At 35.9% G+C, this 131,013-nt stretch overlaps 8 protein-coding genes and 3 long non-coding RNA genes across 18 annotated transcripts; 6 read left to right on the top strand and 5 right to left on the bottom strand.

Moving 5' to 3' along the window:
- Positions 1–20,493: 20,493 nt before the first annotated feature.
- On the top strand, positions 20,494–21,706 carry LOC116179675 (enhancer of split mbeta protein-like). Its single transcript, XM_031499489.1, has one exon. It carries the CDS (start codon positions 20,598–20,600, stop codon positions 21,219–21,221), a length of 624 nt encoding a protein of 207 aa, XP_031355349.1. The 5' UTR covers positions 20,494–20,597; the 3' UTR covers positions 21,222–21,706.
- Positions 21,707–28,084: 6,378 nt separating this feature from the next.
- Positions 28,085–75,337, top strand: LOC116177641 (pickpocket protein 28-like). 8 transcript variants are annotated; one of them, XM_031496661.1, is made up of 10 exons: positions 28,085–28,427; positions 70,098–70,277; positions 72,963–73,205; positions 73,258–73,366; positions 73,412–73,566; positions 73,618–73,822; positions 74,141–74,408; positions 74,459–74,518; positions 74,571–74,730; positions 74,780–75,337. In XM_031496661.1, exons 1-10 carry the CDS (start codon positions 28,405–28,407, stop codon positions 75,048–75,050), a joined length of 1,674 nt encoding a protein of 557 aa, XP_031352521.1. In that variant the 5' UTR covers positions 28,085–28,404; the 3' UTR covers positions 75,051–75,337. The 8 variants fall into 8 exon arrangements, with proteins under 8 accessions (XP_031352521.1, XP_031352517.1, XP_031352520.1 ...); XM_031496657.1 differs by lacking the exons at positions 70,098–70,277; positions 72,963–73,205; positions 73,258–73,366; ... (4 more) ...; positions 74,571–74,730; positions 74,780–75,337 and adding exons at positions 44,096–44,317; positions 44,368–44,610; positions 44,661–44,781; ... (4 more) ...; positions 50,467–50,644; positions 50,692–50,952 and having other exon boundaries at positions 28,088–28,427; XM_031496660.1 differs by lacking the exons at positions 28,085–28,427; positions 70,098–70,277; positions 72,963–73,205; ... (5 more) ...; positions 74,571–74,730; positions 74,780–75,337 and adding exons at positions 28,705–28,785; positions 44,096–44,317; positions 44,368–44,610; ... (5 more) ...; positions 50,467–50,644; positions 50,692–50,952.
- On the bottom strand, positions 32,607–33,617 carry LOC116177644. Its single transcript, XR_004146722.1, has 3 exons — positions 33,528–33,617; positions 32,761–33,472; positions 32,607–32,710 (listed from the first exon to the last, which is right to left on the bottom strand). It is a non-coding gene; the product is annotated as an uncharacterized LOC116177644 (long non-coding RNA).
- LOC116177640 lies at positions 32,948–34,896 on the top strand. Its single transcript, XM_031496656.1, has 2 exons — positions 32,948–34,702; positions 34,767–34,896. The coding sequence occupies exons 1-2, from the start codon at positions 32,958–32,960 to the stop codon at positions 34,846–34,848; spliced, it is 1,827 nt and encodes a 608-aa protein (XP_031352516.1). The 5' UTR covers positions 32,948–32,957; the 3' UTR covers positions 34,849–34,896.
- Positions 54,322–54,934, bottom strand: LOC116177645. Its single transcript, XR_004146723.1, has 3 exons — positions 54,800–54,934; positions 54,589–54,737; positions 54,322–54,508 (listed from the first exon to the last, which is right to left on the bottom strand). It is a non-coding gene; the product is annotated as an uncharacterized LOC116177645 (long non-coding RNA).
- Positions 67,209–70,027, top strand: LOC116177643 (pickpocket protein 28-like). Its single transcript, XM_031496665.1, has 8 exons — positions 67,209–67,678; positions 67,728–67,851; positions 67,900–68,051; positions 68,825–69,029; positions 69,078–69,345; positions 69,393–69,455; positions 69,506–69,692; positions 69,741–70,027. Exons 1-8 carry the CDS (start codon positions 67,239–67,241, stop codon positions 69,973–69,975), a joined length of 1,674 nt encoding a protein of 557 aa, XP_031352525.1. The 5' UTR covers positions 67,209–67,238; the 3' UTR covers positions 69,976–70,027.
- Positions 75,338–84,381: 9,044 nt separating the features above from the next.
- LOC116177861 lies at positions 84,382–85,117 on the top strand. The gene is made up of 3 exons (XR_004146769.1): positions 84,382–84,504; positions 84,552–84,819; positions 84,866–85,117. It is a non-coding gene; the product is annotated as an uncharacterized LOC116177861 (long non-coding RNA).
- An 11,905-nt stretch (positions 85,118–97,022) lies between these two features.
- LOC116179374 (RWD domain-containing protein 1) lies at positions 97,023–99,029 on the bottom strand. Its single transcript, XM_031499160.1, has 5 exons — positions 98,827–99,029; positions 98,562–98,767; positions 98,368–98,511; positions 97,272–97,455; positions 97,023–97,225 (listed from the first exon to the last, which is right to left on the bottom strand). Exons 1-5 carry the CDS (start codon positions 98,894–98,896, stop codon positions 97,110–97,112), a joined length of 720 nt encoding a protein of 239 aa, XP_031355020.1. The 5' UTR covers positions 98,897–99,029; the 3' UTR covers positions 97,023–97,109.
- Positions 99,030–107,642: 8,613 nt separating this feature from the next.
- Positions 107,643–109,539, top strand: LOC116179277 (thioredoxin domain-containing protein). The gene is made up of 5 exons (XM_031499030.1): positions 107,643–107,894; positions 107,944–108,129; positions 108,179–108,317; positions 108,941–109,228; positions 109,283–109,539. The coding sequence occupies exons 1-5, from the start codon at positions 107,756–107,758 to the stop codon at positions 109,428–109,430; spliced, it is 900 nt and encodes a 299-aa protein (XP_031354890.1). The 5' UTR covers positions 107,643–107,755; the 3' UTR covers positions 109,431–109,539.
- A 5,095-nt stretch (positions 109,540–114,634) lies between these two features.
- LOC116179177 (uncharacterized protein K02A2.6-like) lies at positions 114,635–119,714 on the bottom strand. The gene is made up of 2 exons (XM_031498893.1): positions 118,915–119,714; positions 114,635–118,791 (listed from the first exon to the last, which is right to left on the bottom strand). The coding sequence occupies exons 1-2, from the start codon at positions 119,075–119,077 to the stop codon at positions 114,875–114,877; spliced, it is 4,080 nt and encodes a 1,359-aa protein (XP_031354753.1). The 5' UTR covers positions 119,078–119,714; the 3' UTR covers positions 114,635–114,874.
- A 9,066-nt stretch (positions 119,715–128,780) lies between these two features.
- LOC116178867 (ELMO domain-containing protein 2-like) lies at positions 128,781–130,608 on the bottom strand. Its single transcript, XM_031498498.1, has one exon. The coding sequence runs from the start codon at positions 129,948–129,950 to the stop codon at positions 129,015–129,017; it is 936 nt and encodes a 311-aa protein (XP_031354358.1). The 5' UTR covers positions 129,951–130,608; the 3' UTR covers positions 128,781–129,014.
- Positions 130,609–131,013: the final 405 nt, after the last annotated feature.

Consider the following 131,013-nt stretch of genomic DNA (forward strand, 5'->3'; position numbering starts at 1 on the left):
CGTACATAGTAACTAACCATAAGCGAAAAAAATTCGGACAATCTACAGCGTGAAAGTACGTGAAAACTAGTAATAAATCACCAGTCTGCCAGTCGTAAGTGGCGCATAACTTGAGGGCGGCGTGAAAAGTATTCTTTTGGAGATCAACTAAATTATAATATTATAAGGGCCACGGAAAAGATTTGTGTCCAGAAATGCCCATGTTTTCCCATAGTTTTCAAATTACGCATATGGCAGCGATATTCAGTGCAGCGATTGGGGCGACAGACGGCCCCATGTAGAGAAAAACCCCCTGAACTAAACACATGAGGCCGTAGTTAAAAATTATACATTAAAAAAATCCTCTGTTTTGTCCCTACTTTAAAATTATATCCTGGCAGGACGATATTAAGTGTAGCTTTAATAGTGGCAGACGTCTTCGAAGTTAAAAAATTGAGGTATAGTAAATCCTTGCGAGTGCGAGCGTGTGAGAGATAAGCGCGCGAGAGCATAACGAACAGAGAGAGAGAGCGATAGGATACTGATTATTGAGATCTTTCAAACCATTTGATTCTAAACTTCTCATTCACATAGTTCCATCCACTTCAATCAGACGGATTGTAGAAACTCAGACATTTTTCGGTGGCATTTGCTCAAATCGCGATGAACTAAACCATGAGGACCATACACAAGTCATACATCCGGTAAATGCGTGAGAACCCGATAACGCGTTACCCTGCGCGTTACACACATCAACATCCAAATTCACGAACATCTCTCGAAGATTTATGAGTTTCTGTGTGTTATTGGAAAAGAGACCTACTTCCATCGATACCTTGACCGTCAATATTTTACTTACATTTCCCAAAGCAATAACAGCAATATCCATATCGGAAGCGTTAATAATGACTTCGTTGCTTGTTGGTAGTTTACCAAGATGGTAAATTATTCGAGAATCTGCCTCTTAGTGGCTGCAGCACAATTCAGTTTTTACCACATCATCTTCCCTTGTCACAAATTTATAGCACTTATCTTCATATGTGGCAAACACAACTTTCCTTCCAAGTAAAGCACAACAGGTCTTTTTTGACTATGAACGGTATAAGTGATCTATAAAAGAGGCTTTGAGCTATCATTGCGAAGTGGTTTTATGAAATTTGCAGGCTGCTTGTGAGTGGAAACAGAAATTGAGTAGGATTGTAATCTTTCCTGATTTTGATCCCAACGATCATGTTCTGCATCCTTCATGGAAGGGGTAACTATCTGTCAAAAGGAAGATGAACTCTCGCTGACACAGCACAAATCTTGCCGAGGATGTGTTCAGAAAATCGCTCAAAGGTTTACCAGAGATCTTTAAAAAGATGCAAAAAAAAATAATCCATCGATTAAAACAACATCTACAACTGGCGATGGACTAGGAGCACTTGGAGAATCATACCTACTTCTGAAAAAGTCTCAGCAAAACAAACTTGACTATTTTAATCATCGATCCATCAATGTTGCATAGAGACAACGGCACTGGAGTCAGAAGAAAGTTTAGAACGAGCTGAAGGTCTATCTTCTTTTCTCTTCAGGTTCTCTGTTTCTCAGTGTGAAAAGAATTCAAGAAATACCGACAATCTTATCGCGAAATAAACAATTTATTATTTTCCCTCATTTAATTCGTTTGGTAACTCCAAGCGGTCAGAGACTTGCAAGCGGTGCGTAAATCTATACCTATCTCTGTTCGTTATGCTCTCGCGCGCTTATCTCTCACACGCTCGCACTCGCAGGGATTTACTATACCTCAATTTTTTAACTTCTAAGACGTCTGCCACTATTAAAGCTACACTTAATATCGTCTGCCAGGATATATTTTAAAGTAGTGACAAAAAGAGGAATTTTTTAATGTATAATTTTTATACGGCCCTCATGGTTTAGTTCAGGGGTGTTTTTCTCTACATTGGGGGCCGTCTGTCGCTCCCAACGCTGCACTTGATATCGTCTGCCATAGCGTATTTGAAAACTATGGGAAAAATGGCATTTCTGGACATAAATCTTTTCCGTGGCCCTTATATAGTTTAGTAATTTAGTTGATCTCCAAAAGAATCACTTTTCAGCGTCGCCCTCAAGTTAATGCTGCCACTTACGACTGGCAGACTGGTGATTTTATTACTAGTTTTCAACGTACTTTCAGCCTGTATTGTTGAATTTTTTGTCGCTTATGGTTTAGTTACTATGTACGCTGCCTCCCGGTCTAGAATTGAAGGACACATGAAGGCATTTGCATCTCACCTTTGTAGCAAAAGTCTAAACTTGATGTTTGGAGGGGGTTGACAACTTTAATCTCTAAGCAAGTACTAAAGCGTGGCTATGGCTAGTCAAAGTGATGGTGTGCACAAGAAACGTTGCCAGTCACTGAAATATAGAAATTTTGACTTAATGTTTGCCTTAAAAAGCCAAAATGGAATTTTTAAAAAGGTTCGGAAGACGTTCACAGCTTTGATTTTTATTTTGTGAAGCCAATATTATTTAAAGCCTTACTTTTTTTGCTTTTACAAAATATTACAGCCACGAATATGAAGCAGAATTATGAACTGAAAGGTTGTTGGTCAGTCGTAGCTCTAATATCTTGCATAAACCGTAAAATTTAAGGGATTAAACCGCGCACAGAAATTTCATATGCAAATATGAAAAGGTATGGTCCGTATATTGGTAACTAAGCAGTTATTCCAAAGTTTGGCAGTTGAATGGCTTCCAATCGCGTTCCTGAAAATTGAATTTTCACTAGTTGTTCAGAGTTTCAATTTTTAACATAACGGAAACACCCCTTTAGCAAGGCTTGAAATATCTCAAATGGCGGCTTTGATTGTATTTATTTGTATTGTTTCTCAACACGCTATAAAAACAGATTATCTACATTTTTTGGTTAGCTAATAGCATTGAATAAAGATTCTGAAAGAGTCTAAATGTATTAAAATATGTTCTAAATGGAAGCGATTCTGTATTGTTTAAAGGAGGGATGTAAGGGTGTAAGTTGCAATGTTATGTTAGCCTATTATGTAGTTCCCCTTACAGTATTGTTGTTGTCATTGACAGGTTGCAAGAATTCATAATTTAGTAGCGGAAGGTGCCGCATATTTTTGCATATTATTTCTTAAGAAGTTAAATCGAGACTTGAAAGTCAAGGGTAGGAGTACAGCAACTATTAGTTGAGGGTACCTTGAGCCTAGATTTGTAGTGTAATGGTAAAATATGAATTGAGGACGCTAGATTTTAGCCGTAGAAAAGTTCAGTCACATTTTGGCCGAAAATTTCCCCATACCTACTCGAGATTATCGGGCGGTCTTTGAACGCCTTTCAAGCTTATCACGCGGAGGGCCCTCTTATCATAAAACCTATCCTTAATAGAACCGTTACCTTCTCATGGCAATTGTAAACAAAACACTTAAATCGAAATCTGTGTAATTGCTGTTTATTAATTCAAAAGGTAAAAAACCATTACCTTGTAGAACGTACAAAAATACTCAAGTTAATTATTACTTAGTCAGTAGTCAGAGTTCGAGATAATTATAAATACTTTCACTGTCATTAAATATATTATCTTTTTCCGGTACTAATACACTCTTGGTCATCAATTTCTCACGAATTATACGTTCCGTGATTCCCTTACTGCCACAATTTTTCAGCGTGATTGGCTGCAGTTTTTTTCGTGCGCTAATGCGCGCTCACCGTAACGTGGAAAGTTTAAGTAGGAAGAGACAAACATTTTACGCAAGCATAAGCACGAGCCTTTTCATTCAGGGGGGGTGTAATAAAACTGATGGTCTTTGAAGTCGCCGCGAAACTGGTTTGGTTAGAACTTTATGCAAAAAAAATGCATCGGTATTCAAATTAATAATTAAAAAGGACGACTCTATAGCCGATATTTTAAAAGTTCTTGTCTCGAACGGAATTCAAGGACTTAAAAGTAATCTTCACAGGTATTTAAGGGAGATCTCTCTACAACTGCCCTTCTTTCCCACGATTACAAACGCGTTAGCCATATGTCGTCGTTCTCGCCATAATAGGGTACGCATATATTTGTCGGGCAAAAAAGACCGGGGGTAAGATGTGATAATTGAAAGGTGTTTCTTGAGCGTGGGAATGCATCCCCGCATATATTATTTACCCTATATTTAGTAACTCTTCTTATAGCCGTCCTTGTTCCGTCGCAGCTTTAGTAAAGGATCGACATTTTTTTTTCGGTTTCACTGTGCGAGTGCTGTGCACGCGGATATTGTTACTTTTTGTTTTGTCAAAAAGGGCGTGTGGTTGAAACGTGCAGCACACGCTTATGAACAATTTTTAATAACGCAAGCTTCTGGAGATGCTTGTACAGAAATTCTTTCAGTTAAATACCTTTTCTGTAGAAAAGGAAAGGATAGCCACCTTGCAAAGGGCTTGATTGTCACAATAGTCAATTGATTTTTGCAGCTCCGATCAGAATTGACTTTCCACTCAAGACGATTTTTATTTCACGTCACTCACACAAAAAACATAAATAGCGGTGGCAATGGGTCCTCCCTTCCTGGCCTGTGCACGTGAAAATAACGGAATTTTTTATGCATGAAAGCTAAAACGGAAATCGAGTAGCCAAGATGACGCAAAAAACAATTAAACGGTTTTTAAAGAAATTCACCCCACCTCGAAAACGTACCGAAAGTCTACACACTCGGGAGACACTAGGGGTTCAGGTGTCAAATTCGGTCATTTTTTTGACTAATCGTACTGCATATTTCTCCAAGTGGCAAAGAAACCTTTTAAATCGTTTCCCCCATGTTTGAGTATTTCGTTTACGATATTGTTCGTTTCTTCTATAACTTGTTCAACTTTATAGTGGCAATCACTTCCTGGAACTCCTCCTCCGTTGACTACATTTGTCCCGATCTTTCGTTTTGTGTGTTCCCTTTGCCCTATACTTCATCAATATCAGCGCTTTCCGTTTATAAGAGGCTTTTGAAGCGTTTTAACGATTCCTCGCCCTGTAGTCCAGTAACTATATACGTCAGACCAAGCGTCAAATCCGGTAGTTCTGATTTTTTGTGGGATTGCTTATGTTGTTAACCCAATGCATAATTCAAGTTTTCGACCTCGAACGGCGAACGCAACATAGTCAAATATACTAAAAACCGAGGAGTTTTCGTTTTCTTTTCAGATTTTGACGATTTTAAACCTGAAAAAAATTTTCTTATAGAATGTGGCCTGTAGAATCCATAATTTCAAACAGTTCCAAGATTGGGCTACTCAAAAGTTCAAAAGTTACAGCCCTTTGAATTTTCTTTCGAAATTGGTTTCTAGTCTATAACTCTTGATTGAGAAGTCCGATCGAAAAAGTACGAATTGTTTTGGATTCTACGCACCAAAATTAATAAGAGAAAGTGTTTTCCCGAGCAATTTTGGTGCAGTCGATTTTTGGTAAAAAAGGAAGGTAATACACTGCCTTTTTTTGAGCCCCGAAAAAAAAATTGTCTCAGATCGACCCGGAAAAAAATTTTCTTATAGAATGTGGCCTGTAGAATCCATAATTTCAAACAGTTCCAAGATTGGGCTGCTAGTTCAAAAGTTACAGCCCTTTGAATTTTCTTTCGAAATTGGTTTCTAGTCCTATAACTTTTGATTGAGAAGTCTGATCGAAAAAGTACGAATTGTTTTGGATTCTACGCACCAAAATTAATAAGAAAAAGTGTTTTCCCGAGAAAGTTTGGTGCAGTCGATTTTTGGTAAAAGGGAAGGTTATACCTACACTGCCTTTTTTTGAGCCTCGAAGAAAAAATTGTCTCAGATCGACCCGAAAAAAAATTTTCTTGTAGAATGTGGCCTGTACAATCCATAATTTCAAACAGTTCCAAGATTGGGCTACTAGTTCAAAAGTTACAGCCCTTTGAATTTTTTTTCGAAATTGGTTTCTAGTCTATAATTTTTGATTGAGAAGTCTGATCGAAAAAGTACGAATTGTTTTGGATTCTACGCACCAAAATTAATAAGAAAAAGTGTTTTCCCCGAGAAATTTTGGTGCAGTCGATTTTTGGTAAAAAAGGAAGGTTATACACTGCCTTTTTTTGAGCCCCGAAAAAAAAATTGTCTCAGATCGACCCGGAAAAAAAAATTTTCTTATGGAATGTGGCCTGTACAATCCATAATTTCAAACAGTTCCAAGATTGGGCTACTAGTTCAAATGTTACAGCCCTTTGAATTTTCTTTCGAAATTGGTTTCTAGTCCATAACTTTTGATTGAGAAGTCCGATCGAAAAAGTACGAATTGTTTTGGATTCTAGGCACCAAAATTAATAAGAAAGTGTTTTCCCGAGAAAGTTTGGTGCAGTCGATTTTTGGTAAAAAAGGAAGGTTATACACTGCCTTTTTTTGAGCCCCGAAAAAAAAATTGTCTCAGATCGACCCGGAAAAAAAGTTTTCTTATGGAATGTGGCCTGTACAGTGTACAATCCATAATTTCAAACAGTTCCAAGATTGGGCTACTAGTTCAAAAGTTGCACCCCTTTGAATTTTCTTTCGAAATACGCGTCTCGGTGGTTTTTCATCTCTTCTTCGTATTGCTTGCTCCTCTTTGCTGGTGTTTTCCGTCACCTTGGATATTGGGAGATACCTACCACTGTATGATCTGATATCCTGGATTATATTTTGCCCGTTTTTCGATATCAGCATGCGACCAGTTTGTGCTATTATCGTATCTCTGTTTCCAAATTGCTCCGTTATCGTTTATTTTGTCGTGCATAATTTTCCTTCCCTGCGATTACCCGCATGTGCTCTTCCTTTCCCAGTTGGTCATTGAAATTTCCGAGGATTATAAGCGTGTCGTGCTTCGGTATTAATTCCCGAGTTTTCCGTAGTTCTTCATAAAATTCATCCTTATCAGCTTCGTCTACTACCTCTTATACGTTAATGATAGTGATGTTGGCTACTTGGTTTCTTACTCTTAGATAAGCGATTCTTCCATTTACCTTCCTGAAATGAAGTGTGTTTGTTTTGGTCCACCATAAAGTCTATTCCTTTATCAGTTCCTTTCCTGCCTTGCTTGTTTTGCCCTTCGTAATAAAGAGCGTAGCCTAGTCTGTCTATTTTTCTTTCCCCTCTCCTTCTCACCTCATGTATTGCTAGGATTCCAATGTTACCTATAATTCTCCATTTCTTTGGCGATTTCTTCCATTTAAACGGGAACAAGCATGATTCTTATGTTCCACATTCCCATAAGATTTATTACCTTATTGTGTATTTCCATTTTTTGTGTGCAATGAGCAATGCAATGTCGGTAGTCCATTTGAAAGAATAGCCATTGACATTGCAACTATTTCGGCAAATGGACAGAAGTATCTACCAGATCAAGAAGCGACAACTGGGACAGACGTTTTAAAGAACTTTTTAGCAGATTTGGGGTACCCCTGGAACTACACTCTGACCAGGGAGGAAACTTGGAGTCGGTGCTGTTCCAAAGTTTAGGTCAACTGTTGGGCATTCGCAAGACCAGAACCACTGCTACTGCTTTACACCCTCAGTCAGTCGGAACGGTACAACGCATGAATAGCGACAATGGGGAGTACTTGTGTGATTGGAATGAATATCTGAATTTGCTCCTGACGGCGAACCGTTGGGTGGTGCAGGAAACTACAGGAGAAAGTCCAGCTTCCGCATTGTTTGGGAGGGAACCCCAGTTTCCGTGAGATTTAAAATTGGGTCCCGGCCTCTTAAAATTTGGCACAAGACTCGGCCAGGAAGAAAACCGTGGAGAACATGTCACAGAAATTGGGGGTCATCCAAGACAAAGTTTGCAATAATATACAGCTTAAAATCTTTGAAATCCCGTTAAAATTTTGAATATAATCCCAACAAATATTTTTCAATGATTATTAAAGTGCAATATTTTGAAATCTTGGCGCAGTTTGAATTTCCTGGCGTGTTACAGAAATCTTTCTTTGTCTTTAAATTTAAATATTCTTCAACTGTCAAACCTTTCTAGATTTTCTTATACATCTTTGATATTTTCTTGAAAAATGAAAATGATTATTTTCAAATCATTTTTGAAATCCTTCATGTCCAAAAAGCGAGTAAGAAATGGCTGCTTATAAGCTCAGACGAAAGAGTGTTACGGAAAACTACAAAATACGGCAATTTTGACTATTAACGTGGCCACCAATTTTCAATTCGGCGTTATCGCAAAAAAATAATGAGCAAGAATTCGGGGAAGACCAAACTATTAAGTACTCGATAATAAAGTGAACCTTCTAAACTTAATCACCAAGGATCGCGCATTCCTCAAAAGCCCCCCAAAAGTTATCGTTTTGAGAGATCTCCAATCAATGGGTCAACAATCAAATTGGTTGTGTATTCATGAGACGAAAACAAAATACTTGATCGACGATGACTTACAACTTGTGAGATCCATTACCTAACTTAGTGCTGAGTCAGTCGCCTGTGACGTGTGGAGGACCGGGCGAGAGGAATGACTCTCCAATTTCGTGGGTGTGCGAGCAAAATCTTAGAGCATAGTTATTTAACCAGCCATTGCACCATGGATCCTCGTTTTTTGTTATAGCAATTCAAAAAGTAATATTTGATTATCTGCACTTATAGCTGTTTTCTGATAGTTTGGTAGGTTAATGATCCATCAAAATCGATTTTAATTAAATTGCAAATGTCCTCAGATTATAAGACCACAGACAATTTCCCGAAAAATTGAAATAAATTTCAAAATTCACTTTTTTATTTCTAGTAGCAGTACACACATAACATAAAGAGAAATAAGATCCCATCGGCCACCCCAACGGAGAACTACCTCTTTCATATAAAACGTTTGGTATGGTTTCTTCTTAAATTATTGTTAAGATGCTAAAAAAATCACAGGAAAATTTGTGGTGAAATTGTTGATGCCTTAGAAAAACTCTTGCCCATCGCAATAAAAATTCCAAATGTTGATGTACAATCTATTTTTTGGATTAATATGGATCATTAACCCACCACAATATGGCCAAAACACTTCAACTAATATTTTTTGAATATATGTAAAAGTTGCTAACCTTCCGATAATTATATTTTTGCATTTAGTGATAATTAGCTTACAACCAAGTGGTTTGTTTACTAGCACTGCTGCTGGTGCGTTCCAACTAAAGAGCCAGGAAATTAACCTGTAACTTTTGGAAAATGATTCTCATCTAATTCAGGGAAATGGGATCGAGCAGATCGCTCTACTTTGCTCTTTCTTACCTTTGAAGAACTTTACTAGGTATTTAAAAAAAACATTTCAAAGTATAAGGATTTGATTTGCTAAACAAATAGTTAATTAACGATAATTTGGTAAAGTGTTTTGTTTACCACTATAAGTGCGCCCTTACTTACGCATCGGGTAATCAGTTCCAAAGTTGTTTTTCCCATTTAAGTTCAACTCGTTACAACATCTTATACAATGCAAGGGAAGACTTATATCATTTATTCCCTGACGTCATTAATACATCGATCAAGTAGTTTGTTTACCTCTCAAGGTACACGGCAACAATTAATTTAAGGTTGACCCACTGATAACTGAAGTTCCCTTCGAATGATAAAAGTTTGGGGAGAATGCGCGAGGACGGCATTTCCAAGCTGTTCTCACGTTTTAATGAAATGCACTAGATAATTTATGTTAACAGTTCGTCAAATCCATCTTATTTTTATATATTTGGACCAAATAATGATACAAGAAAAAGCTCAGATTTACGTATCTAATGAATATTAATTCCATTTATCTTGCCTACGGAACCTTTCGCTTTTTTTTTACTTTCATTGAGATACACGGGTCGTTTGGATAAGAACAATTTGTTTAATAACTCACCTAACGAGTGATCTATGAGAAAAAATCCAGCTCGAGTACCTTAATCGATGTGTAAATTATTAACACGCAAACAAACTACTTGATGAATTTATAAATGACGATATCATTACTAATTATTTTAATTTCATGAAATCCATCACCTTACGTAACGCATGCAAGTTGGTTGCAATTGTATGTCGGTAGACCTTGCGTAAATAGGAAATAGATGAGGAGATCTAGGAGAAACGTTATGTTTAGTGGGAGTGTACTTGTCCCAAACAAAACACTCTAAATAAATTATCATTAATTATTTGTTTAATTAAACATTGCACCGTAAATATTACCAAACATATAATTATCGAAACGGCATCATCAATCAAAATTTATCGACAAAATTTAAACACTCAACTCCCAAATTTCACGAAAACTTCTGAACTAAGTAATGGAACACAACAGACCTTGCGAGGGTAAAGTAAGTAAGGATCCCTGAGCTCTATTGTCAAACAAAGGTAGGGACATTTTAAATTTTGATTGAGAATCAATCAAGCTGTACTTCAAAGGCATAAACAACGGTCAATATTTGCGAAATCATTGTAGAAAACCCTTAAAATCGCTGGGACTTTCAGTCTTTTTTCTTGTGTTCTACGGCATCAACTGCATGGTTGTTTGCCGTTAGCTTTTAATGAAAGCAATCAATTTTCTGACACTATTTCCACAACCATTCTTTGTGCTTTATTCTTAAATTTTCTTGTACTTAAAACATTGGCTCTGGTAATATAGGTCTTTTCATACTCTGTAGCAACACTTTCTGGAAATATTATAATTTCGCCAGCTATTCCTTTACTTATAACAAGCGGACTTATCTTATCATCTGGTAACTTTTTCATCAACAAGAACCGCGGTAAATTCGTCACATTGCTCACTGTACGTGCATTCCTTACAAGAGGAAAATTATCAATTCTTGTAGAGGATGGATCTTCTCTTTTCCTTCTTGAACCTTGGCCACCCCACAGCAGGCGCAGCGTCGCCATCTACTGTAAGTGATTCTTGATCACTAGTGTAGGATTGTGAGACCTTGTCTTTACCCACGTGGGATAGTTTGTTTTGAAGTTGTGCCGACATATCTATTAGTGCCCCTTTGTTGGCATGCTTGCCGACGCGTAGGTGAAAACCCCCCTTGCGTGGGAGTTAATGGTTCACTAATGCAGAAGCATTCGTCATCTCGACCCACCCGCACCTTAGGACTTCGGGATAAATGAGGAGAGGTAGTGGGATGGTCGCCTTGGATTAGACAAATGATAGGGTCTCTAAGGGAGGCGGTTCGACTAGCCGCCTCCTCGGCCCATTGGTCGCCTTCTACGACCTCCAGGGCGGGAGTGGGCCGATTCTTTCCCCGGCCCCACAGGGGGTACTTCCAGTCTTTGTAACTTTAATCAAAGACAATCTTCAATTGTTTTTTGGAAACTTTTCTTGAAATGAAATTAAATGTTTCCATCAATTGCCTTCGAGAAATAATTAAAGAAAAACGTCTCGCACAGTTTATAGTAAGAGAAATATTGAAATTATATTGCAAATTAACAGTTAAGTTCAAGTATATATTAACACACGGTGTAACACATCAGGTAAGAGTGTAAAAAAACTCAAATCGGGGCTCAAGGTGTTTAATATTCTGATATCTGATTCTCTTTTGCAGCACGATGCGATGGCATTTCGGAAATTAACAAATTCGGAAAGAAAATATCTAAAAACCTGGGCAGAGCCATCTTCCATCTTTTGATCTGTTACAGATACTAAGAAAAAATTAAAGAAGAGACGTATATTACGATATAGCTCTAAAATGGACTATGCAGTTTATTATGTGAATAAAAAATCGTTTAAGTGACTCTAAGAAGCTGAGGATTGGGCCGAGAAGTATTAAAATACCTCTTGAGCTCTTGAGTGAGCAGGGCCGCATTTAGCCATTCAGCGCCCCTAGGCCTACAAACTAAAGAGCGCCCCCTACCTCCGCACTCTTATCGCACCCCATACACGTCCAGTTGTAAATAAATTATTCTTGATATTGTCAAAATTGTATTTGATTTGGATGGTGTATAGAATAACGAAAATATGAACTCCAAAATAGTACACAAACACAATACATTTATGATAGATAATATTCACAAATTCTGACCATTTATTAAAAACCAGAAATAATTACATCCTGGTTCATCATGTAGAAAAAACAAAGTAACAAGTACAACTGGTGCAAGCTATTGCCTCGGAACAAAGCGCCCCGCTGGACAAGTTCAATTATTCGCTAAAAGGGGAGTATGTTTGCATATGACCCTTGGCCGCCGGTGCCCGCAACGTAGCAGGAAGATGGTCTGCATGACCACGAGGATTGCGTTGCGCCCTATTACGCTTACGAATAAGTCAACGATTACGGACACGATAAGCGACGCTAGCAAATTGAACTTTACCTAAAGCGCATTCTTTCTTTTGTACCCCTTCCAATTTAGCGCCCCCTAAAAATTTGCGCCCTAGGCCTGGGCCTAGTTGGCCTAATGGGAAATGCGGTACTGTGAGTGAGTCAGAGAAGAGGTCCTTCAGTCCTTCTGGCTCTGCCTTGACGTGAGATGCATCCTTACGTCTGAAAAATAACGGGTTGTTGAATAGCAGAGGTATTGAAGTGAACCACTCTCGAATTCTGGCCGGGAGGGGGGGATTAAGCGATTACCTAACCTAGACAGGGGTCAGACTCACCCACTCCTCAATTCATAGGTATTGTAACATCTGATGAATTAAGGGTCCCATACACTTCCGACTAGCCTCAAAACAGGCTTCGTTCAGACGCAGTGGAAATCGCGCGATTCTCATGAGTAGTGTTGACGCGAGACGAGACGAGACGAGACTTTCGAAGGTCTCGTCTCGTCTCGATACCTCGAGACGAGAGCAAGCGGAAGTCTCAACTCGACCTGGTTCAGTCTAGTCTCGTGTTGTCTCCGTCTCGTTTGGTCTCGCTTGGTCTCGCCATACTATCCAAAAATGTAGTACATATAAAAGGCACTACGAAGGCACAAGTAAATAACAAAGACCTTCCTTAGCTATCTGCTAATCATGAAACAGAATTTCTTCTGTTATGCGTATTTTAAGGATTTTCTTTAGCATTCTGCAGCTAAAAAATATATGGTTCCAAAAAATGTATCTGGTAATGTAACTAGGTAGGAATTATTTGTTAGAAGAACGCTTGATGGTAGAGTCGATGTCAAAACTGGCTAATAGAATACTGATCTGGCACATAAAAATGCCCTGAAGTCCATTCGATCTGACTGGAGGCCTTTGATCCTTTTTTTAAAGGAAGATTCCACTTAGTGTAGTCATACCTTAAAAACGTGTAAATTCTGCAGCACGTAAATAGTAATAGTATTATATTAAGTAAGTTTTTGTTCCTGAAAGAATGGTTTAAAGCCCGAGGCTTAAGGTAACAAAAACTAGTTTCATCCAGTGTTGCTTATACTTTTTTTCCAATACCGACCGATTTAAATGAGGGATTAAAATTACCCTTTAATGCACAAAAATTAGGGATTAAATTCAAAAAAACAATGTAGGTATTGGAAAACATATTTTTGTTTCATGGATTGATTATGTTAAACCGATACGATAGCAAAATCCTCCTGGTTTTTATATTACGTAATTTTTTTAAGGAAAAGTCATGTCTTGGAGGGGTGTAACTTCTACAGCGCGTCAAATATTCGTGTTTCACTGACTGACTATGTTGAAAAGGTTCACTATCAACCCCATGGAAGCGAATGAAGATATGTTCTTTAGCCTTTCTCGTATTTTGTAGTTTTTTTTAGCTATTTAATGTAACCGTGTCTTTGAAGGGGTGTAACTTCTGCTCGCGCGTCAATTATTTTTGTTTGTTTAATGGATCATTTTTAAAGCTTTACCTATGAATACCCAACAAATGCACATTAAAGTGTACTCCCTCGCCGAAGAGACAATATACAAATTTCAAGGATATGTTGTTGAGCAAAATAAAATTCAAACGGAAATAAAATCCATTAAGATATTTGGACTTAAAAAAATCCTATAAGAATCGAAAGGGTACCTGTTAAATGAACAACGAAGAAATGATCACAAAGAAAATGATATATAACAAAAAGTATAAGTAAAAAATTGAAAATGAATCCAATAATCCAGTATGATTTACCAAAGGGGAAAACGACAACCTTAAAATCTATATAAATAAAAAAGAATATATGTGTATTTATTATTTATTTACTGTCCCTCTCATGTTCTGGGCCCTCAACAGAGTTGTGCCCAATGACAGAGTGACCCACATAATGCTTTTTAGAGGTGCCCCCGCGGAAGGTCTTAAGTTGTTCTATACTACTTTGGTATTTACCTTACGAATTACAAAAACTGCAGGAAAACCTAATTCGGAGTAGCCGGCAAAATGCTCATTGCTCGAAACTGTCACAGATGAAAAATTCTTACCTCAGCCCAAGTTCGAACACCCCTCTATCTGTCTGTCTCTCATTTTTGGGGACTGGTGGGACGTATGCCCGCAAAGGTTTATTCTCACGGGCGACCGGGAAAAAATAGGATTTTACATTTTATAGTCGAACCTGCGGGAGATAGTGACTGGATATTTAGAACGTAGGTTTCTTCGAAGGCGTTAAGGTGCATTTCAAAAGCATTTCTCGAAATTCCGACGGCGAACGGGAAAAAAGCGCAATTTCTTAAAGAGGGCACGGGTTCGCCGGCGAGTTCGCCGGATCTTCCAGTTAGTTAATTGGAAATGGAAAAGTGTGCTGTACTGCTGTTGTTGAAAGCCAAAAATTATTACTTCAAATTTTCGATAAACAAATTTTTATCGAGTACAGATAGTTACTTGTACTGCATATTTCAAGATCACAAAAAGATGGGAAATTTCAAGAAAACCGAAGTATTTCTACTTTACAGAAATCGCTAAAATGAAATTTTCCGAAGGAATTGATGACCAATCGCAAATAGGAAAGATCTAAATGCACATGATTCCCAAACTATAATCGGTTACTGCTTAAAATATTACTTGAGGTTTTCTACTAAAAGGAAAACTTTTTTTCTCTCTTCAAGAAGGAAGAACTTCTAAAAGGATTCGATGGGGAGAAGGATCAGAATTTGTTAATAAAACGACGTATAATATTCATTACTTTAAATCATTTTATTCAATGTTTAAATTTAAATAACAGAATAGTTTAAATTTTCCGGTCGTGAATAAGATTTGTTCCCATTCTTTACTTTTTCATGGTGGAATTTTCATCATCGCGTCAGAAACGAATTGATTAATAAAGTAGATTGCCATTATGAGGTACGTTTATGTACTTCCCTATGCGCTGCGGGACTTCCGTAGAGAACAACCCCACGTAGCCCGCAGGGCACGGCACGGGTATTTAACAGCACGTGCCATGAGGTTTGAATTTGCGAAGTTGCAATCGCGATCAGTATGAGAAGAATTTGAACTCATTACTGAGGGAAATAGGGGTTGCTCGTGACAAAATTTAGGGGAACTCGCCACTTAACTTTTGGTATTTATCTCAAAGGTGATGTCGCGATGCAAAGACGGTTGACAACACGAGGCCCTTGCGATAATTAAAGTACCACAGCATTCAATGCAAATGAGCTTGAGTCGTTGAAGAACGATAACGTGATAGCGCTTATCAATCAGGAGCTAGCTATAATTCGATCGATTAGAGATAAATTCCAATCACAATACTAATTACAATTTGGCATATGGCAGTTTCAAGACTAACAGCATGAATAAATTAGTGACGGAATCGTTCTTCCTCTAACAGTCAACTTGAACACGTTCGACTGTCTCGCTTCAACTTCCTGTCGAGTGTGGGAAAATGAGGCAGGTGCTAGAGTTGTGTTAATCACAGCATGCATAGGAATTTTTTATATCCTTGACTGTCCAATTTCTTTCTTTGCAATCCACTTTTTACAGCTCGACTATCTCATCATGTTTTTATGGTGTATTGCGATTTTTGCAAAAATATGTAATCTTGATGCTGCGCTACTTAACATTTAATTCACGACCTCTGGCTTTTATTCTTCACTTCTTCCTCCTACAACGTTTGCAGCTGATAGTTATATCCTTCTCGCTCGATTGTTGCGGAGCACGTGCTCCTATTGCTTTCCCACGGTAGTTTAATCCCCCCTTTACACTTGGTATGCATGAGCGGAATCAGTTGGTTCACTGAATCACTGATTGCCTACTCTACACTACCGTTGCTTGCGCCGCATGCAATACAAATAAGTAATTATAGACGCACTTCTTTCATTGAAATCCAGGTACTGAATTTCAATGAACCAATTTTTAAGTACGTTTTGCGGATTTCTCCATTTGAACTTGCCGCCCGTAAACCATTTACGTCCTTGCAAGCGCGAATGCAAGGTCGCCTTTATTCCGGATGACAATGGAAAACGCGTCGGCACGTGAGCCAACCGTTCCTGATGAAATTCGTCAAAATGTAACCATGCCCAATGCAAATTAAGTTGAACTGATGAGTATGGTAGGGATCATCAAGATTCCCACCTAAAAAATCATGCCTGATTGTACAAGGTCTGCGTAGGACATCTTCGAAGCGTGGAATTTTTAATCGTAAACACCTTGCGCAATTAACAAACATTGGCACATATCTGAAGGGTCTCATTTTTAGGATGCCTGCCATTGTTCTACAGCTATTTCAACACTATAGGTAAGCATAGTTGAGATAGAGGTATTGCAAGAACTGTTTGGAGACAGATAAGCATTGGCAAATGGCTTCAAAATAAAAATTCAAACTGAGGTTTCAAAGTACTGATTGTGGCCAGGATTATTTTCTTCGTAGCAAGGAGGCGCCTTTGGAACCCAGCCGATTGCATAATTTGTATTGTGTTTTTACGATAAATGTTATCGACCGTTGTAAACAATGGTAAAATAAATATTGTTCCCATATATTTATTTACTTTGCTTGTCAGAACGGGTCTTCAATTTCGCAATTATAGTTTTCGCCATATGAAACCCAAAAGGTACAAATGCTCACTATAAGGTGAAAATGTTCCGTGGATTGTTCGATAATTTTGGTTGTTATTTCGTTTCGTTTCTTGTCCTAATGAAGCCCCTTACGAAAGAAGTAGAGAAATTGACTTTTCGTTCAACATTGACACGGTTCTATCCCGTATTCGTCCCAAAGAAACCCTACATCTAGGTTCCTAAGAAAAATGTGCCTCCAGAAGCTTACCCTGAAAGGTTTGCTCCAGGTATATTCAGTCTTATCACCTGAAATTTACAACTCCAAAAAAATTCGTCCCCAGAGGAGTACTCTCACGCCAAGAAGTTCGAGTAATCAAAGCAAACGCCACTCGCCCTTGTAATAAGTGCCATAGGTTACAATCTTACCTATGTGATAAAACTCTTCTGGAAATTCGTCCCCAAGGAAACTTAAGCTCGCAGTTAAATTGGCGCGTATAAAATATCCCACAAAGAAAATGTACTCTTGGGAGATAAGAAACCAAAAGTTTACTTCGGAAATATTCAACTCCAAGAAAAAGCTCCAAGCAGAAAGGTCACTTCCGGAACATTTATCACCACAAAATTCGCCCTCGAAACATTAAGCTAAAAATAGTCTAAACGTTAATTCTCCCCGAAAATTAGTCCATGAATTTATTTATTTATTTATTTATTTATTATCCTCCACCACTGAACCATAATGCCGGTATGATTCTTTTTCGGAAGAACTAAATTTTCCATCAACAAATTCCGTGTCGAGGAAAGGTCGATCACGAGGTGCCGAAAATTCGTCTTTAAAAAACCCGGCCCCAGGTCAATTTTTGTCCAAGAAGATTTTCCCTTAAGCAGGATCGCACCCAAAAAATTTACCCCTAGAATATTTTGCCGGTTCCATCAGGTAAATGTGCCTCAGAAAAAGTCACCTCCCGAAGTTTCCGAAAAATCCGTCACCAAAAAATTCGTTTCCGAAATATTCGCCACCCATGCGGCCCTGGAGATCAGCCCCCGGATAATGCGCTCTCACCGGTATATTTCTTCTCCAAGAATGTGCCCCAAGAATGTTCAATTACATAGTAAAACGTACCTACGTTGTAACGACTTCACACTCCGAAAATTTGTCCCCAACAAAAATGACCTTTGAGTAAATTCGCCTCCCGGAAGACAATCCTCAAAGAATACACTTTTAAATGTACCTCAAGAAATGCCACCCCCAGGTAAATTTTCCCCGGGGAAAGTTACCTCCCGAAGATTAGTTTTCGGAATATTTCTCTGGATAAAACTCGCCCCGAAGGCTGAAATCGCGACTGAAATATTTTCCTGCAAAACATTCACCTAATTCACTGCAAAGAAACGTCGATCACAACCACTCCCATGAAATAACTGTAATGTACTTAAATCTAATGCTCTCTTTTATTGTGACAAAATTCACCCCATCAGCCTCCGAAAATTCGTCTCGAGGTAAACTAGAAGATTTGCCCTTAACCCTTGCCCACAAAGCAAAGATTTTTTCTCCCTCAAGAAATATAGCGTCATGGGAAAAGTAACCGTGGAAGATTTGTTTCAGGAAGATTCGTCACTACAAAATTCGCTCCCGGAACAGTCGCCACGAAGAAAAGTCGCTTGCAGGTAGCTGGTAGATTCACCCTTAGATATCCGCCCTTGCAAATCCGGCCTATGAATTTGCCCCGATGGAAGTCACGTTACAAGGTAAAGACCACTCGCCATTGAAATAACTGCGTTGTACTCCTTTTTATTTCTGTGACAAATTCGCCCCCGCAAGATTGATTTTGAAGATGGTGACCCCAAAGAAACATCGCATCAGGTAAATTCGTTCCGGGAAAATCCAGTTCCACAACATTCGTTTCCAGAAGACCCGTCAGTACTGAATTGGCACCGGGAATATTGGGAACTAAGAAAAATCACAATTCATCCATGGAATTTGCGCCTTCAAGAAAAATTGCACCCCCAAAAGGAAGACCCAGGAGAGGACCATAATTCTCTTTAGATAAAAGTATTGTATCGCACCCAGCCCAATTTGTTCCAAGAATTCAAGAATTTTTTTGTGCTGACGCTTCTTTGTTGGTTTTTGTAAAACAAATTTCATAATTCCTCACGGAAGATGAGCGCAAATGCAAAATCGTTCTACTCCCTAGAGGCCTTTTAAAAATCAAAATCGCTAATCCAAAATTATGTCTTGCGGGAAAGGTGATTGCAAATGCAATTCTCAGCGGAAATGCCGAAAAATGCAAAATCGAAAACTGAAAATTAGGTTTTTCGCAAAATGGAAAATGAATTAAATTTTTAGTTTTCCATTCGACTTGAAAAAGGTTATTACGATTGCAGGTTTGATTTACTCTTTTTAAAACTTTTCTAACAGTATATCGCTTCCACAGTTATTCCCATAAACGTAGCAGGTCGAGTTATCTAACCTAAAATCGTTTACAGATTCGGGAAGATCAGACAGAAAAACCCGAGTAAAACCGTTTTTCCATTTTTCTAAGTACTATGCTGAGAAAAAATTAACGAAGAAACCCCTAAAATCGGATCGTTCATTTTCCTGATCCAGAAAAACACTTGTTTTGATGGGGCAGAGGTAGGCGGTAGGGTGTGTATTCCAAAGCTGCTCATACACTTTTGGGACCCTACGAAGATTATACGAGAAAATTCTGGAAGATGCGAACAATAAAACGTAGTTTCAGGCTTAAAGCGTCACTATCTATCAAGATTGAGATTGAGGCCTGTTTTTTTTTCCTATTGCGACGCATTAGGGCTTTGACCGATTATGCACGAAAAATACTCCCAAATGTTTCAATCTGAAAGTGGCAGCGAAGAAAAATAAACCGACGGCATCTTCTCACTCGAAGATTTATTGCGCATTTTTTGCGAGTAGCCCACTTTCAACAAACAACGCAAAACCAACAATCTATATATCTATAACGAGATAAAAAAGCAGATCAATTTTTCTCAACTTCTTAAATCTTTTTCAGATACCAATGTAAATACTTAGACATTTTTCGCTGGCAGGTATGTGTACTATACTTTCGTAATAGATAAAGTACTTGATTGCGATATTGAGACCACGTCAGGTTAAGAAAACAAAAAAAATCTATTACACCACGAGAGGAAAATTTATAACGAGCGCCTCTTCGTTAATTAAATTTAATTATTCCAATAACTCGAGCGATCGCGCACATTCTAATTACCGGTACAAAAAAGACTAAGCGCCGATTTCCATTTCTGCGGCCGCTCAATAAATTTGGTTTCAATCCCTATACTAATCGTACAACAGTTATTAACGTGTTTTGTGAAATGGAATTCTATGCAAGTAACACAAAGACAGAAACATAAAGGAAACTGTATTAGAAAAGGACGGATTAGTGAAATAATTTCAAGCACGTTCGTCCACAATCACAGCACGAGCGAAGAAAGAGAGAAGCTAATAAGTAATAAAGTAACGTTGGCGTTTTGCCAGAAAGAGACGAACAAGCGGCTCTTCTAACTGAATTCTAATATGAGTAAGTGCGAGCGAGAGGAGCAGGAATGAGAAGGATGAACAGCAGCTGCACGCGCTGACACAGGTGGCCAAAGTGTGGGAACGAGCTGGCTTCTGCGATTCCCACGATCCGAAGCTTGGGCTTGCGACCAACACACACCTTGGTCCGATATAAAAGCGGGGCCCCCTTCCACTTTCAGTCATTCAGAGCTTTGCTTCTCTACAGTAAACATATCCGAAAGTGAGTGTGCGGTGTATTTACGAGTGATTTTGATTTTTCCAAAAAAATGTCTTACGAAATGTTACCGGTTGAAGAACCACAGCCCATCTCCAGGACCTACCAGTACAGGAAAGTGATGAAACCGATGCTGGAAAGGAAGAGGAGGGCGAGAATTAATCGTTGCCTGGACGAGCTTAAGGAGTTGATGGTTTCGGCTTTGCAAAGTGAAGGTGAAAACGTTTCAAAGTTGGAAAAGGCCGATATTTTGGAATTGACCGTGCGTCATCTACACAAGTTGCGTCGGCAGCAGCGGCTCGCCACAAATCCGGTTATCGACGCTGACCGTTTTCGTGCAGGATTCACGCATTGTGCGAACGAAGTGTCCAGATGCCTAGCGTCGATTCCAGGCGTCGACGTACAATTGGGCACGAAACTGATGACCCATCTGGGACACCGACTGAACGAAATGGACAAAGTTTCGCCGCTGGTGATACAAGTCAGCAGTCCCTACACACCTCCCGGTTCACCTGTACCTGAAGGCGGTATCCCTCAGACATACGTAATGCCTTTAACACCCGCATCGTCAACGTCGTCCTGCCGCCAGTCGCTGTCCCCAAACCAGCCCATGGACTGCTCGACGACGGGCCTATTAAAAGTGGCGCACAAAGCCGAAGTCTGGAGGCCGTGGTAAAAATTGCAATAATCCTCTTAATCAATAAGTCTTCCACAATTTAATTATATCATGGTTAATACTTGGTGAAAATTTGTACATAGTTTCAAGTCTCACTGCGTCTTTCATTTGTTTTAATTTACTAAAACGTTAATTACGATAGGTCATTAATTTAATTGCTCAATTGCTTTAAGTGGTAGGTAGAGTTTATAACATAAGACAAAGAGGTTGATCTCTCAATGTAAAATAGGAGAATGAAGCTTTAATGTGTAAATTCGTAAGAATCGGGTAAAAACAAATTATTAATGTATAATAAGTACCCACGTGATATGTTCAAAGTTTGTACCTGTGATGTCATAATTTGAAATACAATTGTGTAATTAATCAAAATTATTGCCTTATGATGTTCAAATTTGTAAATTTGTATTCGAGCAATACTGTGATACACATATTTGTATTTTTATAATCGAGTTTCAAAATAAATATGACTTGTTATTTAAAACTTATATCTTGTTTCTTTTTTTTTGGAAAAGATGAGCCTGAAAAAGGTAAGTGAAAACCTAGAAAAACTTTCAGTACCAAAGAAAGATTGTTGCTAACTTTAGACCGAGCCTCAAACAAAACAATTGAGGGAAAGCGAAAGTTGAAACTGTTTCCCTCGCTTTTCTCAGCAGGGCATTTTCATCGTACAGTGTCGTCCTCTAACTACCGTTTTGGAAGCCGGAAGAAGCGAAATTGAAAACCAGAATAGGTGTCGCCAGTTGCAAAGAAGCTGTTGACGAGTCAGCAGTTTTCAGAGGTGAATAAACAAGATTTTGGTTTGGTTCTCTACTGTTTCTATCGTTTTCTTTTATTTCGCTATTTACGCACGATTCCGCTTAATGGGAGGCGCTTTTGATACAGAACACAACGTTTGCACCCCCTTTTGAGCCAAGTTGCAGTCATATTGATTACAGATTTATACAGGGTGAATTTACGCAGATGAAAACTACAGATAGAGAAATAGGAGCAATTTGTTTTTTAATAGGTCTCGTTCAAAAACATTTTCTGTTTCCATTTGCCTTTCCAGCTGTGATATTACGGGTTGCAGAAACAAGCTGTACAGGGAAAATAATAAGTTATATAGGTAGGTACTATTTTCCTTTAAATTTTCAACGTTAAAAAGGGAGCTGTAACTGAAATCGCTTGCCTAAAGACTAAAATGTTAAAGAATTCTACATCATAAGAGGAGCAATCTGTACCAGTCTTTGGCATATTTTGAGTAATAAACCGAAGTAGTAAATTACTATGCATTTTTAGAGGCAAACGTATTCAAAATTTGACACATTTTCATCGATATTTTCATCAAAATTGTATAATTTCGACCTTTTCTAAAAAGAGCCTAATATTGTCACTGCTTTTCTGACCTACACTATTTCTTTTATCGCCACAAATTTTACCAATAAATAACATAATTTTCCTAAAATCTTGTATTCTATCCTGCGACATTCGACACATTCGAAACATTAGGAAGATCAAAGCTCAGATGAGAACTTGTCTGACAGCGTTGCTACCGCCATAAATAACCGACCTTTCACAGTGGTTACAGAAGACAACGGCGATCTACATCTTTTGAGACCTTCTATAATGTTTATTAGGCTCCTTAAAATTTTTCCTGGCCTGGTGCAGAAGGCGTCCCTGAACGATATAATTTAATCCAAGAAGTTAAGAAGGAGACACCTCCAAAGGGTACAGACGTTGAAGGGGTCGGTCCAGGCTAATCAGCTCCGCCTAATACCATCATGTCCAATAGCAGGAGCTTCTCGATTATTAAAATTCTGAGCCATTGTAATAAATGCTAAGTCTTCTTTACGAAAACACTCTCACACCGCGACCGACTAAGGAGCTTATTGCTGTGAAGGAGGTAGTTCGTACTGAACCAGTAGTTTCAAAAGTTCCAGGAACAAGAGTAATTAAAATGCGCCGAGGAAGAATCCTGGAGAAGCGGCGACGTTATGGAAAATGGACTCATCTCATGCCCCTCCAGAAACCAGAACGTAAAATAATTCTACTAGCCCAGGCATCTACTCGCACCGGAATGTTAATCGAAAGTGTTTTTCGTGAAACCATATTTTAAAGAAACGAACGTTTTTAGCATACAAGGCGTATACAAAAGAGACTTTTTGCTCCTTTTACATGCGGCATCGGGGTGTGACACGATCTCATCTTTATTCATAAAAACATAGAAGACAGTTTGGAAATTGTTAAACGAGCAGGATTCAGCTTCAAGCTGTGTATGGGGGAGGAATATTCTCATCTTTGAACGAGTTCTTCCTCCAACGTCCGACGTAGAGTCTCTCCATTCTCAGCGCGTGTATATATCTTCTGGTACAACTTTGGCTTGAAAGCAGCTTGGGAACGGTAGACATTTCATAGGCAACTCACCCTGACACAAAGCATATTACCTCCAGCACCTGACATGCTATTACATTTAATTACATGTAATTGCAAAAGCCAGTGTGAGAGCAACTGCGATTACGCATAACCCCCGTCTTTTTCTGAACAGTTTACGACCACGACCAGCTAAATGGGTGCCATAAATGGCGCGCAATAACGGTCGTAGTGTTTTCGTGTCACTTAGGTCCTTTCTATCACTGTACCGAGTGCAGCAAGCGGAGGAAGTGAGGGTTGAATATTTTTAAAACATTAGACATTTAGGCACGGGAATTAAAAAAAAGGTGCGACCGGTAGTTCTGATTTTTTGTGGGATTGCTTATTATAATTCAAGTTTTCGACCTCGAGCGGCGAACGCAACATAGTCAAATATACTAAAAAACCGAGGAATTTTCGTTTTCTTTTCAGATCTTGATTTTGACGAATTTAATTTTAAATTTAAGATTGGGCTACTAGTTCAAAAGTTACAGCCCTTTGAATTTTCTTATAGAATGTGGCCTGTAGAATCCATAATTTCAAACAGTTCCAAGATTGGGCTACTAGTTCAAAAGTTACAGCCCTTTGAATTTTCTTTCGAAATTGGTTTCTAGTCCATAACATTTGATTGAGAAGTCCGATCGAAAAAGTACGAATTGTTTTGGATTCTACGCACCAAAATTAATAAGAAAAAGTGTTTTCCCGAGAAATTTTGGTGTAGTCGATTTTTGGTAAAAAGGAAGGTTATACACTGCCTTTTTTTGAGGCCCGAAAAAAAAATTGTCTCAGATCGACCGGGAAAAAACATTTTCTTATAGAATGTGGCCTGTAAAATCCATAATTTCAAACAGTTCCAAGATTGGGCTACTAGTTCAAAAGTTACAGCCCTTTGAATTTTCTTTCGAAAATGGTTTCTAGTCTATAACTTTTGATTGAGAAGTCTGATCGAAAAAGTACGAATTGTTTTGGATTCTACGCACCAAAATTAATAAGAAAAAGTGTTTTCCAGAGAAATTTTGGTGCAGTCGATTTTTGGTAAAAAAGGAAGGTTATACACTGCCTTTTTTTGAGCCCCGAAAAAAAAATTGTCTCAGATCGACCCGGAAAAAAAAATTTTCTTATAGAATGTGGCCTGTAGAATCCATAATTTCAAACAGTTCCAAGATTGGGCTACTAGTTCAAAAGTTACAGTCCTTTGAATTTTCTTTCGAAATTGGTTTCTAGTCCATAACTTTTGATTGAGAAGTCTGATCGAAAAAGTACGAATTGTTTTGGATTCTACGCACCAAAATTAATAAGAAAAGTGTTTTCCCGAGAAATTTTGGTGCAGTCGATTTTTGGTAAAAAAGGAAGGTTATACACTGCCTTTTTTTGAGCCCCGAAAAAAAAATTGTCTCAGATCGACACGGAAAAAAATTTTCTTATAGAATGTGGCCTGTAGAATCCATAATTTCAAACAGTTCCAAGATTGGGCTACTAGTTCAAAAGTTACAGCCCTTTGATTTTTCTTTCGAAATTGGTTTCTAGTCTATAACTTTTGATTGAGAAGTCTGATCGAAAAAGTACGAATTGTTTTGGATTCTACGCACCAAAATTAATAAGAAAAAGTGTTTTCCGGAGAAATTTTGGTGCAGTCGATTTTTGGTAAAAAAGGAAGGTTATACACTGCCTTTTTTTGAGCCCCGAAAAAAAATTGTCTCAGATCGACCCGGAAAAAAAAATTCTTATAGAACGTGGCCTGTAGAATCCATAATTTCAAACAGTTCCAAGATTGGGCTACTAGTTCAAAAGTTACAGCCCTTTGAATTTTCTTTCGAATTGGTTTCTAGTCTATAACTTTTGATTGAGAAGTCTGATCGAAAAAGTACGAATTGTTTTGGATTCTACGCAACAAAATTAATAAGAAAAAGTGTTTTCCCGAGAAATTTTGGTGCAGTCGATTTTTGGTAAAAAAGGAAGGTTATACACTGCCTTTTTTTGAGCTCCGAAAAAAAATTGTCTTAGATCGACCCGGAAAAAAATTTTCTTATAGAATGTGGCCTGTAGAATCCATAATTTCAAACAGTTCCAAGATTGGGCTACTAGTTTAAAAGTTGCAGCCCTTTGAATTTTCTTTAAAAAAAATTAGTGTTTCTATTAGTCCTGTCTTAGCCTACATCATTAATTTGAGTTTTGAAACTGGTGAGTTCCCTGACTGTTTAAAAAAAGGTGTAGTAGTTCCTCTGTTTAAGAAAGGGAATGTGACCAACCTTAACGACTATAGACCAATATCCTTGCTTTCCCTTTTCTCTAAAATAATAGAAAAAATTATAAAAATTAGAGTAGTGAAGTTTTTAAACATAAATAATTTCTTAAGTAAAAAGGTGGTCAAAAAGTAGGTAATTCTCTAGTCTACTCATCTAGTCTACAATCTTTGAATAGAGTAGCCTTACCAAGACTCTCGTGTGAGGCTTTTAAGCGGTTTTATGTATACAATTGTGTAAAATTCTACAATAAACTTCCAAATTCTATCACTAGTTTAAATAGAGTGACAATTTTTTTAAAAGGATTAAAAACGTGGCTGTTTACTTTTAGCCAGGAATTTTGAAAATTATTTTCAATAAGGTTTGCGAGTATATGTAAAGACTTTAGTAGCGAATAAGGGATGATAAGTATATATTTAAAACAAATTGGAATATTTAAACAATTCGTACCAAAAGAACCCTAAAATCATTTCAATTGTTTCAAAAGTTTTTTAAAGTTGTATAAGAGTTCGTTTATTATAAATTACGGTATTTAAACAATTTAAGGGTAGTCGGAAAATAATTACTTAGATTTTGTTTGGTCCTTAATCTACACATCTCAAACCAATAAAATTAATTACAAAAATTGTACCACTGGAAGTAATTTTTAAACTTCATTCTTTTACTTGGGTGAAAGCTATGAGATAATGCAATAACAATTTAGAGGTGATCGGGAAATAATTATTTAAGTACTTGTTTGATTCTAAATTTTCACATATCTACTTCCAAATAAAAGTGCTGTATAAATTTGGTCCAAAACATCGACCAAAAAACTTTCCCAGAAATACCACTTTTCAGGTTGCAGCTGTCCCGCCGTTGTTTAGTCGCCTCCTACGACACGCAGTGCTCTCTGCGGTAGGAGTCTTTTTTCCCGCTCCTACACGGGTAGAACTCTCTGGTTGCAAGAATAAAGATCCCTAGCTTCCAGAGTACTTAAAATTAAACAAGGAAAGAAAGATAAAACCTGAACTACACGTTATGCTATTACTGACATTAACCAAAATCGTCCTGAAACATTCCATTTTCACGCCTAGTTTCTGTCAGGAAATTTTAGTTTCCATGACAAAGGCAGAGCAGACTACGTTTTGTGCCGCTTTTCCGGCTTTACTTGTCATAAATCAAAAGTTACAGGTATATAAAAATTGAAATTTTATATTAAAATACGATTTCGGGTAAAATTCAATACAAAACTCGTCCGTAAAATGACATTACCTGACTCGGGAATTAAAGTACCCGGCCCCATGGGGCCTCGTACTTCAATATTTCCTCGCCAGCAATTTTCCTGGCTTTTATGCAAATAACTATTGCTGAGAACGTGATGAATGCTTTGTTTTTTTCACAAAGTGTTTGTTACGTACATGCAGAGAAAAATTAGAGCAATGCACTCCTCCTCCTGCTTTTAGCAATGGTTAGCAATGTATTACATTTTTCTCGGCTGGCGACTATCTTTTTTTCGCCCTAAGAAGGCTCTTGCATCGAGGAGAATCTCCCAAAAAGATTATTTTAGCCTTTATTTGATTATAATATAGATATTTGACTGCAAACCCTTTTTACTATTTCCTAGGATGGGATTTTTTAATTACTTTCGTGTTAAATCGAAAATTCGTTTCCGGCTCTGGTCTCCATTCAAACTAATATCGTTAATCAGCGGCAAATTGTGTACTAATTGGATTTATGCGTGTTTGCCGTGTACAAATTGCGACGAACTAGAAAATTGATAGGGATTATTCAGGACGGAACGCGAATTTTACTATTTTTAGGTCATAAATCAATACTAAAGGCCTCAACCTACTTCATCAAAATTGAATGGAGATCTATGATGTTTTAACTTTAAGTAATCGAGTGAATTGTTCGATCATGAGGGCAGTATAACTTCGATTTCTGCATGTTGCCCCTAATCTTGGGCGCCACCTCCTGTTCGTGTCTGTTGCTATGACAAATTGCAAGGAATGACGTTGGTAGGCATCCAGAAATTAGTTTTTCAGCAGACTTCGAATAGAATTTATTACATGTAGAGAATTGGGTGTATACAATCACAGATGTAATATGATACAATGTAAGTAGATTTTGTTTTTTGTACGTGAAATGTGTGTTGCCTGTACATCTACCAGTTGTTCAGATTCGGAGTTGCCACAGAATTTACATAAAAAGCGTTCATGGTCTTAGCAATGACTTCATTCAATGTTAGCGTATGCGATGCGGTCGTAATATTTTACGCTAATCGGCATCATAGATTATTTATTGTTTATTAATAATGGCACCTATTGTCTAATTTCCGCTTGGAGTGATTACAACTCTCCACTGCGCTTTATACAGTTCTCTTTGCTCCACGGTAGTTACCTGGAGACCATAGATCTGTGATATTTAAGTGATGACACGTGGTAGCTTTACAAACTCAGGTAGACACCAGTTGAACTCCTACACAAATGTTTAGATAATATGCAAACGCGCCTCTTAGTTCAGTTCAAGAATTTTGGTGCCATTAGTGAGTGCGAGAAAAATAAATTTGTTTAATGCTCCCAACAAGCGTACTCAGGTAATACTTTACATTACTAATTAAAATAGTTCAAGGTTGTAATGTACGTTTACCGAACATCCGCCCGCGGTTGCTTTTAGATTAATGGAGCAACCACAAAATTGCAATTTCTATCCAGCATGGGGATTTGGATGCGTTTCTGTCCTCCGTCTCCGTTTTTTGTCATTTGTATTTGCGTTATATTCTAAATATGCGAGATATGTTATCGTAGTTAAACATAACATTTATGTTTATCAGTTGATTAAATGGAATGAAATGGGAAAAAATTCTTACATTGGCAGTAGGTTAGTAGATGATTCTAGTATTTCACTGTTACCATATAAGGGCTCTTCACTTCAAGTGTGTTTAGTGTATAGAGGTGAGTGGTCGATGACCAGCGCAGGGATTTCAGAAACAGGACATTACTGTTGGCCCCTTTTGTCGAAAACGAATTTTTATAAGTGGGTTACGTTCGTGTTGCTTACGTGGGAGACGTAGAATGTAGTAGTCGTAATTCGTAAGACACATTTTGAAAAAGTAGTGCCCTTTTTTTGTGAAAATAGGGTTCCTAACTTCACCCAGCATGTGATTGACAAGAGTTTAATTTTACACCGCAAAAATAAAAGTTGGAAGGTGGTGGTTTCAACAGGATGGTGCACTCGCGCATAACGGCATAATCGTGCCAGAATACCTATCGGACAATTTCCCGGAAAATGGAAAATATGTGCGATAGGTAGTCTCGCACTATTAGGGCGATGTGCGCTGGTGCACCATTCTGTTTTAACCAACAGCTTCCAACTTTTGTGTGTGCCGTACATCGTTGTATTCGTAATAAAAAATGCTACTCATTACAGCATGTACTTTTTTTTACGGACCATATAAAAAATAAAGTTGTTGACGATTTCTTCGAAACTTAACGCTGCCTTGTAGAGCTCAAAAACCGGAAAAATCTCTTTAGTTGGCTTTATTTCCTTTGACCATCGTCGTATCTTCTATGGTTTCAGAGATCCCCGTGATAGACATCCTTATCTTGGACAGGGTGTATATAGTACATATTTGCACCCATAAAAGAGGGTGCTGCGTTTGATAATTAAATTTAGCGAAATTCAGTAGGCCATTTTGGAAAAGTAGTGGCGTTACATTGAAAATGGAACGTACCCTCGTCTAGTAATTTTAACGCGACGTACAGTTCATATTTGCACTCTTAAAAGAGGGTGCTTGCGTTTTATACTCGGCTTTATAAGTAAATTTAGCGAAATTCAGTAGACCACTTTGGAAAAGTATTGATTTCCCCATTGAAAATGGAACGTACCCCCGTCCAGTATTTTTAACACGACGTACAGTTTATATTTGCACTAATAAAATAAGGTGGCTGCCTTTGATTCTTAAATTTAGCGAAATTCAGTAAACCACTTTGGAAAAATAGTGATTTCCTCATTGAAAATGAAACGTACCTACTCCCGTCTAGTATTTTTTACGCGACGTTAGTTCATATTTGCACTAATAAAAGAAGGTGGCTGCCTTTGATTCTTAAATTTAGCGAAATTCAGTAAACCACTTTGGAAAAATAGTGATTTCCTCATTGAAAATGAAACGTACCTACTCCCGTCTAGTATTTTTTACGCGACGTTAGTTCATATTTGCACTAATAAAAGAAGGTGGCTGTCTTTGATTCTTAAATTTAGCGAAATTCAGTAAACCACTTTGAAAAAATATATTTCCTCATTGAAAATGAAACGTACTCCTGTACAGTATTCTTAACGCGACGTACAGTTCATATTTTTGCACTAACAAAAGAAGGTGGTTGCGTTTTTAATTAAATTTTGCTAAATTCAGTAAATCACTTTGGAAAAGTAGAGATTTCCTCATTGAAAATGAAACGTACCTACTCCCGTCTAGTATTTTTTACGCGACGTTAGTTCATATTTGCACTAATAAAAGAAGGTGACTGTCTTTGATACTTAAATTTAGCGAAGTTCAGTAAACCACTTTGAAAAAGTATATATTTCCTCATTGAAAATGAAACGTACTCCTGTACAGTATTCTTAACGCGACGTACAGTTCATATTTTTGCACTAACAAAAGAAGGTGGTTGCGTTTTTAATTAAATTTTGCTAAATTCAGTAAATCACTTTGGAAAAGTAGAGATTTCCTCATTGAAAATGAAACGTACCTACTCCCGTCTAGTATCTTTAACGCGACGTAAGTTTATATTTGCACTAATAAAAGAAGCTGGCTGCCTTTGATACTTAAATTTTGCTAAATTCAGTAAACCACTATTTGGAAAAGTAGAGATTTCCTAATTCAAAATGAAAGGTACTCCCGTTGTGGGTCGCCCACTCTTCGTTGTTGTACTGTCGAAGTGCCTCCTTAAGGGCTGCCTGTTTGGCATTGACTTTCCGTTTAACGTTTTCTTCGATGCCTGCAGACAACTGTATCGAACATATCCCCATCTTGTATTTTTATCGCGGCGTAGAGTTTATTTGCACCAATAAAAGAGAGTAACAACAACATTGATAATTAAATTTAGCTAGTTATGTTCTTTGGAGGGGTGTAATTTCTGCAGCGTGTTAAAAATTTTTGTTTCTTTCATGGATTGTATTTAAATAAATATGAAATTAAAAAAAAATCGACCCCTTTACCCTCGCCGTTTTCGATTTGCATAATTTTACAACAAATCGATTCTATTTAGTGTAGTCATATCCTTTGGAGAAGTGTAACTTCTCTGGCGAGTCAAATAGTTTCATTTCTTTTAGGAATTCTATTTAAAAGGATTACTAGCTACCCGATGAAATGCGTATGATAATACACACCTTCGCCGATTTTATTTTGCATAATTTTTTAAGAAAATTCAATCCTGTTTAGTAGTACATAAATATCGTACATTTTTTCAGAATATTTTCTACCCCTGCTTAGAGGGGTTTATTCATCCCTCGATTTATCCTAACATTTCCCAATAAACAGTATTGGCTATTTGAACTTCTACGAACCTATCACATTAAGTGAACTTTGTTTATAATTGGTGTCAAAATAGAATTGCAAGTAATTTTAGACTGCGTTAATAACCAGAAAGCATTTTGCCTTATTTCGCATACTAAACGTACTATTTTAAGCTCTTCAGACATTTATATATTTAAGAATCAATTACGAGAATTGTACGTATGCAATTGGTTAATACTTGGCATTTGTCGCATAAGACGCTTCTAAATTTAGTGGTCCTTAAATGAGCACTTACTTCGTCTAAAATTTTGATTCACGATTGAAGTTGATTGATGACCTAGCCCTTCTCTCTTTTACTCTACGTGATGTCGTTTATTACAAGTAATTAGATAATTATATGGTGAACGATTAAGCGCTCGTTTAAATGAGGTCCTTCGTACAGATCTGTCAATATTTGGTCCAGGAAAAAGACTAATTATACACCGAATTAGGACGGTAGTTAGTTGGCCCGGATTACTGAAACCCAACAGTGCGTTTCTTTACTGTGCTAAAGTAATCATGGTAGTGCTATGTGTGAGGTTTCACCGATTTACGAGTATTTGGTAAGGTAATTGAAGTACATCGTTTAGAAAATAAGTGTTCGAATGTAGGTGATAACTTTGCAGCATGTCTGTAATGTAAGTCGTTTGACAATGTAAGTGATGTTTTCATGCTTCGCCTGTAGCTAAAGAAACAAATGGACCCTTATTAATACATACACTTTATATTTTCCTAACTTTGCTTTGCTTTGAGTTAATTATGCTAAATCCGTTAATCGAAAATTAGTGAGACATTCCGTGGTAGCAATGGGCACTGAAGCTTTTAACAAAAAAAATATTCTGTACAAAGTCAGTTTAAAATTAAATTTAGCCCGACAATGTTTCTGACAAGCAATACAAGTGGTATTTCGGATTGGGCACATGTAAAAACGCTTAGACATGCATATATATATATATGATTTTGTTAAATCGAAATGGAATCTTACCGATGTTATCTCTTCTCTACTAGTTGATAATAAAGACACCTGCTCTTTTAAAGTTGGTGTAAGGGAATCGCACTTGAAAAGTTTGCTGGATGCGAGCAAGTGGCCCAAGGGGGTAGCTGTGCGTGAATTTGTTTTCATTGCTAGAAGAAGTATCAATTCTACTGCCGTAAATTTTTCAAGGGCGGTGGGGCCGGTGTCAGAAGGATAACTAATGACTCTGCATTTATGGAGATTTATTATCAAAATGTTAGAGGCCTAAAGACTAAGGTGAAATCGGTTTATTGTAATTCACTATCCATCGATTTCGACGTTATTGCTTTAACGGAAACGTGGTTAACTCCTGAAATTGCTTCCGGTGAACTATTCGATGCAAATATATTTACTGTATACCGCAAAGATAGGTCGCCCGTAACGAGTGTCAAAGTTCGTGGTGGTGGTGTGCTTGTCGCAATCAAATCAACATTCAAATCGCTTCCTCTGAATGTACATCAAGTTTCCATCGTTGAAGAAATTTGGGCAATAATCGATTTAAGTCCTCAGGGGACCATTCTTGTTTGCTGTACCTATATCCCGCCCAACTCTGATGTATGATCTATGAATCCCACATAACGTCTGTGGAATCAGCTCTTGATAAATTCCCGGAAGCCAGAGTTATACTGTTAGGAGATTATAACCTGACTAACACCACTTGGGATAGCGACGAGGAAGATGGACACCTTACTACTTTTTGTAATCGCAACCGCATTTCAGAGCTTATATGTGACGCATTCAACCTGTTCGGCTTCCATCAATTCAACTCAATCAACAACCGGGTGAATGACAATATCCTTGATCTAGTCTTTTCTAACTGTGATACTTCCGTTTCTAACTGTGATATTAATTTAGTTAACTGTGATTCCTACCACCCAGCACTTAGTGTAGCGCTTCACACCCACCAAGGTTTCTTCAAGTGTGATGACTCGAATCAACAACCAGTCTACAAATTCAATTTCTCGAAGGCTCCTTATGATCAAATCAATGACTACATTCGTTCCGTGGACTGGCATTCACTATTTTTCAATGGAGATTTGGAATCAAATGTTGAAAACTTTTACACAGTCATCTACGACATTTTAAATGTATGTGTTCCAAAAATTAAATGTTTTAAATCAACGTACCCGCCATGGTTTAGTAGTAAACTACATAAGCTGATTAGGGATAAGAAGCTCGCCCACAAAACATATAAAGCATCTAAGAGCAACATCGATTATCAAGTTTTTACAGAGTTGCGAACTCAGTGTAAATCCTTGACCACACAGTGCTATGACACCTTTATTAAAACCTGTGAAGAAAATGTTACTTTAAATCCGAAGTCGTTCTGGAAATTTTATCATAATATGAACAAAACTTCTATTATCCCCCCTTTGATGATAAAAGATGATGAGTCCACATCTGACCGTCGTGAAATTGCCAATCATTTTGCCAAACACTTTTCTACAGCTTTCGTGGAGGGCCGCATTCACGAAAATTCGTTCTCCACGACCAGTGAAATCGCGCTCGCGCAGTTCAAAATAACGGCTGAGGAGGTTTTTGGCGGTCTATCAGCTATTGATGAATTTGGAAGCACAGGACCGGATGAAATTCCACCAAAATTTCTCAAGAACTGTGCTCAATCAATATTCCGACCATTGTTCCTTTTATTTTCATCTTCGTTGGAGAAAAGTGTTTTTCCGAGTGCCTGGAAGAATTTGAAAATTACACCGATTTTCAAGAATGGAATCAAGCCCGATTACAATAACTACAGACCAATATCCATCCAGTCGGCTATACCGAAACTTTTCGAATCCATAGTTGTCCGGCAGTTCACCCAGGCCTTCTCGCAAGTGTTATCGGTTAATCAACATGGTTTTACAAAAGGAAGATCCGTGGAAACAAACCTGTTTCTATACTTGAACCGGATTTTTGGTTCTCTTGATCAAGGTATTGAAGTGCACTCGATCTACACAGATTTTTCCAAAGCATTTGACCGGGTTAACCACAAATTGCTGATATTCAAGCTAAAAAAGTACGGTCTAGGTAACCAAGCAGTGAAATGGTTGGAAAGCTACTTAGCTGGTCGTAAAGCACGAGTCCAAATCGATGACACTTTGTCGGATCCCATTGACATCAAATCTGGAGTTCCGCAAGGGACACATTTCGGCCCGCCTTTGTTCCTGGCATACGTCAACGACATATCTTCGATATTCTCCTCAAATCATGCCCTTTTTGCTGACGATCTTAAGCTCGACTACAGACCTATCGAGAACACCCTGGATGTGCTGATCCTTCAACAAGATTTGGTACAACTTGAAATATGGGTATTAGATAATGATTTGCAACTGAACTTAACCAAATGTTGTTCAATTTGTTTTTCGAAGAAATCATCGCCTTCTGTTCCGCTCTACCATCTTTGTGGTCAAGAACTTCAACATATGGGCATCATCAAGGACCTGGGGGTAGTACTTGACACAAAATTGAATTTCCAGCATCACTACGATCATGTTATTTCGAAGGCTAGCAAAATGGTTGGGCTCATTCGTCGCCAATTCAAGGATTTCTTCAACATAACCGCACTGAGGACTTTATACTTCTCCCTGGTTAGGTCGCATCTGGACTATTGCTGCACGATCTGGTCACCATACTACTTAACTCACGTCAACCGGCTGGAAAAGATACAGAACAATTTTCTTCGCCTTATAAAGTACAAATTCCTTCTTCATGGAATCATATTGGATCGCACTGAAAATGTCCGATTTTACTTGGGAATACTGACTCTTAAACAGAGGAGAAATTTACTTACCGCATGTTTTGGTTTCAAACTACTAAATGGTCACCTAAACTGCCCGGATATTTTATCCACTATTAATTTAAACGTACCGCAACGATTTGTTCGTTCGGCTCGACTTCTACATGCACGACAATGCCGAACGCTATACTTCCAAAACAGCCCTTTAAACCGCATGGTTGACCTGATCAACATCTGAAAATCGATTTCTTCGGACTGCCACTAGCCGCCTTCAAACGTACTGGGAATTCACTGTTGATCCAATAAACAAGTTTTTCGCTATCTCTCCTACACGTCGATCTTGTCCTTCGTTTTATTGATTTATGTTGCGTATTTTATTGTGTATCACTATAATTTTAATTTGTATGCAAAATGCCTTGTAGCGTTAATAAAATTATTATTATTATTATTATTTGGATCGTAGTCTACTCACCAGATTACTCATTTTTATAATCGTCTACTTTTGACTTTAACAACCCACAAAACAACTGCTTAGCCGATTTTGACTAAAGATAAATGATAGCTAGTTGTAGCTACAAGATTGGGCAAGAATTGAATGTGCTGAATTTGTGGTAATATTTTGATTTTCGAATAAAATCTGTAGTCTTGCAAACGAATTCGGATGTTTGAAGATACAGTATTCTTAGTGTTATGAGCAAAAGGAAAGAATCTGTGACGAACAAAAACTACACTGCTATTATGGTATAACTAGAAACACATGTAATAGCTATACACCATCTTTAACGTGTATTAAATCGAGCAAAAATAACATTAATTATATCTTAAAAAATTTAAGTTGGAATATTGCTCACAATTAAAAGTAACCACCCCCACATTTCAATGAAATTATGTGAACTTTGTATTGTGGAAAATTTAGGGCTGCTCCCGCAAATTTTTTTGTTGAAAACGCTTAATTAAGGTGCCCTCTTAGCCGTTTTTATCAATTTCATGATCGTACCTGGGGGGTTAATAACGTCACGTAAGCGTAACCCCTCAATCTTTTGAATGGGAGCTTCTTTCGGGTCGCCCAACTCCCTGAGACACCTTCGACGATTCCGCTACTGATTATTGGACCGCTCCCTTCGGTAGAATGGGATTCGACCCACACGGTGCTCTCGATATCCTGTGATAGTTGTGGCTCTTCCCCAAATGCAGCTATTGCGATGACCCCAAGATTAGTTCATGTTAGTTCCCGACGGTTTTTTCGTCCCAAGGGTTTTTTTCGCACCAATATCATATCTAATTTTTAAATTGAAAAAACATGTTGCTAAGTAATATTCTAACAAGAAACATGAGTGCTGGTGGCAATAAAAATCCGAGTCGAAAATGAGACGAGACCTGCAGTTTTTCCATCTAGAAACGATTTGTAATTCAAAATTTCGCGTTTGTGATTGGTAGAAAGTAAGACGAGGTAAATAGTCGCCCAAGATATAACAACGACACAAACAACAGCAATGTCGAAAAGGGACTCGCCTTTTTAACAAGCAGATTAGTCAAATGAAAGTAGATGAACACGAATTTGATGCAATCTCTCCTGCTCAACGTGCCGCGTGGTACCAATCCATGCATATTGATGAAATCATCAAAGAAAACCCCCACTTATTTTCCAAACCAAACCAAAAAATTTCAAAATAATAAGGGTGCTACTATGACCAACTTTTCTGTTCGTCTATTCCAATGTCAGAAGTAGTTATCCACTTCCGCTTTTCCTTGGGCATTGAGCTTTTGTTTAATTTTTTGTACACTAAAATTGACTATTATTATGCATTAAAAAAGTTGTACCTATATATCGTTACATAAAAACTGTGGATTGGGTTTTATCAGTTCCAGCTGTTTAGCAATCATGTGCTAACTTTGTAAATTATGCGCGATGCGTCGTACAATACAAATTTAGGTACACATTACGGCTGTACCAAGGTAACTTGTATACAGAAATTAAATTATGACCTCTACTTCATTGTTTTATAATGACTTACCTACAACATTTTAACATGTTAACTGTAAATTGCTTTTGTCAAATACTATACCTATGTTCTTTTCATAGCACACATTACATTATTAAAAATGTAAGGGGAGACTTCGCTGGAATTCTGCCCCACATGTCATTTTGTAATCATTAATCCAATCCTATAAAATACTTATTTCTAAATAAGCTATGGCAGATTGTTTAATTAAAGGAGAATAAAAAAAAATTGTTTTATAATAGTTTTCAGCTGACTCCGAGGCCATGCCATTGCCATACCTAAACTGTTTCAGCCAAGGAAAGTCAGCGCCGACTCTAAGATATGAAATTTGGGGACTTGCATATTTAGCCAGACGATTAGTAAAGCAATCGATAATAAAAACCACAATTTAAACTTCCAAGTTTTGCAATTTACATTCAAAGTGAATTTCAGGAAGCAGGTAATTTTAAAATTACGTACACGTCTATGAGGCATATTATCCCACTTGTGGCGCTAATGAGATAAGACGGTTTTCGTAATACACTGTGAGAAGCAATTTTGTGTTCAAAAACTACATTGCCATTACATTTATTCATAGACTAAGAATAGGCATACTTTGTAAGAGAATAAGTAGTTAATCGTCCTTACAACTATCGTATTTTGAATCAAACCTCAAACAAATTAGGTACCTTCTGAACGAAACAGGCAGGGAGCTAAAACCAAGAAAAATCAATTCATTATGTCAGAAGATTTTTTGGATATCTAGAATTTTCAGCGAGCATTTCAGAAAGAGACTGTCAATAATTAATTTTTGTTATAAGTAAACGTTTAACGAAAAATTATAGAACAGGAACAAATATTATATAAGAAAGGGGTTTTAAAACAGTAAATTTCATCAAAAGAATCACAAGAAAAAGGTTCCTAAAATGCATTCGGCATTGCCTTTTTTCAAATATTTTGGTAGGTATATTTAACCACCCTGTCCAGCGCAGCCCAGTTTCCCTTTCTCCCCCGAACCAATTCAAGAGTTTATCACAATTGGATGAGTCTACTTTGTAATTTGTAATATTAATAATAAAATACCTCAGGGAATCTTCCAGTTTCTCACAAATTCTTTTATTTTTCAAAGCGTCCCTCAAATTCTCTATGGCCCTTTACCGTTCTTGAAGATTATTTTTTATTTATAGTTTTTTAAGAGTTGTCTAAAAATTCTCCACAAAGTGATTAACGAATCTATAATGAGTCCTTGAAGAATCACTGATAATACCATAGAAGCTGGGATGCCAATTTATTCATAATAAAACCTTGTGCCAACAAACGTCTTACATTTTTTAGCGGAAAAAGTCTATTTACTAAATTTTTGAAGCTCGAGATTTCACTGAATATACCAATTCTCGCATCCTATCTAAACAGAGCAAAATTTAAAGAAGAAAGGCATATATTGTATTTAATTATACTATGTATACAGGGTGCAATATGTAAGTATGTCAAAGAAAAATTACATTGTAGTAATGAGCCAAAAAGAAAAAGTTACAAATTACTTTGAAGCATCTCCTATGAACCTACGAATACATGTAAATTTATGTAAAGTGGGAATTTAAATACCTGCGGGTTTTAGAAACCCATGGTAACGAGGTGGTTCTTAGGATAAAAATTTGAAAAAATTCCAAGCAATCCAAAAAACAGAATTAGTCGACGCGCAGGTTGGATGTAAAAAAACCATTTTACCTGAATACACGTTTTTAAAACGGCTGCCGATCGAGTTTTGTACATTTGTCGTTGTCCGGTGAAAAAGTAATTTCCAATTCAGGGTCGAAGAACTCCTGATGATTTATTGTTTCAATATTTTTTTTTCAAAATATTTTGAAAGAAGGCTTGAGAAACCCCCCAGATTAAAGAATCTCGTCAGAAATTTCTTGAAGGATCTCCTAAATAATTTTGAAGGGCGTCCTTTAGAATGTTTTCAAGGGTTTCCTGGAGAATCGTTTCAAGAATCCATTGTGGAATATTCAGAGAAATTTCTTGAAGAATCTTTTAAATACTATCTTGAAGATATCGTGCATAATTTCTTCATTTCCATTTGGCGGCCCCCATTTCCTTATTGAAAATGTGCACGAAATTGAAAATGTACCATATTAATCAAAAATGAAAGGCGTGGAAACTTGACCTTTGGAATTTAATTGAAACCTCTAACTTAACTGACGCTCAAAAAACGAAAGAGCATGATTAGGCTATGCGCGCTAGTATCGAGTAGACGTGTTTAAAACCGCTCTTGCAAGTGATAAATTATTCGCTGTTAGACTAAGAATTATGCTCCTTGGCTAAATCCAAATTTACGCGAAATGATCAAAATTAGAAACACTCTTTTAAGCAAATTCAAACTATCACGTAATCCTCTGGACTGGAATGCCTATAAGACAATGCGTAATCGAATTACAGTTATGGTTAAAACTGAAAAAAAGGAATTCTTTTGAATGGGGATGATATTAATTCCCATTTTATAAATTCGATCCCTCGCAGCGATATCAATGATAGCATACTTAATTTTTATGTTTCAAATCTAAAGGATTCCATTACTAGCACCTTTAAATTCAGTTCGGTAGATGAATTCACAGTGTTTTCCATTTTTCTAAAAATCAAATCGAAAGCAGTAGGACATGATGGCGTAGGTATTAGGGCATTACGTTTATGTATTCCGTTTATCATTCCATTTGTTACTCATATAATAAATGAATGCTTAAAATGCTCGGTATTTCCAGCCGCTTGGAAAATCGCGTATGTAAGACCGTTACCAAAAAAAAGGGAACCACAAAGCCTTAACGATTTAAGACCCATTTGCGTTCTTCCTACCCTGTCTAAAGTTTTAGAAAAAGTAATGGAACAACAACTTAGAGATTTTTTCCATTTCCAACAATTGCTTCCTTCTCTTCAGTCTGGTTTTAGGCAGGGTTACAGTTCCAGTTCAGCCCTACTTAGTGTTACTGATGATATTATATGCGCCAGCGATCAGGGGAAGTTAACTTATTTAGTTCTGTTAGACTATTCAAAGGCTTTTGACACCCTAAGTCATGAGTTATTATTGGGCATTTTACATTACGTTGGATTAGAGCCTCAAGCATGCGCACTTGTATCTAGCTTTCTTTCTAATAGATGCCAGGCGGTGGTCTACGATAATAATGTGTCAGAATTCTGTCAGACGTCGACTGGGGTACCACAGGGCTCCATTCTTGGACCATTATTATTCTTAATGTACACATCTCATTTCAACCATTGCCTACTCTCATGCAACTATTATCACTACGCAGATGACACTCAATTGTACTTGTCCTTTGATCCAAGGGAAGCTCTCCAGGCTAATGCCGCTCTCAACTATGACCTTTCAGCAATTTATCAAACTTCGTTGGATCATGGACTAGTCATAAATCCGAGTAAATCAGCAGTAATTCTTTTTGGAATGAAGCAAGATCGCGATGTTGTAAAGCGAAACTCTGAAATAGTAGTGAATAATATCGCCATCACTATTCAAGAAGACGTTAAAAATTTGGGATTGCATTTCGATGAAAACTTAAGGTTTACAAAACACGTAACCAAAACACTTCAAACATGTTACCTAAATTTAAAGTTAATCTATCCCCATCGTCAATACTTACCAGTAATACAAAAAAAGCGTTTGTGTGAATGTTTGGTCTTGTCTCATCTAAACTATGCCGATGTAATTTATGGCCCGTGCCTGAACAGTACTGACAAATATCGTATACAAAAGCTTCAAAATTCATGTATTCGATTAATTTTTGGAATTCGAAAGTATGAACGGGTGCGTTATAAGTTAAAAGACCTGAACTGGCTGAATATGAATGATCGGAGATACTTTCATACTGCCACCTTCATTCACACTCTCATTAATATGAAAACACCAGCTTATTTATATCGACGCCTGACATTTAGAACAGATGTGCATAACCTTAATTTGAGATTTAAGGGTAGATTAACTCCTCCAATATCTAATACTACATTGCGTGAACGTTCATTCTCCCATGTTGCCGTACACATTTTTAATAAATACTCTTATGAGATTATGCACTATAGTAAAACTAAATTTAAAAGTTTCCTCCTTGAACACCTCACATCTACTGAAAGTTACAATTAAGTTACATTGGTTGTGCCACTGTTGTTCGTTAATTTGCGTTGTATGTTATATGAATTTATATGTAAATTGGTCCTTATGAAGCTTTACTAGTTCATTGTAAAACTGGCCCAATCTAGGGTTAAGTGGTAGAACAGTCCTAAGCTGAACTTCGCCCTAAAATCATTGCTTTGATTAATGTGAATACACAAAGATGCAATAAAGACCATATTATTATTATGGTCGGTGTTTCTTGTGAGAACTCAGGTCTAGCCTGGTTAACTAATCGCACGGATTAAAATCAAGTAACGATTAGTGTCTGTGTCTGTGTCTGGTGAAGTTATGTAGTTATGTATGTATTATTATTATTATTATTATTAATTAAAATTTGTGTTCTTGATATATAGTTTGTTACTCTCTGTCCTCATTTACTTGTTGTAGATCAAAATTTTGAACTGGAAGGCAAACGAATGTCTAAAATTCGAAATTTCGTTGAGTTTGAGAAGTGATCCTTGAAATTTAGAACTTAACAGGGAACTTAAGTTCAATTTAAATGTGGTGTTCGAACATCGAAGGTATACAGGGTGTTACATATAAGTGTAAAAAAATTGGGTGGTAAAGGGGATCAAAACAAGCAGTTTTTCTAAGAAATCGAGGGTCCTACGTATTTCGTTTGGGAGTCACTCTCAAGAAAGTGGTGAAATTTGCATTTCTTCTGTAATCATTTTCTCGGCGACCATTAGAGTTTTACTGGTGGCTTGCTCTTTCCAATTTTTTAAAATTTTTTTTCAAAATTCTGATTTCGACGAAATTTGATACCCGGGGGTCATGAAAATTGCGAAACTGAAATTAGTTTTTGAAAATTCGAAAAATAAATTCCACTGCAATTCTTGGCCGGACAACGAAAATGGCGAAAATTCGACGAAATTGGTTTGTATACATACTTGATCAGTTAAGGAACAAAACTATCAAACCGTTTTTTAAAATCACTTTTCAAACAAAAGTTATACTCATTTAAAAGTTTCCGGTGAGAAAATGTCCCTCGCCTCATCTAATTTTTTCATGTAGTTACTTCAGTAGTTAAAAATGTCCCAAATAACAAAAAAATTTACGATTTAAGTAGATATTGTGATAGTTGGAATTAATGGAATTGCTGAGGAAAAAATTAAACAAAAAATGCAAATTTCACCACTTTTTGATTGATCCCAAACGAAACACTCCTCCGTTTATTTCGAAATAACTACTACTATAACTTTAATCTAGGAAGGGTTACTATCAAATCCTTTAAAGACCCTATCAAAATATGCACCCTCGCCGTTTTTATTTTGATCCTTTTTGAAAAAAACTCGATCATATTTTAATATATGTCTAGTCATGCCCCTTGGAGAGGTATAACTTTTGCGGCGCGTTTAAAAATTGTGTTTTTTAAATCGATTATATTTAAAAGGGTTACTACGAACCCCTGTAAATGTTTTTGAAAATATACATCTTCTCCTTGATTCGACCTTATTAATTATAATAATGTTCTTTTGAGGCGCGTCAAAAATTTACAACTTCTTCGTCTTTATTTTCCAAATTTGTTTAGGAAAATTCGATCTTTTTATACTAATGATACTAATATGTCTGTAGGAGGAGTTAAGGCGTGGGACACTTCTAAAATCGGCACACTTATTTATAAACACACGATTTGCCGGGAGGGGTGTAAATTCTGCGGCCTGTCAACAATGTTTGTTTCTTTAACCCTTTACATTTAAAAGGGTTTGGTTCTAGCAACCGCTTTAAATGAGTATGAAGACATACACCCTCGCCATTTATATTTTGCAATTGTTTTAAGAAAGTTCGATTTTATTTAGTTTATTTAGTAATGGGTACTTCGGTGGTGCGTTAAAAAATTTTGTTTTCTTAATTGTTAATATTTAAAAAGGGTTACTAGCAACCATTTCAAATGCGTAGGAAGATATACCATCCCGTATTTATTTTAAATATATTTTTTAGAAAATTCGATCTTATTCATGTCCCTTGAAGGGATGTAACTTCCACGGCACTTCAATTTTTTTTGTTTCTTAAAAGGGTTGCTGGTAACCCTTTTAAATGTGTATGAAAATATACACCCTCGTCGTTTCTATTTTGCAATTTGTTTTACTAAAATTTGATTTTATTTAGTATAGTCATGTACCCTGGAGGGAATTAATTTCTGCGGCCCTTATAATTTTTTGTTGTTTTCGTCGATTATACCTATTTCAAACGGCAACAATCAACCCCTTCAAATACGTTTGAAAATATATACACGTTCGCCATTTTTGTTTTTAAATTTTTTAAAGAGATTTGGGTCTTATTTAGTGTTACGTCATGTTTCATGAAGGGTTGTAACTTCTGCGGTGCTAAAGAATTTGTTTTTAATCAATTATACATATTAAAAAGGGTTACTAGCAAGGTTTTTAAATGTACATCGCCGATTTTATTTTGCATACAATTTGTCGTAGATAGTTATGTTTTTTAGAGGGGTGTAACTTCTGCGGCGCTTCAACAATGGTTGTTTTTCTAATTCTTGAACTTTTGAAATTAACTGTTGCAAAGTTTGAAAATGGCACGAATGGTAATAAAAAAAAGGATTAATAAGGCTAAACGAAGAAGTGGGTCTATATTATGAATGAATGGGATGGAAAATGATGACCTATTCAGATAAATTTTAGTTTTATTGGAGTCCTAAAAACGTCAATGCTATGCGATATACATTTTGTATGTTACACAATTTTTTTTATCAGCACTTAAACTAATTAATTTGCTTTTAATTGTGTTGTGTCTTTACGCTTAGCTCAGTGTATCATAGGTGTGTGACGCGCGTGTTGGTTGTAGGTAATTGAAGACACCCAAGATGGACGCGAACAAGAACGAGGAGCTGAACTCGTTCGAACTGGCGCCTTTTGTGAAACAAACCCCATTGCATCCCCAAGCCGAAGGAAACTCCCGAAGGAACTTCCTGCGAAATCTAAGCCTGTACTTTTCGCAGTACTGCGATTCCACCAGCATCCACGGGATTAAGTATGTGGGACAACGGGGACGCTACCTGTTAGAGAAGTAGGGCGACTGAAACAAAAACTGGACCTTACTGTAACGTTTTATTTTAGATTACTTTGGTTCGTTTATGTAACTGGGATTTTCACGATCTGCGCGATATTGATTAACAAAACGTATAACAAATGGCAAACGTCGCCAGTAATTGTAACCTTTTCCACAACTGAAAAGCCTATATCTGATATACCTTTTCCAGCGGTCACCATTTGCCCACAGACGAGGTTTGATACGGAAATATTTAATTTTACTGACATTATATTGAAAAAAATGCAAGGGTTGCATGTTCCTAAGGACGAGTAATGTTCATAATATCACTTTTTTCAAATATAAATACGAACATTTACAGGAATGAAATGTTTGAAACCCTATCAATGGTCTGCAGTGGTATGTTCGACTTTAGCGAATTCATACAATTTACAGATTCTAATAAGACTATTGATGATGATGCGATGCTTGTTCTCTATCTGGTAACAATATCAGGCATCAATTTCGTTTATAATGAAGTATTTTCAGGTATTGCCTGAGATATATATGCCCGATCTTACCAAGGTTAAATGGTTAGGGCAGGAATTGGACTTTGATACTTTTATACACACGTATACGTCGGAGGGTTTATGCTACACTTTCAACATGCTGCCATATGATGAAGTCTTCAGGGATGTCGAGTAAGTAACAATCAACACATTTATTGCCCTTCATGAAAGCGCAATTACTTAGCGATTACATCACAAAAAATACCAAGAACACTGAAACTGTAAGACAATGGTCATTAGATGGAGGATATCCGACTGATAATTATACCGACAGCTATCCCAGACGGACATTCCTGTCGGGAATACAGGGAGGTTTATTGATTGATGCAATGTACAGCAATACTTCTCACTTAGACTACTTGTGCGACCAATCACTGCAAGGATACAAGGTATGCAATCCCAGAAAAAGTGTTTTCCCGAGAAATTTTGGTGCAGTCGATTTTTGGTAAAAAAGGAAGGTTTTATACACTGCCTTTTTTTGAGCCTCGAAAAAAAAATTGTCTCAGATCGATCCGGAAAAAAATTTCCTTTTAGAATGTGGCCTGTAGAATCCATAATTTCAAACAGTTCCAAGATTGGGTTACTAGTTCAAAAGTTACAGCCCTTTGAATTTGCTTTCGATATTGGTTTTTAGTTCATAACTTTTATTTCATACTGTCCGGTAGATGGTCGATTACACTATCATTTTGAGTCCGGTAGGTGAGTTATTACAGCATCAGAGCCGGTAAGTGTCGCTAAGCAACACTTACCGGACTGTTATTTGTATACATCAAATTTGACATCTTCACACAATTAATTAAAAACCCCAACATAAATTTGCCTGTAATTCTTTATTTCAAACATTAACATTGATTGTAATGAAACAATTTGTATTGCTCTCAACACTAACGCCTGGCTTATTACTGGATGTCGAGTTAGTAATGTTTGATTCCTTCTGCTGTAGAACTTCAATGAAATTTTCGCCGCCTTGTAGGTATCAGTTGTATCATACGGGCAATCTTAACTTTTCCTTCTACCGAGCCTTCGATGTATTTTTCTGCCGTCGATGAGCTTTTCCATGCCCCATGACGCTTTAACACCGAAACCCAGGCAAAAAAATCTCAATTCAAAAACTTACTGCATCCAAACAGTATGCCAACATGACGTTTTCCTCTACTTGTTTCGCCCCATGTTCGTTCCTCCATTGGTAAAACACTTAGTACTCTTTTTCATACCTTGCGGGCGACTTCTTAGGAACCAACTTTTCGGTTGCTTCATAAGATTTCGACAGGATTGTATCGGGAACAGTGGAACATCCCACAACGTTTATAGCGTCCATTTTTCAGTGAAAAAAATTCAATGTCAACAAACTACAAACTATAGCAACGGCCGTTGCCACAGAAAAAAGGTAATGCGATTTTTACAATATAATGAAATTTTGTAATCTTTGAAATGAAATAATGATACAAAACAGACTTACAGTATGAAATAATAGTACATTATATATCAAGGTAGAGAAGTCAACTATTATTGCCTGAGCACCAAGATTACATCTCGAGGCGCTTGCGCCGAGGGGTGTAAGGTGCGAAGGCAATAATAGACTTCTCTACCGTGGTATATAGGTATACTATTTTTTTCACTACTAGCACTTGAAATCCTCTAAATTAACATATTATATTGATAAGAGAGTTAACGGTTGGACAGAATTGTTTGTTTCTTAATTTAACATGTTAATCAAGTACGTGGAAGTACAAGTCAAACAGGCCGTATTTTGTTCTGTCATTGAGATATTTTCAAAGAGTAATTTCGTTCGAATTTTTTCAAAATGTGATAATTTTAGGTATGTAATTTCTCTGGAAATTGCGAATGGTGGCAATTATTCGTTTTAGAGAACTTGTCTAAACGTTCATTGAGCGAAATTTCGGGTTGTGTTTTCTAAAAGTGACAGCGTGACAGTTCTCATTATTGACTACTAGTTAATAATAAAAAATTATTAACCACTTTGAACAAATGCCGAGAAAGCCTACTTTACAAGTGGAAAAAAGGTTAATAATCATGTCATCAGACGCTAGTAGTGAAAAAAATACGTTACGATATACGTCCGGTAGTACTTGTAACAGTACTCGTTTAAGACATTCTTGACTCGGCTCCTGACGTCGCCTCGTCCATAATGTCTAACTCGTACTGTTACAAGTAACCTACCGGACTTATAACGTAAATAACTATTGATTGAGAAGTCTGATCGAAAAAGTACGAATTGTTTTGGATTCTACGCACCAAAATTAATAAGAAAAAGTGTTTTCCCGAGAAATTTTGGTGCAGTCGATTTTTTGTAAAAAAGGAAGGTTATACACTGCCTTTTTTTGAGGCCCGAAAAAAAAATTGTCTCAGATCGACCCGGAAAAAAAATTTCTTATAGAATGTGGCCTGTAGAATCCATAATTTCAAACAGTTCCAAGATTGGGTTACTAGTTCAAAAGTTACAGCCTATTGAATTTTCTTTCGATATTGGTTTGTAGTCCATAACTTTTGATTGAGAAGTCCGATCGAAAAAGTACGAATTGTTTTGGATTTTACGCACCAAAATTAATAATAAAAAGTGTTTTCCCGAGAAATTTTGGTGCAGTCGATTTTTGGTAAAAAAGGAAGGTTATACACTGCCTTTTTTTGAGCCCGAAAAAAAAATTGTCTCAGATCGACCCGGAAAAAAATTTTCTTATAGAATGTGGCCTGTAGAATCCATAATTTCAAACAGTTCCAAGATTGGGCTACTAGTTCAAAAGTTACAGCCCTTTGAATTTTCTTTCGAAATTGGTTTCTAGTCTATAACTTTTGATTGAGAAGTCTGATCGAAAAAGTACGAATTGTTTTGGATTCTACGCACCAAAATTAATAAGAAAAAGTGTTTTCCCGAGAAATTTTGGTGCAGTCGATTTTTGGTAAAAAAGGAAGGTTATACACTGCCTTTTTTTGAGCCCCGAGAAAAAATTGTCTCAGATCGACCCGGAAAAAAAATTTTCTTATAGAATGTGGCCTGTAGAATCCATAATTTCAAACAGTTCCAAGATTGGGCTACTAGTTCAAAAGTTACAGCCCTTTGAATTTTCTTTCGAAATTGGTTTCTAGTCTATAACTTTTGATTGAGAAGTCTGATCGAAAAAGTACGAATTGTTTTGGATTCTACGCAGCAAAATTAATAAGAAAAAGTGTTTTCCCGAGAAATTTTGGTGCAGTCGATTTTTGGTAAAAAAGGAAGGACACTGCCTTTTTTGAGCCCCGAAAGAAAAATTGTCTCAGATCGACCCAGAAAAAAATGTTCTTATAGAATGTGGCCTGCAGAATCCATAATTTCAAATAGTTCCAAGATTGGGCTACTAGTTCAAAAGTTACAGCCGTTTTATAGATACAATGATTTTGAGCTCATTCTGAATTTTTAGCTGTATTATACACAGTTTGTGCTCTTGTGGTCTTTACGCTGTAAAATTGTAAACCTTTCCTCACTTCAATTTTGTGCAAATTGAAAGTTTTTTTTGCTAATGGTAGAAATGCTTGTTTTTGAATACCTCTAACACGAAATTTTGTATCTGATCACATTAATTTCTTCCCGTCTAATGCAAATAGTGATGTCTCTGTACCGGAAGGGTAGAAGAAAAGCAGGTCCAGGATAGTAGTCACGGAGTTTTGTATTTTTCCCATACTATTTCATTCGCCTTCAGAGATGCGCCATAGGGTGTTAAGAGATTCGAAAAATTCTTCCGAGAATCTAATAATTTTTTCACTGATTCTTTATCGATCCTTCCTTCAAAAGTTTTTGTAAGAATTTTCAGAGAAGCTTGAGAGGGATATTTTTAATGCCCTTCAGACCATTTTTTGGCCACTTTTACACATTTTTGAGTGATGTGCGGAGATTCTCGAACCATTTTCCACATGTTTATTGAGCCCTTAAAGGTCCTCTCGAGGTTCTTAGAGGTCCTCAAACATTTCTTGACGAAAGAATTCCTTGGGGCTCTTTAAGGGATTTTGTGAAGGATAATTTTATCGAAGTGTTTAAAACATTTTAAAATTTTGGTGATACCTGATTTATAGATATTCGAAAAAGTTCATAATACTTTGAAAAACCATGAGTAGTCTTTAAAAATTCTTGAAAAATCTTAGAAAGTATTTGATAAAGCATGCGAAGAGTTTTTGGAGAATGTATTGAATGTATCAAAAGATTCTTTAAAAATACCTGAATACACTTTGACCAATCTTCAGAAAATTATAATTGCAAAATGTTGAGCCCTGAAGAATATTTTTTTAAATTGAAAGTTTCCCGCAAAACTCCAAAAAAAATTATAAAGAATCTCCAATCGATCTTGAGTAATCTAATTTAATAGCTTCTAGAAATACTTGATAAACATTTCAAGAACTTTTCAAGGGTCTTTCAAGGCGAATTCTGTGTTTTAGAACAGTTTTTAAAAATACCTGAATAGACATTGACACTATGTTACACGAGGTAAAATTCGGTTGGAGATTATCGTATACCTCAAAATTCTTCCCCTTTCCTTGATATGATTGAAGATTATGTTTCCTTAATGCTGGCGGTAGCTTTAAATCTGTTCTAAATGAACATCTTGGACTGCAGGTACAAAAGCAGGTATTATCTAAATGAACAATCTCTAACTGTACAAAGCATTTCTAAATTCTTCAGAGATCTCTTCGAAATTCTTAAGGGCCCATTTAATTTTTGTGAGATAATTTTTTTACCTTTAAAAGGTATGAAGATACTTTGAAAAAACCTGAATAGTCTTAAAAGTTCTCTGAAACATTGTTAGTAATATTATAATATTAGTTGCCTAAGTAACCTTCTCAAAAAACGTTCGGTTCGGTGTATAATGTGAGCTTAATGATATTATGCGACTTACTCGAAGTCTACATATAGGAAATTGTAATGGAAATAGACAGTTGAGGAATTGTTAGAAAAATATTCATATGAATATATTTAGAAAACTTCTTTATTTTGACCTTCTGAAGAATATTAAGAGAATGCTTTCCCTCTCCCTCGAGTTCTTCCTAGCATTTTTGTCCTTAGAGAAACTTTGGGGGATTTCTTCCTGAGAACATTTTTCAACTTTGTTTGATACAGCAAAAAAAGTAGTTCAATATGAGCACATAATTATTGTGTAGTCAAAAATTTGGCTACTGGTACTAAACATTGTGTTACTGCTAACCGCAGGTCGCCCTACATCATCCATGCGAAATACCCAACATGGACAAGCACTTTCGATTGCCATTAGATCAGGCCGTTTTCGTCAGCGTTAAACCGGTAATGATAACCATCTCCGAGGATTTGCTCCACTATAAACCAGAGGACAGGAAGTGCTACCTCGGACATGAAAAGTACTTGCACTTCTACAAACACTACACGCAAGAAAATTGCCTAAGAGAATGTTTGGCCAATTACACTATCCAGGAATGCGGATGCGTTGGGTTTAATATGCCCAGTGCGTATGTCCCTCTGTACGAATCAATCGTTTTGATTTTAATGTTTTAGCGACCAGTCAAACGGTGCTTTGCGGTCTTGGCAGCATAGGATGCATGAGAGAGAGCAAAAGTGAGATAAAATCGCGTAACTGACGCTTTACTGTAGTGAACTTTCAGTGAGATATTTGGAAAACGAGACTGACGCCGAATTCGGAAAGGGCCGCTGCAACTGCTGGCCCTCGTGCACTTCACTATCGTACGACGTGGAAACCTCGCAGATCGGCTGGGATTGGCACAAAGCGTTCGAAGTTTTTGACAGAGCCGGCCTCAAAGGAGACTTGCCAGATGAACGACAGTAAGCCCCTTTAATTTTACGCTCAATCTCAATTGTGCCCATTTTAGATCCCACTTTTCAAGACTGAACGTATACTACAAAGATCTGCAGTTTTTATCGTCGGAAAGAAATGAGCTGTACGGCTACGTGGATTTCTTCTCGAACGTCGGAGGACTTATGGGACTTTTCATTGGAATATCCGTCACCTCCTGCGTTGAAATACTATACTTTTTAACTCTCAGATTAGTTTGTAATATTAGAAAGTATGGGCGACGGGTATGGTCAGGCGAACCCGAATTGATTGATAGTAAAAACGAATGAAAAGTTTAGTTGTTTTTCTTTTCTTACGGGATTGCCAAAGGATTTAGGTCACGGAAAAATGTGTAGAAATTAAAATTGGTATCGTGGTACTTGAAACTAAACTATGCCATTAAATCAAATTACAAAACACTCTTCCAGATGGCGGTGTATTCCAATATCTAAGATATGGAATGTACAAATATTGAAACATGCAAGATATTTATAGACACTTGAATTAAAAATATCACACTTTTCTTGTAAATAAAAACCAAATTATTTAGTTTCAGTAAATTTTTACCTACATATTTCTAATTTTTAAAAGATACTCTTGTCAGATTATTATAATATCTAGGTAGGAACAGTATTTTAGATATAATATATTATACTTGTAATTATTTAATATATTATCAATGAGGTATGTACATTTATTTGATGGTAAATTAATTTATCAAAATCTTTAAATTGCGGCGGTGTTTGTGTTTCATTATGTTGTATTGAGGATCAATTATAATCAGCGGCGTATTTTTTTAAGATCGCTAATTGATGCATGTTCTGCTTGTTCTTTTTGCATTCTGCTTATGCGCCAAATTTTGCTTGGTCCCAACAAAAACCGCGTTCCCAATTTTTAATTCCAAAATATCTTTCAAGCCCCACTAAGTTGATGATATTAGAAGAAAGTGCCATTAATTATTAAATTATTTACTCTACACACAACTAACTACTTTCATAACTATAAAGTGAAAATGTTAATTTACAGAAAAAATTTCGTTAAAGAAATTATATAGAAGAATACAAAGAATTCACCAAGATTTCTAGAGATGGATCTAGATTTGACAGTAAATGAAGTTTCGCTTTTATAACTGAAACAATAATTAAAAAGGGACTGAACTTACTAAATTCAGTTTTCAGTGCAGAACCTTGCGCCATTGCTAGTTCCACCGAATACTGAACCAATTAAAAGAACACTGAATATCTGATACTTACGGACTCGTTAAGCTCTCTGTTAGAAATCCAAAATATATAGGTGTGCCGTTCTGGGTTGGTAAAGAATGCGCGTAAGTAGCGTAATTTTCGGTTAAAGTTATGGAAATGCCCAGCGGGAAATCTGGTAGAATTTTGTTACAAATACCCATGTTATTGGTAGTTTACTTTTGCTGTACTTCAAGATGTAGTCGGTTTTATCTGTTTGTGTAATTTAAGACGTAGAAGTTAAGAAACATGTGGGCAACAGAATTTTTGCGTCGATTTGAGAAGTATCTAGTCAATATTTGATACGGGGAGTTTATCAAAGTAAAATTTAATTGATTTAGATAAACGATGGCACTTGTTCAAAGTTGTAGATAAGAAAGTGCGATGTAAATGAAAGCTCGCATTTCGTCGGTCCTTATCGAAGATTTAAAATTGTGATGGAGATGCTCCAGCTAGACTTATGAAGGATGGCGCGCCGATCTAACAGAGTGGTCACTGGTCTAGGTTAATTTGACTTAGCGTACGTAACAATTTGTTGGGTATACATTCCAATACAAATTTTTCGGGAATTCGGCCGGCATTTCGAAGATTGTCAGTTAAATTAAGGAGAAGTGATAGTTTCTGATTCCTGTCCAAAGTAATTGTTTACGCCATTAGTTTCGAGTTATAGAAGGGGTGATTTATTTCGAATTGAAATTGTGTCTTTGCTAAAATTAAAGTTTGTATCCGAGCTGCCAATTATATAATGTCAATTGTTATGGAACCAGAATTGGTGATAAAATATAGATCGTTTGTACGCGGTTGTGCCTTTATTTTAAAATAATTCTATGAGAAGTATTTGTTTCTGTCGTTTATTGCATGTGTACAGACGGATTAAGACAAAAATTTAGATTATTTTTTATTTTATTTTATTTTGCCTTTATTTTTGAGCGGGGGTTTCAGCCAAGGCTGCGCTACCAACCCAACCCACTATACATTTACAAATATCCATGCCCGAACCAGAGACTCTTAGCACCTCAGTCCAGCTTTAACAGAACTGCGCCACACTGGCAACACAACAAAGTAGTGAGTAGGTACTTTTGCGACTTTTTTGTATTCGACCGTTTGTAACGAAGTAAAATGTTTCAATAAGGCATTGTTAGCCTACAGAATATTTGTTTGTTTTGTAGAAATGTTTATTTAATTTGTCTATGTCATTGTGTTACTTGTTATAATGAAATTTTTTTTGTATGTGATCTCAGAAAATTGTGTCGAATTGAATTCCAGTAAAAGTAAAGAAAAATGATGTTAATTTAGGTAAGAGAATTTAAAAGGCTTTAGTACTAATGCTATATAAGTTAATTTTCGCCCATAAATTTATATGATGGAAAGAAAATTAATTTAAACCTTTAGAGTTCGAATCGAAAGCTGAAAGCACAGTTATCTAAAAATGCAGTTTATATTAGAGACTAGCTGAATGTAACTCTATGTCCAAAAGTGTTACACTCTGTTTTCATTTGTCTCAAGTTTGAAGCAATATGAAAGTGTATATGTTACCGGACAAACCCGATTTTAGGACAAACTAGTTTGGACTAGGATGATCTCCGCAGATGTTCGTTGAAGTTTTGGCCCTTCCCTTTGATGGACCTCCTCGCCGCCTCGCACCTTTCCTTTGATGGAACCCTCTTCCGACATTTCGTTAAGCCGCAGATCAAAGGGAAGGGCCAAAACTTCAACGAACATCTGCGGAGATCATCCTAGTCCAAACTAGTTTGTCCTAAAATCGGGTTTGTCCGGTAACATATATATCCAATCTCATTCTCAATCCGGAATATCATTAACTTTAATCCCAAAATCTGCTATACCTATAACTCCTCATTATTTATCTCATAAGGCTACATACTTTAAAATTTTAAGTTACAGTCTGACATTAGCAAGCTGATAGCAGGGTTTTTCGTTACCCAAAGCTAAAATTTCAATATTTCTCAACTCAAAGCAATTTTAATTATCGATCTGTTAGATATGCCCTTCTTGATTCAAATTCAATGTGAATTGTAAAATGAAAAGCTAAATTTTTAAAATAAAAGATTTAAACTTTGTATGAATGTCTACCATTTTATTTTGGAGCTTAATTGCTTAATAATACTTGTAATTGTAAGCCACATACGTACATTTAAATGACACTGTTTTCTGTACGTTAGGAAAAAACCTGTAAAAGAATATCGGATATTGAAAAATCTTTGTGTTTGATATATATCCAATCCTATAATTAGTGCTTATCGAAACAAATTACTAGGTTTCCCTTTTGTACCGGATAAATAATAAAGCAGCGAATTCTGAAATAACACAAAATCGAAACGAGTGTGGGAACACGGTAATAAGGTAAAATTTACAATTTACATTTGAATTTATTGTCAATGATAGATTTGCAAAAGGATCTTAAAGTACATAGTACATTTGCAAGCTTAAACTTGAAATTTAAAGATTAAGACTTGATTAAATGCTGAAACCTAAAATTTAAAAATGAAGCTACTACGTCAGCATTTCATGTTTGAAAACTGCAAACGTATAGCCACAACTAATATTGGCATACTTGAAATGTCGTAAAGTATCAAATTTAACATCGAAGTTCTAAAGCTAAAATAAAATTAACATTGAAAGGTTTAGGTCGCAAATTATCGTCAAATGTAAACCCCAAGCGATTATACACAACTCACATTTAATTGAATCCATGCCCAACTCTGTAGTCCGCTCTTCAATTTCATGATTATTCCCTACCATCTGAATTAAAGCATTAGGGGATGTTGTCTGGAACACTGAATATATCTTCAAAATAAATTTTTTTAACAGCAGCTTTTTATGGTGTCTAAAATTATGAAAAATTTACCAATCTAGGCACTTTGAATGAATTTGTGGTCAGTGGCGTACTTCTGCATGGTGATGGGAGCATATTTTTAGCTTCCTAGTTCGAGCCAGACCGCTATTGCGATCATCGTTTTTTGGACATGTTAAACTTTCATCCAATGTCAACGTTTAACACTATTTTTTGCGCGATCAGTCATTTCTGACTATTTACCATGTGTGTTTCCATGACAGTACGTAGCATTTACCAGTTGCTATGATTACGACGACGCCAAAATTACTTACCGATCTAAAAACAGAACAGCAAAAATACTTACCGACGCCTTTTTAAAAATCAACAGTCTTACATTACATTTAATCTTTAATTATTGTTAGGTACATTAAACGTACAATTTGTGCTGTTGTTTCCTATAGAAAGACGCTCATAAAGTCATTAAGGAAGTACAAAGCTAGCAAACTACATCAGACACATGCACAATTTTATGAAATTATTAATTTCAATTTTGACAAATAAACTGGTTACCTAGTGATGTACACCATACCACTTCGATCATTTCGATTTATTCTGCTCGTTAATTTCTTAGTGCATATTTATATTGGTTACATAATTTTAATTTCGATCGCGCAAAAAATTTTATAAGCACGTCGAACGTTAAGGGTTACCGTTCTCAGACAATAATTGGAGTCGTCGCTTCGCTCCTCCTCCAAACAATTGTCTTCGAACGGTAAAAATCCCTTACCGTTCTCCATACTTAATATACTATTAAGCAACTTCTAAAGAATAAATTTAATCAAAAAATGATTCATATAAAATATTCTTCATATAGAGGGGCCCACTTAATGATGATATGCACACTTTCACATAACTGCCCCTTAAGTGTAGGGTAATTTAAGTTTTTTTAAGTAGAAACCTATACCTTTCATTGAATATTCTTATTCTACATGGGAAGAGAATAAACTTTTGTGGGTAACGTTTTTTTCCCACACTTGCCATTTTTTGAAGAACCTCCAAAAGCGCGATTTTTTGATCGAGCTAGGAAGCTGCTCTATCAAGAATTTGGCAGTTTTTTTTAACAACCACTACATATTCTTAACACCTTTCATGTTATTTTATCCAAATAGGGTACTCTGTAATAATATCTAATGAAAACAGTAGTTGCCATTAAACAACCCCCCCCCCCCCCGACCATGCAGAAATCCGCCACTAACCACAAACTTACAGTCTTCTTTAAAAAATGTTGCTTTGAAGATGTTCAGACAACATTTTTTACTCTAGAATCAATTTGTTGCTTCGAAGTTAGATTCACAAGTTGTTTCTCATCATACTTAATATTGGGCCTACGGGATAAAAAACCATGCTCCGCTCCAATTTTTCCAAATTTCACAGTTTCGAAAATGGATTTACAAGTACGATAAAACTGAAATTGTGTTCCAAAGATGAAAACGGAAAGAAGCAGAATTAGAATCTTTCTACCCTCATTCGTATGTTGTAGATTTAATCTTTAATCTTAAAGCAAGATGTAATACTCGAAATTAATTTTTCAACTGAAGCATCTATATGTAAGTATTGTAGTAAATATTCTTGAAATTCCGATAGACATCGAGGCGCCATAAACGATTAGACATCGGCGATAAAGAGCGAGAGTGGATGTGAGATGTGACCCATTCTTTCCGAGAAATATGACACGACGTGTTTGTTCGAGGACATTCTAAAACATGGCTGTCCAACTTCAAGTAACCCAAGGGCCACTTTAAAAAAAATACAGCTTGGAGGGCCGCATTATAACATCTTTGTATGCAACTTTATCAATGATATTGTGCATATTTCGTATTTGAGAGAAATTTACACATTTTAACGGCCCGTCTTACGGGTCGCAAAAAAATAGGCCGCGGGCCGCAGCCTTGTTCCGGAATATTAAGCTTATGATCTATTACGTTCGGTCTTAGTTTAATTCCACAGGTGTTCCACTCTACCTTTAATTATTTTTTATTGATCCGCAATAATAATAATAATAATAATATCCCTGGATTTTATTATTCGACAGACACTCGATCTATTAAGTAATTGAATAATAATAAATTACGATAATATAAGAGAAAAAAAATCAATAGAATGTGAATAACGGCTCATGCCCAAATGTCAAAGGAAATTTTGTTATTAGGTACCTAACCCATCGCTATCGCATGGGGTTATATGATAGCCGTTATCAGAATCGGATATGATGGCTTTGATTAGATTAAAAATACATCGACCTTTAGGAGTAACCCAATTTCTAAGCTATTACAAAGAAAGTGAGTGTTATAGATTGAGTAAGATGCCAATATTTTAATTGAACTACAGCGCCGTTGAATTGCGAGCGCGCCTCGAGTGCAAAATAATTTGGCGTTTGGACTCTATAAATAGTTATAAGTTACGTGCGACGCCCATCAAGTAGACGCTTGATTTATGCATTTTAACGATTACTTTACGCGTAAAAACGTCGGTCGTGTTCGGAAAACCTAGTTTAGGGAAACTCCTCTGAAAATGTGTTTACAGAATACCCACACGAATTCGATGTACACGAGCGTTTTGTGATGTGTTCCACTATAACAAAAATGTTAGAGGATTCTGTCACACCTACAATTAATTTAAATTAGTCCCAGGTCAGTAGTTTGCTATTGTATTTTAAGTTTGTGACAATTTTGGATGGACACGCTATTACGCAATTTGAGCGTTTTCTTTGTAAACGAAATCATACATTAGTCACTGTGTGTAATTTTCGTAATTTTTTGGCATGGTAGTTTAAATGCGGTTGGTTAAGTTTTTCCAGTCAATTTTGGAAAACTCTGTTTAATTAAGCTTTGCTAGTATGTTGGTTGCTCTCGCATTAAACACCAAAGTGACAAACCGAAATACTTCTGATTGATTTCAATTTGTTGCCCTAACTTTTTAGTGTTAAATTTAATTTAGGGTAAATAATCACGTATTTCGTGCGACGAAAAAAATTTGAAACGAGTGTTTGACCGGCTCTCTAAAATAACACGACCAGCCTTTAATTATAATGTCTTAGGGGTACATTTATTATTCTATTCCAATGCTTAACTACAGTCAATATCAAATTGATAGATACCGTGATAATCAACGAAATAAAATTACATTGACAATAATAAAATATGAACCACCCTTCCATTAGTACTTACTTATTTATTGATTGATTGATAATATTAGTATTCGTATATAGTGTCTTCAATCATTAAAATTCCGGCAATTCCGGCTGAAATTTGTTTTAAAAACAAACAACAACGGCAATTTGCAATAATTCAAACTAGTGCAAAAATATCTCTCTTATAGTTGTGACCTAAAATACGTTTAGTTGAATTACTCAATTATTTACCATATAGTCGACTTTACTTAGCGTATTTTCCCGAAACTCTTGTTTGTTATACGTACTCTGATATTATTGTAATCTTTACATCGACAATTTCCCATGGGAAATAAATTGTTATACCGCAACCACCTTTCCTTTGGCCGTTGTTTAGTCGCCTCTTACGACGCGCAGTGCCCCTGCGGTAGGGATATTCTTTCCCGTTCCTACCCGGGTAAAATTTTAAATAAAACTAGTCTACTAAGTCAATTTTAAGGCCAGAAACTTCGAGAAGATGGAACTAAGCCACTGAAAAAAAATTTCAATGCACGAAATTCGAGAATTACCTAATCTCTTTTTAGGCGGCTATAACTTATAAAGGGAGGAAACTATCGGGATGATTCTTTTGTTCGGGTTCCTACCGTAAGATCTCCATCTTTCTAATCCCATGTGAAATGTACAATCGTACTCCATAAAAAAATTAAGGAACGATGGAACTTACCCGGGAAGAAAAGGGGGCGGAAATTTAGAGTAACAATTCAAAATTTCCTTGACAAATTCAGATTGTAGATCCCTTGGTCCTTCTATTTGTTATAACTGCAGAGAAACAAATTAAAGAGGAAACGCAAATTTGACGACATAATTCACCAAAGAAACATATTTGATTCTCGCTTGTTTGGGAAAAGATATTTGGTTTGGTTCCATCTAAGGAATAAATTACTTGGTTGTTACCTGTTTATTATACACTTTCTACTTAAAGTTAAATTAAATTGTAATGAGGTGTACTTATTAAACAAAACATGTGAAGTCACCGCACTAAAGGCGAGGCGCCAAATCGTATTTTTACACAAGACTTGCTATTATTAACTTACGTCTGCTACGTTTTTATTCATGTTAGTTAGCGCATGCACAAATCCAATATTTACCATCTCTTTAGGCAGTATCCGCAGTTTTTTGGTTAATATCAAATCAAAAAACTGGACCATCTTCAAAAAGGTCCAAAAGTCCTTCTTAGCACCTTTTTGAAGATTTTGCTCGGGGCAATACTCGGGGCAACAAAATGACAAGACATCCTCAACTTCAAAAATTCAAATCTCTCACACAAATACAAACTTACCGCTACAAAATGGCCAACGTCCGCAAATTGAAAAATTCAAACTTACCGCCACAAAATGTCGCAGCCAATCACATCGCAGCAATGTGACGCCATAAATAAGGGGGAGGGGATAACGGGGCCTTTACTACCGTTCTGATTCTGGATTTCGGCTTAAAAAATTAACGCTTTTTAGTTGCTACTTTTATTTTCTGTTGATCGCACATCGGGTTCCATTTGGGTATTGCCTGAATAAAATCCTGAAACCCGCACAACTTGTCGCACACAAACACACGGCCCGAAAGTCACCTACAGAATTTCACGTTTAAATTCGTGTGATTCGGGGAAAAACAAGCTAGTCGAATCAATCAAAGCCAAGAAAAATTTTACATGTCGCAGGGGCTAGCTCTTTCCAAAGGGCAAAATAATTCCTAGAAATTTGCGTAATATCAATACGGGGAGGGTGTATAACACTCACTTATACGTTTGACGCATTGCAGAAGTTGCAGCGATCCAAAAGACAAGACTATATACCAAATAAGACTGAATTTGCAATAAAAGGTGTCTGGATTTTTCCAGATAAGCGAAGGGGACCGTATATGCGGGATTTTTAGACGGCAGACGAGACTAGCCTTTAAAAACAATTAATTGGCGCATTTACTCACATTAATTGGGCAAAATTTTAATACCAACACAGCCAGATATTTTATTCCAGTGCATAATAACAATATCGTGTATTACTTTCGCGAATTTTGAGCTGGTTTGTTTGAATATACGTATGAACATTTTTGCTTGGCATTCACCACGAAGTTAACGTTACCAGGGTGGTACAAAAAGACAACTGTACCATTGCAGGGGTGATCCAAGTAAAGTAGTTTGGTCATTTTCTTTCAGTGATTGGGAATTTTATGTGCATTTAGAGTTGCCATTCCTTTGGTTGGATTGAAATTTTATTTAGCATTGAGGAGTTGTACGAGTATATTGCCACAGGAGAATGTATGAATAATTCATTGTGATAAAGATAAAATCTCTAGATAAGAATCACATTTAGCGGGGGCGCGTGATCACGAAATAGTGAGATCAATATTTGTTAAATTTTTCAAGTTTTTATAGATTTTAAAATTATATTCGGGTAGAAGTGCGTATCGATGATTCAGATTTCTGGGAAGTTGTAGTTTTCATTAAAATTAACAAACATTTTTTTCGATGTATACAATTAAGTTTCAAATATCGTGAAATTTTAGATGAGTTATTGGTTTTGGACTTCCTAATATATTGCGCTAGTTAACGATTAGTACGTGATTTAAAAAAAGGTCACTGGTTAAAAGACACAATCGATTCTAAGAAAAATATGTAATAAAACAGCGACGCTTAAAAAATTATGAGTTTGTTTATTTCCGGTAAATCGTTGAGAGTGTTAATTACGGGCGTTGGTTTACTCGCGATATAAAGACAAAATGATCAGAAATTTAGAGGACTTTTTTCTCAGATATACGCACGAGCGAGTGTCGCTGCCGAAAACGCGGCTACGGGCCCACCAAAGTAAAAAGGTCCAAACCAAATAGAATTTGTTGCGCGTTTTAATTTAAAATCGTGTCTTTTAACCAGGAACAAGTTCGTCATTCGGGAATAGTGAATTGTTCGGAAAGTATTAATCATTGAGTATCTTGCAAAACAGCAACTACAGTTCAGTTTAACGTGCGATTGAAAGACTTCAGTTCAGAAATTATATAAAGTACGAAATGCGCTCTAGAAAATTGTTGTTCAATTTGGATTACGCGATTGGAATTAATAGACGAAGATTGAGAATAATCTAAATATTCTAAATCATCCTCCACTACAAAACACACCATCTCAAAAGGAGAGGAATAGCAATGTCTAAATTGTAGGTTATTTTTATCAAAAGTTATTTACCTAGGAACTGATTTGTATTAAATTTTTATTTTGTCATTTTATAATTGTTTTCGGCGAATGGTTTTACATAGGTAAGGCTAGTTATAAGTTAGTAGCCAGTATATTCATTGCTGTAGGTATTTAATTAAGTATTATATTAAGCAAATTTAAATAGTATTCAGATAAAATTCAGCATAGATGTAAGTAATTGAGTAATTGGATTTATTTTATTTTTTTAAGTATTTATGAGTTTATTTTTATCAAGCAGAAACGTGAGTAGGTAATAGTAGGGCTATTACAGAGTACCTATTTATTCGAGTTCAATCAAACCAGAGCATTACTAGACATCCGCATGGTAATGAGTATAATAGTATAGGATGTCTATCACTTTTTCCCACATAACACAATCACTATTAGGTCAACGAAACAACTCAGATTTCTTCCTTTTCCCCTCACTTTTCCCATATATCTTTCACCCATTGTTTTTACACATCCAATCGCATCTCTTATTCCCATCCCTCTTCTAAATCCGAATTGTTCTTAGGCCACATTTTCTTCCATTATCTTCTCGGGCCTTCTTCACGCTCAAAAATAATTTAGTTACGTGTCCTACCAGGCTGATTATTCTATGTTCACCACACTTCTTTGCTGCTTTCTTTTTAACCAGAGGTATCATCAGGAAATCTTCAGGCCATTCCACTGATTGGTACATTATATATCATTACATAAAGATACTCCATCTTCCTGAAGACCTTAATATCTCTACTGGAATTCCATCTATCCTCGTAGTTTTACCTGATTTAATATCCATCGACTTCTCTATTTTTAGTATTTTCCATTCCTGTCTTTGCTACAAACACTCTTGATAATCTATGCCAGGTAAATTTTTTAATCCTGTTGTAAATAATATCGTGTCTTTCCAGCCTATCAAGCTTTTCTCTTTCATTACATTGATTTTCCATCTTTTCCGAGCTTCATCGGTTTCTTTTCTCAACTCCATATTTAGCCTCCGATATTGTCTTCTTCCTCCTTCGGTATTATTGCTTTTAGTGCACTTTCACTTTAAAAAAATAAAAAGTGCACTTTTTCGCTCTTGATGTCTGTATGTGTCTGTCTGTCTGAGTCACAAAGGCTCCGGAACTACACCACTTACAGACTGATTTCCTGATTTATCAAAGGTTTCTTTGACCTTATTCCCTTTGATTCCCGCTTTGATTATTTCCGCCTTAATTCTGTTCCACTTACACTCTACGTCTTCCTCGACTTGTGGCGACTTTAGATTCATTATTTCTTAATCCAGTCTTGTTCAAAAGCTTTAATTTGTCCTATCAGTCATAGTTTAATAGTCTAATGAACCAAAAGTACTTAAAAAAATGTGTAATTGTAAATGAATTGTATCAGTTTTGAACGAAGAACGTTTCTGAGTAGAATATCTACGACTTGGAGTGTCTGGTACGTTATCCTTAATCGATACCTACTTCAGCTTAGTACGCCTGACCAGCTAAGGCGAGGCATTAATTACTTACATTAATTAATTTACAGTATGATAAAGCTAGGTGTGCGAGCTAAAGTATCAGAAAGCTACTTTCCAAACACGCAACTTCACTTTTGCTCCTGACGCGGTATCCATTACCAATAAAATCTATAATAAAAAAACAACAAAATTTATCTTTAAATTGCTGGCTTATTACATTAAATAAATTGCTAGTCGGGATATTTATAGCAATTGTTAGAAAAGCTCGGAGATTCCGTTCAGTTGCGCAATATCTGCGAAAGCGAACCTGTACGATTTGTGCATCTAATCAAAAGTGAACCATTAGCGAAACGTAAGTCAAAATTGTCACGACAAATTATTAATTTCACTGAGTGGTATTTAAATTCTTTCATTTCGGTTAAATGGTGATTTTCGTTCTAATTTGAAATGCGCGTAGGAGGTAAGTCTCCGGTAAATTGGTTTTTGGTACGATGTCAGCGTGAGCGGCTTTACTCCACGTCTCCACGTGTTCATAGGAAAACTGAACTGATGAGGGTAATTGTGCTATCGAAACGCGTACGTTTGGTAATACAGCTGTTACCTCTGGTTTTGTGTCCTATTATTCAGTGTTTGGCCAATCTGAAGCCTTTAACTATTTTATTCATCGACTAAATAAAGCGCTTTAGATCTTAATTTATAAACAGTCACATTTAAAGTGGGGCATTAAATGTCAAAATACTGAGCATCATAACTGTCTACTTTAACGTAAGTGAAAAATGCAAATTGGGATTTAAAATAGCAGATAAGTCTAAAATTATCTATGTAAATATGAAACCGAGCATTCCAATTTCAGATGGAAATTGAAAGTTAAAAAACTTTTCAAGTATGTCAGGTATTTTAGGTATTTGTGTGTGTGTCAGAACCCTCAAAAATGGAACAAAATAAATGTCCGTTTTCAATTTAAAATCTTGAGCTATACTATTAGATTTAGGACTTATTTTAAACAATGACAATGGAAATTGGAATCCAAGCGAATTAAATTTGGTTGCTGAAATTTGAGGTGTGAGATGTAAAAATAATTACCGCTATTGATCAATTCTAAATTGAAAGCTATTGAGCTTTCTCGTTAAAGTTCTTCTGAGTAAAAATCGAGGCCTACGGCTTGCAATTTCATTCTAGAAATTTCAGGGGTGTTTTTCCCTACATTGAAGGGGGCGTCTGCCCAAACGCTGCACTTGAAAACGTCTGCCCTAACATAATATATGAAAACTAAGGGAAAATTTGCATTTCTTGATATAAATATTTTCCGTGGCCCTTATGGTTTAGTTGATGGCTAAAATAGCGCATGAGGGCGATACATGGCTAATTTCGTCTTCAACGGTTATCCAAGCAGGACAAATGGACACTTTTTAATTCCCCAAACAGTCTGCATTTTTATTTCACTTGCACTTTAACGGGATTCGGTTGGAGTTGGGAACGGGAACCTGTTTTGGAGTAATTTCCATCGGTTATCTAGTTTCTGTTGCCAAAGTGCATAGTCCAAACCTTTCTGCCTTAATATTTCATACGCATAACGTTTCCCCAAAAATGGAGAACTACATCTTATTTGTAAGTCAGGCCCGAAATTTTAATCTTCAAATTCAGTTTAGATGAAATTTATAATTTACAGGTTTTCTAAGCTTCAATATTTCTGTTTGAAACCTAAAACTTTGGTTTGCTATTGATTCTATAAAAATTAAACAGTTTGAGCTCAATCCTTACCCTACGGAACGCCTTTGTATCTTTTAATAACTGAACACCCGGACTAAAAAAATTAACTATAATTGACGCAATGGTACTAAAATTTATAGAAATTTACTTTGTGTTAACAACAATTACCTAGTTGAAATTAATAATTGCATATCTTCCAATAACAACTCGCAATAATTTCCTCTTTTACAATTTCAAATAACGGTTTTTGTGCGAAATTTCAAAAACCGTTATTGAAATGGCATATTTAACAATTTCAAATCGGCAGTCTTATTCATATATCACGATTTAGAAATAACGCGTTGAAAATTTTAATGTTCAAAAATTATCGATTTGATATTATTAAATAATCTTTAATATCACATTCACGCTTTGTAATAATTTTCAATTTCAAGTTGAAATAAAAAATTCAATTCTCTATTTCAAACTCGTAACTTTGGAACGCACAATTTAATTTTTAATATAAACTCTGTGATATTGGTAATTCGATTTACTTATATGTCATGACATATAAAAAATTGTGGCGCCATCTATCGAGTGATGTCAAAAGTGAGGAGCGAACCTGAACCCAACTAATCACGTTTGATGTAATTACCGCGAAAATCTACTTTCAAGTGCTTATTTTATTACCCATATCGTTCATAAATACATTGTGCGAATTATATTGTCAAAAAAAAATGTACAATTACGCGAAATGGAGATTTTAAATTCTGTTCCGATTATTAAACTTACTGTCGCTAGAGGGCAGGTCAATTTGCTATATGTGATTTAAAAATATCGCCTTGATATTTTTAATTCATTTACCAATATGTGTGACTTGATATTTTTAATTCTATTGCACAAATTACTAATTTCTACTTGAAATTTTTAAATACTTTGCATTGTACACGATATGAAACTTAGAAATATAATTCGTGAATTGTATATTTCAATAGGATATTAAACTTTTTTTAACTATAACAACCTTTGTGTTAATTACAATTGTCAATATGGAAACTACTTCTTCCATTGTCGCAAAACTTTCAATCCCGTCTAACGTTTTATTTGAAACTGCATACCTATTAATTGATTTTAATGAAAATTTCAGGTACGTTTTAAAATGTTCAGAATGCAAAATTATAACTTCTGTTACTGAAAAATCGGTTGATGAGTTTTAAAAACATATTTTCGTTATTGAAAATTAAGAAATGAAATAGAAAATTATTCTATGGTTGAAAATAGGTTTTATTTTTAAATATCAGATAAAAATTTTTGATATCAAAAACAGTTTGTAAACATTCAGCAATGAATTCTTCATTGTGGAGGAATAAATTAATAGGGATGGATATTACTTGAAACAAAAAATTGAAAATTATCGTTATGTTGTGAAATGAACATCCAACCAAAGGAATCAATGAAATTTATTAATATTTCAACTCTAAATAATAATAGTTTTGAAATAAAAAATTGTTTTAAAATACAAAGTCGATATCATGAAAGTATTTAAAAATTCCAAGTAGAAATTAGTAATTTGTGCAATAGAATTAAAAATATCAAGTCGCACATATTGGTAAATGAATTAAAAATATCAAGGCGATATTTTTAAATCACATATAGCAAATTGACCTGCCCTCTAGCGACAGTAAGTTTAATAATGGGAACAGAATTTAAAATCTCCATTTCGCGTAATTGTACATTTTTTTTGACAATATTATTCGCACAATGTATTTATGAACGATATGGGTAATAAAATAAGCACTTGAAAATAGATTTTCGCGGTAATTACATCAAACGTGATTAGTTGGGTTGAGGTTCGCTCCTCACTTTTGACATCACTCGATAGATGGCGCCACAATTTTTTATATGTCATGACATACAGTGTGAGCAACAATGATTGAAGCGTGCGTCATCACCGCTTGTTCCTATTAATATCAAAACTACCTTCTTTGTATGGAGTTGTATACGAAAATGACGTTCTGCGCTGTCACAGTGACGTGCGTCTATTCGTATTTCGTATGTTGTATCAAATCAGCATATGCTATGAGCGGCACATTGCCAATTTAGCTGAAGCGGCACGCTTCAATCTTTGTTGCTCACTCTGTATAAGTAAATCGAATTACCAATATCACAGAGTCGATATTAAAAATTAAATTGTGCGTTCCAAAGTTACGAGTTTGAAATAGAGAATTGAATTTTTTATTTCAACTTGAAATTGAAAATTATTACAAAGCGTGAAGGTGATATCAAAGATTATTTAATAATATCAAATCGATAATTTTTTAACATTAAAATTTTCAACACGTTATTCCTAAATCGTGATATAATGAATAAGACTGCCGATTTGAAATTGTTAAATATGCCATTTCAATAACTGTTTTTGAAATTTCGCACAAAAACCGTTATTTGAAATTGTAAAAGAGGAAATAATTGCGAGTTGTTATTGGAAGATATGCAATTATTAATTTCAACTAGGCAATTGTTGTTAACACAAAGTAAATTTCTATAAATTTTAGTACCATTGCGTCAATTATAGTTAATTTTTTTAGTCCGGGTGTTCAGTTATTAAAAGATACAACGGCGTTCCATATTACCCTATCTCAAGAAACATCCCAAATAATAAAAATCTTTATGAAATCTTCTGATGAGGGATGGATCTTCTTACCTAAAACCTATGATTTTCTATATGAATGTTGCTACCAAAGAATTAGAATCAATTTTATAAAAAATATCGTTATATTCATATGTGCATGTTTATCTTAGTCAAAAGTTTGTTTTTTTTCGCACAATCATCACAATCGAAACCACTGGTTTGTGTGTCTAGTGTGTCACAGTTGTTAGTAATGAAACACAATGTAAAGTGAGTAAATTCTTGTTTAATTTCCATTGCTTCTTGAATCAGTGCAGCAGTTTTAATCCCTTAAATTGCTCCTTTGTAGTAAAATTTTAGCCCAGCGACTGACAACTGATTATAAAATGACGCAAAAGGAAAAAGAAGCCAATGGTAGTTACAAACGTAATTTAATTAGTGTGTCGCCAGTGTCGAGTGAAATTAGTCCACCAAAACCCGATTTTTTTACGCATTTGAAACGATACTGCATCCACTACTGTGAGTCGACCACAGTTCATGGAGTTAAATACGTAGGAGAGCGAGGCCGTCACGTTTTGGAAAAGTTAGCATGGACTGCGGTAGTCTTCGTCGTTTGCGTGTTTTGCATTATGCTGATACACAAGACTTATCAAAAATGGCAACTCTCGCCGGTGATCGTAACTTTCGCCAGTCAAGAGACGCCCATTTCGCAAATACCATTTCCGGCTGTCACGCTTTGCCCAGAGGCGAAATTCGATCCGGAAGTCTTCAACTTTACCCACGCGATGCTGATGGAGCAGAGCGGCTTGAAGCTGAACAAGCAAGAGTAGTTGTCGGCAATTAGCCCTCATTTAGGTTAATTGGGGTTATTTCAGTAAAGAGTACCTGCAACTGTCCTATTTGGTTTGCAGCAGTGCGATGGACTACATTGACTTGTTTAATACGACACTATGGAATAAAACATGTTCTCCAGAAGCGATCGATAAATTAGGTGATGAGGTAAGTAGAGGGAAAGTTTTGTAATGTGAGGATCCGAGTTTATTGTAGATGCTGCCTTATTTTGACGTGCTGGGAATGACAACTGTTAAGTGGATAGGAAAATCATTGAACTTAAACGAGTCTCTAGGAATAAGTGTCACATCTGAGGGCTTTTGTTATACATTCAATATGCTACCTTATGAAGAGATTCTTAGATACAGGTAATCATCACTTTGACCTGTATTTAAAAAATATATTTGTAACTTGTAAGAAACTCAAGAGACAAAATAGAAACTAAATAAGCGAGGGTGAATTTTAAAATGATTTAAATGGAAATTTTTCTGAATTCATAACTTCTCCAGAGCCTTTTGGAAAACTGATGAAGGATTTTTCAAATATTTATCTAGTATGTCAATGGATTATTCAAAGAGATTCCCAGAGACCCACTCAGAGAATTTGGAATATTTTTCAAAATTCTGTCAATAATATTCTTCACAAAGTTTTTGTGAATTCATGTGAGACAAATTTTTCAAAAATTGCTTAGACCTCTATGAATCTTGGGAAAATCTATGAAGCAGGTTGAAAAGCGAATCTTATTAGGACCCTTTAAAGTATCTATGAAGAATTATTGAGAATAAAATCATAGAGACTTTGTGGGATTCTGAATAATCTCTAAAGAACATTTGAAGGAACCTGTCATGTAATATATAAAATTTTAAGGAGGATATTTTATAGTACGAGTTTTTTTGGAAATTGGATGACAAATAAATAAAATGTTAGGGTGCACATTTTTACAGAAATTCTCACGCACACTTGAAGATTCTCTTAAATCTGTTAGCGAAACGTGCAGATAGAATATTTTAATTTCAATGTTGACATTAAGAGTGGGAAGTTGCAGTGTATGCAGTTTGATAGGTGGACACCTCCCCCCTCGTCCGTGTTAGCACCGATTCTTTGGTTGTAGCACTATGATTTGCTAAGCTCCATCTTACAGTGACAACTTTAACAACTCAATGAAACCCAAAAATAAAAGTCGAAAGTGGTCGCTCGAAGAAGGTTATCCTCCAGGCGAAACCTTCGACGCATTTCCAAGGAGAACCTTTATGCCAGGACTCGATGGTGGTTTAACCATTGACAACATCTACGTCAACAACAGCCACCTGGACTACCTTTGCGGAGAATCCTTGCAGGGATTCAAAGTGCGTGTCTGATTTCTATAGATCAACCCAATCCCCTATGTTTTACAGGTAGCCCTACACCATCCCAGCGAATTCCCTAGCATGGACAGGCATTTTCGACTACCTTTAAACCAGGCGGTGGTGGTTGCAATTAAGCCGCAAATGATCACGGTGTCGCCGCAATTGTGGAACTACTCCCCCAAGGATAGGAGGTGTTATTTTGCAAATGAGAGATATTTGGAGAGTTACAAGATGTACACGCAGCAGAATTGTCTTCAGGAGTGCGTGGCCAATTACACTTTCGCTCAGTGTAAATGCATTCCATTTTATTACGCCTGTAAGTGTGATCACCACCAGGTTGTTTCTAAGCCGTTGGATTTTTAGCGCCAGAGGAAAAGATTACCATTTGTGGACCTGCCAACAATGAGTGCGTGAGGCAAAGCAAATGTAAGCCTTTTCGTGCTCATTGGCAAGAATTTGAATTATATGCTTTTTAGTAAAATACTTGGAAATCGAAAGTAGCAATGGTAAAGAAAGCGAACAGTGCGACTGTTTACCTCTATGCACTTCTTTGTCGTATGAAGTTGAAACCTCCCAAACAGATTGGAGTTGGCATAACGTATTGAACATCTTAAACCATGTCAAAGGGCTGAACAGGATAAGGACTGATTTGGACCCAAAACGGTAGAGCTGCTTAAGACCAGCGGGCGACTAACTTCACCTTTATTTCAGGGCACACTTTTCAAAATTGACAGTTTACTACAAAGACCTGCAGTTCATGACTTGCGTGAGAAATGAGCTGTACGGCCTCGTCGACTTCTTTTCAAATATGGGCGGGCTCACGGGGTTATTTATAGGCTTCTCCGTCGTCTCTGCAATTGAAATTGTGTACTTTTGCACCCTTCGAATTTGGGGTAACATCAGAAAGTACGGGCAAAACGCGTGGTCGGGGGAACCGGCTACTTAGATTAAGATCACAATATTGTGTCACATTTTCCTGCAATAAACACTACCCGCAACCGATTTCGTATTATTTCCAACCCTGATCACTTGGAAACTTTTTCTGTCTAATTAAATGATATTTTGCAGATCGGTCACTGAGATGGGGGACCTGGCAACCCACAGAAATGTCAGCGTGGACCAAATCGCGCCAAATCCTCGCAGGAGACATGCTAGAAATGCCAAATTTTACTTCTCCCAATACTGCGGAGCGACAAGCATCCATGGAATGCAGTATTTAGGCGAGCGTGGTCGATATGCGATTGAAAAGTAATACACTTTAGTAGCTTAAGGACCGCTTGTGCCATTTTCTCGACTGACCAAAATAATAGTTACTTATTATATAAGACGATAAAGGGATATTTTAACCCTTGAGTGAATGAGGTTAATTCGCGAGATGGTTAGTTTTCCTTTATCGTCGTGTATAATATAAAACTTTATTTTATAGCAAAAGACAGATAAATCATTGTAAAGCTTCTGAAAGTTCTGAATTTAATTCAGACGTCAAAAATAGCAAGCTTAGTTTCTGCTGTCGTGTTCCTTTCCATAGAATCAGCATTGTCATTATGTTCTTAACGTCATTTAATATGGTGCTCCGCGTTCCATTTGAAGTAAGAATGACAGATGCCATTAGAATTTATAATCAGCTGTTTCACTTTATCTACCCTCACGGTTAAAGAGCCTATTCATTCAAACATATTACAATGTCAATTTAACACTTGCTACAAAATAAAATAAAATAATTGAGCTCATTCGCCAAGAAATAAAGAGTTTAATGATTTACTATAGTTATGACTGAACTATGGGGATTAAAACCGCGTAAATAATTGATTACCAAAATGGAATATTGAACACAAACATAAAACAAAAAGATTATTATATATAAACTTATTTTCCTAATAAAAACAATGTTCTGGAAATAATTCCTTATAAAAGTCCATTCCTAAAGATTCGGTAGGTATATTATTTTTTCTTATACGTGCATCTATTGCCATATGATCAGAAGACATTTTGGATTACTAGTTACGGAAGTGAGTGAAAAATTGTCTCATTCCTAAAAATTCGGTATATTAAGACATACTTTTTATAAACCTCCACGTATTGCCATATTAGCAATGGTCAAGAGTAAATTTTGGATTTTTTAACTACAGACAGCGAAAACTGCCTTATTTTTTAACTTGGGTGTATTCAGGCAAATTTTTTGGGAAATTTTTCGAAAGATAAAAATCCTCTTATGTGATCGTTTTGATCATCCGCCTTTCCGTTTGTTCCTCGTCTAAGTCGAGAACGAAAAGAGACAGCGATGTCAAAAGTTAAACCTTGATCAATCGATTTCGACGAGTTCAAGGATCAGTATTATTCAATATGAGCCGAATTTCCGAATGAGAATGTGAACGCAACCGACTATTTTAGCAGGTTCTCGAACAAACAAGATTACGTCATATCCGCCTTACCGCCAATTACTAATCTTTCATGGCGCCTCGGTGTCTATCGAGATTTCTGGAATGTTCGCTACAATATGTTGACCGTCGACAACATTGTGGGATGGAAGGTTAAAATTTTAAATTTGGATATATCTCGCGGACGTAATGTTGGAAAAAGGTACTCGCAAGGGGAAAATGGTATATCTCGCCAAGATGACTCTGTCGGTGGGCGCTAACATTTCAAATGTGGATAGATCTCCACAAAATGCATTTACCTGTGGGCTTAAAGCTTCAAATTCATATATAGAAGTATCTAAATGTTTGAATACTGTAGTTCAAGTATTTGAACCAAAGTTGGACTAGAATAACAAAATAAAGTAATCGAAATTTTAATTTTCTTCGCAGCGACCGGCGCAAAAAACCTGGATACTGGCACAAATCGGCGCAAAATAAGCACAAAACTATAGCATTAGTGTCACGTCGATACGAGCATGGTGGTGTCTAGCATTGTAACGGTGCACAAAATAGACACAGAACTATGACATACGTTTCAAGTCACTCCGATTGTGAGGGCTAAGTTGGCATCCCCTTTAGAAATTTTGAATTACTCCGAAATTACACAAATCAGCACAAAAAAGCTCCAAACGATAGAATTAGTGCCATTTGGATACGAGAATGATGGTGTTAAAACAACTGATTTTATCGTAAACGAGAGGAGCATAAAATTTGGAGATCGGCACACAAATTAGCATAAAATGAGTACAATATTTTGGCGCGGTAACTAATTGGGGTGGCGATTCAGGGGTGCTAATTTAAACCAGACCTATAAATATTTTATGGTCGTCAAGAAAACCTGTCAAGTTTATGTTAATGTCAAGCCGTGTCCTCTACCACTACTCACATTTACTATAAAGACTATCTATGGACAATTTGACGAAGAGAGACCAATCATGTGAAAATCGGTTAACCTAAATCGAAGTTATTTTCATTGCTTTAAAGAGACTCCACCCCTGATATTTTATGATGCAAAATTCATACAAGATTGCGATGCATGCATTTTTATGCAGGTTGATTTCTCTTGGTCTCTCTTATTAACAAAATCTTTTTCCCCAAGCTATTCAGTTGCCGGCTCCATACATATATGGCCTGTGAACTATATTAATAGGACACCCTGTACATCTATAACCATATGAGCAGTACGCAAGATCAAATGTTGGATTTCTTAGCATCTCTTAAAAAATTTCGACGCATTTAGACGGATTTTTGTATTTGTCCAACTATTTCTCCATTAGCAAGACAAGTGCAAATTTTGGTCTATTTAAATTACCGAAAAAATCGAAAAAGGGTCACGTCCTTAAAGTTGGTATAATGAACCTCATTCTAAAAATTGGCATGTGAAATAAAAATTAGTTTTTTAATCTACCACCAGAAAATGGCACAGTTGTCACCAGTCGGAAAAAAAGTGAAAGGGAAAGCTCTCCTCAAGCTACTCACCGTAAATTGAAAAAGTGCTCCAACAATTTTCTTTCAGAATTGTTTGGTTCTTAATCATTCTCACAGTAGCCACCTGCAGCACAATCCTGGTATTGAAAACGTATAGAAAATGGGTAACCTCGCCTGTGATCGTATCTTTTGCAACCTCCGAAAATTCGATAAGTGAAATTCCTTTTCCCGCCGTCACAATCTGCCCGGTAGTCAAATCCAACGTGGAGACGTTTAACTTTACAGACGCGTACCTCAAAAAAATACTCGGAACTGAGCTGCCACCATTTGAGTAAGTGCTTGAAACATTTTTGAAAGCAATTGGAGTAACGTTAGTTAATTAGCGAAGAAGCGTGGAGAAGCCTTTCGTTGATATGTTCAATAGACTTACCGGCGAGTGAAACCGATGACGACCTTTTTGTAAATGACACGGCAGTTGCTATGCTACTAAATGTACATCAGTGAGTAGGGGACCGGCCTTCACTTTTGTTGTTTTAGGTGTTTCCCGAGCTCGACTCTGAAAATATATCTGAACTGAAATGGCGAGGAAAAATTTTAGATCCTAACGAGTATTTCTCTTACACTTTCACCAGTGAAGGTATCTGCTATTCCTTTAATATGCTGGATGCAGGAGATATAATTAAAAATCCTGAGTAAGTAGCGGTGGGGGCGAGGATGGCATGTCAAATTCACTATATATGTAGAGAATACACAATACCAACTGATAGAAAATCGCATAACGTTCGAGAATGGTCACTAGACAAGGGTTATTCTACATCTGATATAGATGACAGTTATCCCATGAGAACATTTGTATCTGGTGCGCTGGGGGGATTCGTATTTGATGCAATGACAACGAAAAGGAAGGACCTAGACTATTTATGCCAGGAATCACTGCAGGGATATAAGGTACCGCGTCTGCAGCCTTTCGTAGAATTAATGGCCCTGCAGTATAGGGAACCGACTTCTATGACTTTGCTAAAGTTCGGCATCTATCCCATATTACAACGAGCTGATCTGATATACTACAAAACAAGATCACATTTCCACTCATTTAATTTGTTCTTGGTTGGAAGGCCAGAAGTGTTTAGTTTTAAAGACTCTAAGCTCACATATGGAAATCGAACTTTACCGAAGTTAGGAAGATTCTGCTGTATTGTTCGCCTAAAGCTAAAGTTTTGCTATCCTAGGACCATTAATTTTACAAGAGACTGTAAATTTGAGTAGGTCGTGCTTCACCATCCAGCGGAATGGCCTAATCTCGATAGACACTTTCGAGTACCACTAAATAGCGCGGTCGATGTGGGTATCAAGCCAAGGGTAACAGGTGTCTCACCTACACTGAGAGATTACGACCCAAAGCGTAGGAAATGCTACTTCACCGAGGAAAGGCAGTTGACATACTTCCGAAAATACACCCAGACCAACTGCCTTCAAGAATGCCTATCGAACTACACGCTGAGAACGTGCGGTTGTTTGGGATTTTACATGCCAAGTAACGAGAATTATTACGCAACAGTTGGTTATTCCAATATTTTTTTGTAGAGGATAGAGACACGCCTATATGCGGACCTGGTAACCTACCCTGCCTTTATCAAAGTAAAAGTAAGTATCGCCTAATCAAGTCTTGGAGGTCAAGCCCTAACAGTTTTTTAAGTCGACTATCCCAAGCACGACAAGGAGGCGTGCTTCTGTCTTCCATCTTGCACATCGCTGGAATACGACATAGAACTCTCTATTATCGACTGGGACTGGCATAGAGCAATTAATGCAATGCGTGCAGTGTCTCATAAAAATTACACTATGGAGTTTGAGAAGTATGACCCGCAATACAATTACGTTCTACCTAACCGTTTAGATTTACAGATTGTACTTAGCGCGACTGTCCATATTCTTTAAAGACATGCAATTTCTGGCATCCGAGCGAAACGAGCTGTACGGTTTCGTCGATTTTCTTTCAAGCATCGGAGGATTGCTGGGATTATTCATAGGAATCTCAATCACCTCCTTTATTGAGGTTATCTACTTTTGTACCCTAAGGCTGTGGTGCAACCTCAAAAAATATGGCCCCGGATATTGGTCGGGCGAACCGGATTTGGTTGACGAGGACGAGCAGAATGGTGCCAAAGTGTTGTGATATTTAATTGAAATAATTGTTCTTAATAGGTCAGCTTGACGTTCCGCATCTGGACGGATCTAAATTTGGATATATGTAATAAACTGTGACCTATTGTTGGATAAAATTCAATTAATTAATTCACTACATTAATAGTTGTCTAATTAGAATAATATTAAGTGCGCGATAAGTCATGAAGATCTGTTTACGAGACTTTTTTGTATAGCTTCATAGTGATCTAGAATTATAATTGTACTTGAGGTGAAATATTACTTCGTGAAAATTGTAAATAAACTACTTACACCAGATTTGGAAGGATTCAAATATTATAGGGATTTCGGAGATTGGAAGAATATTTATTTTGCGATTAGATGAAAAAATAATATTCTATATTTGGGAATAATTTCAATTTAGTCTTGACACGTGGCTGTCGTGACCACAGTAAAATTGTTTGATTGGGGGTAAATACACAAGAGCTTGATTTTAAATCTGATAATTTTATTTTTACACGAAAATTTTGTTGCAATGGAAAAAAACTATAGACAACGAGAGTTTTTTCCAGGAGGCAACAAAATGTGAGTGAATTATATAATTATCCAAGATCGAGTGTATTTTAGAAAGATTAATAAAAGACAGTAAATTTTACAACCACCATATATTTTACGCGTCCCTACTCGCATTTTTATCGCTGATAAAAAGCTACCTAGCTTTTAATCAGATAAAAAATCATCTGATTGGTTAGAATTTGAAACAATCACCAAGCTGATTGGTCGTATATTAATGGAATGAATTAATCACTTTAAAAAACATTTTAATTGCACTTAGAGACTCACAAAGGAGGACTTATATGTCCTCAAGATTTGGGTAAATACTCTCAAGGCTTTTAAAGATTCTTCAGGACTTTCAAAAGCTCTTAAAGGACTACTATGGACAATCTATTGGTGAGAAAACACGGGCCCTAAAATATCAATATAAACTCTTAACGATTTCATGAAAACCTTTAAACACTCCCAAAAGAGCACTCTTGAGACTATTGAAATCTCTTAAAGGGTTTCATAGATTGTAATGGTTTTTATGTCTTACTAACCTATCATAGCACATTTTATATCTGTGATACGCGGGCATAAAGTGGCCACTTTATGCCCTAGGGCATAAAAGTATCACCATAGTAACTCATTTATACGTAATGACAAAACAAACAAATATTTGCAGGTCATTGATAATTAGAAACGTCAATTATTAATTGCCAATACCTACTAAATCACAAGATTGGCCTTATAACAGTTTCTGGAACTTCCTCCTCATTCACAATGAATTGAATTGTTTAAAATTACGTTTGACGATTGGATGGTTTCAATCACATTATCAAATTCGAACCACGCATACTCGATCAAACATAATGAATTATTTTGTAAACGAATTTTGACGAAGAAAACTATTTGTAAGACATAAAATTGTGTATGCACCACGGGCATAAACTGATGTTTATACTCTCGGGCGACTAGAAAGCTCTCGGGCCATAGGCCCTCGAGCTTTTTAACTCGTCGCCCTCGAGAATATAAACATCACTATTATCCCTTAATACATAAATAACTATTACAAGTAGAGTTCTTGGTAAGTGTCAGTGTCAATATCGCTCGATTCAGGGGAATGCCGGCCGCTCGGGCATCAGGTAAAGAAGGCTGTCTATTTAACGCGATTAGTCCGTTAACCTGCCCCCTCCCCCTCTCTTAGAAATTTGATGGTCGCCAGTAATGCGCTCGTTATGCTCTCACATGCGCCACCGATTATAACTCTTGCTCCATTATCGTTTTTTTGGCAATCCGAAAAACACTTGGGAAGAACCAAGTATACGTAGCCCCCTCCCCCGGTATATATTTTGTCGCTGGTATCTATGCCATCTATTACACCTGGTTATGAATTCAATTGCGCCACATAAAATTAAAATAAAGCTAGCGCCATCACGGTTAAGGCATGAGAAATTTTCGAAAAGTGTGTGTGTGGGGGAGGGCATCTTAACGTTTTTAAAAGTTACTTTTTTCTATAATGTTTCTATACTAAATGCTCTCCTAGGTATGCGCTAAAACGCGCCGTATAAAGATATCATTGAGTCATTCTTGTTTTTGCGCCACTTGAATTAAAGGTTGCGCCATACGTAGTGGGGAGGGGGGGGGGCTTACGTATACTTGGCCCCTTGGCGCATGTGAGCGCATAACAAGCGCATTACTTTGTAATAATATGACAATCAAATTTCTAGGTAGAGAGGGGGGCAAGTTAACGGACCCTTGGCAAGCATATTAAGGCGGCGAAATATTTAAATTAAATTAGGTACATTCATATAAGTTTCAGTTTTACACCAAATGTATTAAGATAGATAAAAAAATGTAAGTAACTTCTAATTTGATGCAACATACCGGCCGCCTTAAATGTGCAAATGTGTAAAAAATAAAAAAAAATAGGAAAATGAAATGGAAAAATTATCAATTCATTTTCGGTAATAAACAGGGCGCCGCAGGATGCCCTTTTGCGTTTTCATGTTGACTACCCGTCCGCGCATCGCATTTATTCTCGTCCATAAATACCATCGAAATTTGGAGCAGAAAGAGGGTTGAAATGCCGTGCGATACTGCGATTCCTTCATTGACAGATGCGCTTGCGCATATTTTGCATCAGCTATTTAGAAGCTGCTACAAACTTCGTACCCCAATCGCTATACAGGCTGATCAAATTCGAGGACCACCATGGGGATCTCGGGAATTGTAAGAGATAGGTAGGTAGTTTAAATTTGGCAAAGTTGCGTATTTTGATGCTTAACAAAATGCAGTTTTGAAACTGAAAAAATTCCGACTACTTTCGGAAATATTAAAGCATTTTAACCCATTTTAATATAACCCTCTAGAGGCACAATTGCTTAGACTGTTATTGGTCCATGTGCTCAAAACTCTCAAAAGCCCCCAAACACTGTACTACCCCCTGAGCAAGTACATTTAATTTTCATTACGTTTAATTCAATATTAATTATTTTCAGTTACGGCCTACGTTTCAAACCAATTAAGCGGAAAGCACACACTTTTATAAATTATTTTATTATAGTCATAAATTAATGGTGTCTCGTGATAAGCTGTAACATAAAAAATTAAAAATGTGTTCCCTATCCAATCATTGTCATCACTGCAGTGCAAACTAAAGTGACTTTATAAGAACAGTGGCGACAACTTATCATAATCCGCCATATTGGAGCTAAAAGATTGATTGTCATGTCTGATGTCAAATTGTGGCCGTCGAATAATAAATGTCAGTTTCATTTACGTAAAGATTCTCGTTCAAAACTAACGGCGCAGTTTAAAGCTTTGCAGAACAACATATGGGAAAACCACTGCCTCCCAAATTCAAAAAGATATATGAAAAACGGTATAATAAGAATAAAATAAGGTGCAATATCCAAAATGTACATATAATAAAGGTAACCATTAATCATTAAAGTGTGTTTGACATTTTAGTGTCTTCTGTCACTTCTTGACCCTTGTCGCGTGTTTCTCCTACCGGGATAAAAAGTATTGCTTTAGTCCCTTAAATAGACTGGTTCACTTTTCGAAGTTTTTCTGTCCTAGGAGCATTTCAGACAACATTTGGCCAACAAGGCTTTTTTTACTAATTGGTACCTGCTGAACACGAATATCGATGTTGGCACCTCGAAATCTGAACCGGAAGTCCAGAATTCAAGATGGAGGCCAATTTCTGAAAATGTTTATCTTTTCACTCATGCGACCGATTTTTTCGATCTAAAAACTAATTATAATGTTATTCCTGACGTACGTCACGATAATAATAGTTAACTATTGTTTTAACAATAATGTAATAGTTTTTTTTAGCGGCAGGATGCGTAAAATTAAGAATTACGAAACTCCTAGCTCTCCTTGCCAAAAGGAGGACTTGCAAAACGATTGTTTCTAGTAATCCTGACACATATAAGTGAAATTAATTAATATGCGGTTTAGTTGCCTAATCCAAAAGAATTCGAAAGATGGGGGCAATACTTTTTTGATGATTGAAATTTAAAAATATTTCAGATCACTTTGGAATGGCGTCCCTCGAAAGCAGAATATTGTTAAAATGTTCCGAGCATATGGAGATTCCTAAATGTATGTATATAGTTAATTGTAGAGAAGAAAGTGGAATTATTTCAAATCACTTTCTTCACATAATTTTTTCTGAAACTACAATCAAAATTGAAAAATTATTGTATGCTATAATAACGTTTGACACATAATAGCAATCTAGACACGGGTATGTATCAATTTTAAATGCCATTAACATTAACGCAGCAAGTGTTTTTTACTTTCCTCACTAGAGAGGAAAATCACATTTTCTTCACCCTTTTTAGAGACGAAATTAGAAGCAAAAATATTTGACAAGCCGTAAAAGGTTTTTTTTTTTAAAAAACGTGGCGGTATACAAATAATTAGGGGGCATTAATTTCACCCCTACAAAAGACAGTTGGATTTGGGAAAATATTGAAAAACTTTGGAAAATTGTTTCTAGGATTCCAAAAATTTTAAAAAGAGTTTTCGCTTGGCGTTTGTTTAGTGCCCACAGTAGAATTTTCAAAGAGGATTTAGGAATGTTTTTATTTCCGGAAAGTGATAAAAGTTTTCTAGAAAGGATTTCGCGAAAACAATTCAAAAATACTTCAAACAAAAACGATTCAAAAATTCTGAGAAAATCAAAGCTTAAAAATAAGAGCAACTCATGAAGATAATTAGGAAACAGGTTCCAAGGGTACTTTATATTTCAAGGTTCAACAATAGGGTATTAAATAATTCGCAAAAATGTCCGAATGCCTCTTAAATTAAACAAAAGTTATAAAATCACATGTCATTTCAGAAGTAGAAAAATAATAAGAAGAAAAATAAACCAAAAACTGGGGATCCGTCATAGTCCAGTCAAATTAGTGCAATTTTGGACAAATAAAAACATTAATCGGTAAAGATCTGAATTTTGGTATACACATTTATTGGGACTTTCTATTGAACATACTAAAAGTCACTGTCAAAATCTGTTGCGCTCGAGACGCCATCTTGGAAAAACGGTACACTTTTCCAGTTTTTTGCCCATGTCTCGGCAACTATTACTGATACGAAGAAATAGTTTACATGAAAAATATAGTTTACTAAATTCCCTATAAAAAAGAGTATTTACATTTTTTTGGTATCTCCAATACTTTAGCTGTAATCTCACGTTGAATGCGTCAGAACGCGTTTAGGACCCGTATCGTAGTTATAGGAAGGAGACCCTCTTTTTTTTTACTACACCGAAAGCTGTAAAAGCACCAAAAAATGAACAGAATCGTCTTGCGATAAAGCATTCTCGCAATGACATAATGTTTCATGATACGATCTGAGACAATTTTGTTTTCGGGGCTCAAAAAAGGCAGTGTATAACCTTCCTTTTTTTTACCAAAAATCGACTACACCAAAATTTCTCGGGAAAACACTTTTTCTTATTAATTTTGGGGAGTAGAATCCAAAACAATTCGTACTTTTTCGATTAGACTTCTCAGTCAAAAGTTATAGACTAGAAACCAATTTCGAAAGAAAATTCAAAGGGCTGTAACTTTTGAACTAGTAGCCCAATCTTCGAACTGTTTGAAATTATGGATTCTACAGGCCACATTCTATAAGAAAATTTTTTTCCGGGTCGATCTGAGACAATTTTTTTTGAGGGCTTCAAAAAAAGGCAGTGTACAACCTTCCTTTTTTACCAAAAATCGACTGCACCAAAATTTCTCGGGAAAACACTTTTTCTTATTAATTTTGGTGCGTAAAATCCAAAACAATTCGTACTTTTTCGATCAGACTTCTCAATCAAAAGTTATAGACTAGAAACCAATTTCGAAAAAAAATTTAAAGGGCTGTAACTTTTGAACTAGTAGCCCAATCTTGGAACTGTTTGAAATTATGGATTCTACAGGCCACATTCTATAAGAAAATTTTTTTTCCGGGTCGATCTGAGACAATTTTTATTTCGGGGCTCAAAAAAAGGCAGTGTATAACCTTCCTTTTTTACCAAAAATCGACTGCACCAAAATTTCTCGGGAAAACACTTTTTCTTATTAATTTTGGTGCGTAGAATCCAAAACAAATCGTACTTTTTCGATTAGATTTTTCAATCAAAAGTTATAGACTAGAAACCAATTTCGAAAGAAAATTCAAAGGGCTGTAACTTTTGAACTAGTAGCCCAATCTTGGAACTTTTTGAAATTATGGATTCTACAGGCCACATTCTATAAGAAAATTTTTTTTCCGGGTCGATCTGAGACAATTTTTTTTTCGGGGCTCAAAAAAAGGCAGTGTATAACCTTCCTTTTTTTTTACCAAAAATCGACTACACCAAAATTTCTCGGGAAAACACTTTTTCTTATTAAATTTGGGGCGTAGAATCCAAAACAATTCGTACTTTTTCGATTAGACTTCTCAATCAAAAGTTATAGTAGTCACTAAAAGCGTACAGCTCACGTTTTAAAAAAATGTTTAAACTGTGCGTGGGCGTAATTGTTTGCTAGTTTCCCGCTCACGAAATTATGGCAGTCACTGTCAGAGCGACTGAACTGTGAAAAAATCGCGTAGCTGAAACTGATTGCTAATCTTACAGTTTTTAATTTCCCTGATCCCGAAAATTTAAAATTTTTGTTTGGAGTACAGTTTTGACAATACTACCAATATATCAGTCACGAAAATGATGGGTGCATAGGGACAATCACTTGCAAGCGACGGCGCTGTTGGAAAGCCACCTAGTCAAAAGTGCTAATTATCCAGTCTTTAAGTTCCCTGCTCCATAAATTTTAAAGTTGAAGCGTTTGGGGTAAATTTTTAAAAAGATCTTAACGATTGTTAAGGACTGTCGAGACTCTATGGGCTCTCGGGAAGTCATTAAAAGCTCTTTCGGAGAAATCACTGGGGGAAATCACTGTCCAGCGAGCTCAATTAAACATAGGTAAGCGATTACCATTCTTTCAGGAGCGTCCATCATCCGCTACTACGAAAAATCTCGATAAAACTTTAAAATTAAAATTTAAAACAGAAGAATTTAGAATGAGAACTCTTATCTAGGTCGTAATTTGGACTCGATTATACACAAAACTGACTATTTATAGATGACATAAATTTATTTAACAAAATAATTCAATAAACTGAAAGAAAAAGAAGCACTTTATAGGGTTTATAGATGAAATACCACGCACAAGCGATCGATTGAGCAAATTAATTAAAGAAATGTTAATCACCATTAAAAGACCCAACGTTATTGTAAGTGCTGAAGCCCAATAAAACGACCGCAGGACGTAATTTACACAACAATACTAATAAAGCATCTCGAAATCTCTTAAAGATACTTCAAGTTAGTTTATTCTTAAAGCTCTAAAAGCTTATATGCGCTCTTAGGAAATTAGGGACTGAAAGGAGATTCCGAAATGCTCCTCTTGATGAGTTTAAAAAACACTTGAGGTATGTTGAATGCTATTGAAATGTCTTGAAGGCTTTTTTTAGAAAATTAAAGTGGTTTTTAGAAGGCTCGCAGAACACTTGGATAGGAGGCTCTTGAACGAATACCTTTAAAAGTGCTTCAACACTGCAGAGAAACTGTATGATACCTTACAACACTAAAAAAAACTCTCATAAATGCTAATAAATATGGATGCCTCTAGAAATGCTTGTAGAGCTCTTTAGAAGGCCGAGTTTTGAAGGTTTTCACAGTCATTTAGCCGCTAAAAAATTTTAATGCTCTTAAATAAAATTCATTAGATTTTATATAGATAGTCTTTTTAATACCTTTTAAATTCCCTTTAAAGGCCCGATTGCTTAGAATCTTATTGGTTTATGTGCCAAAGCCTAAACGTAAACGAAATAAGTATTTTGCAAACTGCAAAGTTTTTAAAAGCATTGTGATTTGTGAAGATTGGAAACGTGAAGCTTTTGAAATCCTAGCTCAGATTGTAGACGAATATCCTAAAGATTCAAAGACTTTTGAAAACTCTTAAGAACTTCTGAAAGGCCCTTGGAGTTTTTAAAAGGATCTTTCCTTCAAACACTGTACCTTAAAATTTCTTAATCAAACGGTAGGGACGTTAAATAACGAAGATCTACTGTGATTGGTTCGGGCGAGTAATTATGGAACAAGACAAACATTTAATTTTCATTACGTTTATTTCAATATCAATTTTTCAGTTAGGACCAACGAATCAACCTAATTAAACGGACAACACAAACTTATTTTCATGCAGTGTTTTATAGTCATGAATTAATTGTGTCGCGTGATACGCTTTAACATAAAAAAATTTTAAATGTGTTTCCAATTATTCCAATTATTGTCGATACGAATATGAACACTAGAGTACAAACTATGCTTGGCACACTACCTCAAATAATTAAAAAGAGACCTACGCTTATTAAGCAGAACACCTTATTTCGAATTTCTCCAGTTCCAAGGGAGAACGTTCTTACCGAAAAGAGGAACAACCTAAAGCTGTACGCAGCTCATTACTGCGAGGAAACCAGTATTCATGGCATCAAATACATCGGCGAACGCGGTCGGTTTTTGTTGGAGAGGTGAGGTCGACCATGGTCAATGGTTAATTCCGAATTGTACGCGATAGGTTGGTATGGACGGCCATTGTGGTTGTGGTTTGCGCTCTCTGCCTGTCGCTGGTCCGGCAGACGTACCTCAAGTGGCAGTATGCGCCAGTGATGGTCACCTTTGCGAATGTCGAAACACAAATTTCCAAAATTCCATTTCCTGCGGTAACGATCTGTCCTGAGGCGAAATTCAATAAGGAGATATTCAATTTTTCCGATACGTTTCAGCGATTCTGTAGTTACGAGGAGATCAACGCAATGGAGTATCTAAATGAAAAATGAAACCGTAAGAGGTAACACTTATAGTTTTTTTTTTAGGGAGGAAAACCTCCACTTGGCCCTCTTGGTCTGTAGCGGTGCGATGAGTCAAGCACGCGATTACGTTTTTCCAAACATGAGCGCAATGTCTTTTGATGGTACTACTAAGAGGCTGGTTGAGGTGAGTATTCGAAATGATTAAACGCGCTGTTGCAAAGAAACCGCAATTTAGATGTTGCCACACTTTGATCCATTAAATATGACCAAAATAACATGGATTGGAGAGGAATTGAATAGCGAGGAGGCATTCTTTCATAGTATTACATCGGCAGGGATTTGTTATACCTTTAACATGCTACCTCACGAGGAAATTTTCAGGTTTGGGTGAGTAGACGAATTGCAAAACTGATTTAAGCAAAAAGCATTGTAGTCACTCACAAATGAAGACCAAAGGTCGACATTCGCGAGATGATTACCCAAGAAGAACATTCGTGCCTGGCGCGAGAGGAGGACTGACCATTGATAGCCTCTACACCAACAAAAATCACATAGATCCCTTGTGCGAGGGATCCATACAGGGATACAAAGTAACATACCTACTGAACAATCGAAGTGTTTTAGTGCTCGGTTTCAGGTCGCCCTGCACCACCCTTCAGAGATGCCTAACATGGACAGGTGCTTTCTTCTACCGTTAGATCAAGTGGTATTCGTTGGTATTAAGCCATCTTTAATATCAGTATCGCCCGAATTGGTAAACTATGCTCCTCGAGTGAGGAACTGTTATTTTACACACGAAAGATATTTGGCCAGTTACAAGGGGTACACTCAGCAAAATTGCATGGAAGAATGCCTGGCTAATTACACTATGAAACGGTGCAAATGCATTCCGTTTTTCTTTCCCCGTAAGTTGACCACGCACAAAGTTTTTATACTTAACGCCCTCTTTAGCGTTACACGACAAAATAAATATTTGTGGACCAGGCAGTAGTGAGTGTGTAAGAGAAAGTCAGTGTATGTTTTAAGATGATTGTGACGATAAACTTTAATAACTACTTTTTTAAGTGAAGTATTTGGAAGTCGAACCATGCGAATGTTTGCCATCGTGTACTTCCGTGTCGTACGACGTCGAAACGTCTCAAACAAACTGGCTGTGGAATGATGTGTTGGAAGCTTCACATCCATTGGAAAGGCTTATATATAACGAACTGTTAAAGGAGTAGGTACTACCAATTGTGGAGTTTAATTTTTCCGGGTGAAAATTATAGCACTTTGAAATTGGTATTTCGAGAAAGGTTTCTAAGAAAATTACTAAAAACTAATTAAGATTTTGTAAGAGGGTTTCCATCAAAGGAGGTATTTACTAGTAAAATTCATAAGAAAGAACTTTAACTTTAAGAATGCATTTCATCCTTTGATATGTGAATGCCATTTTCTGGTGGTGGTAGCGTAGTAGCGTTCAAAAATCAATTAGAATACGAATTTTCTTAACTTCAAGATCGGATTTTACCATCTTAGACGGCAGTATAGTGAATGCCAAATTTTTGTGTTTATCAATAGTAGCTTTGGAAAATGAATTAAAATAGGAAACATGTTTTTGTGTGGTTGTTAAATTAATGTTTCTTTGCTATTATTTTAACGCCTTTTTGGGCATATTAAATTCACTATCTTTACGTTTCAGCGCGCAGCTTTCGCAATTGAGCGTGTATTACAAGGACGCACAGTTCCTCACTTGCGAAAGAAAGGAGTTACACGGATTGGTGGATTTCTTTTCAAATGTTGGCGGTCTTTTCGGTTTGTTCATTGGATTTTCGGTGACTTCTGTCTTTGAAATTCTCTACTTCCTCACCCTTAGAATAATTTGCAACATTAAAAAGTATGGCAAAGATGCATGGTCAGGGGATCCTTGCGTAATAAGTAAACAACCACTAATTAAATGACTTAATTTTTCATGTATACACAAAATAAATACTTAATAACGTTTACGCTATTTCTTTTACGTTATTTACCTTATGTATGCATTTAAGCTATTTTTAAATGTGCCGCATTGGTTACAGCTGCAATGAGCACCCTATCAGTTGAAGCTTTGTATGTGCTTTGGTGTACAAGGATAAAATTCTTGAGCTTGTCTAAACCAGAAGGAATTCAAAACCTATTGTGAGGTAGCCGGGTCGACCGGATGATTTAACATGTACAGTAGAAAAAAGGATTTTAAAAATCCAATTTTTCATTTTTTTGTTCTTTTGGGAAAAGATTTTGGAGATCCATGCACAAATTTACCCTCTAAAAGCAGTGATAATTAAATACTTTATATAGCTATAATTGTGACAATCTAGAATTGAAATCAAAAATCTATTTAGAAATAAAAATGCATCTTCAAAACACATCTTATAGAATCGGCAGGCAAGAGACGAATCAACCGTCCAGAGGCGATCAGAATGGACCAACGTGTACAGTTATGTTTGCATCAGACAAGCATAGTTTTTAAAACTCTAATTAGACATTCTTCAGAGAGAAATTATGGAGTTTCATGGGCAAATGGGCGAACTTACCCTTTCAAAGCAGGGGTAACAAAGTAACAAGCTAGAAATAAAATGGGAGTTTATTTAAAAATAAGTATGCACTTTAATGGTAGATTTTATAAAATCGAAGGACAAGGTGCGCATCTACCTTCACCAAATGCTGATGAACAGAATTAATTTACATTTAAAAATCTTTCGGAAAGAGTTTTTGGGAATTCAGGAATAAATGGGACGAATTTACCCTTCCAGTGCATCAGGAACAAAGAAATATTTTATCCTTGTAACAGTGAAGCTCACAAAAACTTGAAAATTGTAGTTAAAGCTAATTATATTCAAATTTCATCTTCCATATTACACGTTTCATAGACTTTCGTTTTTTAAGGGTTGAAGCGTCAAGATTAAAGCTTCAAAATTAAATCCTGAGCTAAGATCGTATACGTTGAAGTTTAAGTTTTTAATTTTGAAGATTTAATCAGGTTAGCTTTCTGTATTGGATTCTGATTTTTTGTCGATGTTATTTCGGTCTAAACACCGAAAGTAATGGCGGAAAATCGTGGATATGATACTATTTCAAATTTATTGAAGTAAATCCGGGGGTTATTTACTAATACGCAGGTTTATTTGATTTGAGTTTGTATTCCTGTAGTGTTATTTTTCCTTTTAGATTTACCTACGGCAAACAACGAAAAAAGCGTACGTTTCTTTACGCTATTTATTCGAGATTTCCGCCCGATTTGATTGTAGGCGCAGTTCGTCTTTTTAGCGCATTTCCACAAAAATAAAAAAAAATGCGCTATTGTGGCCACTTTGTCCGTCCGTCCGTCCGTCCGTCCGCTAACTTTGCGACGCTACTAGTTTTTTATCTTAAGAGCTATTGTTCTACTTTTTTCGCTATTTGGTTCGTTATGGTGTCGAGTCTTGTACCAAGGAAGGAATTTTTTCTGTACCGCTTACAAAAAAAGTTATTGTAAAAAAAACAAAAAACCGTTTTTTACATGTTCCATAATTTTACACTTTTGCCGTTTATTAACGATCCTAGAGATCGTTTATAAATTTGCATTGCTATCTGTCGCCTGCCGGTTGGTCTCTCCGTCTGTTCCTTTGTCTGTCTGTCCATCTATCTGTCCGTGTGAACGATAACTTTGTTTAGAAATGTTCGATCGCTTTACATCTCCGTTAGTTATGAACTGAATTGCATGAAATTCAATATGGGCATAGATTTAGCCATATAATACGCAATGCCAAAAGTTGGATCGAATCGATTCAAAATTCACATTGCCCTTTTCGCATCTCGACCATTTATAAACCGAATTGCAAACTTTTTTATTTATGGAAGAATTTAAATGAAATGTGATACATAGGCACTTGGAATAAAGGAAAATATAGCGCCAGTTTCAAAATTTTATTTTGCGCATGCGCCGTGCCAACTTTTTAGCGCATTTCCACAAAAATAAAAAAAAATGCGCTATTGTGGCCACTTTGTCCGTCCGTCCGTCCGTCCGTCCGTCCGCTAACTTTGCGACGCTACTAGTTTTTTATCTTAAGAGCTATTGTTCTACTTTTTTTCGCTATTTGGTTCGTTATGGTGTCGAGTCTTGTACCAAGGAAGGAATTTTTTCTGTACCGCTTACAAAAAAAGTTATTGTAAAAAAACAAAAAACCTTTTTTTACATGTCCATAATTTTACACGTTTGCCGTTTATTAACGATCCTAGAGATCGTTTATAATTTTGCATTGCTATCTGTCGTCTGCCTGTTGGTCTGTCCGTCTGTTTCTTTGTCTGTCTGTCCATCTATCTGTCCGTGTGAACGATAACTTTGTTTAGAAATGTTCGATCGCTTTTACATCTCCGTTAGTTATGAACTGAAATGCATGAAATTCAATATGGGCATAGATTTAGCCATATAATACGCAATGCCAAAAGTTGGATCGAATCGATTCAAAATTCACAGTGCCCTTTTCGCATCTCGACTATTTATAAACCGAATTGCAAACTTTTTTACTTATAAAAGTATTTGAATGAAATTTGATACATAGGCACTTGGAATAAAGGAAAATCAAACGCCAATTTCAAATTTTGGTTTTGCGCATGCGCAGTGCCAACTTTTTTATTTATGGAAGAATTTAAACGAAATTTGATACATAGGCACTTGGGATAAAGGAAAATCAAACGCCAATTTCAAATTTGGTTTTGCGCATGCGCAGTGCCAACTTTTTTATTTATGGAAGAATTTAAACGAAATTTGATACATAAGCACTTCGAATAAAGGAAAATCAAACGCCAATTTCAAAATTTGGTTTTGCGCATGCGCAGTGCCAACTTTTTTATTTATGGAAGAATTTAAACGAAATTTGATACATAGGCACTTGGGATAAAGGAAAATCAAACGCCAATTTCAAAATTTGGTTTTGCGCATGCGCAGTGCCAACTTTTTTATTTATGGAAGAATTTAAACGAAATTTGATACATAGCACTTATAAAGGAAAATCAAAGCCAATTTCAAAATTTGGTTTTGCGCATGCGCAGTGCCAACTTTTTTATTTATGGAAGAATTTAAACGAAATTTATCCATAGGCACTTGGGATAAAGAAAATCAAACGCCAATTTCAAAATTTGGTTTTGCGCATGCGCTGCGCAGTGCCAACTTTTTTATTTATGGAAGAATTTAAATGAAATGTGATACATAGGCACTTGGAATAAAGGAAAATCTAGCGCCAGTTTCAAACTTTTATTTTGCGCATGCGCCGTGCGAACTTTTTTGTCTATGGAACTATTTAAGTGAAATTTGATACTTAGGCGCTTGGAACAAAGGAAAATCTTAGTTTATTAGTTAGTTATAGTAAATTAGTTTTAAAATTGAGTGTTCGGAGATCCAGGAGCGTTTAGTGCCAGTTCGGGGCTAACGCCCCCCGGTGAGTTACTTAATTAATTGGCGAGGATTGCGGTTAAGCAGTCGCGATATTTGTTTATATGACCCTTGAGCGCGGGAGACGACCAGTCAGAGTGAATGCTGCCATGCCAACCCCTTACGCGTAGATTACAGAGGGACGTTTCTAATGAAAGGTGAGTTTACAGTAGATTTGTCGCATCTTAATAATGAGTTCTGACCAACAATTAGCTCCAATTTAATTACCGATTTTCCTTGTTGCAATATAAAATACCCCCCATTACACTATGTATCAAATTTCATTTAAATTCTTCCATAAATAAAAAAGTTGGCACTGCGCATGCGCAAAACCAAATTTTGAAATTGGCGTTTGATTTTCCTTTATTACAAGTGCCTATGTATCAAATTTCATTCAAATACTTTTATAAGTAAAAAAGTTTGCAATTCGGTTTATAAATGGTCGAGATGCGAAAAGGGCACTGTGAATTTTGAATCGATTCGATTCAACTTTGGGCATTGCGTATTATATGGCTAAAGCTATGCCCATATTGAATTTCATGCAATTCAGTTCATAACTAACGGAGATGTAAAAGCGATTGAACATTTCTAAACAAAGTTATCGTTCACACGGACAGATAGATGGACAGACAGACAAAGGAACAGACGGAGAGACCAACCGGGAGGCGACAGATAGCAATGCAAAATTATAAACGATCTCTAGGATCGTTAATAAACGGCAAAAGTGTAAAATTATGGAACATGTAAAAAAACGGTTTTTTGTTTTTTTACAATAACTTTTTTTGTAAGCGGTACAGAAAAAATTCCTTCCTTGGTACAAGACTCGACACCATAACGAACCAAATAGCGAAAAAAGTAGAACAATAGATCTTAAGATAAAGAACTAGTAGCGTCGCAAAACGAGCGGACGGACGGACGGACGGACGGACAAAGTGGCCACAATAGCGCATTTTTTTTTATTTTTGTGGAAATGCGCTAAAAAGGATATTTGACTGCAAAAAGATTTTATAAAAAGTTAGACAGAATTTTTTAGTGGTGCCAGTGATTTGCAAAGTACCTAGTCATCCAAGATGGAAAATGGGTGCAGAAACTAATAGTGTTTGTTTTATATTTTAAATTTTGAAAAGTTTCATCAAGTGTAACAGTTGATGCAGAATTGAAGGTTTGGGTATGTTTTGAACAATTATACCATGGACTATTATACGCTTACAGAGTCACAGTTGTCTGGAGTAATTCAAAATCAAAAGTTAAATCGGTGGTCTCAGAGAATATAGTAGATAACTAGGTACCTACGTAGATTTTCACGATTTGCCTTCTCGCTAAAAGATTATGAAATTATGATAATAAGTGATATATCTCATTTTGTGAGTGATGCAAGAAATATACTTTTGGAAAATTTAGCTGAAACCAATCGATTTCTTGTTGGAACAATTAAAACTGGTATAACTACACTTAAACGTAAAAATTATTCAGCAATCACGGGCTACTTGCAATGTTTCGTTATTAGCAAAAAAATTGCACAGGTGGCAAGTACTATATACGCCATACATGAGGCGAATACTAATTTTTGAAAAAGATCATTTGTTTTTAAACAAAGAGTAAAAACAATTACTGGGAATCCCTTTAAATATGACGTCAGCCGCAAACGCCCTGCCATTGGTGCGACGTCACAACTGCGGTCGCCATATTTGTTTACATTCCATTCTGTGTTCGTAGATCCAGGTTTGTAGAGGTCCGCCCGGCCAGGTTTGCTTTGTGTCTTGTGCGCAAAAACCAAAAAGCGATAAACAGTGTGTGTGTATTTGTGTGGGACATGATAGAGAAAGTTAAAAAAAAAGTTAGTACGAATAGTGTATTTTAGGTCGACTAAAAATTTTCCACATGTATTCTCTTACTCCAACCAACCAAAATTTTTAAATAGTCTGCATTGTGCATGGTATTAACATAACATGTGGTACCTACCTTTGTGTACAAGATACTGAATAATCACCTAAATAGCCCAGAATTGCTTCAGGACACATGTTAAATTAAGGAAAATCGATACCATCTTTGTGGTGACCACCCCGTCATCGCCACTATCGAGGACCCTGTTGGCTTTGAATAAGACGTGCCGTGAGAGAGACATCGATATATTTCACGGCTCTTTGAATGAATTAAGTTCTTTTCAACCATGGTAACATGTGTGCCTCGTAGACAGACAGCTTTTCTTTAAAGCTGGTTTCAATTTCTGATTAATTGTCCTCTGATGTACAAGCTGGACGTTCATATTCCGAAGTCTGTGATGAGTGTGACTGCGATTCGGAAGGAAGATGACAATTTTCGGGGTAGACTATTCTTCACACGGCTAGTTTTGTCTGGTGTCAGAGTAGGAGGCCTTTCGACTGGATCAAGTTTGATTGGAGAACAGCCCTGACATATTGTAGGCGTCTTGATGTTGCACTGAACCTTCGAATAATATTCAAAGACTGAACATATGCTTCGATAATGTGGCTTTATGTTAACTTGAACACCAATTTCTTTGAACATTGGCACCATGCACCAGTAATACACCATTTTCACATTTAACAACTTAAATTTCGCCGGAAAAATTTAGTACACAGGAGAAAAGGTAAGCAACAACCAACGCATACGCTACGTCGTCGCATTGAAATATACATGGAAGTATACCGCTACTGCTTTTACACAGTTGTGACGTCACAACTACAATCTAGCGTTTAAAATGATTTCCAAGCGCGCGAAAAACTTATCTTTAAGTAATTTAAAAGTTTGTGTGTTTAGGATTGTAAAATTTTGTATACTGGTATTTCTTTATGTTCCGCATTGATTTATCACATAAATAAAAAATATGAACGTGGCTTAAATGCATTTCTTTTGTATCAGTCTTCATCGTACTATAATATTGTCAGAAATAATCTGTTAACTTGACCACTTTTGAAAATGACAAAAATAAACAATATCCTACATTGGTTTCTTAATAATTCAGTAACATAACTGTGGAGATGGTAGGCCAACTGTTTGGTATTGATGCGGCGTTGCCAGCTCTTACAGCGGAGCCTGGTAATTATAGGAAGCCGTGCATCTGCTGATGTAATATCTTTTCGACAATTAGACTGGAAGGATGGAAATCGGTCTGTAATTGCCAACGTATATTACCAATCGAATATTACCATATAAATTCAATGATATTACCACAGGTATATGTTGTCTGTGATATTACTAACCTCGAGAATCTACTTTCCTCCCTCCTGGAAAAATAAGTGTGATCGTGAATAAAAAATATTACAATATCGTTCCGTTTCGTCGAAAATATTTGTACACTGTTCCTTTTCGTACAGGGACCGCAGCGTCCGATCCTTTCCGGCCGCACACAAAGAAATTTTACAGAACCCTACATATTGTTGGATTATTTGTAATTAATGCAAATCACATGAAAACGATAATACGTCCTTCAGATCATACCAGCACACGCAACCCATTAGTAGGCACTGGTGCCACACTAAGGGAAACAATAAAAATGAAACATTTAATTTTTTTTACGTTTTCTTGTTGTTTTTATGTACGTACTACATGTTTTCTATGTTATCCCCCCCCTCCCCCGTCCTCTTGATGGGCTGATGCTTACGTTTCGGCTCGCGAAAATTTCCATTCCGAGCACGCACCCCGAGGGATACCGGAGGCGGGCTGCTCAGGGTTCCCTGACCCTCTTCAGCCAGAGAGCGGGAATATATGGATGGGTAAAGTTAGGTAAGGATGGGAACGGAAGGAATCGAGTTAGGGTGCTGAGAGGGAAGAGTACTGCTCCACCATTCGCCTCGTAGATTTGAACATAATTCTAGCATTATGCGACGCTACGTACGTCTGAGGAGAACCCTCTGACAAAACCCAGTGTACCAACCAATGAATAAAGAATACCTTATTCATTGGACTAAAAGCGAGAAGAAGCGAAGCCAGTGACGCAGTGGTTGCGTTGCCGACTGCTAAATAATAGTATACCGGGTGGTGCCTAGCGCGACGCAGCATAGGGATTTCAATGGTAATTTCTTTATAGTCAATTACTAGCTCCCCTAATTATTTTAGAGCTAAAGTCTAAATAAGTTTTTTTTAGAGAAAAAAATACTGAATCTGTTCATGCTATCACCATTGAATTTATAACTTATAAATTCAATGCTATCACTCATAATTTTCCGTTTGTCAAAACCGTAGAAATCAACAAAGTAAAAAGGTTCATTTTACAATAAATCAGATATGCCTTGGAATTACCTAAAGAAACAGCGATCACGTTTCATTATTTGCCTTTGACGTTTATTAACTTTATACTTGTTTATAAATTAGTTAAAGAACTGCAAGAGCAATAACGTTCAAAATGTCCGTCAAAACCATCAGGAAAACGACAATACATTCAACGTTTTGGCTGCAGTAGCGGAAAATCCGAATATAAGTTTAGGAACAAATCTGTTTCAAATCAGTTTTTTTTTCTTCGATTATGTAGGTACTCTGATTCTCTCTGATAAACAAATAGTATCTGTGTTAAGTTTGGGGTTGTGAAAATAAAGGCAGCGTAATAACAAAAAGAGCAGTACTTTATTAGTACATTGTGGGTTGACATACAGCAGCGAAAAGAGAGCGAGCGCATGGTGCGCATCATAGTCACAGCTTACTTACTATCTAGTCATACAAGTACAAGATCGGTGGGGGAAATAATGAAAGATGCAGATGCAGCATGCATTCTCTAAAAAAACATTACCCAATTGCCGCTTTTTCTTGCATGTGATAGTTGTAACAGAATTAAATATGAAAATCGTTCGACGTCAAATAACGATAACTTAGATGCGATGCGCTTGTAATTTGTTAAAAGATTCCAAAGCATCACTGATTTATAAAAATGTAATTTTTTATTTTGTCGATTTCTACGGTTTTGAAAAATGGAAAATTATAACTAAAAGTATGAACAGATGCAGTATTTTTTTCTCTAAAAAAAACTTATTTAGACTTTTGCTCTAAAATAATTAGGGGAGCTAGTAATTGACTATAAAGAAATTACCATTGAAGTCGCCTATGCTGCGTTGCGCAAGGCACCACCCTGTATACCGCGGGACTGAAGTAGTACTTTTAATCCCGAAGGTAAAGTTTATGACCCGACCGAAGGGAGGGCCATAATTTACCTGAGGGATTAAGACCACTACTTCAGTCGCAAGGTATATAAGTATAATATTTTTCGTACTTCTGAAACTGAAACACTTAATATGTATGGAGTTAGAGAACGCGTTCTTACAAAAAATCGCTGATTAACCAGTTACCATAGGAACGTTGCGTTGGTACGACAATCCCTATGCTATGGTAACGGTACCGAGGACTTCCGGCATCCTGAGAGTCGGCACCGTTGGTTTTTTATATCCGTATAATCGCAAGCTACATATTTCATGTAGGTCATTTTGATCCGGGAGAAAAAGGTATAGTTTAGTACGATTTACCACCCCATTATTGTAGTCGCGGTGCCAAGGGTTGCGGCAAGTTGCGCCCCGGCACCGTGACTTTTTCCGATAAAACTCATCCATATGCACCCTTTAGTACTCTTCCTGAACGTCCGGGACAATAATAGTACATTATATATCAAGGTAGAGAAGTCCAGTATTATTGCCTGAGCACCAAGATTACATCTCGAGGCGCTTGCGCCGAGGGGTGTAAGGTGCGAAGGCAATAAGAGACTTCTCTACCGTGGTATATATACTATTTTTTTCACTACTAGCACTTGAAATCCTCTAAATTAACATATTATATTGATAAGAGAGTTAACGGTTGGACAGAATTTTTGTTTATTAATTTAACATGTCAATCAAGTACGTGGAAGTACAAGTCAAATAGGCCGTATTTTGTTCTGTCATTGAGATTTTTCAAAGAGTAATTTCGTTCGAATTTTTTCAAAATGTGATAATTTTAGGTATGTAATTTCTCTGGAAATTGCGAATGGTGGCAATTATTCGTTTTAGAGAACTTGTCTAAACGTTCATTGAGCGAAATTTCGGGTTGTGTTTTCTAAAAGTGACAGCGTGACAGTTCTCATTATTGACTACTAGTTAATAATAAAAAATTATTAACCACTTTGAACAAATGCCGAGAAAGCCTACTTTACAAGTGGAAAAAAGGTTAATAATCATGTCATCAGACGCTAGTAGTGAAAAAAGTACATTTTCCAAAAATAAGGGGCGAATTTAATTTTTTTTTAACTGTTTTCGGCAGGATTTTTGCCGGCACCGTTGTCGATTTTAATGCAACTTTTTATGGCGAATCCTATGAAAATTATTAGAATCGTCCGGGCTTTCCTAGTGGGCTCTTGGACTATAAGTAAGGTTATGCTGAATTTTGAATTAAAAATGTCAAATTTAGGAGCGTTCAATACACTACATTTGCTGACTGCAAAATTAAATCAGCTGCTAACTTTTATCATTGAATTTATAAATTCAATGATTTTATGTACGAGCGACACTAGCGCTGTGAAAGCATCCAACGGCAGAAGTGCCCACCTTAATGAGATAGGTGATTTAAAATAAGTGGTTATTTTATTAAAATATGTTAAGCAATTTATGCATTATGGTTAGCAATCTGTTCTTTACGTACCTATATCTGTGGATATAGTATATTCAATGATAGTATGTAAACTATCCAAATGTATGGTTATTTTGATGGAAAATCATCATTTCACTAAAATAGCTACGAATATTGGTCGGTTTGTATACTATCCAGTTAGTCGGTAAAGTATAGGTACAATATGTATCGCCGAAGTACAAACCACATGAAAATTATATAAATTCACCAGGATTTTGGGCTACTTCACATACTACCTATAGTCTATATCCACTCCGCTGCGCGTCGTGTCATTAAACTTGTTGAGCCTGCTAAGACTTAATTATACCCTTGTCTGTTGAAATACTACTCACTGCGAACGTCAAAATTGACAAACTCGATTCAACATATGGCATCCACTCTTAGTATGATCATTTTAAATTTTAATTAAGAAAACGTTTAGGTAACTCAAAATGCGAATAAAATCTATTTGGACCGTCATAGATTAAATTTTGAATGATACACGTTCTATATTATAATCTACGTTATTAATGAAACTCAAGTAACGTTACACGCATTTTATTATGGCGTTTATGTCTATATCTAGTATAATAATTAATTAACATTATTAATTATATTTATAATCCCTTTTCTTGATGAACACATGCGATCACCAAAAATTCATCAAAAGCACAAAGATAATCTCCTTGGTCTTGTTTACAGTGATTTTGGTGCATCAATAACGATTTTGACATGCTTTGATTAAAATACGTGGTCTCAAACAAAACATTTACCCCAAATTCGTGTGGTTATCAAATGTGCATATAGTAGATGTAAAGTATACTCATTTGGCATGAAGATAAACTAAATTAATGTTGTACAGGTCTTTGAGCGCATTTTTTGGGTGCCATTTTATGTGTACTCCTCTCTTCATTTGTCCATCTCTCGATATTTTTTTAGTGGAATGTGCCTTTGAAATGAAATGTGCAAACATCTTAATCATATCTTAGACACGACTAGATTTTTACTTTTGAGCATGAATTTAACTGGTGGTAACAAATAAAATCTGATCATAGATATGAGACAAGAAATAGTTTGAGGCAAGAAATATCACAATGCTAATATGCGATTTATATAATAAACAATATTAGACAACAGTACAAAATATTTAATGCTCAATGTGCTATCTATCTACAAGTTGAAATTTTAGGAACCATCGCTATCAAAATTGTTGGGATCAAAATCAGGATCGTCATCTTCATCATCAATATCTAAATCATCCAAATCTTGAAATAGCGATTCATCCACTTTGACTTCTTCTCCTAAAAAAAGGATTGAAAAACTAAATTACAAATAAGTATAACTTACCATCCAAAAATTTCAAATCTGATTCATTTAATGTGTCGTCAGTCATAAACAGTTCTCGCCCTGTTAATTTCCGACCCTCTTTTTCAACTGCTTCGCGTTTCTTTTTAATACCAAGATCTTCCTCAAATTTGTTTTTCCAAATTAAAAATGACTCAACTGTTACTCTTGTACCTTCGAATTTTTTCTAGAAAAATGTGTTATCTTTTAATGTTGGTTGGTACTAGACATGTAAACGTACATTAAAAATGCAACAATCACGATTGTGTAATATGTCATTTGTATTTTTAATTTTGTATCAATTATTTTATTTACCGATTGTTTTAACATAGAAAATTGTAAATTTATAGCAACCAAAAGTAGCAGAATCTATTAATAGTACATTATATATCAAGGTAGAGAAGTCCAGTATTATTGCCTGAGCACCAAGATTACATCTCGAGGCGCTTGCGCCGAGGGGTGTAAGGTGCGAAGGCAATAAGAGACTTCTCTACCGTGGTATATATACTATTTTTTTCACTACTAGCACTTGAAATCCTCTAAATTAACATATTATATTGATAAGAGAGTTAACGGTTGGACAGAATTTTTGTTTATTAATTTAACATGTCAATCAAGTACGTGGAAGTACAAGTCAAACAGGCCGTATTTTGTTCTGTCATTGAGATTTTTCAAAGAGTAATTTCGTTCGAATTTTTTCAAAATGTGATAATTTTAGGTATGTAATTTCTCTGGAAATTGCGAATGGTGGCAATTATTCGTTTTAGAGAACTTGTCTAAACGTTCATTGAGCGAAATTTCGGGTTGTGTTTTCTAAAAGTGACAGCGTGACAGTTCTCATTATTGACTACTAGTTAATAATAAAAAATTATTAACCACTTTGAACAAATGCCGAGAAAGCCTACTTTACAAGTGGAAAAAAGGTTAATAATCATGTCATCAGACGCTAGTAGTGAAAAAAATTTAGTATTGCGAGTAAGATAACCTAATGCATTTCTACTATTCAGTACTCATCAAGAAGTAAGAACTATATACAGGAAGTAAATGGTTACTTAAAATTCAATAATTTTGATGTACATACAAAGATATCACTACAAACCCTTTCAATTTCTTCACGTTCTTGCTCCTTTTGTAATTTTTCATTTTCTTGTTGTTTTTTAACATCATCCCATTTCAAATTTACCCATTCTTGAGCTAAAGAGACTAACGTGAATATCATTACCATTCCTATATTTTCTTCTGCCTAGCAATAAAAAATTTAAGAATTTATACAAAATTTCAATACAAAAAAACCTGCTGTTTTAATTGTAACAATAATTCTTCTTGGTGCGAATTGTTGATATTGATCGGTTCTTCAATTTCTATAGAAGGTTGTTCATCTGGGTATTTTGAAGTGTATGTAAAAACCAAGTTACAGGCCAAGCCATTTTTTCCGTCCGAATCATATTCTTCAGACTTTATCGGAATACTAAATTTATGAAATGGTTCAGTTGATAGAACTAAATAAAAGTTGAGTGATATATATTTAAAGTATAAAATTTATTTCCAATATAATTACTTGTAACATCCCCATAATATATTGATTCAAGGGCTTCTATTTCACCTGCTTGCTCCTCTTTGTAATCCATGTTGTAGTTTCCTTTAAGATAGGTATTATTGCAATGCAAATAGTATTTTCTTTATTTTTTATGTTAACATGGTAGTTTGTGGTTATCAAACATGCAGCATATTGGTACCATAGAATACTGAAATACTTATAAAAATTGAAGAACTCATTTATAAACGAGGTTATGTCCGCCATTTTTTTTAGTATTAGTTCAGTAGCGTAACTGTACCTTTTAAATTTATATAGACAGTGGCGGCACGTCTACAAATTCTGTCGTTTCACGCTGCATCCGAATTATTTTGAAATGTGACCGATTCTGTTGAAATTTGGTGTACGGGTACTTTGGACATTAAAGACGGACGCTATCGAATTTCAGGAACAAAGTTACAGGACTGCGAGAGAATCGGGAACAGGAAAAACTGCGTTCTCAATATAATAGAAATCAACATATTCCATTCCCTCTAGGCCATGTATCGAGTTCGGACTTCGCTAGATTATATCCTATGGCTCTTAGATGTGTAACAATTCAATATATCTCTTCTCTGTTCTCTAGGTCAAAAGTTTTAGATCAAAAATGTAGCCAAAACTATTCTTTACATATGAATTTGGAGTTTCAAACGCATTATCTTGATGCCGAAAGAGTACCTACATCACATGCACATTTGATAACCGCGTGGGTGTGATTCAAAAATGTTAAATTCTGCCTCACCGATTTTGATCAAAACATGTCAGATCGTTTTTCATGCACCAAGATCCTTGGGAAAAATACTGGGAGCATTATCTCAATGCCCAAGACATGAATCTGATGCAGTTTTGACGACCACATGGATTTTGATCAAAACATGTCAAAATCCTTATTTATACACCAAGATCGCTGGGAAAAAAACCAAGAGCATTATGTCAATAACCAAAACATGAATTTGATGTATTTTTCCAACACACATGGATTTTGATCAAAACATGTTAAAATCGGTATTCATGCACCACGATCATTGGGAACAAGATTAACAAAATTATCTCAATGCCCAAGACATGAATTTGATGTACTATAAAATGTAATTAGTAAGATACAAGAGCCACCATACTTAGGTATATTTAAGGCGGCTAGGGACAGGCTATTCAAAATTTAAGCTGCGCCTACGCAAATAATTATATAGGCAACCAATCGTGCAATTCGACAAGTATCACCAGGCATAAGCTACCTGCAAATGACCTCATCTTCCTACAATAAAACCAGATTCCAGACCCTCATTAGCGGCAATTCAACAAAAGTAACTGAGATGGAATTTCAACTTTCTCCTGATGTTTTACAGTTTTACTAATACTGGAAACCTTTGAATATAGAATAGGAAATCAAAGCTGAAAGCTCTACATACCTATATAAAAATATTACTAATGCTTTCTAAGATATCATTCCTACTTACTTCCTATATAGGGATTTACAATAATGACTTTTTGAGATTTGAACTTGGGTAATGAAGGGAACAATTTCCGAAACAAGAAAAACTGGTCTTCAATTTTTGTGGTTCATAGCACAAATTTATTTAAACAATTATCACATCCGATCAAACTACGGCCCCATAGATTTCTAAATCTATATGATAACGATTTTCACAGGTGCGCGGATGTAAGAATGGTACTTTTCTTCAATTAGATGAACAGTTTTCGATATTTCGCATGGCTTCCGCAATGTAGCCCGGTATTTGCTGCGTTTTCAACCTTCCCCCATTTATCAAATTATATATCTGAATTCTGATCTAATTTACAACAAAATAAATGACTCATTTTTCATTACAAAAAATGTTTTAATAGATTTTCGGAAATTTTCCAATTCCAACACGACATTCGCCTGATGCTTTACGAAAATAGTTTATTTGGCTAGCCGTCAAACCTACAGTGGAATTATCGAAAGCATAGGTAGATTAATGATCAAAGTCCTCGTGTGGAATCGAAGAGAGATCAGCGCATTTTTGTGTGGCAGATCAGTATTGTATTAGCCACCATCAAAAAGATCTTATCGCAATCTAACACATTTCCTTTGTCGGTACCCGCTTCCGACGTCCCGTTCACCCACAATTCGCATTTAGATGAATTTTGCTAAAAACTCTCCACAAAATAGTTCTCAATTTTTGGGGCACTTCTCACTAGTAGGAGAGCTGGTGGACATTTTGGGTAAGTATTTGAGGCACGCTGAAAACTTGTCCACCACTTCTCCAATAATACCCAAACACAGAAATGCAGACCTGGCTGAGGAGAAGCGGGGCTAACACCTTGCCAGGCGCCTTCAAAGTTTGAAAAAATTATGTATGCCCAGTCGAGTATCTGAATGCGTAAGAAGTAGTGGATGATCTACACATTATTAGTGTCGTCTGATTTAGTTGTAATTGTATCATGTTCAAATTTTCATCGTTTCTTATGCCGAAATAAAGACAATTCTCCTGAAACTTTCGTCAAAAGTGATCAAAGTACACTAGGTGTTCATGTATTTATTGCGACCAGTATCAAGGTTCTCTATTAACCTTGGACCAGTATACACTTCAAATCAAGAGTCCCTTGGCACTCCTCAGCCAGGTCTGCATTTCTGTGTTTGGCTATTATTGGAGAAGTGGTGGACAAGTTTTCCGCGTGCCTCAAATACCTACCCAAAAATGTCTACCAGCTCTCGAACTAATAGCTCTATTAGCCACACGAGAAAGAGAGATCGCGATTCGAGCTTTCAGAAACAAAATTCCAGAGGAAGATACCTTTTGGGCACCCTAAGTGAACTACCCCTCGCAGACGCGCGCCTTGTAAAATGAGGTTAATTTCGTACCCAGGAAAAAAACAAATTTTCGCCACGCAGTTGTTGTGTCCGTTTTCAAGATCTTTCCAACGGCACCATTTTGAAAACAATCTGAAAACTGATGATGGAGTAAAAACTTCAAACTCGCATTGCGGGTGAGCGAGACGTCGGAAGTGGGTACCGAGAAAGGGAATGTGGTGGCCCCCGCCAAGATCTTCCTGATGGTGGAGTAAAACTTCAAACGCAAATTGGGGATGCACGGGACGTCGGACGCGAGTACCGACGAAGGGAATGTGGTAGCTTCGACAAGATCTCACACGAGGACTTTGACAATTTTTTACTAACGACATGCTGAAATAAAAAATTATCACTTGTAATACTACTAGTGATTTCCGGAAACTTTTCGAGCTCACAACTTTCGCAAAATATTCATGAGCAAGAAAAAAATTCTATTCAAGCACCTGTGGTATTCGGTAAGAAAATTTCACACCATAATCATCCTCAACGAAAACGTGACGTTTTATGTCAAAACATTATTACATTTTTACGTTAAAAAATTGCCGATAAATTCTTTGGTTGCCATGGAAATGTGACACGTAATCCGCATTTCATTGGTCGACAAAATTGCTGTTTGAAATTTTCGTTGAGATTTGTCACCTAAAGTATGTAAGACACAAGATTATCAATTTTTGTATGAACAGTTTTTTAACAGAGCTGCTAGATTCAAGAAGGTGCCGACAACAAACAATTCGTTATGTTTATCTATAATAGGTACATCGTCCAAATTGTACATAATTTTTATGTAATCGATATTATTAAATTGCTTTTTGGTAAGTAGGTATTTAGGTAACAATACACCTACATCAAATGTATGAAAAAAATGTATGAAACGGGTCTAAAAAATTAAAACGTTGTTACTCCTGAATATTACATTTATTGACGTATAATATTTTTAGCGCATTTTTGAAAAAAATACGCTATTATATTCGTTATTGCTGGCAGGCCGGCTGTCCGCGTGAGATCTCCACAACTACAATAGCTAGAGAATTCAAATTTTCACAAAAAGCTTTCTGCTATAGTGTGGATGTGCAGGCACTAGTCTATTTTGAGTTAGATTACTTGTGAGATCGATAATTGAAGAAAATAATTTCGATATGGGTTTCGGAGGTGCTATAATTTTACCGTTAGATAGCGCTACCAGTATAAAAACTTATTATTTACCTACCTTATGATTTGTTTTACAAAATGAAGACATACCGTCAATTGAAATTAAATAAAATTAATTATTTAACGCAGCCAAAATTACTCGTGAGATCGATAATTTTAAACTTCGCTAATAAAATACTGACCTGCATGACCAAAAATGCGCTTTAATCATGCATATGCTGATTTACAACTTGTTTTAATTATCGGTCAATTATCGTTGGTACTAATAGACGAATAAATGGAAGGCATTGAGATTCTTCTGTTACTGGTCTAATAGGGTCATAAACCATTGTATATAAGTATAATGGTCATTAGGTGTTAATATTTTCCAGGTAAAAGTGCTACCTGAGTTGCCTATCGTCATTGTATGGAAGGTATTGCATTTCTTCCGTCGCTATATTTTATATAAACTTTTGAGTAAAAATTACGTTTTATTTCATAATTTGAAGCAGTTCGTAATATATTTTTTTAATCCATTTAGTTACTAAATAAATTGTGCGGATTTACTTTTTAAATATTTTTTCTACTAAGGCCAGTATTCGCGTTCTTAGTAAATTCAAGATTATCATTTATACACGACTTAAGGTCGATTCACATTATACGACACGGACCGACACGTTCCGGCACCGATACGTACCGTCAACGACACGACAATTTTTGCGTAGCATTCACACTACACCGACAAATTTCAGCAGTCACGTAGGCAGTGGTTATGGACGAGTCATCCAGTGACGATGATTTGGCTTTTGTAGCCTTGCTGTTAGATGAGGAAGAAGCTGAAGGGCTAAAAAAGAAAAAAAAGGGGCGAAAATGGGTACATCCAATTTTAAAACATACAAAAATTGAAGGGGAGCATTGGACATTGTTCAAGAACTTGTTAAAGTATGACGACAAGTTTTATCAATATTTTAGGATGCCGCAATACAATTTTTTTGATTTATTAAAATCAATTGGACCGGATTTACATAAACAAAATTCGTGTTTTCGTGAAGCAATTTCGCCCACAGAAAGACTTGCTATTTTTTTTACTAAGGCCAGTATTCGCGTTCTTAGTAAATTCAAGATTATCGTTTATACACGACTTATAAATAATTTTATCAAAAAAATAAATCGCTACATTTAATGACTTTCTATATCTCTATCAATTTCCGATAAGACCTCTAGTTAGAATTAATATTTGGGCTTCAAAAATTACTCAAAAGTTTCGACTTTTATTGCAAATTTCAGTGACCATTGTGTGTTGCCTATCCTCTATCCCTAGCCCCCTTAAATACCCGACCCTTCTCCCCGGAACGTGGACTGGCTTCAGCTTCAGTGTAGGAGGGGCGATGGTGCGTCATTTGTTTGTTTTTTTCATACCCGACCAGACCACATACTCAGACCGTCTGGTCAAGAGAAATTCTGCTTCCAATGTAGGAGCGGCCTAAAATGGGTGAAGTATAAAAGCAAAAGTTTTTTGGTATTGCTAATAAACTCAGGCTTATTCAAACAATTTCAAAATTAGTTTGCACATTTTCCGCGGACTTTCTCAGCTTGGTGGCACTGTAGTTGGCTATTTAAGTATTTATTTAGTTCGGTGTTTAATTGGCTATAGAGCCAGAAAGTCATACCTTTGATTAATAAACAAAAGGTCATCACAGAAATATTGATTTCAGTGAGGGTCATGCGGGTTATTTTCTATTAGTAGTTGGGATATCCGCCATGTTTCGACCAATTACACCGTGACCAGATTGGTAGAAATTAACCTGTAAACCAGGGACCCGGATCTAGCGATAAAACTATCCCATCTAATTTGCAAGATGTCAACGAAATTAACAAGTACTTTGTTGAACACGTTAACAGTGTGTGTGATAATCCTGACATTATAAATTATTATAATAATAGCTGCTACGATAGAGACCCAGCTAGGTTCTCATTTTCTTTAATAGATACGACACTAATTGAAAAGATCTTAAATAAAATGACATCCAAAGCTAGTGGTTGTGACGGTATAAATATTCATATTTTGAAATTGTGTTCCCCGCACTTATTGCCTCACATAGTGCACATAGTCAATTATTGCATTGAGTTTTCAATATTTCCTACTGTGTGGAAAGAAGGATGGGTTATACCTATTCCAAAAAAAGCACATGCTGAAAGTTATAACGATCTTCGACCCATCACCATATTACCCACCTTATCTAAAGTGCTAGAGAAAGTATTGGAAAGTCAATTACGACAATTTTTAAATTCACGTAGCATACTACCCGTACTTCAATCAGGTTTTCGTAAGGGATATAGTTGTGCTACTGCAGTGTACAACGTACTCGATGATATCATTACGGAAACTGATTGTGGAAACATATCAGTATTGGTACTCCTTGACTACTCAAAAGTGTTTGACTTGCTTAGTCATGAAGTGCTTAAGGCTATACTGAGGTTTGTGGGACTGGGCGATGGGGCTGTGGCCCTTATACAAAACTATCTCGTTGGTAGATGCCAGAAAGTGATTTTAAATCACGTGCATTCTGATCTTGTGCCTGTTACAAGGGGTGTTCCTCAGGGATCTATCCTTGGACCCTTGTTATACACTCTTTACACCTTTAACTTGTTGTCTGGTTTAAACGATTGTAAGTATCATCTCTATGCTGATGATGTACAGCTATATCATTCGTTTCCTTTTAGTGAATTGAATTCCTCTGTGGCAAAGATCAACGAAGATCTTGCAAGGGTAGCCAAGGCATCGGATAATCACTCTTTGAAAATAAATGCAACTAAATCTTGCTTCATCGTGTTTTGTAGCGATAAACTTCAAAAGCACATTCAAGGCAAAATAATCTTGCAAATTGGTAACCAACCTGTCCCAATAGCCGATTGTGTAAAAAATTTGGGCATTTCTATTGATTGTAAATTAAGGTTTACTAAGCACATTGACAACCTTATTGCTTCGGCTTATTATCAGTTAAGATGCTTGCATTCTAGTCGTCACATTCTTGGCATCAAGCAGAAGGCTGTTCTTTGTGATGCACTGGTTCTATCACGGTTCAATTATTGTGACGTGGTATATGGACCGTGCTTATTACTCAAAGACTGTGATAGAATCCAGCGTGTCCAAAATTCATGCTTGCGCTTCATATTTGGAATTAGGAAGTTCGAACGGATTTCACATACCTTACCAATGCTAGGCTGGCTCAATATGATGGAAAGAAGGCTAGTTCACTCTTCTTTATTTTTTCATAAAATTTTAAACAGTAAAATTCCCCCGTATCTCTATCGCAAAATTACCTTTCGTACAGACGTGCACCACTTAAATTTGAGGCACAGGGGACTTCTATCTGTTCCTATGTTTAAATTATCATTATTCAAACGATCTTTCTTATTCAACATCTGTAAATTTTGCAACAACCCCAAAAATACAAAATTACTGTATCTGCCTGGTGCAGTCTTCAAAAGAAACATTAAACATCGAATCATTAGAGAGCGAATGTTAATGCGAACGTCATTGAAACCACTACGATGTTTCCGTTGCATCTCCAAACGATAAGCTGCCTGTCAATAATTGTTTACTTTACAAATAACTTTAACTAATGCAGAATAACTTTATTTACTTATTTGTATTTACACAAGGGGGTTTCAAGGGGAAGAACAGGTGACCATATCAACGGGTTTACCTGACCTTGTGCCCATTGGTTATGGTGTAGGAACCATTATTTAACCAATAAAAACCATTATTATTATTATTATTATTATTAAACGAAATAGCGGTTCAGGTTCTGTTGATATTTAAGCGAAAATATTTATAACGGTTCCGGTTCGGTTTCGGTTCTAAAAAGAAATAACAGTTCGGTTCTGCGCATTTTTTCGGTCCATAACGGTTATTTTCCGTTCTAGTTTTTCAGATAGTAGCATTCAAAAAATTCATTATAACAACGTGATTTATTAATTAATAGGTGTTAGGCGAGGTTGTAGGTACCTAGTTTATGTTTCTTAGTTTTCCAAACGAACCGGTACTTCGAGCAAAATGGTAATATTACATTTGTAAATATATCTCAAGAACAGCTCTCGAAATTTACTTTTGTGCTCACAACGCTTCATTGACTGTGATTTCGACCAAAGGTTGCACCGGAAAATGTTCATCAAATATCTCGTCAAATATGGAAATATGCAGTAGGTACTATCAAAACTTGTAATGAACCTGAGACCAACCAATCAATTGTAGCTATTGATCAACACAGTGAATTTAATGGGAGTTGTCAAGTTGTAGTGGCTATAGTAAACTGGCCTTAATTATATTAATGGAACACATCGATGTATATTTAGATTTGTAATCAATGATTATATTAAATCTGCATACTTTCTCATCCTTGTCTATTTTGTTTACTTTACCACGAGCATGTATTTTACTCCTATACGTTTTTTTTTGTTCTTATTCCTATTAGTGGAAAGAAAATTATATCTCTACGCCACTGAAGTGAGACGGTAATGATAACGGAAGTCGTGTGGTACTTTAATCACAGTTAGAGGCCACTTTTGGTTCCCGTGGTCTACGTCTGGCCAAGTATTTGATTCCCTTCATTAACTCAATGGTCTTTATACAGTCACTGCAACTACAAGTACTACAATAGTCAACAATTGAAAGCAAGTGTTACATGTTTTACGGGTTGAATTTTAGACGTAATTTTTGGAGAACTTTATTGAGTTTTATTATACAAATTTTAGTGAAAAACGGCTTTAGACAATTTGACATGTATAAAACTTATTCACGTAGTATAAATAATATCCCCTGGTGCCATCAAATTTTTAAATAATAAAAATGAACTTATTCAAAAAACTCCACGTAACACGTTGATGAATTCAGTAAAATGATGTTTGCTAGTTGTGGGGTTATCATCTTTATGCAATATTTTTAATTTGATGATCAAAATGTTTAAAATTTTATTTATATCAGTATTTGCTGCAGTTATTTCACTTTCTTCAGCAAAACTTGAGATTGTGAATGATGAAGAACTTGTGAATTTAATCAGAACTGAAAACTATGTGATTGTACTATTCAGTATGCATTTTTTAACTTGCTAATTATGTTAATTAATTATTTCTTGTAGCCAAAAAAGATTGTGATACCTGCGAGAACTATGAAAATGAATTGACAGCATTACGAGAAGATCTAGTTGATTCCCTTAATGCATGGGTAGTGAAAGCGATATCTAGTCAATTAGTAAGACTTTACAATCCTAGCAATGAACCTGCACTTGTTTTCTTCCGTCATGGTACTCCTCTTCTTTATGAAGGTAAAATGACGTAGCAAACCTGCAGAATTAATGCCATTTTGAAATGTAGGGCCTGTCATTGATGATCTTATATTGCATACCTTCACAGCTAATAAAGAACCAACTGTCAAGGAATTGACCGATGACACGTTTGAACACTTAACCCAGGCATCTACAGGTGCAACAACTGGAGACTGGCTTGTTATGTTGTAAGATTTACTTCTTATTGATTCATTTATTTTATCGCTAAACCACACAGTAGTAAAGCAGGTATTTCAAGTAAAAAATTGCATTAATATATTTTTCTACAATCGATATCCAAAGTAGGCATTTGCGCTCGTATTTGACAACGCAAACGTCATCTTTTTCGAGGAATGTCACTTTGTCGCTTATAAGCGACAAAATAGAAAAAACGCTCGCTCTCCCAATTATTAACTATAAATCAAATATGCATTGCTCAGAGTATCCAATGACAACGAGTAAATGACATCTTTCATTTGGGCATAAGATTAAAATGATTTGAGTGAAAAATTTAAATTTTTGGAAATATGTGAACTGCTCGATTGTAGAAAAAACCTTGTGTGTAATTCGAGCGCAAATTGATTGTCGATTTCAAGAGATTGCCGCGCTCCTTCGTCGCGCGTCAACTGTCTCTTTCAATCGACAATATATCATTTTGCGCTCTTAATACACAAATAGCTATTGTAAGTGCTTTAATTAAAGTCAATCTATTTGTTAACCGTACATTTAAATTAGTTATTTTAATTTGGTGATTGTATGTACCTACATATACTCTATAGTGGTGTGCATAGCAATTTTTTATTCATTTTAGTTATACCAATGAATGTGTGGATTGTCAAAGGCTACAAGCCCGCTGGGAAGCTGTGGGAGCGCAGCTAAAAACAAGAATGAATGTAGCATGTGTCAACAAAGGAGGTGCTGGAGGAGCTACTGCTCGTAGATTTGACGTTGTGGATGTTCCCACCTTTATTTTATTCCGCCAGGGAAAAATGTACAAATATCAAATACACAAATATGACGTACCTTCGTTTGTATCATTTGCTCAGGACTGGTACAAAAATTTGAAAGGAGAGAAAATCCCATTACCAAAGGCTCCATTGTAAGTGGTACTTTAATTAAAATCATATAAGATGGGAAATAATTCTTTTTTTAGTGATGATTTCACTGCCATGATTGCAGATTATTTAAGACAAAATCGCTGGTTGTGGCAATTAGGTTTATCAACATTTGTTTTGGGTTTATTGCTTTCTTTATATCTTAGCTTCAAATCAAAGAAGAAGGTTGAAAAGAAAGCCAAATAAAGGACCATACTGTAGGAATAAATTAAGCACCTTTTTTGTACATTTATAAACTATGAACTGTAAGATAGATCTTCCTGTAATTAAAAAAAAACAGTTTTTTATAAACACATCTGTGTGTTTGTATTTTACATGTGTTCCCTTCTGCCAATTAAATCATTTTAACTTTAATAGCTAGTTATAATTGAATCAATTAAAATATATAGGAACTATACTATTGATAACTAAAAAATAATCTTGGCAGGTATTATAAAGCATAGCTAACCATGTTGTTAAAGGCTTGTGATTGCATGTTTTTTAAAAGAATGAATAATTCTTTGAAAAGCATCCAATCACATGCTTTTAACAACATAGTTAACTATATGCATTATCATACCGGCCGTAAATCTTTATATTGTATTGACAGTATACAAATGTAATTTTGTTCCAATTTGGCAGAATTGGCTGATTCACCACCGGCCAAGATATTTATGAGTTACACCACTCCTTAAAGTTTGGTTGAAATCGGTTCATAATTATGAAAGTTATAGCGTTTTCGATTGGCAAAACTCGTGCTGCACGAGTGCAATTTTTACGTTCTATTGGTAATTTTAGGGCAATTTTCTGTGTTCCATTGGCAAATATGATCCAACAATTACGCACTGAGTGCAAATTTCGACGCACGAGGTCCGAGAGCTCGTGGAGCTGCTACTTAACAAATTTTCAAAACAAACGTGCGACAATTTGAATTTGTTTCTTGCGTTGGGAGAGTTTTTTTCGTCATCTAGCGATAGCGAAGATGATGAACTAGCCAAAACTTCTACTTTACAAAAAGTTGCACTTACTCATTAAACTGAACGACAAAAATTGGTCCTTTACAGGTATTTCAAATTTATATTCCTCATCGTTTATCATAAATAATACTGAAATCGTTTTTTTTTAGAATAGAGATTTGTCGATTACCTAAATCTAAAATGAGGTTATGGACAAATGACAACAAATATTTACGAATATTTATGTTCCATTGAGAGCAATTTTCATATGGATTTCTTCAGTTTCTCGTGCAACACTCGTGCAGTACGAGATAACTGTCAATTCTGACAGCCGGGTCCGTTGGTGACGTCACATATGACTTAAACTTGGGCAACATTACAAGTATAGGGATCGAGCAATCCTTATATTATATAGTATCCTTGGGTTCAGACAGATGTAATATACACTGACCTAACAAAAACCTTTGACCGAATGCCTTATCAGTCATCACATAGTAATACCACAGATTTAAACATAAATCTGTGATTATATGTCAGCGGAAATAAAACTTCGATCCGTCGTCGCACAAAAACGCGCTTAAGTAGCTCGACGCATCGAGTAGGTACTTTCCAACTTGTTTTATACACTTTGAGATTATGCGTTTTTAGGGGAATTTTTCGAAATAAAAAAATTTCCCTTAAGTGATGGTTTTGTCCATCTGTCCGTGTAATTTCCGAATACGAGCTGAGTGGCAAAAAATTCCCCTACTGAAAATCGTATGCGATTCTTCGTACCTATCTTGTTTTATATTGTAAGTTAGTTCCATAACCGAGTACTATAATTATTGATGAGATGTATTTTGTGATGAGATTTTTTTATGGTACAAACACTAATATTTCATATGACGTAGATATACAAGCAAGGAAACGTGTTAATATGGTTTGTGATAAATATTGGACGATATGGCTCGCGCTAATCCAGTTCAAATCTAATGCGAACCGCTCTCTTTTGGAATACAAAAACACGACTCTTGTCGTCCGTTCGTTACACGTATCACGTCTACACGACTGAACCGATTCGGGCGATATGAAAGGGTTTGCTACAAGGATCAGCAGAGAGGAAGGACAAGACAGCGCCCACGATGGATGGAAGATTATGAAATCAGTTTTTTTAGTGTGTCAGAAGAGCAGATGAGAGAAGAAGACATTACTATTCAGGAAGACCATCGAAAATGGGACGAAGCTATGGAAAAGGAACTAGGTGCATTAAAGTTAAATAATGTGTCTAGTGAAGTGTCATGGCCATTTGATAAAAAAAGTTTTAGAAAGTAGGTGGGTTTTTTAAATTAAAAATGATGGTGAATATAAAGCCAGACTAATGGCCCGCGGTTTTCAACAGGAAAATAGGGACGATTTATATGACATTTATTCTCCAGTAGCCAAATTGTGCACGTTTAGAATTTTGTTAGTATTAGCAAACCATTGGAAATTACCCATATGGCAAATGGATGTTCATATATAGCGCCTTCTTATATGGTGACATTACTGAGGAGGTGTACATGTCACTTCCAGGTAAGAGTAGGAATAATACTAGTACTGTTTGGAAATTGAACAAGTCAATTTATGGTCTGAAAAAATCACCAAAATGTTGGAACACAAAATTTGATGTGTTGATGAAAAAGGAAGGGTTTACTAGATCAGAAAATGATTTTTGCTTATATATAAAAATTACAGATAGAGATGATATTCAGAGCAAAATCTTTATCTTACTTTATGTAGATGATATTTTAATATTAGACACAGATTCGGTAGCAGTCAATAATATTAAGATAATGCTTCATAAAAAATTTTCTATGAAAGATTTAGGTAACATTTCGCAAGATCTAGGCATAAATATTAAACAATGTTTGGAACTGGGTTACACAGAATTAGATCAAACCAATTATTTGACGCAAGTTTGGCAAAGGTATAATATGTTAAATTGTAAACCGATGATAACACCACTTGATACAAATTTTGATTTTAATACCTTTAAAGGTGAAATTGATGAAAAATTGATTAAAAAATGTCGTCAAATAATTGGAGCCTTATGTATGCTGTAATGGTCACTAGGCCGGATTTATGTAACAGCGTAACGACGCTGAGTAGGTTCCAAGATAAGGCAAACGAACATTTATATAAAGCTTTGAAAAGAGTGCCTCGATATGTTAAGCAAACTTTGAATCTAAAATTAATTTTCAAAACTAGTACCAATTTGTTGATACTTTGTGTAGTTATGCTGATGCAAACTGGGGTGCAGATGTTTTGGACAGAAAAGCAACTTCAGGTTATCTTGTTCAACTTTATGGTTGTAGTATCGCTTGGGCTAGTAAAAAACAACAGTCAGTGGCGATATCGTCAACAGAATCCGAACTTGTTGCGCTTACTTTAGCTGTTAGTGAAGTCTGTTGGGTGAGAAAAATTTTATCCGATTTATCTATTTGTTTATCAAATGAGGCAACTACAATCTTTGAGGACAACCAGTCAGCTATAAAGATTGCAATGAACCCAGAAAACAACAAAAGGCTTAAGCATATCGAAATAAAATATTGCTTTATTAAAGAGAAAACACAATGGTTTAATTAAAATCGTTTACATTAAAACTGAAAAGCAACTGGCTGATGGTTTTACAAAGCCTTTGTCAAAAATTAAAATGTTAGAATTTGGACTTAAGTTAGGACTTAATATTTAGGCTTGTTTTTTTGTATTTAATGATTTCTTAGAATATCAAATAATTTCATTGAAGGGGTGTGTGAAATACAATGAAATTATTAGTTTAGTGTTGTTAGTAGTTAGGAAGTTGGCAGCAGTTAGTGAGTAACATTACCATAGAATATAGTGTGTCAAGAATGTAAAAGTTTATTTTTTGTTTAATTAAATATTCACTCATTATTATTCATTATACGTGTGTGGTGCTGGTGATCGCCCTTTTTAGCGCATTTTTGCAAATTTATTTGTAAAAAGTAGTTTTAATCTCACTTTGGCTGGCTGGCTGGCTGGCTGGTTGGATGGCTGGCTGGCTGGTTGGCTGCAAATGTGGGCTCGTAGAAGAACTCTTGTAGAAAGGCAACGGGTGTACGTGTATCTACAAGGCCGTGTAATTTGTCAACCTTAGGGACAGGGCTACATGATGTGGGGTTGGCGACTTCTGGGCGTCATCCTCGAGCGTAGTGTACTAACGTGAAGGTTTTTCAGTTTTTTCCTATCTTCTACTACAGTTTTGGTCCGATTCTTTTCAAATTGGTGTCGTCGGAAGATGTTGTAAACGCGCACAACTCCTGCGTGGCGGAATTTTATTTTTTGCCCTAGGGGCGAAATTAACGACCTTTTGCAATGCGCGCGCGCGTCTTCGAGAGGTAGTCTACTTCGGGCGCCTTTTACGTTCCGTTGCAAATTTTGTCACGTGGTTTAACGTTTCGTAAATCTCGAATCGCTGCCTCTCTTTCTCGTGTCGCCACTAGAAGCTCGAGCAATGAGAAGTGCCCCAAAAATTAATTACCACCTTGTGGAAGGTTTTTAGCGAAATCCACCAAAATGTGGGTGTAATATAAGTATGCACCGAAAAAGGAAATGTGGTAGCCCTCGACACTTCCTGATGGTGAAGTCAAATCTTCAAACGCGCATTGGAAGGGAACGGGACATCGGAAGTGGATACCGACAAAGGAAATATGGTAGCCCTCGACAAGATTTTACTGATGATGGAGTCAAAATTTTAAACGCGAATTGCGGGTGCACGTGGAAAGTGGGAAGCTAGTAGGTACCGACAAAGCGAATGTGGTGGCTTGCGACAAGATCTTTTATTGATGGTTGAGTCGAAATTGGCTAATGGAATACTGATCTGCCACACAAAAATGCGCTGAAGTCCCTTCGATCTCACACGAGGACTTTGATAATTTTTTCAATTGGATTTCACAGGTACCACTCCCCAAATTACTGTACATTTGTCCCGAAATCTCACCGCAATCTCCCGAAATCCTCAGAAATCAGGCCGAATTCCTCGCAATCCTGCCGAATTCACGGAAATTACTCCTATTTCCTAGAAATCTCACCAAAATCTCGCTGAAATCTCCACAATCTTGCCAAGTTCAGTGTACGTTTTGTTCCTTATTCTCGTCGAAATTCTCCGCAACCAGACCGAATTCCCTGATGCAATCCTGCCGAAATCACGCCGCAATCCCCGCAGACCTATCGCAATCGCTGCAATCTCACCGAAATCTTTTTGTCTTGTGATATTGCACGTTACCTTAATTTTTCATTAAATGGTTATATAGTTACACATGCTTTGCACGTGACTTGATAAAAATGCAACTGGCAAGCAAGACGCAAGTTAGGAGTACAGTGTGATCCAATTTCGATGGGATTAAATGAGTAACTTTCTTATATTAGCGCATGATAAACGAAAACGGTTGAAGTAAGTACTAGGGACTGTGATGTTTGTTACATCCTGTTAATTCAAGCAATCGTGTGGAATCTAAAATAAAAAGACAGTCACTCTTTATTGTCGGCCATTACCGTTCCCGTTCTAAAGCTGAGTCCACACTCTTTGTCTATCTAAAGCTGGGACACTACATTCCTCCCAAGTTCTAATTATGTGATAACATTAAAACATTCAAAATACAACTTAAAATGTTATAACTAATTAACATGTTACTGAACTAAGGACATAAGAGTGTTCGATTAATATTTAGTCACTACATAGTCTTTAAAGTGTCCGGGAGTCTTTGTTTGCCGCTTGGGTCTGTTAGAAAACGATGGTGGGCTTGCTTCGGGGTGTCGAATGTCTTGGGCTTCATGACCTGATGTCGATGGTGTCACGATTGGTGTTGGAGTCCGATTACTTGGGGCTATGGATGGTCTGGTTCTCATTGTTCCGGTTGACATTGAATTTTCACTGGTCTCTTGCTCCTGGATGGTTCCATTTGGTGGCGTCTCATATATTTTTGTAGTTTTTGTTAGGCTTGTGTTTGTGAGAGTGTCTGATTCATTGGGATTGGGTGAAGTGATTAAAGAAGGACTATTAGGGTTTGAAGGATTTGTTCTTGGTATGAATGATTTAAAGAAAGATGAATTTCTGATTATCTTCCTTCCTTCTCTTTCTCCCTCGATTTGAGCACCTGTGATTCTGGTTATTTTCCATGGATAGGGGTCATAATACGGTGTTAGTGAGTTGTGTTTAATTTGTTTACATAGAACTTTATCTCCTAATGTAAAAGTGTGTGGCTTTGTTCTACGTTTTATGTTTGCTTTATTGTTTCGTGTTTCCCTCTTTGTATGTTCAATTGACGGATTGTAGTTTGAGTTTCCGGTTTGTATTATAGATGGTAAGAATGTATTGACTTCTCTGTTGAAAATGAGTTCGTATGGTGATTTCTCTGTTGTTTGATGTGGTGAGCTTCTGTAGTTGATCAAAAATTCTTGCAATTGAGCTTCCATGTCATGTGTTTCCAAGAATGCGCATAGGAGAGACTTTTTGAGTGTTTTGACAAATCTTTCGGCTACTCCATTTGCTTCTGGCCAATACGGTGTTATCGGGTGATGCTTTATGTGCATTGAACTTAAGTAACTTTTCAACTCTTTCCCGTTGAATGGGGGTCCATTATCTGATTTGAGTTTCTGCCGGATTCCAAATATGGCGAAAGTTTTGTCCAAAATTGCTTTCAAATGTTTGAAATTTGTTGATGGAATTATTTCAACAATTGGGAATCGACTATATTCATCTATTAGTAAGAAAGCATATTTACCATTTGGAAATGGTCCTGCGTAGTCAACATCAACGCTTCCAAATGCGTGACTAGCCATTTCAGTTGTCTCAAGTGGATTTCTTTGTTTGAAAGGTGTTACCGCTTGGCAAGCATGGCAGCTTTTGACATATTTGTCAACCATTTCGTTCATGTTGGCAAACCATACTTTAGTGCGTAACAACTGTTTTGTTTTTACAATTCCTAGATGTCCTTTATGTGCCAGTTGTATAACTCTTTCTTGCATGGATGTTGGAATTAAGATTCGATTTTTTCTTAGTACTACTCCTTGGTAAATTGTTAATTCTTCTTTTATAGATTTGTACGGTTTTAGTTGTGGGTTTTCCCATAGTTTGTAGTCGTTATTCTGTAGCGCTTCTTTTAATTTGTTCAAAAGTGCATCTTCTTGGGTTTTTTGCCTAACTTCTTCGACAGTCATTGTTTTCGGCATACTGTTTTGTGCAATGAAGTAGACATATTCTTCTATTTTGTCATTTTTGTTTATCCCTTCGTCTGTGGTAGGATGTCTCGATAAATAATCTGATGGGTTTGATACTCCAGGTTGGTGTACTATTTTGAATTGATAGGGCTGCGTCCTTAGGCACAAACGTTCAATTCTTGCGCTTGGAGATGATTGTGGATTACTTAGAATGCTGAGAAGGGGTTTATGGTCAGTGTGTAGAGTAAATGTTGTTCCATATAGATAGATGTGAAAATGCTGTATTGCCCATGTTGCTGCTAGAGTTTCCTTCTCTATCTGACTATAGCGCTGTTCTACTTGTGTTAACGTCCGACTTGCATAAGCTATTATTTCAGTTTTGTTGTTTGCTTCTTGCGATAATATCGCTCCAAGTCCTATTGGTCCTGCATCTACATAAAGGTGAGTATTTTTGTTAACATCAAAATAGGCTAATTTTTGTGCATTACTTAGTTGCTTCTTTAAAAATTTGAAGGCTTTTTCATGTGCATCGCTCCACTCCCACTTTTTTCTCTTATTTGTTAATTCTCTTAGCACTTGTGTGTTTGTTGCCAAATTAGGTAGAAATTTTCCTACGTAATTTAGAATTCCTAATAAACTACGAACTTCGTGTACATTCGTAGGGGTTTCTAAGTTTACAACGGATTTTATCTTTTCAGGGTCTGGATGTACGCCATCTTTCGAAAATACGTAACCAAAGAATTTTATTTTGTCCTTGTTCAGAACACATTTCCGCAAATTAATAGTTAAATTGTTCGCATTTAGACGTTCTAGTACTATTCGTAATGCTTGATCATGTTTTTCCTTTGATTTTCCATATATCAATATGTCGTCACTGACATTTATAACTCCTTGAATGTTGATAAGGGTCTGACGTATTATATTTTGGAAGATTTCAGCTGCAGAGTTGATTCCGAAGCTTAAACGTTTATATCGGTACAGTCCTGCATGTGTTGAGAAGACTGTGATGTATCTTGAATTTTCGTGAAGTGTTAGTTGGTGATACCCATCTTTTAGGTCAATCTTGGAAAATGTTGTTGCTCCGTTTAGCTCCGATAGTATGTCATCTATAGTTGGTGTTGGATGTCGTTCTCGTTTGATCGCCTTGTTTGCTTCACGCATGTCTACGCACAGCCTGATTTGGTTTGGGTTGCTAGTCCTGGGTATTATTACGATCGGAGATACCCATGGTGTGGGACCTGTTGCCTTTTCAATTATATCTTGTTGTTCCAGACGTTTAAGCTCTGCTTCGACGGCTTTCCTTAAATGTATGGGAATCCTCCTGTGTTTGTGAGCTACGGGTGTTATAGTTTCATCGATGTGTAGCATCACTTTTACATGTTTAAGGTTTCCTATACCTTTGGTTAGGTTTGGGTATTCGCTCAAACTGATTTCCGAGATTGTTTTGTTATTAAGTGAAACGTGTATGAGGTTCAGCTTCACAGATGTCTCATAACTGAGTAATGCTTCTCCATCTCCTTGAACTACATATACATCTGCTTCTGTTTCGCTTTTGTTGTGTACGAATTTACCCTTGAATTTTCCTACAAGTTCAAGTCGCTTCATTGTGTTGTATGGCAGGATGGTTGTATTATCTGGTAACAATTTGTGTATGCCTAAGTTTTTGTAAGTTTCGGCATTGATTAAGTTGATAGAAGATCCCGTGTCAATGATGAAATCAACCGATGTACCATTTAGCTTTACTTGCGTTGTCGGAAGATTGACTTTATTTACCTTTTGTATTGTTGTGATCTGGAATGATGTCTCTGAGTGGTCACTGTTGAACTCTTCTTGGTTTTGGGTTTCATTGAAATTCACTCTTGCTCTTTGAGTGTGTGTTCTTGAGTTTCTCGTGTTGTGTTGTGGTCTTTGGTTTCCTTTTGACATGCAAACTTTTGCGAAATGCCCTATTTTCCCACAAGACCTACAATTAAGCTGGTATGCTGGGCAACTTTGTCTTCCGTTTGTGTGCCAGGTTCCTCCACAGTTCTTACATTTTGATTGTATCTGATGATCTCTGTTTTGATCCGGATTTCTGTTTTTCTGACTCGTGTTGCTTCTGTTTTTATTTTGGTGCATGCGATTGCATTTTTCTATTTGTTTGTGTTCATCTTCGATGGCTGCTAATTGTTTTCTTGTTGCTTCGATTGTTCGACCTCTCGCTAACAAATCGTCTAGACTTGGTTGTTCGGTTAGACCATATTTTCTAAGTTGAGTGTACTTCGTCTTCATGATTATTTGTGATTTTATTTCTTCGTTGGTGTTGGTGAAACTACAGGTTTTTGATAATTTTAACAATCTTGTGTAGAATGTATCAATAACCTCGTTTTCCTCTTGTTTACATTGCCGAAAATTAAATATTTCGAATTCTCTGTTTACTTTAGGGTGAAAATATTTGTTTAGTTTGCGTTTTGCTACAAGGTATGCTGAAGGAGCTGGAGTTTCGGTAGGATTTACGGTTATATCTGGGAGTGTTAGGAATAAATCATGCACTTGCTCACCTGCGTAATGCAACAACATTGCCTTCTGCCTTTCCTCATTATCGATCCCGGCTGCTAACAAATAGTTCTCGAATCTGTTCAACCATTTTTCCCACCGGCTGCCCATGCTGCTTGCATCATCTTGCATGTTAAAAATTGGGACTGGTGCTGTTAGGAACTCCATTATGGATTCTCATCTCACACAGGAAAAACGTATACAAATGTTATTAATTCTCGTCGCCAAAATGTGATGTTTGTTACATCCTGTTAATTCAAGCAATCGTGTGGAATCTAAAATAAAAAGACAGTCACTCTTTATTGTCGGCCATTACCGTTCCCGTTCTAAAGCTGAGTCCACACTCTTTGTCTATCTAAAGCTGGGACACTACAGGGACCTCCTTTTTCATGCTTATTCCATTACCATTGCCAGAAATAAGCTGCCGTCTTTTGTTTTTTTCACTATAGAAAAAAACTGAAAAATGGCGGATTCCTTCTATTTGCTGTAACTCCTGTATTTTTGAAGCTAGAACAAAATGGCTTTAGCATTATTTAGGCACTTTTCAATGTAGAAATCAATGCCGTGAGTCGTTTGTTTCTATAGTCCTTTTAGTAACAGCGTTGTAACTCAAAGTTGATTTTAACTTATTTAACTTCCTAGCTACTTTTTTTGTGAAGGGCTATCAACTTAAACATTTTTGGGTTAATTAGCTTAAGATCATGCCGAATTTATATACGACAGTTTGAACCACGATTTTCGACTATCACTTAAAAATCGTAAATTTGAGCATTAATATGTGAAAACCATTATTTGTACTAATTTTTCAGGTCAGGGTTTTTTTAAATTTTTGGCTTCAGACGTATAGGTATGTATACATTAAGATATAAACCCAAAATGAAGGAAACATATACATATTACACTAAAACTAAAGGTAGATTATTTTGGGAGCAAAGAATGACCAACTTTGAGGCAAGTTTTTAAAACTTGTATTAAAATTCGTAAGTACAAACTTTCTTAAAAAGTGACCGCAACAGCGCACTTGTTTCTCTTTTTTTTAACCACAATTCCTAAAGTGTTAAAGTTAATTGACATTTATATACTGCAGGGACCAAATAAAGGTGAAAATATCTAAATTTTTCACCCGCATCTACGACACCTTTCTTATCCGTATAGTTTTAAATTAGGGGTTGTTATTTATGAATTGCCACACTGCTAATATTCACAAACAAATACCCGCATTTGCCATTTTTATACAACGTTGGAGAAATACACACGTATGAAATTTCATTTATTATACAGTGTGTCCCAAACCGGGTGGGATTGCATGGGTAACTTTGTTATTATTAAAGATAGAGAATTGGTTAAATGGGCAATGTTTTGCAGTTTTGGATGCTTATTTAAAATTTCCTTATGGAAATTCAAAATGTCGCATAGGTTCGACGTAAATTCAAAAAAACTAAAATTGGTCATTTCCTTGAATGTCTTATATCATCGAAAGTATAAGAGATATAAAAAAAGTTTTATATAAAAGTGACTGTCTTTGATACGCTTAATTTAGAATTGATGTTAAAAAGAAATTCAAAGATGGCCACTTTTGAGGAACATTTACCAACTTCCTAAAGTTAAATGGGCGCCATATTGGATTTTTAGATTACTTGATAGATTTTTAAATTCTCTTTTCAACGAGCTATTATAACATAAGATTGAAAATAAGATACCAGTTATATTAACGGTTTTTGTATTTATAAAAATTTATAATAGTTATAAATTCAATGGTAATACAAACGAAAGAAACGCTTGCAGTTCTTGCACGTTGGCGGATTAAAGCAAATTCAAATTTCAAATTCAAGAGCTTGCGGTTGCGTATTGCTGAGGGAGTCACGGTGCAACAGAGACGCAAGTGTTTGATCATGGTTTGATCGTTGTCAGACCAGCCGATTCTAACTGATTTCAACGATCGAAAAAGAATTTCGACGTCGCCATGACACCAAATTTCTACTCTTTAGGGTGTAATAGGAAGTTTATGTTTCTTTAAGTTTGCTCTTATATTTTGCTAAGTTGGCTGTCTGATTTTGAACTATTTTAAACTTTATAATGGTCCTCCATGAAATAAATTAAAAGGTTTTTTGTTGGGATGTGATTTTAGTCTCCGCCATTGTAAGATACGGAAGTAAAAGTAAAACAAAACAACCAAAACACAAAATTGAGGCTAAAACCACGCGACTTTCCGAATCAAAGCGCGCACTGTCGCTATCCCTTCTATTTCGAAGTTGAAATCGTAATTTCAACCACTCTATATAGTCTATCTAGTTTCATTGACGTATATTAGTCATTCATGATGACACCGATAGATGGTTACGATCGCAATTTGGACGCAACTACTGAAATTTCAACCGCCGAAATCAGTTAGAATCGCCCCCCCCCCCCTTAATCAGAAATGCAGAATATTAATATAAGAATATATATAGTTTTACACTTCCACAACATGCAACCATAAAATATGAAGGGTCGTTTGAGTATTTAACATCTTTCCTCTTAAATTTAGTGTTAAGTAAAATTGAAATGCCACCGCCGACTTCCAAAAATTCAGTAAAGAATTCGTTAGAAATCTTACTTTGAAGAAAATGTAGTTATTATTATTAGGATTAATTTTTGTTGTTCAATTTTTGCTTTTGCATACTGTTTTCCGTTGCAATTACTTTATGTACGATTTTTATTTTAGATGTACAGTGCCACCAAGCTCAGAAAGTCCCTGACAGGGCGTGTCCGAGGACGCTAGAAATTTAGGCCGTACATTCTGATGCAAAATTTGATTCTTTCGTAAATATAAATAAGTAGGCCACGCGCTATATGAGTTGCATAACATCAGGGGGAAACATTAATAGTATATTAAGATACAAGTGTATAATCAAGTCTTTAAGGCTGGGGTCTCTTGCCGTTATTTCTTTCATAAAGCTAACAGATGTCATTGAAGTCGTCATTATTTGCTGAAACGCTTGGACTCCGCCTTATCATTTAATACGACTACCTGCTCGAGAATCTGAGTCATATTTACATGTATCTTTAGCCGCCCACACTTTGTGAAATTAAATCCGTCTACATCCGTATATAAATGATAAGATTTTAATTGCATTTATTTCAGGTTACGTAGCTACCTTCTTATTTTTACGTTCGTTCCAGTTTTGTGAATTGATATTTTTATATAACAAAATACTTAGTGCTTTCATGACACCTTATTTTGTTTACGTATTTACGGACTTTCTTACTTAAATATTAAATTTAGCGCTGAAGCTGAACTGTAGTTTTTTATAATCACCACGTTAGTAAAAGCATTGTAAAAGTATACATATGGGGAGTTAGGTATTGCATTGGGGTAAAAAATGACCCCACACTTTTTGGGGCATCAGAAATCCGAATCAAACAAAATTCTTAGACATAAAAGGAAGAGCTGGAAAGCTTTTGGGCAGAATGGCGTATGCGCAAATGTGTGAAAGTAACAAATAATTGTCAATTTTTGTATTATGACTAGACTAATTGCATTGAATGGAATAAAATTGGGTGCGTATGTTCTATAGAAAGTTTATTTTTTTGAAAAACGGAAAATTATAACTAAAAGTATGAGCAGATGCAGTATTTTTTTCTCTAAAAGAAACATATTTAGACTTTTGCTCTAAAATAATTAGGGGAGCTAGTAATTGACTATAAAGAAATTACCATTGAAATCCTTATGCTGCGTCGCGCTGGGCACCACCCGGTATATGGTTGGAAAGAAAAAAAAACATGTATCAAACTATGAGCATTGAATTTATAAGTTATAAATTCAATGCTATGAGTAAAAATCCAATACGGCATCCATTTACAATGATGAAGTTGATGACAATATCTCGAAAACCGCCATTTTGAAAAATTTTTTCTGCGTGCATTGAATTTATCCCATCGAATCTTGCAACTTTTACTCTTTGTTACTAAAATATCTGAACTTTTTAAAAAATAACGATTTTCACTTTTTTTCAAAATATCGCATCGAAATATCCCTCCGCATCAAAAACTACACAATTTTGCCAATTTAACTGAATCTGTAAGTATGGGTAATAATAACAAAGATAGATATTATCTTACTCAATTTTAGACACCCTATATAGAACTACTTTAGGTAAAAAATTAGTTTGTGTAAATAAGAGTATAGTACCTAAAAAAGCGATCATTAGATATATATTCATAAATTACAAGATCGTATAATGTTAGAGGTTCCTATACCGATAGCAGGTACCTATCTACCTATGCACCAATAATAAATAGGTTTTTACATTAACTTTGAGATAAACTAAATATGGTAATAAAAATATCCAACAGTTTTATTCGCAAATACGTGGAGATCAAAAATGATTAACCGTAAAGAATCGATTTTAAAGAATTCTACATGGTGCAGTATGTACGGCAACGACAAAATTATAATGGTCCTTCGATGCTTAAAATGATAACCATACCTTTCTAATTACAATAAAATATCGATTGTTGAAAACCTCATCTAGAACAGAATTGTTTCCGTTCTCGATTTATCGTATAATCTAGACCAGGTTAGGTACATAGAACGACATAAGAATTTGATTTTATGATTTCTTTGGAAACTTTTTGGTAATTTGTAATTTTTTCATATTTGCGACCGTTGTCGAGAAATAAAAATACAATTTTCGGTAGGCACCTACTTAGCCAAATGAATGTATAATTTTTAAAATGACCTTAGCTTTATTTGGATAATCTCTTGATTTTATTTAGAGTCTTGACAGTTCGCATTTGAAATTGTATCTTGTGTTATATACAAATTACAGGTTTAATTTATAAAGTGTACGGTGAAGTTATAACATCCTGTAGATCAGTAACGAAACGTTTGCGGAACTATGAATGTTTATATAAACTTTTAGTCATAAAATAAACCAAGAATTAGCCCCTTCCGTATTTGCATCACATTTAGGAATACCTTATGCAATTATACGTACATTGCGAAAATCAGGTAAAGTACCGATGAAGTAACCGATCTCGATAAGGGGAGGTGGATGGTGTTTGGTAGAAATCAATTCTTTTCGTTGAGACTTTTCATTAGAATACCTACCATGGATAAAATTACTTTCCAAAAAAATGCGCAAAAAACTGTTAAGTAATCAATAAATCGATTTAATTCAATCAAACGCCATACTATAACAAAGTTTGGGTTTTCAATTCGGTAGTGTGTCTTTTCATTTCTATTGATAGCCTGATACATAAATATAGAATAAGGATCCTACCAACGGTAAGTACATAGGTATAAATGAATATAAAGTATAATTGTGTTTTATATATTATATAGGAAGTAGGTGGGTATTTCTGTGTAATACGAGTGCAACATGTATCTCCACATGAACTTTACATATCATTGGACGATGTTATAATTTATTATGTAGATAAGAGTGAAGGTGTGAACCTTTAATTATTAGAATTTGCGTTCCTAATTTTCAGGAAAACGAAACGCCAAAAAAAGTTTTGGTTTTCATTGGCGTAATGTAGGTGAGTAAACTTACATATTGAAGTTTTTTTGAAAAAAAGCGGTTTTTTGACTGTAATTCCCAAACCAATTGAAATTTTTTTTTCAAAATTGTTCATTTTGTGTAGAATTATATTAGTTTACTACACTATAAATTTCAACAAATTCGGTTCACTGGTTCGCCTGAAAATTAGGCACGCAGTATCTCCATAACGTTATAAATGCAGACTCCAACCTTAAAGCACGCGCAACGAGTTTAAGGGCACGACGCAAAGCGGAGTGCCTTTAACGTTGCAAGTGCTTTAAAGATCAATTATACACGTGTATCTTATAGTATTTTTTATTATACCTGCAGTATAATTTAAAAATAGGAAATACAATGAAGTCATATTGACGTTATACTCGAATACATGTCTAACTAAGTGGGCTGGGTGTTCGCAATTTCACGATTGCCATGGAAATGTCACTTGACGTTTGCTTATAAAAATCATCGTCTTTGTGAATTAAACGATTTCCGTTGAAAAAGATAATACACCGTCCATTAAATCGATTGTTGTAAAATCTAAACAAACGTTGGTAGGTGTAAAATCCAACTCCAGCAAAGCCTATTATAAAGAATATGAAACTTGTTTCCATGGATGAATAGGAAGTTACTTACGAATACAGTCTTCAATGCATCCATAATGCTAGCATATATGAAGGAAATGTCAAAGGTATTTAAATCTTCTATATTTTGGTGCATTCATTCAAAACTTTAAAGCAATGCTGCGATTAAAAAGTGGAACAGATTTGGAAGCATACCCTAAATTACGCGCGTTTGTGAAAGTTTCAACCAAAGGATAGGTACAAAAGCCAAAGAAATGTTCTGCATTTACAGAAAGCGACCTAAGAGGATTTTTTATTTCATCCAGATGACAGTTTCAAAAGTCATACTTGAAGTATCGTTACTTAGCAACTTTAAAGCACGTGTGTTTTAAAGGCCTTTTTTCGCACGCATTTGAGTGTCTAAAACGGAGATTGTGATTCAGGTATAATAAAATCATTTATTTATACTTGGATTTACAAAAACGTAAACACATTTAAAATTGTTAGATTTTTAACACAATTTTGAATTCTGATGCATTTCTGGTGTGTAAATATGGACAGTTATTGAAACAATCATATTGAAATTAATAACACTCACATTGACTAAATTAACACACAACCTTTAACTTTTTTCATTCATTATCATCACTTGACAGTTCTTCGTAAAATACACTGATCAGCTTCATCAAAATCGATCTTGTTTGTTGGCTCCACGTGACGTTTTTTCTTAGGAGATTTTAACTTGGAGGGCCCAGCTTCATCCGATTCTTTGCGAATTTGTTTTATAAAACTAACTGACTTCCCAACTGCAGCGGCAGCTAACTCGGTTGCCTTTTCTAAAGGGAAACTCCAACGACCTGCATCTTTTTAATTATTAATTATAGACGCTGTATTACCACAGATTTAAACACTCCAGATAGCTCATGGCATAGGAAAAATAGTTGCGCGGTAAAGGATTCAAGCAGGTATTGCCCTGCCTCTATGTGTGATTTCAGTAACTATTAATTTTGCAGGTATAAGTAGTTTGCGTCATTACTTATACAAATGGCATCTATACATGTTTTAAAGTGTCACCTATAAACGCTTCTTTCAAACATTTTTCGATATCCTATCGCATATACGTATACAGTGTGTCCCAGATCGGTTGGGATTGCATGGGTAACTTTGTTATTATTAAGGATAGAGAATTGGTTAAATGGGCAATGTTTTGCAGTTTTAGATGCTTATTTAAAATTTCCTTTTGGAAATTCAAAATGTCGCATAGGTTCGACGTAAATTATTTTATTATACCATGGGTATTACCATGTTTCCTGCTGACTACGCAAAAAATGTGTGGTGTTACGCAAACACGAAGTAATAATATGAGCGAGAACGCAAACAAGTTAAAGAAGAGGTAAGGGTTCCACATACTAAAAATGAATATTGCTGATTGTACCTATTATAATAATTCGTTCCGATCAGCTGTTTGCATGTTGTTTAATTTTTAATTCACAGATATGTCTTTATTTGTACGTTATGTGGAAAGACATTTACTAAACATAAAACAGTCAATATAAGTAGACACACTGTAGTGTACTTAACCCCCCAGGTTCTATGCTAACTTCACACAAGGTTGTTTTATTAGACACACTACAAGACACGGAAATAAAGTCCACCCGGCAACGTTTAAAAATGGCCACCCGGAAAAAGTGACCATTCCCTCCAAAACTAAACAAGATCCCGCTTAAATTTGAAAAGTGAAACATCCAAGGCACGGCCCCCTTACGTTAGTTGTAGACATAAATTTGTATTGTAACCGACTTTCACCATGTACTTGTCCTGAACTATCATATACAGAAACACAGAAATATTTAGGTATAATATTGGATAATAAATTAACATGGAAGAGTCATATTAACTACCTAAAATCTAGACTATATTCAATAGCAAGGAAAATTTATATATTAAAAGCATCACTTACCTGTCATGCGTTAAAAACAATTTACTATGCTTATATGCATTCCCATATTAGTTAAGGTGTATGTTGTTGGGGAGCGGCTGCCCATAGTATCCGTTCTCCTATAGAAAAACTACAAAAAATGGCGATACGATCAATATGTCAAAAAAGTAGAATGACACCATCTCTTCCACTTTTTATACACCAGAAAATTATGCCATTAAAGTATTTGTATCTGTTTAAGGTTCTTCGGCAATTTTTTAATATTAGCAACTGTCATGGATCACAAAGAATAAATCAGCTCGTAACAACCAGAAGCATGACCAGGCAATATAAAAAATTGCCAAAAATAAATAAAACCCTATTTCAACGATCGCCGTTATATCTTGGACCAAAATTGTATAATGTTTTACCGAGTAATTTTAAAAATGTAAGATTAACAAAAAATCTATTCAAAAATATTCAAAAGTGGATGATGACTCAAACGACACTTCTGGACAGTATATTAATAATTCTTGCATAACTAAGTCACGTTTGCTGAAAATAGAACAAAATGAAAAAAAAAAAAAAAAAAAAAAAAACTAAAGCTACACTTTAACTCAGGGCTGTATGCTTAGTGCATAGAGAATCCCTTTCCCTATTAAATTTCTTTTTGATGTTAAAAAAAAAAAAAAAAAAAAAAAAAAATTCACCTTCTTTCTTCTCTTTTCTACTCTTGTTTTTTCCTGTAGATATCTTAAAAAGAAGATTTTTGTTTTTTTTTTTGTTTTTTTTTGTTTTACTCTCATGTAGTGAATGCTCATGTACTTATATCATTTTGTATGGGAATAAAGTCAATTATTATTATTATAACGCTTTGACTTGAAGCACAGTAGGGAAGGAACGTTAACAATAACGTTAAATAAAATACTGAAATTGTGAAAAGTTTGTTTAATAATGATCGTAATTATTAAGATTGTGAAACCCCCGGAAATTTAGTAAGAAACGTAAGAAAAACCTTGCAGTTTGATTAATAGAGTCTAAAAGTTAATTAACAAAATATTTTGTTAAAGTTTAAGCAGTAGTTAACAAAGATGCATATATATATATATATATATATATATATATATATATATATGTTTTTTCCTATGAAAGAAAGGGGACTGATAATATCCTATCAAGGGCAATGCTGCGCGTTGAAGCATGGGGCGGCCATATTTTCGGAGCCAAAGATTTTTTAATTTCCATTTTCGTGATTATACGATCCTTAAGTCTCGAAATGTGAGATTAAAAACATTCTTGGACAATGGTACATTGTAGTGCACGGAAGTGATAGCAAAAAAACACACGAAAGTACCTGCACAGGTATAAATTATAGGTTAGTTTTCGGTGAAATAACAAACAAATGTGGGCTTCACTTTACGATCATTATCGCTCCTCACTCTTTCCTTCTCTAAGGTTTTTTCTAATTTTCTTCTACTTCCAGTTGCATGGAAGCTTTGGTGAAACCTAGCTGCAATGTAGAGCGCCGAGTCTGGACTGGTTTGTCCTGGCCGGATCGGATCTGGTGGCCAGATCGACTCCGCTTCCAATGTAGGAGTAGCCTTAAGGGGCAAGTGTGAACACCTAACCCTAACAGGTTAAAAGAATTCTAAAATTGTTGCTTCATGTACGCTTTCCAAATGTGTTTTATTTGAAAAGGGAGCCTTTTTTCCGTGTGTAAACCGAGGTGTAAACATACCTTTGAGAAGTTGATAAAGATTTAGAAGTAGGTACCTATAGTAGTAATACCTATTATATAGTACCCAAAGTCAACTTTATGAAAATATGTCACACTTGGAACAATAATAATAACAATAATAAAGTCTCACTGCATACTTAAAAGATTATTATTACAAGAATGAAGTCGAGTTATATACAATACAGTAAGCCTAAGTAACACAATTAAGAACTAAAGCTATTATCACACAATACCTTTTTTCTGTTACAATGTGGTAGAAGAGAGAGATTAAACGTGTAGGTAGTTTCATAAAAATGTGAAATAATGGGTCATTACTCATTTGTCAGTGCAAGTGTTTAAAGTGAAGATACTCTTAAAATTAATGTCACACAGTGTCGACTGAAACATTAATACGAAACACGCCATGAGGATCTAATAAACTGGCTCTGATATTTTCCTCAAATTTAGTACGTATGTCAGAGAACTCCATTATATTCTTTGGTTTGCATTCAATCCAAAAACGATCAAATTCATAAAATAAATAGCAATAAAATTGATGAAAATGGTGAATATTAGGTAAACTCTTACACGTATTATAAAAATATGTCTTTGCATTTCCATCTCTAAGCAAACACCACGCCATGCTGGTAATATTTATGCCTACAATTGCAAATGCGTAGCCATAATGAGGGTGTAAAGAATGTGAAAGTACATGCGATGCTGGACCCTTAAACTCCTCGGCGAAGAATAATAAATTTTCCAAACCCAACAATCCCATTCCACGAAAGTCTGTCTTTGGATCATCACCTTGAAATCCAATATCTTGCCATTGTTTGGAAACTCTTGAAGTCAACACCTCATCAGGCTTCAAATTATTCCATAGCTCGTATAATTTCCTTTCGTGATCTAGGTTATCTGCATCATAGGATGTAGTACGTAACGTTTCGACTTCTGTCATTAACTGGCGATAGCCCCAAATTTGTTCGACACATCTACTAAAGCTTTTCACAAATTGTAAATGCACTTGTGGATTTATTTGCTTGACCCATAAAACTGTACGTGTTGCACCTTCTAAAATTTCCCTTTCATTTGATGCGGTAAACCTTTGATTGTCACAAACGTCATTTAAATGGTTAACTAACAACTTGATTTGTGGACATCTCGACAAGTTTAATGAATTTTCCACACCTTTTATACGGACCGAACCGTGCTTTTCACCATAACATATTCTTTGAAGTTCACATAATCCTGTTGTTTTACGTAAAAACCATTTAATCAGAGGACGGATATAATACGATATGTACATCCATATTGAATACATATTTACTTATTCATTCCGTCATACATGGATTATTTTTGGAAATTCCCCTGATTAGGTTCGAATAGTCACAGTCCACAAACCTAAAACTTTACTTTTAGCTTCGAAACGGAGAATACCAAGAGGGCCTTAAGAAATGCACAGGTTATGTAGTAATACGATGTGCAAATTTTTCAAAAAATTAACCATTATAGATTCCACAACGTTTTGTTAAATTAAAAAGATTGCAATGTGGACTTGAGGAGACATGGAACAAAATGTAAATAAAGGAAAGAGTGCAGAGTGGGAAATTCACATTCGATTCGATTTTGAATGACGTCAATCACATCAGGAATGAGATTAGACCACAGAATATAGACAATAGACTATCGTTGAGTATTGTATTGTATATTCTATGGTTATTGAATAAACAAAGATGTGGCATAGAAACGTAGGTCTATTTGGCACAGTGACAGAACAGAACACCCCTGCAGAAAATCTGTACTATGACAAACAATTATCGCCTAATACCTCCTTTAAGGCTTAGAATGCAGGGTGTAGCACCTAAGAAGACCCCTATGATCATAATTCCTTTACCATAAAAGATACCAAAAAAAGAGCAAAGTTGTACGCAATTACCAATGAATAAAGAATACCAGGAAGGAGAATATCAACAATATACGTGCGACCGCGATGGCTTTTGCAAATGGCGGACAGTAGTTTCCTGTTCCAGTGGCGTACCTACCTTACAGTTGTAGAAGGATACAATTATAAAGAATTTTACACGAAAACAATCTAAACTCCCATGCGTCTACTCCGCCTATGACTTTTGTTTAACTAACATCAAACTACATTCCGATAAAAAATTTGTAAATTTAAATGTACTATATAAAAATAATATTGGTATCAATACTTACACATGAAATGTAATTCCCAAAGTGTTATTTTTTTCTGTTTTGGAGCAACCACAAGCACAACAACTAACCATTCTTTTTATGTCACTGCAACAGCCACAACAAAAATGACTCATAAGTGGCTTTTGCAAATGGCCGACTTCCATCGCACTCTCTCTCGTGTACAGTACACA

The sequence above is a fragment of the Photinus pyralis genome, unplaced genomic scaffold, assembly GCF_008802855.1.
Source record: "Photinus pyralis isolate 1611_PpyrPB1 unplaced genomic scaffold, Ppyr1.3 Ppyr1.4_LG8, whole genome shotgun sequence".
NCBI classification, from domain to species: Eukaryota; Metazoa; Arthropoda; class Insecta; order Coleoptera; family Lampyridae; genus Photinus; species Photinus pyralis.

Bases quoted from the DNA above. Each gene is read 5' to 3' on its own strand.
- LOC116179374 (XM_031499160.1), bottom strand. From the start codon at position 98,896: ATGGATTACAAAGAGGAGCAAGCAGGTGAAATAGAAGCCCTTGAATCA. The intron at 98,512-98,561 runs GTTTTTTTGTAT...TTTTATTGCTAG, and splicing joins TGTTACAATTAAAACAGCAG to GCAGAAGAAAATATAGGAAT. The intron at 97,226-97,271 runs GTAAGTTATACT...TCCTTTTTTTAG, and splicing joins AGATTTGAAATTTTTGGATG to GAGAAGAAGTCAAAGTGGAT.
- LOC116177643 (XM_031496665.1), top strand. From the start codon at position 67,239: ATGACGCAAAAGGAAAAAGAAGCCAATGGTAGTTACAAACGTAATTTA. The intron at 69,030-69,077 runs GTGCGTGTCTGA...TATGTTTTACAG, and splicing joins AATCCTTGCAGGGATTCAAA to GTAGCCCTACACCATCCCAG. The intron at 69,456-69,505 runs GTAAGCCTTTTC...TATGCTTTTTAG, and splicing joins GTGCGTGAGGCAAAGCAAAT to TAAAATACTTGGAAATCGAA.
- LOC116177641 (XM_031496657.1), top strand. From the start codon at position 44,115: ATGGACGCGAACAAGAACGAGGAGCTGAACTCGTTCGAACTGGCGCCT. The intron at 44,318-44,367 runs GTAGGGCGACTG...GTTTTATTTTAG, and splicing joins GGACGCTACCTGTTAGAGAA to ATTACTTTGGTTCGTTTATG. The intron at 44,980-45,031 runs GTAAGTAACAAT...GCAATTACTTAG, and splicing joins GAAGTCTTCAGGGATGTCGA to CGATTACATCACAAAAAATA.
- LOC116177640 (XM_031496656.1), top strand. From the start codon at position 32,958: ATGATCTATGAATCCCACATAACGTCTGTGGAATCAGCTCTTGATAAA. The intron at 34,703-34,766 runs ATGGGTATTAGA...TGTTTTTCGAAG, and splicing joins GATTTGGTACAACTTGAAAT to AAATCATCGCCTTCTGTTCC.
- LOC116179675 (XM_031499489.1), top strand. From the start codon at position 20,598: ATGTCTTACGAAATGTTACCGGTTGAAGAACCACAGCCCATCTCCAGG.
- LOC116179177 (XM_031498893.1), bottom strand. From the start codon at position 119,077: ATGGAGTTCCTAACAGCACCAGTCCCAATTTTTAACATGCAAGATGAT. The intron at 118,792-118,914 runs GTGAGCAAGTGC...TTCACCCTAAAG, and splicing joins AATGTTGTTGCATTACGCAG to TAAACAGAGAATTCGAAATA.
- LOC116178867 (XM_031498498.1), bottom strand. From the start codon at position 129,950: ATGTATTCAATATGGATGTACATATCGTATTATATCCGTCCTCTGATT.
- LOC116179277 (XM_031499030.1), top strand. From the start codon at position 107,756: ATGATCAAAATGTTTAAAATTTTATTTATATCAGTATTTGCTGCAGTT. The intron at 107,895-107,943 runs GTATGCATTTTT...TATTTCTTGTAG, and splicing joins CTATGTGATTGTACTATTCA to CCAAAAAAGATTGTGATACC. The intron at 109,229-109,282 runs GTAAGTGGTACT...TTCTTTTTTTAG, and splicing joins CCATTACCAAAGGCTCCATT to TGATGATTTCACTGCCATGA.